At 48.3% G+C, this 142,495-nt stretch overlaps 5 protein-coding genes across 7 annotated transcripts in view; 4 read left to right on the forward strand and 1 right to left on the reverse strand.

Moving 5' to 3' along the window:
- LOC115394664 (protein 4.1) overlaps positions 1–11,734 on the forward strand; it is an 18,738-nt gene extending 7,004 nt beyond the window's left edge. Inside the window, 15 exon segments of the mRNA XM_075410432.1 lie at positions 1–112; positions 187–284; positions 1,098–1,273; positions 3,242–3,333; positions 3,500–3,589; positions 6,533–6,586; positions 6,706–6,735; positions 6,838–6,871; positions 6,874–7,025; positions 8,078–8,224; positions 8,970–9,056; positions 9,447–9,518; positions 9,565–9,636; positions 11,151–11,249; positions 11,616–11,734. The exon segment at positions 1–112 is cut by the window's left edge and continues 41 nt beyond it. Of these exon segments, the coding sequence (XP_075266547.1) occupies positions 1–112; positions 187–284; positions 1,098–1,273; positions 3,242–3,333; positions 3,500–3,589; positions 6,533–6,586; positions 6,706–6,735; positions 6,838–6,871; positions 6,874–7,025; positions 8,078–8,224; positions 8,970–9,056; positions 9,447–9,518; positions 9,565–9,636; positions 11,151–11,249; positions 11,616–11,699 (1,399 nt within the window). The 3' untranslated portion in view covers positions 11,700–11,734.
- A 9,182-nt stretch (positions 11,735–20,916) lies between these two features.
- zcchc2 (zinc finger, CCHC domain containing 2) lies at positions 20,917–39,155 on the reverse strand. Its single transcript, XM_030100019.1, is given in 24 exon segments — positions 20,917–23,135; positions 26,222–26,255; positions 26,257–26,292; positions 26,294–26,331; positions 26,334–26,424; positions 26,426–26,617; positions 26,619–26,758; positions 26,761–27,125; positions 27,186–27,592; positions 27,797–27,846; positions 27,849–27,904; positions 27,999–28,079; positions 28,171–28,286; positions 28,370–28,509; positions 28,606–28,650; positions 32,621–32,683; positions 32,820–32,914; positions 33,823–33,923; positions 34,010–34,081; positions 36,266–36,336; positions 36,416–36,554; positions 38,327–38,679; positions 38,682–38,938; positions 38,977–39,155. Coding segments are annotated over 24 exon segments (3,096 nt in total). The 5' UTR covers positions 39,069–39,155; the 3' UTR covers positions 20,917–23,073.
- Positions 39,156–45,257: 6,102 nt separating this feature from the next.
- On the forward strand, positions 45,258–95,108 carry LOC115394243 (collagen alpha-1(XXI) chain). 2 transcript variants are annotated; one of them, XM_030099500.1, is made up of 32 exons: positions 45,258–45,466; positions 49,355–49,466; positions 49,926–50,062; positions 50,206–50,325; positions 52,479–52,595; positions 52,694–52,880; positions 53,228–53,393; positions 53,471–53,690; positions 54,651–54,824; positions 55,617–55,694; positions 55,784–55,795; positions 55,875–55,964; positions 56,784–56,837; positions 56,942–56,995; positions 57,713–57,766; positions 57,860–57,913; positions 58,046–58,099; positions 58,207–58,260; positions 69,837–69,890; positions 72,841–72,885; positions 72,963–73,016; positions 77,498–77,551; positions 78,501–78,554; positions 79,214–79,285; positions 79,464–79,499; positions 83,503–83,547; positions 85,222–85,254; positions 86,281–86,436; positions 86,522–86,576; positions 88,904–89,098; positions 91,513–91,590; positions 91,682–95,108. In XM_030099500.1, exons 2-32 carry the CDS (start codon positions 49,379–49,381, stop codon positions 91,867–91,869), a joined length of 2,832 nt encoding a protein of 943 aa, XP_029955360.1. In that variant the 5' UTR covers positions 45,258–45,466; positions 49,355–49,378; the 3' UTR covers positions 91,870–95,108. The 2 variants fall into 2 exon arrangements, with proteins under 2 accessions (XP_029955360.1, XP_029955361.1); XM_030099501.1 differs by lacking the exon at positions 77,498–77,551.
- Positions 95,109–98,952: 3,844 nt separating this feature from the next.
- On the forward strand, positions 98,953–102,297 carry LOC115394247 (C-C chemokine receptor type 3-like). The gene is made up of 2 exons (XM_030099511.1): positions 98,953–99,122; positions 101,441–102,297. The coding sequence occupies exons 1-2, from the start codon at positions 98,953–98,955 to the stop codon at positions 102,294–102,296; spliced, it is 1,026 nt and encodes a 341-aa protein (XP_029955371.1). The 3' UTR covers position 102,297.
- Positions 102,298–104,857: 2,560 nt separating this feature from the next.
- LOC115394246 (C-C chemokine receptor type 3-like) lies at positions 104,858–108,931 on the forward strand. 2 transcript variants are annotated; one of them, XM_030099508.1, is made up of 3 exons: positions 104,858–104,972; positions 105,045–105,217; positions 107,223–108,931. In XM_030099508.1, the coding sequence occupies exons 2-3, from the start codon at positions 105,045–105,047 to the stop codon at positions 108,073–108,075; spliced, it is 1,026 nt and encodes a 341-aa protein (XP_029955368.1). In that variant the 5' UTR covers positions 104,858–104,972; the 3' UTR covers positions 108,076–108,931. The 2 variants fall into 2 exon arrangements, with proteins under 2 accessions (XP_029955368.1, XP_029955370.1); XM_030099510.1 differs by lacking the exon at positions 104,858–104,972 and having other exon boundaries at positions 105,009–105,217.
- Positions 108,932–142,495: the final 33,564 nt, after the last annotated feature.

Raw genomic sequence — 142,495 nt, forward strand, 5'->3', positions numbered from 1 at the left:
TGGATTGTTGGTCTACAGAGACAGACTCAGGATCAATCGATTCTCGTGGCCGAAGATCCTGAAAATTTCCTACAAACGAAACAATTTTTACATCAAAATCCGTCCAGGAGAGGTGAGACCCGTCCCTCTGTCCCTCGGACTGTCTGTCCCTCTGTCTCTGACGTGTCTGTCTGTCTGTCTCTCCAGTTTGAACAGTTTGAGTCCATCATTGGTTTTAAGCTGTTGAACCATCGAGCAGCGAAGAGACTGTGGAAGGTGTGTGTGGAGCATCACTCCTTCTTCAGGTCAGTGCTGAAGGTCAGAGAGCAGCGAGGAGACGTCCAGGAACGCACCGGTCTCTCTCACCTCTCTCTCTCACCTCTCTCTCTCTCTCTTATCCCTTTCCCACTGGCCCCAAACCCCCTTTAAACCCGCTGAAGGGTTTAAATGGCATTTCAACCCGGGTCGATCGACCCTGCAAGCGATCCGAGTTTTAATCGGCTCACCTCCGATCGGCTTGAGTGTGAAAAGCAGACCCAGATCGACGCGGTAATTGACGTGAAGATGTCGCCGTAGCGTGGCTACGTTAGCGCGCTAGCTGTTGTTTCTGGACACAGCGTGAGAAATCCTTCAAGACGACCCAGCACTGGCAAGATAGCGAGACCGGAGAGCTGCTCTGGATTCATGGGGGAGAGGATATTCATCCACTGGTAACGGGAATGGTGCTCCTCTCCATTGTTTACCTCGCCGTGCTCCGTCGTGCTGATGATGTCATCAACGTGGGACACTATCAGTGCAGGAAAATGCAACGACGCAGCTCGCCTGTAGACCTGGGTCTACAGTCGGTGGGATAGGAGGCAAATACCGATTGTTAGTGGGTCGACCCGCTAGTTTCAGTGGGAAAGGGTCTCTCTCTCTCTCTCTCTCTCTCTCTCTCTCTCTCTAACCTCCCTCTCTCTCTCCCACCTCACTCACCTCTCTCTCTCTCTCTCTCTAACCTCCCTCTCTCTCTCCCACCTCACTCACCTCTCTCTCTCTCTCTCTCTCTCTCTCTCTCTCTCGCTCTAACCTCCCTCTCTCTCTCCCACCTCACTCACCTCTCTCTCTCTCTCTCTCAGGTTGTTGTCTCCAGAGGAACCTCCTAAGAAGTTCCTGTCTCTGGGTTCTAAGTTCCGTTACAGCGGTCGCACTCAGATTCAGAGTCGCAGAGCGAGCGCTCAGATCTCCAGACCGGCGCCACATTTCCCACGATGCATCAGCAAGAGGAACATCCTGAGTCGCAGTCTGGACGGAGGTACGCACACTGCTGGTTCTTGTGCTGGGTTTGGACTCATTGGTCTGGAACCGGAACAGACAGAACCGGATCAGCCTGTGGGAGAGGTTCTGGTCAGTGCCGGTCCAGATGCGGGTTCTGGTCCCAGAACGCTCCAACATTCAGGAGTCCACTTCTTCAGGTCGACCTCCTGCTGTGTTGATGATCCAAAGTGCCTGTTCTGGTACTGATCCTTGTCCTGGTCTTAGTCCTGGTCCTTTTCTGGTTCTGGTCCCAGTTCTTGTGGTCCAGATCCTCATTGGAACAGTTTGGTGACTGAACATAGTTCATACGTTCATTCTTGTGATTGGTCCTTAGCCTCTAGGACCACGCCCACCTCTTCTCTGACTGGCTCTCCAGCTGTCACAGCCGGCGGTGGCGTTCTCCCAGGTAGAACACTGCTCTGATAGAACACTGCTCACTCACTCAGGTAGAACACTGTTCACTCAGGTAGAACAGTGTTCCGTTGTGTGGTCAGAGAACAGACTGACGTCAGCAGCACCCATGACGTAGAACCTGACAGTAGAAGCTGAAGTTTGAGCTGGAAGACCTGCAGAACTTCAGCCTCCAGCTTTCATTCTTCTGGAGGTTTTGGAGACGAAGTGAGAACCAGAGTTTGACAGTAACCCCTAACAGAACCCCTAATCCCTAACAGAACCCTAAACCTAACCTAACCCCTGACCGAGCCCTAAACCTAACGAAACCCTATAGCGAGGTTTACGCTTGAATGATTCTGTGGCACGCATTGCCACGAATCGAGTCGCAAACTACTCGTACAGTGGCGTGACGTGGCCTGAAGTGTGTGTAAACCCGTCGTGACTGCGTGCCATGTTGGGACGAGAATTTTGAAACGTTCAAAATTTTGGTCACGACAAAATATCGTGACTGGGTCGTGAACTATGCCCAAGTGTCCGTGAACGCCTCGTGAACGCGTCGGGACGATGCGGGAGGATGCTGCCAGTCGTGGCCGCCGGCGAGGACCCAGAAAAGGGCCCCATGCGGGGGATTTTCAACACACTGTCGTTGCAGCATCAAGTGTAGCGCCTTTAATTTGTCATTGAAACTGACTGATGTCAGCCGTTTGTCGGGGCCCCCTTCAGCTCAGGGCCCCAGGCAGCGCCTGTTCTGCTGCTCTTCACACAGAGCAGCTGCAGATACAAGGATCTTCTCTTCTCCGCAGTGACGGCGTCTCTGGCATTCAGGATGTTGTCTGTTCCACTGCAAATCCAAAAATGACCCGGGGTCAGGGAAGTCCCCTTTTTACTCGTATATGACGTGTGTAATTGCGCGCGCAACCACGTTGTGCCAATGCGGGAAGCTCGTAAACTATGCTCAAACTATGCGTGAATGCCTCGTGCCAGTTCGCGACACTGATGGGCGCATTCGTGAACTGTCCGTGAACTGTGCGCCAACTGTCCGTGAACTAGTCGTGAACAGTGCGGGAGCCTGCCGGTTCGTGACTCCAGATTGGCACGCCTTGCCATGACAACATCGTGGCAAAAAGTCATGCAAGTGTAAATCTTAAAGCTAACCTAACCCCTAATCCTAACTCCACCCTAACTCGACCCTAGCCTAACTCTAACTCTAAACTGCACCATTCAGGAGACCATCTAACCCGGTAACTGGTCCATCATCACCGCCCAAACTGTCCTGAACGTCCCGGGTGGTTTAACAAAGGTCACCATCAAACCCAGGAGACTTTCTGTCCTGGAGCAGAGTTCAACAAGACCCAGGTCAGGCTCCCAGTCTGGACCCTGGTCAGGGCCTTGCTGGTGGTCTCAGTTTGGACCCTAGTCAGGGTCTTGCTGGTGTTGGTCTTATTGTTGATCTCTGATGATCTTTGATCTCTTCATTTAGTGACTCTGCAGTAGCTTTCTTCTTCTTTGCTTCCTGCTGCTGGATATGTGGACGATCGCTGCCGCCGTCCTGACAGCTGTTGTCTTTCTGCAGATATGGGATCTGGGCTGTATGGAGCATCCAGAGCCATCACCATGGTTACGCCTCACAGGCGGAGCCAGGAGGAGCCACGTAAGGAACCGGGAGTCGGAGGAGAGCCGCCGACTGTGGACTGCCTGTAACGCCTGCTCTCTTCTGACAGTGGAGGAGGTGCTGCTGGTGGAGGAGGAACTGCTGCTGGAGGAGGAGGTGCAGCAGGCCGAGGAGGAGGTGCAGCAGGCCGGGGAGGAGGTGCAGCAAGCTGGGGAGGAGGTGGAGGAGGTCCAGCAAGAGGAAGAAGAGCTGGAGGAGGAGACCAGAACGGAGCAGAGTCCTCCAACTCCACAAAAGCATGACACCAAAGTAAAGATCACATCTCTGACTGAGGGAGAAGGACAGGTGGAGGGTGGTGGGAGGAGGAGGAGGAGGAGGATAGGTGGAGGACAGGTGGAGGGCGGTGGGAAGAAGAGGAAAGTGGAGGTCATTTCTGGAGCCAGATGCTACGTCCATCTGCATATTGTCTTCCATCCATCCATCTTCCACCACTTATCCGGGGCCGGGTCGCGGGGGCAGCAGTCTCAGCAGAGATGCCCAGACTTCCTGTCCCCAGACTCTTCCTTCAGTTCTTCCTGGGGGATCCCAAGGCTTTCCCAGGCCAGCCGTGAGACATAGTCTCTCCAGTGTGTCCTGGGTCTTCCCAGGGTCTCCTCCTGGTGGGACATGCCCGGAGGAGTAGCGGCTCTACTCTGAGCTCCTCCTCCTAACCCTAAGGGAGCCCAGCCACCTTACTGCCACCCCAGCCACTTGTATCCAGGATCTTGTCCTTTTGGTCATGACCCAAAGCTCATTACTGTAGATGAGGGTGGGAACGTAGATTGACCGGGAAACCAAGAGCTTCGCCTTTCGGCTCAGCTCTTTCTTCACCACAACGGACCGATACAACGACTGCATCACTGCAGCCACTGCACCGATCCGCCTGTCAATCTCACCTCCATCCGTCCCCCACTCCTGAACAAGACCCCAAGATACTTAAACTCCTCCACTTGGGCCAGAGTCTCTCCACCGACCTGGAGGGGGCAGACCACCTTCTTCCGGTCGAGGACCATGGCCTCGAATTTGGAGGTGCTGATCCTCATCCCTGTCGCTTCACACTCAGCTGCGTACCGCCCCAGTGCATGCTGCAGGTTTGGGTCCAACGAAGCCAACAGGACAACATCATCTGCAAAAAGCAAAGATGAAATCCTGCGGTCCTCAAACTGGACCCCCTCCGGCCCCTGGCTGCACCTAAAAATTCTGTCCATAAAGATTATAAACGAACCGGTGACAAAGGGCAGCCCTGCCTGAGTCCAACATGCACCGGGAACAGGTCCGACTTACTGCCGGCAATGCGACCAGACTCCTACTCCGGTCATACAAGACCGGACGGCCCTTAACAAGGGGCCCCGGACTCCGTAGTCCCAGAGCACCCCCACAAGGAACCCGTGAGTGACGCGGTCGAACCGCCTTCTCCAAGTCCCCAAACACATGTGAACTGGTCGGGGGCGAACTCCCACGAACCCTCGAGCACCCTATGGAGGCTATAGAGCTGGTCCAGTGTTCCACGACCAGGACGAAAACCGCATTGTTCCTCCTGATCTGAGGTTCGACGATTTGTCGAATCCTCCTCTCCAGTACCCTGGAATAGACTTTCCCAGGAGGCTGAGGAGTGTGATCCCCCTATAGTTGGAGCACACCCTCCGGTCCCCCTTTTAAACAGGGGGACCACCACCCCGGTCTGCCAATCCAGAGGCACCGTCCCCGACCACCACGCGATGTTGCAGAGACGTGTCAACCAGACAGTCCCTGCAGCACATCCAGAGACTTAAGGTACTCGGGGCGAATCTCGTCCACCCCCGGTGCCTTGCCACCAAGGAGCTTACCAACCACCTTCGGTGACTTCAGCTTGGGTGATGGACGAGTCCACCTCTGAGACCTCAGCCTCTGCTTCCTCTACGGAAGACGTGGCGACGGCATTGAGGAGGTCCTCAAAGTATTCCTTCCACCGTTCTATGATATCCCCAGGTGAGGTCAGCAGCTCCTCCTCCAATGTAAACAGTGTTAATGGAGACCTGCTTTTCCCTCCTGAGGCGCTGGACGGTTTGCCAGAATTTCGAGGCCGATCGATAGTCCTCCCCCATGGCCTTCCCGAACTCCTCCCAGACCCGAGTTTTTGCCTCCACAAGCGCTTGAACTGCAGTTCGCTTGGCCTGCCGGTACCTGTCAGCTGCTTCTGGAGTCCCACGAGCCAACAGGGGTCAATAGGACTCCTTCTTCAGCTTGATGGCAGCCCTTACTTCCTGTCTCCACCACCGGGTTCAGTGTTTGCCATCACAGCAGCACCGGAGACCTTATGACACAGCTCCAAGCAGCTGCTTCGAAAAGTAGGTGAGAACATGGTCCACTGGGACTCCATGTCCCCAGCCTCCCTTGGGCCATGAGAGAAGCTCTCCTGGAGGTGGGAGTGAAAACCCTGCTGACAAGAGGTTCCACTAGACGTTTCGGCAGACCCTCACAATTCATTTGGTTCTGCCAAGTCTGTCCAGTTTCCTCCTCCGCCAGCGAATCCAATTCACCACCAGGTGGTGATCGGTCGACAGCTCTGCTCCTCTCTTCACCGAGTGTCCAAAACACAAGGTCAGAGGTCAGATGACACGACAACAAAGTCGATCATCGACCTCCGGCCTCGGTGTCCTGGTGCCAAGTGCACTCATGGACCCCCCTGTGCTTGAACATCGTGTTCGTTGTGGAAAAACTGTGACTATCAGAGAAGTCCAATAACAGAACACCACTCAGGTTCAGATCAGGGATGCCGTGCGATCCAATCTCCCCCTTGAAGTTCTCATGGTCGCTGCCCACATGGGCATGAAGTCCCCCAGTAGAGGGCCAACGCCAGAGAAGTGGAGAGTCCAGCCCTTCTTGAGAGGTTGGGTTCCAGAGCCCAGGTTGTGTGTGGAGGTGAGCCCAACTATATCTACCTCTCAACCTCCCTCACAAGCTCAGGCTCCTCCCCTCCCAACGAGGTGACATTCCATGTCCTTAGAGCCAGTCTCTGTGTCTGAGGATCGGGTCGCCGGACACCCTGCCGTCGGCTGCCACCCAATCCACAGTAGTATGCAATATACTGTCTTACTGGTCCAATGGTCCCACCTGTCCTTCATGTCTCATCGTCCTCATCAGTCTCCTCTGTCTGACCTATATAAAGTGTCTCACCTCACCTGTCCACCTGTATAAAGTGTCTCACCTCCTCTGTCTCACCTGTTTGTCCAGACTGAGCTGACTGACACAGTTCTGGACGGCGATTCACGAACACCGAGGTACGAAGTGACGCTTCAGTTTCAGTTTGGAAACTCAACAGATTCTGTTAGTTAAGAGTCTCCCTCCCACCCCCTCGCCCCCCCCCCCCTTCTGCCTCCCTCCCCTGCCCCACCCCTCTCTCTCAGTCTGATCAGGACGATGACTTGAAAACTCAGGTGAGTCTGCTTCTTCTTTCTCAGTCTGAACAGAGGTAAGGGCTAGTATTGACCCCCCCCCCCCCCCCCCCCCACCCCCACCCCCACCCCCCCTCCCTCCAGGAGACACTGGGCAGTCCAGAGGAGGTGCAGAACCCTCCAGCACCATCAGTGCTCTGCGACGTTCCTTCTTGGAGGGAGGCGGACGGAAAGGGGGGACGGAGGTGACGGAGTGGGAGAAGCGTCTGGCCGCTTCGCCTCTGCGGCGACTGGACGAGTCTCCAATGATCGAGCCGCTGGAGCCGGAGGAGGTGAGACAGGTGTCCATGTCGTCTGTCCTGTCGGAGACAGCTCCTGTCTCCTAGAGGCTGGTCGTCAAGCTGATTAAATCCAGATCAATGAACTTCTGTCAGATAATTCAGTCTCTGTTCACCACAGGACCGATTCACTTCCTTCTGGACAGAGAGACAGACTGAGAGACAAAGAGACAGACAGAGAAAAAACAGAGACTGAGAGACAAAAGAGACAGACTGAGAAGACAGAGAGACAGAGAAACTGACAGACAAAGAGAGAGAGAGACCGAGAGAGACAGGATATGGCCATTGAGGCTGAGAGAACAAATATAAGAGACAGAGGGAGGGACGTAGAGACAGAGAGACTGACGGTCCCTGGGATCTTCCTGTGTGTTCGACCTCCGAGTCAGACAGGAGGATCCATCCTTCCAGCATGTCTTTGTCCTGTGGTCCAGCCCTGAAATGTCTGGATCATGTTTAGGAGTGTCTGATGATCCAGAACCATGAACCCACAAGACCTGAATGTCCTGAAGACCTCATGAGGGTCCTGAGCATCACCTGAGGCTTCTGAAGACTGTCTTAGGCTCCTGATGACCTCATGAAGCTCCTGGAGGCATTATGGGGCACCTGGAGACCTCCCGAGGCTCATGGAGACCTGATTAAGATCCTGGAGACCTCCTGAGGCTTCTGAGGCTCTTGAAGCCCTCTTGGGGCCTGAGGCTCTGATTCCTGAAGGAGACCTCCTTCACCGCTCAGAGCTCTTCAAGGTTCTGATCCTGGACCCGGTCCAGCCTGAGCAGCTGTTTGACTCTGGCTGAGCAGGGTTCAGACCGGATCTGGTCTCGGCGGTCTCACCTGGACTAACCAGATCTCTTTGGATTAGATTACTGAGTTCATGAAAATCCTTTTCAGCCAATCAGGGAGAAGGAGTTACACGGTCGGGCGGAGTTACGACACTGCGTCTGGTTCTGTGTTGACCTTGACGACGAGGGGTGACGGCGGTGACGATACCATAGCAACAGGAAAGGCTTAACGTCTTCAGCGTAGGACCCCTGACCCCCGTCCCCGAGGTGAAGACGCCGACGTCCCCGGTCTGTGACGTCAGTGCTGATCCCATCGGAGGCGAGTGCCAGACCCTCCGTGGGGGCGGAGTCTCATCCCCTCTGGATGAGTGGAGCTCCGCCCACGGCGGGACGTCGCCGTCTCTGCCTCACGTGGTACGCTGACCGGCTGGCTGTTGGTTGACATGGAAACAAGCATGTGGCGTAAAGCCGGTTTCCCCGAGCGTGACCTCTGACCCCTGGGTACGCCGCTGAGCCACCGCCTTCAGCTTGAACCTCTGCTGAGTTTTGATTTGCTGCTTCTGAGACGGAGGCGGAGCTTGGCTAGAACTTCTTTTGATTGGTAGCCTGAGCTTTACGGCTGCGAACACATCTGAAACAAACTGCTCATGAGCAGCCAATCACAGAGCTGCTTCACACTGAGGCCGTTACCACGACAACCGCTTGAAGTTCGCATCAGGGCTCAGTCTCTGAAAAGAGACGAACAACTGATCAGTAAGAACGAAATGGAACATAAGCAGTGATGGATAGAATAAACAACACATCTGTAATCTCAATACAGCTGTAATATGTAATCTGAATACACATCTTTATCTCAATACACATCTGTAATCTGAAGACACATCTGTAATATTAACACACAGTGTATTCTGAACACACAGTTGTTATTTAAACACATCTGTAATCTGAACACACATCTGTATTATGAAAACACAGTTGTAATCTGAACACATCTCCGCTCAGCTGTAATCTCCGTAGTGGCTGCTCATTGACCTCACTTGCTGTTTGCATGGCAACAGTTAATTTGCAGTTTGCTTCACCTGTGTGAAAGCTGTTTACTTGTGTCCTTGACCTTTGACCTTTGTTTTTCTGTCCGTGTTTTTTGTGGGCAGCCTAACCCACATTTGATGAAATGTCTCCTGAGCTGACGGCTCTTCTGAAGTCTGCCAGAGAACAAAAAACCTTCAGAGAACACAACCTGCTGAAGGTGTCTGTCGTCTGTCTGTCTGTCTGTCTGTCTGTCTGTCTGTCTCTCTGTCTTTCTGTCTGTCTGTCCTTACCTGTCTCTCTCCGTCTCTTTACCTGTCTGTCTCTCTCTCTGTCTTACCTGTCTGTCTGTCTCTCTGTCTTTACCTGTCTCTCTGTCTGTCTGTCTGTCTGTCTGTCTGTCTGTCTGTCTGTCTGTCTCTCTCTCTGTCTTTACCTGTCTGTCTGTCTCTCTGTCTGTCTGTCTGTCTGTCTGTCTGTCCTGTCTGTCTCTGTCTGTCTTTACCTGTCTGTCTGTCTGTCCTGTCTGTCTGTCTGTTTTAGCGGTCTGTCTCTCTGTCTTCACCCGTCTGTCTGGTGTCACATGTTGACCTTATTAATTGTCTTTCAGACTTCAGAGAAGGTGGAGACGGTCTTCCTGCTGACGGAGCCCCTGAATCAGGACCAGCCAATGACAGCTCCCGTCCCAGGTAGCTCCTCCCCCTGTTCAGGCCCCGCCCTCCCACCAGGGGCAGCACACGGCACCAGCTGCTATCACTGACGAATGGCCCGATAGCGATGCTAACGAGAGAGCCCAGCGGGTGAGCGCCGAGGCCCAGAGGATTTCAGCGATGAGGAGCAAAGCAGTCAAGGCAGCGTTGATGATTCCAGCGCTGCTAGCGATACTAGCGAAGATGCTATCAGCGTGCTAGCACAGTCAGCAGTAGAGGAAGCCATCAGCGAGCTAGCACAGTCAGCAGCAGAGGATGCTGTCAGTGTGCTAGCACAGTCAACAGCAGAGGATGTAATCATCAGCGTGCTAGCACAGTCAGCAGTAGAGGATGCTGTGACGCTGGCGGTCAGTCAAGCTAACCGTGCCACACAGGATAGCATCAGTGCTAATGTTAGCTTGAGCGAACCGGAACAAGATAACAGCCCCATGGCGTCCCGCTCTGTCCTGGAGCGATATCGGGGAGGACGAAGCGTCTGACAGCTCCTCGGACGATGGAGGCGGGTGGAGATCTGAAGATGACTCTCCTGCTCACTCTTGCCCCGCCCCACTCCCACCAACCCAGCCAATCAGAGCGCATGTGTGCGCACAGAAGACGACGACACACCTCTTCTAGAGGTAACACGACTCTCCGCCTGGTCACCCTGTTACACCCAGTGACCTCTGACCCTGTTACACCCAGTGACCTCTGGTCCTGCTACACACCCATGACCTCTGGTCCTGCTACACACCCAGTGACCTCTGACCCTGTTACACCCAGTGACCTGACCCTGTTACACCCAATCTCCTCTGGTCCCTCTACACCTGGTGACCTCTGACCCTGTGCTGTGACCTGGTTCCCAGTGAGTCTTGGCCTCAGGACCTGGTCCTCATGTGTCTTCGTGTTGAACTGTCCTGGTCAGGGTTCAGGACCCGCTTTGTTCTCTGTATGTTTCGGAGGTCCCGGTTCTGAGGAAGACCTTCACCTATGAGCTCCGGGGGTGAGCATGTGATGTACTGTGATTTTCTGTGATTCAGTGAGATCTACTGTGATCCACTATTTACTGTGATTCAATGTGATTCCGTTTGATCCACTGTGATCCACTTTGTTTACTATGTTTCAATGTGTTTCACAGTGATCCACTTTATTTACTATGATTCAACGTGATTCAGTGTGTTGTACTGTTTTACTGTGATTCATTGTTTTTACTGGTGATTTACTGTGATTTACTGTGATCTACTGTGATCCACCATGATCCACTCCAATCTATGGTGTTTACAGTGATCCACTGCCAGTGATTGTGATCCACTGTGATCTACCATGATTCAGTTTTACTGTGATTCACTGTGATTCAATGCAACTCACTATGATTAATATGATCCACTGTGATCTACTGTGATCCACTGCAATCTACTGTGTTGGCGGTGATTGACTGTGAATTATTGTGATCCACTGTGATCTACTGTGATTCACTGTGTCTCACTGTGATTTAATATGGTCCACTGTGATTTACTGTGATCCACTGTGATCTACTGTGATCCACTGTGATTTACTGTGATCCACTGTGATTTACTGTGATCCACTGTGATCTACTGTGATCCACTGACTCACTGATTGTGTTTCAGAGTCGAATGGAGTCGGATCATCCTGAAGGTCTGCTGCTGAGCTCCCAGACCTACACCGCAGAGACCTCCACCACCTCCAGCACCACCCACATCACCAAGGTAACACACCTCCGCCCTCATCACCAAGGTAACACACCTCCGCCCTCATCACCAAGGTAACACACCTCCACCCTCATCACCAAGGTAACACACCTCCACCCTCATCATCAGTTAACACAACCTCCACCCTCATCACCAAGGTAACACACCTCCACCCACATCACCAAGTAAACACACCTCCACCCACCATCACCAAAGGTAACACACCTCCACCCTCCACCAAGTAAACACACCTCCAAACACATCACCAAGGTAACACACCTCCACCCTCATCATCAAGTTAACACACCTCCACCCTCATCACCAAGGTAACACACCTCCACCCACATCACCTGCAGCACTGCTGATCAGCTTTGTTTTTGTCAGACTGTGAAGGGCGGAGTCTCCGAGACCAGAATTGAGAAGAGAATCGTGATTTCAGGAGACACCGAGATCGACCATGACCAGTAACACCGTCACCTATAACCGCACACAGACCCACATAAGCCCAGCTCAGGTCCAAAAACCTGCTGGATCCAGAACGGGTCCAGAACATATGAGAGTGGATACAGAACGGGTTCAGCTGATCCGAGTCTGGACGGGCCCAGCTGATCTGGTTCTGGACGGGTCCTGCTGATCCGGTTCTGGACAGGTCCAGCTGCTCTAGCTCTGGATGGGTCCAGCTGATCCAGATGTGGACGGGTCCAGCTGATCCGGTTCTAGACGGGTCCTGCTGATCCGGTTCTGTCTCTCTCCAAGGCGCTGGAGGTGGCGCTCAGCGAAGTCCGGCAGCAGCATCCGGAGCTGTCTGTCACCCGAGTCGTCATCCATAAAGAAACAGCAGTTTCTCCCGATCACATGATTGATTAATGACAACACAGGTAACAAGTCCCGCCCCCACATGCTGGTTGCTGATTGGTTGATTGGGGCATGGCGCCGGTCATTCAGAGCCGAGATGAGAAGCAGCACTTTGCTCTGGAAAGCTCTGCTACTAGTCTGCATGGCACCGTCTGTTCAGGCCGTGAAAACATCCACCCGTCATCTACCCATCATCCACCCATCATCCATCCGCTACCCAACCATCACCCAACCGTCATCCACCCATCATCCACCCGTTATCCACCCATCACCCAACCGTCATCCACCATCATCCACCCATCATCCACCCGCTGCCCAACCATCACCCAACCATCATCCACCCATCACCCAACCGTCATCCACCCATCACCCAACCATCACCCAACCGTCATCCACCCATCACCCAACCATCACCCAACCGTCATCCACCCATCACCAACCATCACCCAACCGTCATCCACCCATCACCCAACCATCATCCACCCATCACCCACCATCATCCACCCATCCCAACCGTCACCCAACCGTCATCCACCCATCACCCAACTGTCATCCACCCATCACCCAACCATCACCCAACATCACCCAACCATCATCCACCCATCACCCAACCGTCATCCACCCATCACCCAACCATCACCCAACATCACCCAACTATCATCCAACCATCACCCAAATGTCATCAACCCATCACCCACTCATCAGCCACCCACCCAGCCATCCCGCCCATCACCCAACCATCACCCAACCATCATCCACCCATCACCCAACCGTCATCCACCCATCACCCAACCATCACCCAACCGTCATCCACCCATCACCCAACCATCACCCAACCGTCATCCACCCATCACCCACCTCATCCACCCATCACCCAACCGTCACCCAACCGTCATCCACCCATCACCCAACTGTCATCCACCCATCACCCAACCATCACCCAACATCACCCAACTATCATCCAACCATCACCCAAATGTCCAACCCATCACCCACTCATCAGCCACCCATCACGCAGCCATCATCCGCCCATCCGTCCATTACCCAGCCATCACCCAACCATCACATTTCACCAGTTCGAAGTCCTGACACGGCTCTGGGAGGGGGGCACTTTGGCGCTTTGGCTCCCCGTCCTTCAGGATGGATTTCAAGGTTCTTTTATTAGCTTTTAAATGTCTTAACGTTCTCGCTGCTTCTTACTTAGCTGATCCGTTTTTAGCAACGTCTAACCCCCTCTGGTGAAAAACGAATTCAATGAGGAAGGGCAGAAAAGCTGTAATACTGGGGAAATTCCAGCAGGGGGCGTTGGTGTTGTTTTCAAAAAGAGCCTGAGTCTCATTGGAACCTGTTCAGAACTGCCGATTGCAGCTAGACATATAAAGCTCCTGGTTTCAGAACAGGTTCTGGTCTCTGTCACTCGTTTCTACAACCGAGTCGTCTTGACCAGCCTCTGATTTTCACATCAATCATCTGTTGATTTGATTTTAGGAGTTGAATTTGTGCATAAATCAGCCAATCACAGCTCCTCCTCTGTCCACGTGTGGTCATGTGACAGGCTGGATCAGTCACATCACATCTGGTTTACAGAGTGCAGTATGGAGACGACCTGCTCCAATCCTCAAAATGGGATTTCGGAACGCTGTAGCTCCGCCCATCTTTAATACAGTCAATGGTTTTTACCATATGGACTCTCGTGGACCCTGAGGTCCTCTGGCATCGACTTATTATCCAGACCAGAACCAGATCCAAGACCCATGGCGAGGGTCTTTGGCCACTACGGCCCCGCCTGTGGAACAGCCTGCCGGAGAACCTCAGGACCGCAGACACTGTCCAGACTTTTAAAGAAAGGTTAAAAACACACCTTTTTATTCAGGCTTTACGTTGACCGCCTACATTTTTCTTTCTTCATTGTTATTTATTTTATGATGTACTTTTACTTTTTAACCCGATCTTATAAGCATTTCTCATCTCATTGATCATATCATTCAAAGTTTTTGGTCACTTAACTCCAGTGTTTCCTGAGGGGGGTCCTCGGGTCCTCCTGTCCCAGCTGGGGGCTCCCCACCTTGGTATGGGGGGTCTCCCAGTCTAGCGGAGCAGGGTACCTCTCTCAGTGTGAATGGCCACAGTGCACACGCATGCGTCCGTGCATGATTGCGTACGAGTTCGCACGTTGTGCATGTATGCATGCGTGTGTGTGTGTGTGTGTGTGTGTGTGTGTGTGTGTGTGTGTGTGTGTGTGTGTGTGTGCGCCTGATTATGATGGTGTGGCTTCATGTTGTTTCTAATATGAACTTGCTCCACAAAAAAAGTTACATTGATTTGATCTAATATGATCTGCTGTCAAACGGTGAAGTTCAGGGAGGTGGACCCCCCTGGACGCCCCCCCCCCCCCGACCCCCCTTAACCCTTAACACCTGGACCTCCTGGACCCCCTGGACCAGGGGACCAGACTGGATCAGCAGGAACTGCTTCACTGGTTTCTTCTCCGCTGTTTTTTTCATTTGAATGATATTTGAAATCTTTCTTTTCAGGAATGATTCTCAAGATTCAGTGGAGTCCCGATACTGGTCCTAATCCTGATCCCGATTGTGGTCCTGCTCCTGGTCCTGATCCTGATAGCGGTCCTGGTCCTGGTCCTGATTGTGGTCCTGGTTTTAATCCTGGTCCTAGTCGAAGTCCTGACTGGAGAACCAACTGGAACTGTCTGCGGCAGCGCCAAGTGGACACACACACACACACACACACACACACACACACACACACACACACACACACACACTCTTGTACTTCTATAATTGGAGGACATCCATTGACATAATGTATTTCCCTAACCCTAACCATCAAAATAAATGCCTAAGCCAAACCCAAACCCTAAACCTGACCTAAACCGAGCCCCAGCCCTTAAATCAGGTCTTCACCCTGAAACAGTCCACCTGTCTTTTCCTAGGCCATCTTTTCACTCCGCTTAAATAAGGTCAGAGGTGGATTTAGTCCTATCAGCAGGGCTGATTAACAGACGACAGGAAACATAAGACTGAGCTCAAAAGATGGACCGCAGTCAGCGAAGCACTAAACTGAATGTTCCCAAAGTTCCTGAAAGTCCGAGGCGCTCGCCCCCCCAGGAGAGCGACTGTGTGGCGGCAGCAGGTCAGTACTCACAACCCCCGTCCTCCTACAGCCTCTGGTCCCGTCAGTCCGCTACAGTCTCTGGTCCGTGATGGATCCACAAAGTCCCGCAGCTCTGTGGAGAATAATCCAGTGGATCCATTTGGCCACAAGGTTCGAATCCCAAATGAGAGAAGCTCCACGGCAGAGAGTCCACGGCTTGACTCTTCCAGCAGGTCCTCAGGTTGGTTTTAATGCCACTACTGCCCCCCCCCCCCCCCCCCCTCGCTGCTTAGTGCTCCAGGAGGGTCAGGGTATCCCGTCCCGGTGCGTTGAGCCGACCAGGTGAACAATCGGTCCGGGGCTTCCCTCGTGGTCGTCTCCAGCCTGAGGCCTTTGGGTCAAACTGGAGAACGGCTCGTGTCGGATGTTCTGGGGGTCGACGAAGGACGTGGCCCAGCCAGCAGGGCGGCGTTGTGCGACCAGGGAAGATGCTCGGGGCTGGCCTGTGCGGCTCTGAGCACTTCATTGGAAACTCGCTGAGGCCACCTGATGTTCCCGATGGTTCTCAGAGCCCTGCTATCAAAGCCATCGATTCTTGAGGCCAGAGTGTCGTTGAGGGGCCACGTTTCTGAGCCATAAAGCAGGACGGAGAGTACGGCCAGGGTGTAAATCCGGAGCGTCGTCGTGCGTGGGATGGTCTGGTGCCGCCAGAGTGGATTCCAGAGGGACTGCAGAGCAGATGCTGCCAGGGCTCGTCTGCGGTCAATCTCTGGTTTTAGGTCCCCGTTGTCTGTCGCCCCCCACTGCTGCGCCCCCTTAAACCAGATAATTATGTTCAAAGATGATCTCTGCAGTCACCGCTCTGCCCAAGTATGATAAAAATGACAGAAAAGGACAAGTTTTAATCAGCCCTGCTGGTCTGTCAGGAAAGTGAGGACCGGCAAAAATGTCCTCAGTCTGATGGTTTAAAATTGGTCCTCACTATTCAGTATGTACAAGAATGCACACACACACACACACACCCACACACACACACACACACACACACACACACACACACACACACAGGTCCAGCAGACGTGGGACTGACTGCTGGCTCTCTTCACTCCACATCTGTAACCTCTGGCTTTAACAGTCTCACCCTTGGAGGAGCTGGACCTCCAGCTGGGACAGCTCGGTGCTGACGGCCTGTTGTCCAAAGCAGCATGAAGCTAACACTGTAGACACTGTATTTACCCACAATGCAATAGTAATGTGCCATTTTCTGATCTTGCCATGGAAACCCCAAATGAACACTATAGTTGTTATTTGGTATTTATGTTTGTTCTTCAACTTTGTCTTGTCCTGTTTAAGGGAGACCCCGCCCCCCAGTGTCAGGAAGCACAGACCCCGCCCCCCAGTGTCAGGAAGCACAGACCCCGCCCCCTAGTGTCAGGAAGCACAGACCCCGCCCCCTAGTGTCAGGAATCAAAAAAATCCCGCCCTCCAGTGTCAGGAAGAAACAGACCCCCCCCCACACACTGTCAGGAAGCAAACAGACCCCCCCAGTGTTAGGAAGCAACCCCCTGTGGTTCTAGAAGACAACCCCCCCCCCCCCCCCCCCCCCCCACACCCACAGTCAGTTTAGTCAGCTGCATACAGTCGGTTTCAATGCAGACCCCCCCCTCCATATCAGAAGGATACCCCTGGTGACAGATCCCTCCCCCCAGTGTCAGGTGACAGATCCCTCCCCTGGGTGCCCCCCCCCTCCCCCATCCATCAATTATTTTTTTTCTGTGTCACGTTGAACCAAAACACTGAATGTTTCTTCTACAATAAAATGAAAGCTGGTTAAAGGACTGCCTGCTTCTCTGTGGCCTCTGAGTCAACATGTTCTCACTTCAGAGCGAGGTTCCTGCGCCAAAATCACTCAAGGTTCCTCTCTGGAGTTCTGGTCCTGGTCTAAAGTAAGTCCAGGTTCCTCTCAGTGGACATGGACAGTGTTTCCTGTTGTAGAAGACAGCGTTTCCCTCTTCCAGAAGACAGTCTCCTCTTCCAGAAGACAGCTTCCTCTTGTAGAGGACAGTATTTCCTCTCCCAGAAAACAGTAGTTCCTCGTCAGAAGACAGTTTCCTCTTCTAGAAGATTGTGTTTCCTCGTCCAGAAGACAGTTTCGTCTTCCAGAAGACGCCGTTTCCTCGTCCAGAAGACAGTGTTTGAACTGTACCTCCAGGAACAGGATCCCTCGCTGTGTACGATTCCAGTTTCCTTCTGGAACATTGTGACCTTCCCGCAGCCTCGTTCTGATCCGTGTCCTGAAGCTCTGGTAACGAGTGGCAGTGCAGGGTGTCGTCCGTGCAGTGTGGAGGAGGAGGAGGAGGAGGAGGAGGAGGAGGAGGAGCTCATCTTCCTCAGCCCCCTGCACCTCCTCTTCCTCATCCTCCTGATTAAAGGAGAAATTCAGAAAAAAATGTATGATTTTTTTTTCAATTTTGTTGTCACTGATGTTCTTACTACTTACCATCATGACAAAAAATGTATCTTTTTTTTCATAATTTGCACTTCATTGAAGCGGTAAGGCTGTAGTAAGACCATCAGTCAGTGAAAATTGGAAATTTATTTTTTTCATGATTTTGACTTTCATTCGACGGTAAGGCTATAGTAAGTAATCGAAAAAGTTTTTTTCTTTTCATAATTTGCAATTTATTGAAGCGGCAAGGCTATAGTAAGACCATCAGTGTGAAAAGCTGAATTTTTTTTTCTTAATAATTTGCACTGTATTTAAGCGGTCAGGCTGTAGTAAGACCATCAAAAGACAAAAAAAAAAAAAAAAGAAAAAAAATGTTTTTTTAACTAATTGCATGTTATTGGAGCGATAAGGCGATAAGACCCTAAGTGACAAAAAAATTGCATTTTTTTTCATGATTTTGACTTTCATTTGAAGGTAAAGCCATCAATGACAAAATTTTATTTATTTTTTTTCATAATTTGCACTTATTGAAGTGGTAGGAAAGACCATCAGTGAGTGAAAACTGAAAAACATTTTTTTCATGATTTTGACTTTCATTCGACGGTAAGGCTATACGAAAACCATCTGTCAGTGAAATTGAAAAAAAAAATCTTGATTTTGACTTTAATTTAAAGCTAAGGCTCTTGTAAGACCATCAGTGACAAAAAAAATTGAAAAAACTTTTTTTTTTTCATAATTTGCACTTTATGAAGCAGTAAGACCATCAGTGACCAAAAACATCACTTTTGTTTTTAAATAATTTGCGCTTTATGGAAGCGGTAAGGCTATAGCTAAAATGTTCCTGTTTTTTCTTACTATAGTGAGACGATCAGTGACAACAAAGTTAAAAAAAAAAATCATTTTTTCATATTTGCACGTTGTTGAAGCAGTAAGGCTATAGTAAGACCATCGAAGTTGAAAACAAATATTTTTTTTTTTTTTACTAATTTGTACGGAGCCCCGGACATGACATGGTAAAAAAAAAATTAAATCGTGCGCACGAATTACTAATTCGTTCCCACGAATTAGTTCTATCATTCATATACTGAACAGTTCAGTAAAGTTGGCAGCATATTGACAGATACGGACTTTCAGTCTCAATAACTCTTTAACAAAATGTCAGTAACATACAAAGGGCGCCTGCATCCATCGTTGTGAGGTGGACGATATGCTATAAGTTCATTTTTATTAAAATATCTGTCTATCAAGCAGCAGAACAATATTGATTTCAATCAGCACCCCGGTAGTGCTGCGGGCTTCAGGGACCGTCTACATTTTACAAGACGCAGCAACAGTGAAGACAAACACCATATCCAATAAATTTGATAGGAGACAAATGAAGGTTGTAGCGATTATGGTGACACTGTAGTAAATCCCAGTGGTGTATTACGTTTTTTTTTTGTTGTTGTTGTTTTAGTTGTTGGGTTTTTTTGTTGTTTTTTTTGAGCTATTTGTCTTCACTGTTGCTGCGTCTTGTAAATTGTAGACGGTCCCTGAAGCCCGCAGCACTACCGGGTGCTGATTGAAATCAATATTGTTTCTGCTGCTTGATAGACAGATATTTTTAATAAAAATGAACTTATAGCATATCGTCCACCTCACAACGATGGGATGCAGCGCCCTTTGTATGTTACTGACATTTTGTTAAAGAGTTATTGAGACTGAAAGTCCGTATCTGTCAATATGCTGCCAACTTTACTGAACTGTTCAGTATATGAATGATAGAACTAATTCGTGGGAACGAATTAGTAATCGTGGCCACAATTAATTTTTTTTTTTTACCATGTCATGTCCGGAGCTCCGTAAATTTGCACTTTATTGAAGCATAAGGCTGTTGTAAAGCTTTACCTTCGAATCAATGTCACAATCATGAATTTTTTTTTTTCAATTTTTTTTGTCACTAATGTCACTATCGCCTTACCGCTTCAATAAAGTGTGAATTCTGATTTTTTTTAATTGTTTGGTCACTGATGGTCTTACAAGAGCCTTGCCTTCGAATGAAAGTCAAAATCAAAATATTTATTGTACTGTTGTTATTTATTATTTGCCATGTGATGATTTGTTGTGCTGCTGGACACCTGAATTTCTCCCTTGGGAGATTATAAAGTTTTTATCTATCTATCTATGTATCTATCTATCTATCTGTCATGACATTTTTTTCAGTTTTTTGTCACGATGGTCTTCCTACAGCCTTTCCCCTTCAATAAAGTGCAAATTATGAAAAAAAAAAAACAATTTAAATTTTTTCGTGGTGAGACAGGTAGTTTACCCTACTGATGATGTGTTGTTGCAGTAGTAATCCTTTTCCATTACTATTACAACAACACATTATCAGTAGGTAAAACTAACCTGTCTCACGACGGAAAGTTTTTTTTTTTTCAATTTTCACTCAACCACGGTCTTACTGCTTCAATAAAGTGCAAATTATGAAAAAAAAATTCTTTCATTTTTTTTGCCACTGTTGGTCTTACTGCTTATCGTCACCTCCAAAGGCAAATTTTTGGTCCCTGAAGGTCTGACTATAACCGGACCTTCCAATGAAAGTCAAAATAATGACATTTTTTTAAATGTTTTTGTCACTGATGGTCTTACTATAGTCTTACCGCTCCAAATTGTTTTCAATTTTTTTGTTACTGAAGGTCTTACGATAGCCTCATCTTTGAATGAAAGTCAAAATCATGACATTTTTTTTTTTTAATTTTCACTCACCAGTGGTCTTACTATAGCATTTCTCCTTCAATAAAGTGAAAAATATTTAAAAAGAATTTTTTTCAATTTTTGTTACTAATGGTCTTTCTGTAGCCTGTACCGCTTCAATAAAGTGCAAATTATTACAAAAAACAATTTCAATTTTTTTGTCACTGATGGTCCTTTACTGCTTCCATAAACTGCATATATTAAAAAAAAAAAATTCTAATTATTTGACACTGATGGTCTTGCTACAGTCTTACCACTCCAATAAAGTGCAAATGAGTTAAAAACAACAAAAAAAAATCGATGTTGTTGTCAGTGATGGTCCTACTATAGCCTTACCTTGGAATGAAAGTAAAAAGCTTGACTTTTTTTTTTTCAATTTTCACTCACCAATGGTCTTACTGCAGGCTTACCGCTTCAATAAAGTGTAAATTATGAAAAAAAATTCAGTTATAAAAAAGTCTCACCTTGCCTCATCAAGCCCCGCCCCCTCTGTAAACCAGTGCGTATGTGACAGAAAACAGCTTCACTTCTCTGTTTATTGCTTTTAATTACAGGAAAAAACAAACATCAGTTTGCATAAAATCCAAATGTTCGCTCTAGAAATATATTTGACCTTTTCCAGTCCAGATATCAAAGAGTACAGTAAACATGAGGGTCGCAGAACGCGGCCAGGGCCACAGGCGAGGCCACAGCGAGGCCGCAGCCTCTGACAGTTCGGTACTTTCGTGTTTCCTCGCAGCGGCGGCAGGTCGGCCGAACGGCTCCAGTTCCGGCCCGAGGCTCCGGGCGAAGGAAAGAACGTCAGTCAAGGCCTTTCTGAACCACCCAAACAAACATGGCGACGGCGGCGGCGAGAAGCAGAGAATGCATCGATCCGGGGGGTGGGGGGGGGGGGGTCCGGAGAGACGAGCAGCGACGGGACGGATTTAAAGTCCTTCACCTCCAAACCGTCACGGTCCGGTTTCTACTGGATTCAACTCCTGAAAATCCGTTAAAAAAACAAAACAAAAACAAAAAACACTCCACACGGAGTTCTGAACACTGTACAAACTGAGTTGGTTAAAACACTTCTGAAGAATTACTGTGAAACGACACAGTTCACCAAATCAAAAAACCCTCATTTTTTTTTTAAATCCATGCTTTTTAAAACTCAAACTTCAGCAGTAACATAAAGTTTTCCTGTGTCTGAATCACATCGTGAGGAGGAAGTCCCGCTCTGAGAAGCTCGAGCCAAACGACTTTTTACAGACTTTAAATAATCATTAAATCCACACAATCTGATCGGCGTGCTTTTCAAAACACAAGAAACTTCAGCAAATCAACAACAAGCGGCTCGTCTCTCCGAAGCTCGCAGCCCGACGGCAGGACACACACACACACACACACACACACACACACACACACACACACACACACACACACACACACACACACACACACACCACAACACACACACACACACACACACACACAACACACACACACACACCACACACACACACACACACACACACACACTGGTCGTCTTCCTGTGTGGTTTACTTGGCAGCTCTAAAAGGGGGCGGGGCCGAGGTTCAGACGCTGCCGCCGCACAGCGGGGGTTCGAACCGGCTTCCTCTCATCACGTCAGAGTTCTGACAACAACAGCTGGAGGGTGGCGACACCTGGGTGGTACCGAGTGGTTTTACAGCGAAACGAGGCTTTTTTCAAATTAAAACAAATAAATAAACGAGCTTCACAGAACCAAACCTTCAACATGTGGGTGGAGTCACATGTTGAAGGTTTGCCCCGCCACTTCAGTCTCCATCAGAAATCAGATCAACAGCTTCAAACCCCAAAGTGGAACCCGGAGGTTGATTTACCAAAATAAAAGAAGACAAGCCGTTTTCTCAGTGCATTTTGACCCTGAAGGCATCGTTAAATTAAATCTGGTCCAGGAACACAGTCTGAACCTGAACCTCGAAGATTCTCATCAACACACACACACACACACACACACACACACACACCACACACACACACACACACCACACACACACACACACACACACACACACACACACAACACACACACACACACACACACACACACACACACAGCCTCAGTGCTTTTCTCCAGGTAAAACTTTTGTTCTTTAAAATAAAAGCATAAAATGTGACGCGAGGAAGCATTCAGACCGACATCCAGCGACTCGACAGACGGGCTGAACACTTCCTGTTCCTGTTCCTGTTCTACGGCCGCGAGGAGGAAGCAGAAAACCTCCGGGAGAAAAACCCACGAAGAAGAAACTCAGAAATGTCTCAGAAGCAATAAGTTAATGTTTTTCACTCTCAGTGCAAAAAGTGTGAAACAGGAAGTGAAGAGACGTCGACAGGAAGCGAGTTGGCATTCACAGGAAGTGAAGCCGCACCAGCAGGAAGTGAAGCAGCGTTCACAGGAAGTGAGGCGACTTTACAGGAAGTAAAGCCACATCAAAAGGAAGTGAAGCCGCACCAACAGGAAGTGAAGCCACACCAACAGGAAGTGAAGCCGCACCCGCAGGAAGTGAAGCCGCACCCACAGGAAGTGAGGCGTTTACAGTTGTTGACACAGAGGCTACAGAGCACCACACACACACATTTTCTCTCTCTCTCTCACATACACACAAACACACACAGCCTGTGGAGGAGCTCCTCCGTCTTTCTTCTTCTTCAGTCGGTGTTGTCTAGTGCTTCTGAAACGTGGGACGCTGCATACTTCAATCGGAAACCACCTGATGGGACAACACACACACACACACACACACACACACACACACACACACACACACACACACAAATCATTAAAATGGTTCACACACAGGAACCAGTTAACTTGTATTGTTTGCAACTGTGAGGCGTTCAGGGACAGGGTCATGCTGCAGCCACCCCGTGAGGCGTTCAGGGACACAAAGCTGCGAGTTGCACAATGAGGCGTTTACGGTTAACGCTGAGAGTTGGTCCGTGAGCGTTCAAGGGACATAGTGACACTGCAAGTCGACTTGTGAGGCGTTTAGGGACAAAAAAAAAAAACTGTGGGTCAACCTGCGGAGATGGTAATGCTATGAGTCGACCCGTGACGCATTCAGGGACACTGCAAGTCACTCTGGTTTCTGTGTAAGACTCATTCAGACGGTTTCAACGAATCAGAAGGATCGTTCATCCCGCTGTGAGTCCGTTAGCTTAAACTCAGGCAGCTTCCTTTAGCATTAGCGTCGGCACGACTCCTCAGACGGCGAACGATCCGCGGGTGTCAACTGCTGCTGCGTGGCGTGAGGTGTGTCACCCTGGCAATTAAGGCTGGGCAATTTTATCGATTCTGTGATATAAATCGATATTTTTTTTCGCCAGAAAGTATCGATAGATTTGGGCTGAATCCCTTTCACCCCTTAGCCCTTCCCCTTGGCCCTTCCCCTCGTTTTGCGCGTTCCCGTGGAGGGGTAGGAGTGTCCCAATTGTCATTATGACGGAGGGGTAGGGCCAAGAAAGAGGGCCAGTCACCCCTCCAAAAGGAGATTCTCGAGAGGCACACTCCAAACGGAGGGGTATCGGCCGATGGCGAGGGGCGCTTGTTCTTTCAGCCTAGGTCATGCCTGGCGGGCGTGGTGAATTCACTTCCGTATTGACGGGAGTGATCGTTTTCCACACCCGCGCAATTCCAGGCGCATTCCAAACACAACAGATAGACGATTATTTTAAATAAACTGGTTTTCTTCAACACGGCCCCGCTGGAATGCGCGGGTGGGGAAACGAGCGCCCCCGCCAATGCGGAAGTGAACTAACCCCACCCGCCACTGACGGTCCAGGCGAACAAAACAAGCGCCCCTCGCCACCGGCGCCACTGGATGACATATTTCTCAGAAAGCCTTCCAAGATCGGCAGATGGCGGCGTCCGCAACGAAAGACGTTCATAAATGTCAGTATTTTGTCAATTAATAAAGTTTTAAAATGTAAGAAAAACATTCTTCTTCGGCAGATAATTGTCGCATCTGCCTACGTCATCGGCAGCGGCGACTACTGATGACGTACGCGATTGTCGGAGGGGTGTCCCAATTCGGAGGGGTTGACTTTCCTCCCCTACCCCTTAGCACTCGTTTCATAGGTGGAGGGCTAAGGGGTAGGCCAAGGGGAAGGGCTAAGGGGTGAAATGGGATCAGCCTAAGTCTCATTCAAATCCGCTTGTTCTGTCCGGCTCTCTGCTCCGTCAGCCAGCCACTGGTGTCGCCTGTAGCACTTCTAGTAAGTTACCCACAGAAGAATAAAGAGCAAGAAGGATCGAGGGAAACATGGCCGAGAAATTAACTCCAGCGCCGCCGTGTCTTAAATCTTATGTGTGGAGTACTTTTGGTTTTAAAAAGAAGAAAGAAAGTTTTGATTTGGACAAAAATTTTGCGGTTTGCAAGCTGTGTCCCACAAACGTCAAATACTCAGGAAATACAACGAACCTCCGGGCGCACCTCACACGTCACCAGTGAGTTAAATGTGTTCAAATGGCACGTTGTTACTTGAATTATTGGCTGTTTTAAGAGTACCAAGTACTATGTTTACTAACTGGGTGGCCAGAGGGATACCCTCAGATGTTAAATGTGAAGTAAAAAAAAACTGTAAAAGAAAGTGTTCAGAACAGGCCACTGTGCTGCAATTTTCAATGTGCACTGGAACGCTGTTGCACGCAAAGGATTGCAAGCCACAGTTTGCACTGTTTCAATAAAAATAAATTTTTATCGCCACGTCTTTGATTCCCTTTGTGCAGCATTTGCAAGCCTCTCTCTGCCTAGTCAGAGCCATATATTGTGTATTTGATGCATTCTTTTTTCAGTTCGGTTGAATCAATCCAAGTCGATGGAACAGTAACAAGAAGTCACCAAAATCACACTTTCCCCTGAAAATCTTGCAGAAAATGATGTTAGTTTAACAAATCGTATCGAGTTGCATCGAATCGTATTGGATCATACCGCTGGCCGAAAATCGTGATATATATCATATCGTGAGCTGAATGTCGTGTATCGTATCGTCAAATGAGTGTATCGCTACAGCCCTACGGCAATGTGACGGCAGTGGCGGTGTGAGGTGGTGTGGGGGGTGTGTGGCGGTGTGTGGCGGTGTAGGTGGTGTGTGGCGGTGTGGCGTGTGAGGCGGTGAGGCGTGTTGGTGTGTGTGGCGTGTGAGGTGGTGTGTGGCGGTGTGTGGCGGTTGTGAGGCGGTGTGTGGTGGTGTGTGCGGTGTGAGGTGGTAGAATCGTGTGTGCGGTGTGAGTGCGGTGTGAGGCGGTGTGTGTGTGGTGTGGCGGTGTGAGGTGGTGTGTGGCGGTGTGAGGTGGTGGTGTGGCGGTGTGAGGCGGTGTGAGGTGGTTGTGTGGCGGTGTGAGGTGGTGTGTGGCGGTGTGTGTGGCGGTGTGAGGCGGTGTGAGGCGGTGTGAGGCGGTGTGTGTGGCGGTGTGTGGCGGTGTGTGGCGGTGTGAGGGTGGTGTGAGGCGGTGTGTGTGGCGGTGTGTGGCGGTGTGTGGCGGTGTGAGGTGGTGTGAGGTGGTGTGTGGCGGTGTGAGGTGGTGTGAGGTGGTGTGTGCGGTGTGTGGCGGTGTGAGGCGGTGTGTGTGGTGTGTGGTGGTGTGTGGCGGTGTGTGGTGGTGTGAGGCGGTGTGTGGTGGTGTGTGGCGGTGTGCGGCGGTGTGTGGTGGTGTGTGGCGGTGTGTGGCGTGGTGTGGTGGTGTGAGGCGGTGTGTGGTGGTGTGGGTGGTGTGTGGTGGGTGAGGCGGTGTGTGTGGCGGTGTGAGGCGGTGTGTGGGCGGTGTGTGGTGGTGGTCCGCCGTGCGCTGACTCACCCTGCGACGCGGCGTCGATGGCGGGCTGGTTGCAGGTCCTGGGCGTAGTGTCCGCTCACGCCGCAGTTGTAAACACGACACGTTGCCGTTCTTCTTGTTGACGCCGCCGGCGCCAGCGCCGCCGTGGTCAGCACGCCCAGCGGGTGGGGTACACCTGCTGGTAGGACGCGCTGGCAGAAGGACGCCGCCGGCGCCATCTGCTGGCTGGAGGCTGTAGCAGGCGGCGGCCACGGCGGCGCTGCCCAGCACGTGCGACGGCACGTCGGCGTGGCTGTGGGCGTGGCCGTGCAGGTACGGGGGCGGGGCGGCGGGGAAGAAGGGCGACAGCGCGGCGGCCTCCGTTGGCCTGGTGGGCCTGGTGGGGGGGTGCGCCGCGGTGAGGTAGCTGTTACTCCCCCAGGCCGGCGAGCTGGAAGAGCGGCGCCGGGCCGCCGAACACCTGCCGCGCCGCCGCCATCTGGTGGGCGGGGAAGAACAGCGGCGTCTGCAGCCGGCGTCGCCGCTCACCCCCCCCGCCGCGCCCGCCGCAGTTGTTTGGCAGCCGCAGGTCCCGCAGCCCTGCTGGGGGGGCGTGGCGGTCTGCGGCGGGCGCTGCCCCGCAGAGATGCTGCTGTTGCTGTAGGAGGTGCAGTCGCTGTGCGCCGTGCTGTGGGTGAGGGCGGGGCTGGGGCTGGGGGCGGGGCCCGGCTGTGCGTGGGCACGGCGGGGCGGCCGCCTGGACGTGACCCGGAGACGGGGCGGCTCCGGGGGGGCCCGGGGGCCGGCGGCGGCGGGCAGCGCGTAGGGAGGGGGCAGGCCGGACGGCAGCCGAGGCCGGGCAGCTTGGCGAGCGGCGCGTCCCCGTGGGCAGCGGGGCGCCGTGGCGGCGGCCGTCCTGGCAGGGCAGCAGGGGGGCCGCCGCTCTCAGGGCTCGGCCCGGCGCCTCGCCGGACGCCTGGCTCAGGGACAGCGGGGTTTTTTGAACCTCTGGACCAGCATCGGGTGGGCGCGCCTCCTCTCTGCCTCTCCGGCGCCCAGCGTCCCGGCCGCCGCCGCGGCGGGGGGGAGGGGCATCTGCAGCGCCGGCGCCTTGCCGTCCGGGGGGAGCCCGGGGGGGTCGGCGGCGCCGTTGGGCAGAGCGTAGGGCGGCGGTGTGCATGAAGGACAGCGGAGGGGAAGCCGGCGCCCGCCTCCGGACACAACGCCTCCATCTCGGACCGCCGCGTCGCCGCGGCGACTGAAGAAGACGGGCGCGCCCTGGCTGCAGTCGTCGAGTGGCTGTCCGAGTCTGAGGGAGAGACGGTCTGCCATCAGAGGGCGCTCGGGTTTCTGGATTTCCAGGTGTGGACCCCAGACCCGGTCCCAGTCCGCGTCCCGGTCCCAGGCCGGTTCCTGTCCCAGACCCGGTCACAGGCCCAGTCCCAGACCCGGTCCCAGTCCCAGTCGCAGTCCCGGTCCCGGTCCAGTCGCAGTCCCGGTCCCGGTCCCAGGCCCAGTCCCGGTCCCAGGCCAGTCCCAGGCCAGCCCCTGCACCCAGTCCCAGGCCAGTCCCAGTCCCAGGCCAGTCCCAGTCCCAGTCCCAGCCCGGTCCCTCACCTTTGTTGTGGTGTCCTCGCTGTCCAGGCTCCCCCGGTGCTGCGGGCTGACGGAGAGCTGTAGCTTTCTGACGACGTCCGCCGAACGTGTCCGGACCGGAACCGCCGTCTGCAACGACAACAGCACGCGGTGAGTCCGCCGCCGTCGGGGGCCAAACCGGGGACCGGAACCCGCTCTGAACCGGATCTGGACTTCCGCCCACCTTTCCTCGAGCCGACAGAGCCGGGACCAAGGAGCCGTGCGATGAAGGACACTCCTTTGACCTATGACCTTCCCCTTGTCCCTGAGAGCAGAAGAGACGGGACGGGGGTTCAGAAGGTTGCTCGTTCGTGTCTGTCCTGCAGAGTGATGCATTGTGGGTCAGACGACCCTACCTGTCTGGGGGCGGGGCTCTGCTCTTACTTTTGGCAGCCGGGTGGATCCGCTTGTCGGCTGAGGAGGTGCTGAGAGAGAGGAGGGGGTCAGAGAGGACCAGGAGGACCCTGGGTTCCTGAAAGGTTTCTGGAGGATTCCCGGAGGATTCCCGGAGGATTCCCGGAGGATTCCCGGAGGATTCCCTCCTCAGCAGATCACCTGCTCGGCCTCCTGGCTGCTCCTCAGCGAGCTGCTCTTCTTCCTCCGCTCTGCAGGACCGTTGAGCTCCGCGGCGTGAACCGACCGCCGGACGTCTGCCTGGGAGCCTTTGGCACTGCGGGACGGGGGGGGGGTCAGGGGTCAGGGGTCAGGAGTCAGTAGAGGTCAGGTCAGCTGGACGCTCGCTGATTCACTGTCCTCATGCTGCAGAGTGGAGCTGGACTCACGGCTGACATGACTTCTGGACCCCGTGCTTTTTCTTGTGTCCCTGACGAACGGCTCTGATTGGAGGGAAAAACAAACGAGGCGTTAGCGACGACTCGCTGCAGGGCGACGACTCGCTGCAGGTGACGACTCGGAGCGCTGGGTGAAGGTGAGGGTTTGTAACCCGCTGCACTGGACTGTATTTCAGATCTGACTGTACGGGGTCGTCCACACCGTCGTCTCCTCATGTCTCATATGAACAGCGCCGGAGCGGAGCGGATTAAACGGGATTATTCGTTCTGTGCATGCGTTCCTCGTACGTAGTGACGTGAGGATGTGACCGTAAACAGGAAGCAGGAAGCAGTAAACAGGAGTCAAAAACAAGCAGAAGACCTGGACGGGGGCTGAGAAACTCTTGATCAGACACCCCGAAAGAACAAACCCTGCAGAGGAGCGAAGGATGCGAGTCGCTCAGGCTGTAACTACAGCGGTGTTATGGGTTAACTGGTTCCCTGGTAACGAGTGACAGATTTCTGTGTAAACCATAGATGCAAACACAGTGGATAAAGCTTTTGTGAAGTCACCCATAGCGTTCCGAAATCCCGTTCTGAAGACCACAGCGAGTCCAGCAGGACGCCTCCATATCGAACATTTGAAACCAGATGTAAGGTGATTGGTCCAGCCCGTCACGTGACCGCGTCACGGTGACAGAGGAGGCGCTGTGATAGGGCGATTTCATGTAAAACTCGCAATATAAAATAAACTGATGATTCCTGTGAAAATCAGAGTCTGGTGAAGCAGCAGTGTTGTAGAAACTAGAGGACAGAGACCAGAACCTGTCCTGAAACCCCGGGCGCTTGATACGTTGATGTGCACTCTGAATGGGTTCGATGAGACCGGGGCTCGTTTTGAAAACAGCATTGTTCGCCCACTGCTGGAATTTTACCGGAATTACAACTTTTTGCACTTCCTCATTATCTTCGTGTCTTATGAGCGGAGGCTGGGCGCCCTGGTTGGTGAACATGCTGGAAACAGCAGGTGTGAAAATAAGACTCACAAAAGACTCTAAACTTACAATTTGACGTAACTGCAGAAAACCGACGTTCGCTAGAACGACAAGTGTCCGTCGGGTTTTCAAAGTCTAGAATTACACACGTTTTCAGTGATATTGTGATTATCACTTTGACCTTTAACCCTTCCTCGTGAGCATCACGGTCTCCATCTGACCGCATGGCTCTGAGGCTAATGCTACCTAGCTAGCTAACCTTCTCAGCTCAGGTCCCAGTGTCGCGCCGTGTCAGCTGCTCTTATTCTGAAATTCATGGAAAACTAAATTGAAATTTACTTTGAAAGTTTCATCATGACCTCGGTGGTTTGGAGAGTGGGGGCCAGTTTTGGCTGACGGGCCTTATGTTTGACAGCTCTGTTTGAACATTCATGGTTTTTATCACAGACTTGTTGATCTTTTTTTTTCTTTTTTGTGCCAAACATTATTATAAAGTAGGTTTTTCATGAGTTTCTTAAAAAAATAAACAATAAATATCAGAAATTGCACTTAGTTCACACTCAAAGTATTTATCAATTGGAAAAAAAACAGATTTTAATTATTTTATTGAGAATCTTTATTCATATCAGCAATAAGGCCTTTATATTCAAACACTGCGTCATGGCTGAAGACAAAACATGGATTCAGGATGTTTCAGAACCAGAACTGATAGAAACACGTTTCAGGTTTTGGAGCCTTTTGAACCACTTCACATTCACCTACTTATTGAGTTTGTTGTTTTCACCATTTAAGTTCCTTTATTTCCTTAAAACACTGGACAGAAAATTTTAAACCCTAAGAGCTGTCTTTAGCCCAGGTTAGCCATATTAGGTATTTTGGTCATGGTGGTTCCTTAATACATTTTTTCAAGTGGTTTTAAACATTTCATTTACTTCAGTTTGGGACATTCTTGGTATATTTTCAGAATGGTTTTCAGCATTTCAGCTAATCCAAGTAGCGACTTTCCGGAGGTTCTGTCCGCCTGTGAAACCTGAGGCTGCAGCAGCAGCACTGAAAGAACGAAGCTCTATTTTTTATTTTATTTTTTTATTTATTTAAGCTTTATTTAGCCAAGAAAGGTCCCCCCCAGTGAGATTAAAAAACCTTTTCAAGGGAGTTTGTTTTCTTTATTGGGATTCGATCGTGATTCATTCACCAAGCAGGACTCTGGAAACTCAACGTCTGAAGGAGAAATTAAACGGCTCTTGCTCAGCTTGATTTTCAGAATAAGAGTCCATTTGGGCGTGTTTTGTTTCCACGTGCGATGCTGAGGGCGGACAGGGGCCGGACGGGGGGTCTGATGGAGGCCGGACGGGGGTCTGATCGGGGTTGGATGAGGATCTGATTGGGGCCGGATGGTTGGTCTCATGGGAGCTGGATGGGGCCGGTTGGGGCCCGGACGGTGGTCTGATGGGGGCCGGACGGTGGTCTGATCAGGGCGGACGGTGGTCTGATGGGGGCCGGACGGTGGTCTGATGGGGGACCGGACGGTGGTCTGATGGGGGCCGGACGGTGGTCTGATGGGGGCCGGACGGTGGTCTGATGGGGGCCGGACGGTGGTCTGATGGGGGCCGGACGGTGGTCTGATGGGGGCCGGATGGTGGTCTGATCGGGGTTGGATGAGGATCTGATTGGGCCGGATGGTGGTCTCATGGGGGCTGGATGGGGGCCAGTTGGGGCCCGGACGGTGGTCTGATGGGGGCCGGACGGTGGTCTGATCAGGGCCGGACGGTGGTCTGATGGGGGCTGGACGGTGGTCTGGTCAGGGCCGGACGGTGGTCTGATCAGGGCCGGACGGTGGTCTGATCAGGGCCGGACGGTGGTCTGATCAGGGCCGGACGGTGGTCTGATGGGGGCTGGACGGTGGTCTGGTCAGGGCCGGACGGTGGTCTGATGGGGGCCGGACGGTGGTCTGGTCAGGGCTGGACGGTGGTCTGATGGGGGCCGGATGGTGGTCTGAAGGTGGTCTGCAGGGTGACAATTCGGAGCGCTTGGCGAAGGGAGGGGGTCGAGTCGGGGGACAAGCCCAGTGACCAGTCCTCACCAGGCCCAACAATGCTCCCTACAGCGGGACTGGGGGGTGAAGCGGGCTGTAACCCTGCTTCACTGGGAGCGGACTGTATTTCAGATCGACTGTACGAGGTCGTCTACTCCGGTCTCATGTGAACAGCGCCGACAGCGGAGCGGATTCAATTATTCGCTCTGTGCACGCGTTCCCTCGTACGTGGTGACGTGATGATGTGGCCGTAAACAGGAAGCAGTAAACAGGAAGTCAAAAACAAGCAGAAGAACTGGACGGTGGCTGGAAACACGTTTTTTTAATCAAAACCCCGAGAGAACAAACCCTGCAGAGAGCGATGGATGCGAGTCGCTCAGCAGTAGACTACCGGCGGACCGCCGCCCGGTGTTATGGATTAACTGGTTCCCATGGTAACGGGTGACAGATTTCTGTGTAAACCATCGATGGTAAATGGCTGAAGATGTGGTGGTCTGCAGGGGGGCCGGACGGGGGTCTGATCAGGGTTGCACGGGGGCCTTGTGGGAGCTGGATGGTGGTCTGACGGGGGCCGGACGGTGGTCTAACGGTGGTCTGCTGGGGGGCTGGACGGTGGTCTGACGGGGGCCGGACGGTGGTCTAATGGTCTGCAGGGGGGCGGTTGGTGGTCTGATCAGGGCTGAATGGGAATCAGAAGGCGGTTAGATAGGAGCCGGATGGAGGTCTGATGGGGGCCGGATGGGGGCCGGATGGGGGCCGGATGGGGGCCCTGTGGGGCCCTCTGGACTCCAGTCCGGCACACGACGGGGCAAATATAGCTGTGAAACATGAGGATTGGAAACGACTCTGCTGCTCCAAAAATAAATGCTAGTTAGCGTTTAGTTAGAGCGCCGGTGTTGTGTGTGTGTGTGGTGTGTTTGTGTGTGTGTGTTGTGTGTGTGTGTGTGGTGTGTCTGTGTGTGTGCTAAAAGCCACTAGAGCGGGGAGAGGGTCGGGCGGCGCCCACCTTCCTCCTGGCTGGAGGCGTCAGAACAGTCTCCCTGGTAGGCGGAACCCGGCTGGCAGGAACCTGAACACAGCGGGTTAACCACCATTAGAGAACCAGTTAACCAGCTGGTTAACCAGCCTGCGGTCGGCCAAAACACAGCGACACAGGCGAGCAGGCGGACGTCAGCGTGTTCCGTCCGGGGCTCTCGGTAACTCACATCGGCAGCAGGCGGGCTGGATGGAGTCACAGTTGAAGAAGCTGCAGACCGTCCGGGTCTTCCTGAAGAACGGAGGAGCCGACAGGAACCGCTCCCTGCAGAACGCCACACACACACACACACACAGTCAGCTGAACCCTTCACACCACCACAGCTTCAGGTTTCCATGACGATGAAGGAGAAGCTTTTCACAAAGTTCCTCCTGGCAGATCATTTCCTAAAACAAGTCACTGAGTCTGGTTTCAAGATGGTTTTCATTCTGAAGTGATTTATTCTGGATTCTATCCATAATCCTGGTGTTTCCATGATAAAAATGAAGGATTAACTCCTCTCTAACTCGGGGGCTGTGGAGCGTTCTGATTGGACGGGGTGGCCGTGACGTAGCGACGTCTGCAGGAAGTAAACAAAGCGCGCTGGCGGCCATTTTTCTCTCTTTCTGGATGAACTTTGAAAATGTTCCGATAGTTCTGCCTCTGTTCTTTAAATCCATTTCTTTGAAAGCTCCTGTTAAATAAATCCTCGCCGCCATCATGGCGACAGACAAAGCACGAGCAGAACCACCGGATTAAAGTCGACTCGTTTACATGGAACTCCGCTCCCGAAGGAGAATAAACCGGCCGGTTTATGCAGATTTAAAGTTAATTCCAAACAGCTTTCAGGAGTTTAATGGTCATTTCAGGGCAGAATGCGGCTTTATTCAGACGTAAAGAGGAATAAACCCTGGAGAGCTGTGCAGCAGGAGGAGCTGCTGAGGAGCGCCCGGCTCCTGGTTTCACTTCAGGCTAAATGAAACTCGGAGCGGAGCAGCTCCTCCCTGCAGCTCCGGCTCCAACAGCCACGGCGAGGAAAACACCCAGAACCGCCTGGGAAGTCCTGACGCACTGACTCCGCGGATCGCCACGCCTCCTGAACCGGATCCTCCTCCACCTGCCAGGAGGATCTGACTGCGAAGCTACGAGTTAAAAGGTGAATCTGGTGAAGAACAGGAGGCTGGATCCGGTACCTGAGGTCTCGCTCCACGTCCAGGTTCTCGCACTGGTCCCCCTGCCTCAGCAGACTCAGGATGCTCTCCTCGAAAGTCTCACTGCATTGATCCTGCGGAAGCTGCGGAGTCGGACAGGAAGAGATTTAACAGACCTGAAAACCTGCAGCTGGAGCTCCAGGTGGGACCGGACCGGGACAAAGACTACCTGCAGCAGGAAGTTCTCCAGTTCCAGGTGGGTTTTGGTCACACTGCTGGAGGAGGAGTCGGACCACTTCACCTGAAACACAGCAGAGGGCAGAGAGCGGCTCCGATTGGTCAACAGCCACATGAGAGAGGAGCGGCGCCGTGGTCTCATGATCACATGACGGCGAGGAACCGGCAGCGGCTCCCAGAACGGAACGGTATTTTAAAGAGGAGCCGGTCTGTGAGTCATCAGGAGGAACCGAAGTCGCGTTCCGTCACATGAGCAGACGTCGGACCGTTCAGACCGGGACCAGGAGCAAACGTTAAACTAACTTTAAATGGTCATTATCAGGCTTTTCTGAGCCAAACACAGAAGATCAACAACAGAGCTTCATGATGTCGCCACTGATCTACGGACAGCAGAGGTCAGAGGTCAGCCAGTCGTTTGAAGGGAGCTCCAGCTCTGATTCAACGTTTATCTAGATTATGAACGAAGAGAAAGAACGACTGAAACGAAGCTTACAGGAGGGAATCACACTAACACAGGGTTAACAGCTCAAAAGTCAACTTTTCTTGATCAAGCTCCTTTAATGAGCTGAATTCTGATTAAATTAAAACATTTTAAACTTCAGAATTTTATGATTATTTAAAAGAATACTCCGAAGATTTTGGACCCACGCCCGATCCCGATCATTTACAGAGTGAGATAAGCTCATAAATACCTTTGTTGTGTCCATTCGTCCCATGCCTGGATAACAGCTGTTAGCATCGTAGTTAGCTTAGCTCAACTACGGCAGGTGAAGAGGAGACAGAGCCAGACTGAGAAAGTGGACAAAGTCCTCCTTCCAGTGGTCCAGGGGACGGCGTATTAGCACGCGAAGTAAATCCGAATGGTTATAAAGCATTTTAAAAGACGTGTTTTCCTTTTCAATCCGTTAAAATAACGTTTTGATCCACAGACCTGCGCATGCGCAGTGCTCCACGGAAGGATACACCGGAGCACAGCGGTAGAAGCATAGACTCAGCCGCTGTGCGCCGGTATATCTTCCGCAGCGCACTATGCTTGTGCAGGTCTGTGTGTCAAAACGCTATTTTAACGGATTGAAAAGAAAACACTTCTTTAAAAATGTTTTATAACCATTCGGATTTACTTCACGTGCTAATACGCCGTCCCCTGGACCACTGGGAGGAGGATTTTGTCCACTTTCTCAGTCTGGCTCTGTCTCCTCTTCACCTGCCGTAGTTGAGCTAAGCTAACTACGATGCTAACAGCTGTTAGCCAGGCACTGGACGAACGGACACAAAAAAGGTATTTATGAGCTTATCTCACTCTGTAAATGATCGGGATAGGGCGTGGGTCCAACATCTTCAGAGTATTCTTTTAACAGACTCGTCGTTTTCCTGAGATTCTCACTCTGATTTCACATTTTCAAAGAAACTCCGAGCCACCAGTTGAGAAACGGACCGACGGGAGTATTATCCAACACGAGGACTCCTGAACCTTCAGGAAAGGTGTGTGTGTGTGGTGTGTGTGTGTGTGTGTGTGTGTGTGTGGTGTGTGTGTGTGTGTGTGTGTGTGTGTGTGTGTGCGTGCATTGTTCCCATGGAGCCAGATGGACAGTCAGCAGGATGCTCAGACTCTCCCGTCTCTCTGGAGCTTCCTTCACACCAGCAGGTCTGGAAGTTGCTGGAGGAAAGGCGCTCGGCTCCAGGCTGTCGATCCCTAACCCTGACCCCTGACCCCTAAGGCTGCCTAACCCTGACCCTGAACCTAATTCTAATCCAAAAATCAAGTGAGGACTGGCAAAAATGTCCTCAGTCTGTTGGTTTAAAAGTCATCCTGGTCATCACCATTCAGTATAAACAGCACACACACACACGCACGCACGCACGCACGCACGCACGCACGCACGCACGCACACACACACACACACACCGGAAGCTGCTGGCAGCGAGGTGGAGTGTGTGTGTGTGTGTGTGTGGAGTCCAGCCGGTAGAACAGAACAAACAGCGTGTGGAACAACAGTAAGCAGGGACAGTGACCGTTGCATGCTGGGATCAAACTCCAGGAGGGTTCTGCTTGGCGGCAGGGCGGCGGAACCGCGACGACGTCAAGCTAGCAGAGCTTCAGCGGGACACGGGAGAAAACGACACTCCGAACCGTTGTGAAGGAAACTGGTCTGAATCTCTGGACTGGACGGTGAACTTCAGAAAGACTCAAACCACGAACGCCGTCACTACAGGAAGTCCTGCTGCTCGCCGCCGAGTCAGAACCCACCTCAAACTGGTACTCCTTGTCCCCTCTGGTCCGGGAGATGTGTGTGAGCACGATTCCTTCGATGTGCACCGCTGTAACCAATCAGAGCAGAGCGGCGGTCAGGAGGAGACGAGGCGGGATTCAGGAGACAGGACCGGGACCGGGACTCACCTTCTCTCTGGGCCGCCCAGCGGCCGGACCGCCGGCTCTGACAGGGGGGGTGGGGGGCCGAGGCGCGGCACTCGACCGGGCCCAGACCCAGACCCAGGACCGGGCCGGGCAGGAAATCTGGGGTTTGACCGACCGGCTCCTGCAGAGGAAACACAGCTGGGAATGTTAACCGGAACCAGAGACGGTCTGAGAGGACAAGACCGGTCCCACTGGACGGAACTGCTCCGACCGGACAAGACCGGTCTGAGAGGACAAGACCGGTCCCACTGGACGGGACCGCTCCGACCGGACAAGACCAGTCTGGGAGGACAAGACCGGTCCCACTGGACGGGACCGCTCCGACCGGACAAGACCAGTCTGGGAGGACAAGACCGGTCCCACTGGACGGAACTGCTCCGACCGGACAAGACCGATCTGAGAGGACAAGACCGGTCCCACTGGATGGAACCGCTCCGACTAGACAAGACCGGTCCCATCAGATGGGACCACTACGATCAGGCAAGACCGGTCTGAGAGGACAAGACCAGTCCCACTGGACGGGACTACTCCAACAGGTACCGCTACGACGGGACAAAACCAGTCTGAGAGGACAAGAACGGTCCCACCAGACGGGACCAATTCAACTGGACAAGACCAGTTCCACTGGACGGGACCGCTAAGATCAGACAAGACCAGTCTGGGAGGACAAGACAGGTCCCACCAGATGGAACTGCTCTTACAGGGACCGCTACAACCGGATAAGACCAATCTGAAAGGACAAGTCCAGTCCCACTGGACGGAACTGCTCCGACTGGTCCACTACGACTATACTGGTCCACTACGACCGGACGGGACCAAGCAGACGGACGGAACCGTCAGGAATCCTCCGGTGTGCCAGTTGTTGACAAATAATAGGATGTGGAAGTTTTAAAAACTTCTGAAATTCAGAAGAGAATCAGTGAAACTTGTAGAATCAGCGGGTTCTAGAGTTCTACATCCGGTGGAAGCAGTAAACGTTCTGAAAGCTCTGAATGTTCTGCAGTCGGTGGTTCCACTTTCTGAGTTTATAGTGACGTTTTCAGGCTCGTTGCCGAGTCGGAAAGTTCTAGGACCAGTTCTAGAAGTTCTGAAACGTCTGAATTTTGAAAGAGTTTTACAGTTTCTGAAAGTTCTACAGTTAGAAGCTTCTAGAATTGAACGTTTCTGAAGCTTCGAGGAGTTTAAGGTTTTATGAAGTGTTAATTAAAGTGACATTAATATAAAGTCGAATCTAAACTATGGAACTCTGCTGAAGCGGGTCAGAACCGAACCGTGATTCAGCTGAACTGGAGGAAAACCGAATAAACACCGTCAACACCGGGGGTAAACACCGGGGGTAAACACCGGGAACACTGGGGGTAAACACCGGGGGTAAACACTGGGAACACCGGGGGTAAACACCGGGGGTAAACACCGGGAACACCGGGGGTAAACACCGGGGTAAACACCGGGGGTAAACACTGGGAACACCGGGGGTAAACACTGGGGGTAAACACCGGGAACACCGGGGTAAACACTGGGGGTAAACATTGGGGTAAACACCGGGGTAAACACTGGGAACACCGGGGTAAACACTGGGGGTAAACACTGGGGCTAAACACCGGGAACACCGGGGTAAACACTGGGGGTAAACACCGGGGGTAAACACCGGGAACACCGGGGTAAACACCGGGGATAAACGCCGTGGCTCTCCCGGTTTCGGTAACCGTTTCCCTGGAAGCTGGAGACTCTCCCAGCTAACGGTCCCGTTAGCATTAGCATTAGCATGTCCGCTTGTTATGGGAAACAACAGATTTTTAAACAAAATTCGGGCCTAAAGTTCAGATTTCCGGCAGAAAGAGAGAGTTTCCCTCCAGCGGCGGAGGCTCCCGGTCAGCTCGGAGCGGTGCTTACCGTCGGCTGGCCCCGGCCCGGTCCCCGGCCCCGGCTCCGGCTCCGCTCCTCCTCCAGCGCCAGCTCCATCTTCTCCAGCCGCTCCCGGACCGACTCCCGCTGGTGGAAGTGGAAGGCCGGGTGGACCGAGGCCATGGTGAACAGCAGGGCGAGCTGCTCCAGGGCCGCGGCGGCGGGCTCCGGCCCCGCTCCCGGCTCCTGCTCCGGGTCCCTGAACGCGGGCAGCGGGCAGGTCTGGCACAGCAGCGCCGGGTCGACATGGCTCAGGATCCGGAACAGGATCCCGGCGCAGTCCCGGTTGTCGGAGTGCAGCAGCGACAGGCACACCAGCAGCTTGGACCGCACCACCGGTCCAGCGCGTCCGCCAGCAGCCCCAGGTCGCTGGCGCTGTTCGCCCGGCACTCGAAGTCCCGCAAGACGTGGTAGTCCTTCCTGGCCAGGTCCTCCAGGTACGAGCCCAGGAAGCGCAGCTCCAGCGGCTGACACATGTGCAGCAGTCCGCACATGAACTCGATCCGCTTGGCCGGGTTCAGCTGCAGGCCGAACCACTCGAACACGCTCTCCTTGTCGAGCCGGGGCGGAGAGCCCGGAGCTCCGGGGGCCGCCGGCTTGCTGCTTGCCGCTGCTCGGCCGCCTCCTCCGCCCCCCGCAGCCCGGGGACCCGCGGCTCCAGCGGGTCGTCCTCGGCCGTGTCGTCGCCTCGGTCCTCGGCTGGTCTCAGCGGCAGCTTCATCTTCAGCATCCTGGGTGTTTCAGAGGGGAATCCGGGATCCAGGGGACATTCTGGGGAAGCTCGGGACCGATGTGAAGCTGCTCCCGTCCTGGAGGATCATCTGACGGGGAGACGCTGACACTCCTCTTCCGGCAGAAGCTCCGCGCGGTGCCGCCCCCGTGTGGCCAGAGCGGGGAACGACAGGCGTTTTATTGACCAGCTGATGGGATTAAGAGCGTTGATCAGATTATTCACTGTTCAAACACAAAGACGTGTGAAGTGTTGATGATTACTTTACTGACTTTATTTATTAGTGCAGCCCATTTACCATTAACATATATATAAAAAACTCGTCCCTTTTGTTAAATTTGATTAAATTTTTTTTTTAGAGCTGATTAGTTTCTGGGTAAAACCACACATTGGTTTGTTTAATAACCACAACTTGTGTTAAAAACCAGATAATGTCATCAAATACATCTAAACTCTACTTCAGCAGGGATCTGCTGCCTTCAGGAAGATAAATAAATAAACTGCAATATAAAAGATGTTTAACATTCAAAGTGCTGTTAAAGCTGTTTTTTTTAACAATTTTAGCTGTGAAAGGTTTTAGCTGTTCAGGGTTTTTTTTTTTTTAACCATTTTAATCACAAAAGAAACTGATTTTTTTTAACCCTGTTTAGCTATCTTTAGTTGTTTAGGTCACTGAATCATGTTAAATAGATGTATAAGGTGAACAATTTGTCATTAGAAAAAAACCCATAAAAAATTCAGAAAAGAAAAAGTTATCTGTTGTAATACTGTCACGTTTCACCATGAAGACTACATTTTGTAGTAAATACTGAAGTTCTTACTCATGAATTATTGGTTCCTTTTTATGAAAAAAAAAAAAACCGAAAAAAAACTTACATTTTACTGTCTTTAACTTCTGATGTTTTGCACAACTGTCTATCTTTATCATCAATTCTCTCTGTAATAAAATAATTATGAGAAAAAAATTCTACAGGTGAAGAAACATTTAAGCAAAACAAAAACAACAAGAACTTTGACAGAATTCTGACTTTAATGTCTTTTGTTTTTACATTTGTTTATACATATTTTCCTTTATGCTCAGAAACAGACACTCCAGTTTTTTCATAAAGTGTTTGAATTTCTTGTTGAATAAGCATCAAATTAATCAATCCTCCTGATTTTGAAAGACGCCTGAACATAATCTAATCACGGAAATAACAATACCAGTGTTTCCAATGAACCTGAAGACGTTCTGATCAGATCAGGAGGACGAGCGACGGGAACCGATCAGAGGCAGACATGGACAGAAACACTCCCGGTGACCTCCACGACGCACCATTCCTTTCATTACTTCTTTACCACAGGAACCAGAAGCAGTTTGAAGCTCAGATGAAATGACTCTGGATGTATTGATCATCCAGTTCTGATCAGTTCACACTGCAGAGTGAATCCATTATTTATTGAAGACTGATGATCAGTGATTAACAATAAAAAATTCTGATCTTAACCCTTCAGATTAAAATAACCGGTTTTAACTGTTAAAATCCTCCAGTCCAGCTGTTTCGAGCCAGTTTTGTTGTTTTACGGGTTTTTAGCCATTTTAACAGTTTAACTAGGTAGTTTTAGATATTTTAACAGTCACTGCTTCATCACTGAAGCTCTCTGAGCCGCTTCAACAGTTCAAACCTTCTTAAGTTATTTCATGATTTCTTTAGCTGATCTAACAGTTTAATGCCGTTTCAGTTTTTTTTTTATTTTTGTTAATTGAGTTTGTGCTGTTTTTCAGCCACATTAACAGTTTTACATTTAAACTGGTTCAATATTTCAGTCTTTTTTCATTCTGAGCTGTTTAAGCTTATTTTTCATTTTAAAAAAAAGACCATGGAGAGAAGAGGAAGAACCCAGCAGGAGGAGGAGGTTCTGTTTCTGCACTCTGGATCCACCAGGCTTCATCTGAAAGAACCTTCTGAAGGAACATTCTGGAAACCGCCAGACAGACGCACCAAGCAGTCCAGAGCTGCTCCAGCAGAGGGCAGCAGAACCCAGTCCTGAAGAACCACTATAACCCCACAGAAGCAGCAGAACCCTGAAGAAGCAGCATTTCACCATGAGCAGACTCACTGCCACACATAAACCACGTTTATCATGAACCCAGTGGACGGTTCTTCTTCTTTCCTTCTTTTTCTTGTCTCTCGGCTGCTGGTTTAAAGGATATAAAAGTTAAAAATACAGAGATTCAACCTCCATCTGTTAGAAAATAAACTAGAAGAAAAACCTCTTCAACCGGACAAGACTTTTAAAGGAGTCATTTTATGCAAAATTCACTTTAAAAAGGTGTCTTTACCATCATATTACCTCCCAGAGCCTCTGTATGAGGCCCCAGAAGTGAAAAATTCAGTCTTTGACTTTGACTTTTTTATTTTTTCACACATCATAACATAACATAAAATACAGTACATGCTGCATAGAGATATTAGAGTAATTTGATGTATGAAGGGGTCACCCCAAAAAAGCTATTTAAAGCTTATGATAGGGGGCCCGGGTGCCCACACATAACAAATAACAGAAACAAACGACTTGAACAAACACACAACAAACAATCCCAGCGTCGTAACAGTGGATCCTTCTACATGGTCACTGTACAACAACAGATGCAAATGTTAATAGGTAGAACAAGACACAAGCACCAGTTATAATTATGATTTTTAGTACAATGAAGAAATTAAATATACATTGATAGGAGTTGTATTTTCAATTTTTTTTGTTGAAGGTGGAAATGAAGCGTGACAATTTCAGTTTCTCGTCGAGCTCATTCCAGTCACCTCCCCAATGCACTCCACTTTTAAGGAAATACACACTCAAACACGCAATTCTGAAATCTTACTTTGTCTACGTCAGGAGCGTCCAACCTTTTTGGGGGGGGGGGGGGGGGGGGCAGTGAGTCATGTCATAATGAAATGTCCAGGTTACACAGAACAGAAGAAAACGTGCATAAATTTTAAAAGTTGGGACTAAAAACATTTTCACTTGCAGCAACACTGGGTGAGGGACTGAGTGAGAGGGAGACTGCTCGGGCAGGAGTTCACTTTCTGTTGAGAGCGGGTCTGTACGGCGGGATTTGGCCCCAGAAGATGAAGCTGTAATATCGCAAATCACCTGTGTGTGGCAGCACTGCACCGAGATGTGCCTAGTCTGCCGGAAGGGAGGAGGAGGAGGAAGAGGAAGAGGAAGAGGAAGAGGAAGAAGAAGAAGAAAGAAGAAGAAGAAGTAGAAAAGAAGAAGAAGCAGAAGAAGAAGAAGAAGCAGAAGAAGAAGAAGAAGAAGAAGAAGAAGAAGAAGAAGAAGAAGAAGAAGAAGAAGAGGAGGCGGGGGGTGCAGCTGCACCGCTGTTTCTCATGCATGAAGCGCTGCGTGACACTGACACCTGGTGACACTCTGCGATCCACCGGTTGGGCACCCCTGGAACACCACTCCCCCTATGGCAAGCCGTTTTAACATGTAATGCCCAGACTGGATATTCACGAAACATATCTGTAATTCAGTTCCTCTTAGTCGAAAAGAACGACAGAGATATCAACAACTCTATTTCTCCTATCCGAAATGATCATCTCAGATGTCCACAAATACATTCTTCCTAGGAGAAATGACGTCACTTTTGCCATTCATGTGAATGGGTTACGTCATTTCGCCTATCCATTACTCAGTTGTAGATATCTGCAATATGAGTTACAGATATCTGCAATTGAATTACGGATAGGCGAAATTCCAATTCCAGATATCTCCAACCCCTCCTCAATTACAGATATCTACATGTTTCTTTATGGATATCCATAACTCAGTTTTGACTTGGCGGAATTCGTTGTAGATATCTTAAATTAAAGTAACGCCTAGTCAAAATAATGTTGTAGATATCTCAAATGGGAATTACGGATAGGCAAAACTTGATTGCAGATATCTAAAATTATGTTAGAGACATCTTTAATTAACTTTGATAGAGATATCTAAAACATGGAGATATCTGTAATTACAATTCTGCCTAGGCGAAATATAATTAAAGATATCTTGAATGACAGTTTTGACTAGACGAAATGACGTTGCAGATATCCATAATGTGCAATTACTCCTCCCACTTTCAGGCGGAAAGCGGTGAAATGCTGATTTGAACCGAATGTGTAGCGTGGCACGAGGCGAAGTGGCACTCCGCTACACATTTAACTTGAATTTCTTTTATTTTGGTTCTGTAAAGAGCAAAAATATGTATTTTAACACCACAGTTGATACATTCAGGGCTTCCGTGTGTGTTCCCGTTTTCGGAGTGTAATCGCGTGAGACTATCCCTGTACCCGAACACACCGTGGAGCGAACGCGCCCTCTACTGGTCAGGGTTAGACACTGCTTTATATAACAACAGTTCTTAATCCACTAATGGCTCTAAATGCCACAAATGCGCCTCACAGAGAAACCTCAATTTACCACGGCCGGTACATTTGTGTAAATGAGCGTTCGTAGCTCATCTAAGCAGGCTATAAGCGCATTTTTTGTGTCCGGCGACAGCAAATATTTAATTCGTTCTGCATTACTTGGACAGCTTTGGACAGCACAACGCGCTCTCTCCCCACAAACGCCCTGACTGAGGGCTCGTTCTACTCCGTGGCAATTTTTGTACAACATTGTTTAATACTGCCGCCATGGAAAAGCTTCATTTGCCATAAGCTTCCTGTTTTTTTCTGGCGGGGTTGGGAAGTTACGCATTTCTGGATATCTAAAATAGAGCAACGTCATTCCAAGAGTCATAGTGACGTTTAAGATAACTTTAACTTACATTTCGCCGAGTGGAAACTGAATTACGGATATCTGTAATTGTCATTTAGGATATGTGATGCGTTTCATAATGTTTCAGTGACGTGATTAGAGATATCTAAATCTCAGTTTCGACTAGGCGAAACTGAGATTTAGATATCTCTATCAGTCCGTTCGGATAGTCAAAACTGCATTATAGATATCTTTAATGAAAATTCCGGATATCCAAAATTCATTACGCCTAGTCAGAATGGAGTTGTGGATAGCCGCAGTCTTAGTTCCGGATAGTGCAATCTAGGCATTAAATGTTAAAACGGCTTGCCATACCCCCCCCCACCACCACCACCGGAAGAGGATCCAGCCTTCAGCCGGCCCCCGGATAGGTGGTTATAGCAGTATGTGTTGCTGTAGCCTTATTAAGACGTTCAAATTTGAAAATTGTCTGTTTCCTCCTTGTGTCGCTACACCACATTTTTGAAAATGAAACTGAAACTTAAGCTGAAACCGTGTGAGAGAGAGTGGGCGTGGCCAGATGCGTTCAAGTGCATCCTGGAAAGTAGGCTGTGAACTCAGGCTGTTCTGAGGAGGGCTCCTCAGAGCCACTTTTTAGACCCTCAAACTCTGAACGTAGGACGAATTTGGGGCAAACAAACTTACATACTATGTTTTTGGGCTTCTGTGACCGATATGACGTGACTGAAAAATAGCATAATATGGGAGCTTTAAAGTTGAGAAGCCGAAGGAGCCTTTAGCTCCAGCACGTAGCACGTAGCATGTAGCATGTAAAAAACCAAACAGGAAAAAAAAAAATCACGAAGAAGTTTTGATTGTTTCTCAAATCCCCAAAAACGGTGTTTTGAGCTTTGAATGTTTTTTCTAAACTTTCTTTCTTCTACTGAAACTGGAATGCAGAGCTTTAAATCACAGCTTTTTAATTTGTAGTTCAAATGAAACCGATCAAAAAAACATGATTTTTATCCAGTTTTACCCAAAACTGTTGAGCTCTGCATTAAAAACATGTCAGTGTGACGGGATTCAATCTGGATTAACAGTAAACCAGCATGTTCATCTGTTAGTCCTGGTGAGAACAGGAGCTGAATCTGATCCTGATCCTGGTTTGAACAGGACTTGATCCTGATCCTGATGAGAACAGGACCAGAATCTGGTCCTGGTCCAGAGCAGCGTCGTGACAGAACCTCCTCCTCTGCTGCTGTTCCAGGCTGAAGTTCTCGTCCTCCGTCTGAACAGATTTGTAATTAAGGAACATGAGGTGGAAGTTTTTTTCTCTCCTCCACCGTGTTGACTTATTAAAAGGGGCGGGGCTTGTTCTGCGGCGCTCGCCGTTTCATCTCCGGCTGTGGACTTTCTGGACCCTGTAATTGAAGAACGCGGCGCAGCTGCAGTGGAAAAGTTCCGCCGCCGTTCAGAGAGACCCCCGCTCTCAGAGAGAGAGAGAGAGAGAGTGTGTGTGTGTGTGTGTGTGTGTGTGTGTGTGTGTGTTCTGTGGTGAGGCTGGTGTATGAGGGCTGCTCCACCCCCGGACCGGCCCTCCTCCCCTCCTCGTCTCCATCCTCCACCCTCGCTGTGGCATCAGAGCAGCCGGCAGCTCCAGCAACAAGGTAAGGTTCCGTCTCCAGAACGTCTGGAGAGCGTCCAGAACCCGGTCTGTCTGGAGCGATGCTCCGAACCCCGGCGGTCTGACGGAACCCGACCTGGCGTCGGGCTCAGATTCGGTTCCAGTGGCGTTCTCCGCCCGGCGTTCCGTCCGGTGACAGCGTGGCCTGAAATAACCGGTAATTACGGCCGTAGAGCTGCGGGGAGCGCTGGACACGGCGGACAAGGAGTCCTGGATGGAGACCACAAGCCTCACAGGCTGCTGTGGTTCAGCGGGCAGAGCGGGTAGAGCGATCAGCGGTTCGATTCCTCATCTGTCCGCCTGCTGAAGGTGGATCTCCACTGATTAGAACGTCCAAGCTGCTCCGGTTGGAGGAGTTCAAACTTTATTCAGAGTTCTGAACGGTCTCTGAAGCAGAACCAGCGGGGTCCAGGTCTTCTGGTTCTTCTGGATCATTGATAGAACAGAAAGGAATCAACAACATGAGGAACCAACGCCGGGATCAGGAACCTTCTCTGACCGTCTCCGTCTTTAACTCTTTCTCTTTCAAACTGATTTTATTTTGAAATCAGTTTTTCTGAACTAAAGACGCGTTCACGGCATCTGGACCAGATTCTGTTCTGGACCCGAGTCCCTCTTCAGGGACCAGGGTCCACTTCAGGGTCTTCCTTGTGTTCTTGCATTAAAGCTCCTCTAAACTCCAGCGATGGTTTAATGTTTTCTGTCCTCTGGGCAGAAGATCTGAAAACACACCGTGTGGCTCCGGTTGACGGACTGGAGGCTGAGTGAGTGTGTGTGTGTGTGTGTGTGTGTGTGTGTGTGTGTGTGTGTGTGTGTGTGTGTGTGTTCGTCTCCTCTGACAGGGGAAGATTCACACGCTGTTCTTGTTCCTTCTCCTGGTATCGGTGGTGTAAACGCTTCGTTCTCCAGCGGTGGGTCCTCCACTTCTCCACCAGTTCGACGGCGGCGTTTCTAAAAACAGACATTTATTCCAGTCCGAAGGTGTCAAACATGAGGTCTGTGGACCACAGCAGAGCAGTGTGTTCTGATGGGAGCTAACATTAAAGACTGAGGCTGGAGGGAAGAGAGAGAGAGAGAGAGAGAGTGTGTGTGTGTGTGTGTGTGTGTGTGTGTGTGTGTGTGTGTGTGCGCAGCACGTCGGTCTGGACGTTTTTAGAACCGTTTTTTTCCCTCCCTGGAACCGGCAGGAAGCCTCGGTTTGCTTTAGTTCGACCGACTGTTTACTGGCCGGTGTGAAGCGGCGTCTTCACACCTCCGGGGAGACGGAACGCTCCTGTGAGCGGGGAACATGGCGTTCATCAGGGGTCATGGATGGATCCTAACCCAGCAGGTCAAAGGTCGGTAGACCGCTCATCTGAACCCGTCCTGCAGCTTCACTTCCTGTTTCCTATTTGAAAAAAAGCATGAACCTGTTGAAGTTTGTCAGAATCCGTGGAGTCTGACAGGATTCTCCTCATACTGTCAGAGGCTGTCCTGCGCCCCCCTGTGGTCACATTGAGCACTGCAGTCACGGCTGGCGGAGAGTTTTTAAGGCGGAGCTTCGTCTGTAGTTCCAGAGCGTTTATAAACCAGACAGCGATGGACGACCTTTAACTCGCCTCAGACGGCGGGTTTTAAACGGCGCCGGTTGGTTTCACTTGAGAATCAATAAGGAGAGTCCAGGAATCTGGACTAAGCCCCGCCTCCTCAGGCTGACCTTCCCGCCGTTCCAGGCTGCTTCTCTGCTCTTCTACTGCAGAGTCTTTTTATTGGTGTATTATAATTTAGTATTACAGTTTTAGTGGGCGGGGGGAGGGGGCGGAGTCAAATGTAGCGTGGGACACAACATGCGGCGCTGAAGACGCTCGTCCAGGCCGGGCCGGGCCCTGGCTTCGTCTGATGGAAAATAAACGGACACGTCTCAGGAACGCCGTCCAGGCCGTAGAGGCTGTCGGCCTGCCAGACAGAATCCAGGTAGAAGCAGCTCAGGGGCGTCCAGCTGGGGGTCAGAGGTCACCGGTTCCTCCTGCAGTGGAGGATCTCTGGAGACGAAGGACGGAGAACCCGAGTTACAGGAGCTGGGAGGATCCTCGAGCGGGGCGGAGGTTGTGGCGGGTGCCCGGCCGATCCCGGTCCTGACCCCTGACCTCTGCCAGCGAGCTGCAGCTCTGTGTTTAAACTGCTGTTCTCCCATCGCTCGCCCTGGCTCTCTCTCTCTCTCGCTCTGTGTTTATCCCGCCGTCTTCCCGTGGCGGCGCAGCAGCACGCTGTCATTTTCCCTCGCCCTGCCTTGCGGTCGCACAGCAGCGTGTTTGCTCTGCAGGAACATCAGGCCGGGTCGCCTCGTGTCGCAGCTAAGAAAAGAGGCGTCCAGTAATCCCGACTCCAGCCTGACGTCCAGTAAACGCCGGCGCCACATCTCAGCTCGTCTGTCTGTTTATGGAGCCACTTTCTGGAACCTCCCTCTCCAATCCGGGGATTTTTTTCTGGAAACTTGAACTTTCCCTCACGAGTAAGCTGACAGGAAGTGGACGGCGAGCAGGGATGACCTCTGGAGGGTCCGGATCTGATTCACGGTGCCTTCAGGAGCCACTGGGAAAGTGGGAGTTTAAAGACACCGAGGAGTTTAGATTCAGTCCACACACTGAGGTGGACTGAAGTGAGACACTGTTCTCTCATGTCTGTGCAGTCCAGGTGCATTATGGGACATTGTTTTCTTCATCCCTGTTCAGTCCAGGTGCATAATGGGTATTAGATTCCTCATTTGAAGCTTGAGAATGTTCCAATCCTCCTCCTGTAGCGTCGATGTTCTGGACTGTTCTACACCCAAAGAGAAACTGGGACTGACCTTCCCTTGAGCAGCTCAACTTTAAAGTGTTGGATGGTTCAAATCCCACATTAGTGAAGGTTTTCTGATGAGAAACTGCTGCTAAGATTCATTTTTGTGCATTAAATTCCTGATTTTCTTTGTTGATTACAAGTTCACAAATTATGGAATAAATTATGGTCAGAGTTGGGATTAATTAGTTTAAACATTTCAACTGACTGACAGCACTAGCTCATTCATATGATGTTCAGGTCTGTGTGAAAACATATTTCACAGGATGATTGTTTCAACTTTTTGAGAACGGTGGAAGCTTTTGAAAACACTCGGACTGCGTTTTCATGTAAACAGGCGAAAACAAGCCTTTCCGTCCGCAGTGGACGGCAGGACGCTGCTGCTGCAGTGAGCGCCACGGCCGTGGCGAATCGCCCTTCTGCACGCGCTCAGTCCATCTGAACTCCCGCTGTTGATGCCCACAGTGTGACGTTCTGCTGCTGAGATGAACACATGATTCACCCATTCACACGACGTTTTTGTATTTTAGTTTGAGAAAACCGTTCTCATGGAGCGATGCAGTTGTCGTGCCAGGCCACGGGGTGGCGCTGTCAGGTGTTTTCCTAATGAAACGACACAGACGTGTTGAACAGGCTCGGAGTCCGCCTCCGTGTTCAAAACAGGAAGTTCAAAAATCACAAACCAGACCTATTCATTAACCTTGTGGCTAGCTCGTAAACATTAGCGGCAGAGCGGTGCCCCGGTTGGGTGGGGTGTGTGGTGGTGGTAGTTGGTGCCAGAGCTTTCCCACCATCAGACAGTCTGTCCCAACCAAGCTTGATCCACGATCCGTCTCATTTCATTAGACCTTAAAGACCTAATCCTTTCAAAATAAAGGCAGCCTGACAGGATATTGACAGTTTGTAGCAGGACACAGGGTGTCAGCAGGTCTGGATCTGATCTGGACTGCTGGAGTGTCGGGGAGCTCTCGCGATGTTTTACCGTCTGCGGCCTTCGGCGGTTCTCTTCAGTCGCCATGAAGTGTTTGACAGACCGGTTCTCTTGAATCACCAGAACCCGGCGCCGTCCTGCAGAGCCATGCTGCTGCTGTGGTCAGTCTGGAGCGTGACGCTGCTGCTGCTGCCGCCGCCGCCGCTGGAGGCTGCAGAGGACGACGTCCGAGCAGGTAGAGGACACCCCGGGACACCTGGACAGACAGCAGATAAACTACTGGGGGCGAGAGAAAAGATCAGTCTGGAAGTCTATCTCAATATTCAGCTGCTCGACAGGAAACTGATTTCACTGAACATCTGAATGATCAATATCATCGGATGTACGGATACAGCAACTGCTGCCGTCTCTATTTTTTATTACGTTAACTATAGAGAATATTGCAATACATCATGATATCACCACGTAGATCTACCTTGATAGATCGCAATATCGCGATGTAGATGTGTCTCGATAGATCGTGATATGTATCTCAATATATTGTGATATCGCAATGCAGATATCTCTCGGTATATCACGGATCCCACCCAAACACTGTGAAAGGCCCTTTTTTGTGTACCGTGTGAGGATGGAAAGGTTTCTGTTTCTGTGTGTGTGTGTGTGTGTGTGTGTGTGTGTGTGTGTGTGTGTGTAGGCTGCAGCACTGCAGTCAATGACCTGGTGTACATCGTCGACGGGTCCTGGAGCGTGGGATTCTCGGACTTCGACACGGCCAAGCAGTGGCTCATCAACATCAGCAGCCAGTTTGACATCAGCTCCCACTACACGCAGGTACGATTCCCGCTGGGCTGAACCGGAAAAACGTCCTCCCAAATCCAGGGTCAGAGGTCAACCGTCCTCACGGATCGCCTGGCGTTTGTTCAGTGCTCGGTGTTGACGAGGCATCTGAATCATTCTGACCATCTTTTCATCAGGTGGCTGTGGTCCAGTACAGCGACACGCCTTGGCTGGAGATTCCTCTGGGAAAACACCAGGGGGCAGCGGAGCTCATCCAGGCCATCCGCGGAATCAGTTACCTGGGAGGGAACACACAGGTAGAACAGCAAGTCCTTCATGAGCATCAGACCAAGACTCGACTCTGGGAAAGTCAAATCTGGATGAAATATGGATAAGTAACCAGGAACCGACTTCACCGTCATCCTCATGGACGTCTAACATCAGTGTCCAACACTCAATTCATTTAAAACACTGAGGATTTTCCAGTTTTGCTCTCCATCTAAAGTGTTTGTATCTTTTCATTAGATGCATAATGACAGAAATTCACACGAACCTTAAAAAGCATAAGAAGATCAAATAACTGGGGCACGAGGAAGGAACCCTGAGGGACTCCCGAATGTGAAGGAAATACGAACCAATCCAGATGTATCAGTGCTTGTTGAACGAACAAAATCACTTAGTTGTGATCTGTTGAGGAAGACGAGAAGTTATTGATAACAAGATGAGGGACGGCTGGTATCAATGGGCGAGCAGGGCTGAGCCCTCCCAGCACAAACAGACCGCGAATACAAAAAAGACGAGGACATTATTTTCTAAATAACTCACAACAGATTGTTTTAAGTTGAGATACAACCAAAGGTAGCAACAGCACCAATCAGTCAAAAGGAAAACATAGAATATCTCTAAATGGGCTGGTTTTTTACAGCCCAGCAGATACATTCATTTGGTTCTTGTCAGTGATTGACAGGTGTCATGTCCCGCCCCCTATGGTTTATGAGCATTTTGGGCTAACTTCAGTTAGCCCACAGGCCGCTGACTTTTGACCAACAGCAGCGATTTAACGCAGCGGTGCTGCTATTGGTGCCAGAGTTGGGCAGGAGGGAGAAAAAGTTCAGCTATGGCGGCGTCAGCATGAACCAGGTGGACTATTTGCATTGGATAATCCAATTATTTGGACTTATTGAATGCACTTGCCATGCTGTCTATCGAGATGGACTTCATCCAAAAATTACCAGACTTCAGCGACATGGTGGTTAACCTGTTTGAGTCCCAGAAAGGCGTCGATGTGAGCTTCTTTTCAGATAAGGTAGGCCCACGTCGACCTGTTGAAGGACTGTGACGCCTTGTTTTAGCTGAGGTCAGCTGCTGTACTGAAGGCGTGTTTAGCTACATGTCACCAAGCAGCTGTAATAAGACAGTTGCAGCAGGATATCTGTGGGCAGTCATTGAAGTTGGGTTGGAACACGTCTGTAGTGCGCAAATATGTGCGTGAGAGAGAGAGAGAGAGAGAGAGAGAGAGAGAGAGAGAGAGAGAGAGAGAGAGAGAGAGAGAAGTGAGTTGATGTAGAGTACTAAAAAGTATAGTCTACCTGTAAATGATGTAACTGTATCATAGGTGATGTTGCTTTTGCAACACTTAACTATTTAATCTGTATTATGCAAGCGTTTGTTAGCCCCCCCAACAAATTTCACCACCAGCCGCCACTGAACAAGATTATAATCTTTTCTAAAGGTAGCAGGAGTTTTCTGGCTCAAATATATATATATATATATATATATATATATATATATATATATATATATATATATATTTTTTTTTTTTTTTTTGTTTTTTTTACACACATACACATATATGTACATATATATATATATATATATATATATATATATATATTTAAATACTTCAAATTAAGTTTGAAAATTGTTCCTAAACTGAACCGTCCCGGTGAGTCATGAGTCAATGTCACTTTTATCATCTTCGAAGAAAAACATCGTATGATATGAAAATCTTTAGAGATATTTAGGAATCTCAAAAGACAACAGAAGGATTTATTTTAGTGAATTATTACTCTGAAATGAGACCAACGGTGAAAATAAACACCTCAGATTGTGAAAAATGGGAAGGAAGGGAAGGAGGTGGTCACAAGTTAAGTGAAGCCTGAGGCCTCAGGACTGTGCTGCTTTACTGCCCTCTACTGGTCAGCCAGTTTACCTACAAGCAGAGGATTCATTAACTGAGCAGTGGAACGTCCTTTACAGCCACTTCCTGCTCTTAATCTGAAAACGAGAAGCTATTGAAGTGCAGCAGAAGGAGCAGGAGGAGGGTCAGATCGACGCTTGATGGTCGTCCTGTTTGATTCTGACGGTCGTCTACAGAGAAAGTTTATAATGGATTTGTTTCAGATTATTTTCCTACTTTGTGACGCAGCAGAAAGTGGAGCTGAAGCCGTTTTCCGATTTGTTCCGGCAGACGGGCAGAGCCATCAAGTTCGCCGTGGACCACGTGTTCTCCGCCTCCCAGAGGGGCAGCGTGGCGAAGAACCACATCGCCGTGGTCGTGACTGACGGCAAATCTCAGGACGACGTGGTGAATTTACCCCCGTAGCGTTGAAGGTCTCCGGACGAGACCGAGTCCAGACCGGACCAGGACCCGGAAAACCTTCTGGTTTCTCTCTGAATGTCCAGGTGGACGCCAGCATGGAGGCTCGGGCTCAGGGCATCACGGTGTTCGCCGTGGGCGTCGGCAGCGAGATCACCACCTCCGAGCTCATTTCCATCGCCAACAAACCGTCGTCCACCTACGTGCTGAACGCCGAGGACTACACCACCATCGACCGCATCCGGGACTCCATGGAGCAGAAGCTGTGTGAAGGTCAGGGAATCGAACGCTGCTCCGCTCAGCGTACCGACCGGTTCAGCACTGCATTCAGCAGGTCCAGAGAGGTTCAGAGAGTTTCGGTCGGTTTTAAATAAAGATCCAGGCAGGAGTTGATGAATCCAGATGTTGGAAACTCTCCTTCCTCTATTTTAAGAGTCTGAGTCGCGTCTCCAGTAGAAAGACTCCGGTCTATTTTTAAAGAGTCCGGGTCTGTTCTGAAGAAGTCCAGGCCTGGTCCGGCTGAGACCAGCTGATTGGCTGAAGGTGAAGCGGGAAGCAGCTGATTGGCTGAAGGTGAAGCGGGAAGCAGCTGATTGGCTGAAGGCGTCTCGTCCCTCCAGAGTCCGTCTGTCCCACGAGGATCCCGGTGGCGTCCCGGGATGAGAAGGGCTTCGAGCTGCTGGTCGGCCTGAACATTGAGAGCAAGGCGGAGAAGGTTCCGGGCTCCCTGCTGTCTGAGACGGCGTTCGCCCTCAGCGCCTCCACGGACGTCACGGAGAACACCCGGTACCGTTCTGCCAGACGCCAGAACAGATGTTAACATCTGGCCTAGGTCACCGCTTCACAGCGTCTTCTCTCGCCAGGGACATCTTCCCAGAAGGCCTCCCTCCGTCCTACGTGTTTGTGTCCACCCTGCGACTGAAGGGGGCCTCCGCCAAGTTGACCTTTGACCTCTGGAGGGTGCTTTCGAAGGACCAGGAGGTCCAGGCCGCGGTGACGCTGGCTGGGAGAAGCAGAAGCGTCACTTTCAGCACCACCAGCGTGACGGAGAAGGAGCAGAGAGTCGCCTTTAAAGGCTTTCAGGTGGGTGTCAGGACCGTCGCCACGGAAACCGACCCCCAAATACAAGAAAAGGGGTCTGAACGGGGTCTTAATGTCTGATATTGATCTTTATTTTTAATATTGCGTTTCCCCAGTTTGCCTGGAGGTGGAGTCAGAATTCAAGCTAACAGCATCGTTTTTGGAAAACAGCCATGTAAAATGTTTAACTTCTCTGGAAGGAAAACATCAAAACGCCACATGAACAGGACCATAATGAGTTTGTCCATCGCTGCTGATGTTTCTTCGGCGTTAGATGCCACTGGAGGCGCCGTAGCGAGGAGCTCAGGGAGAATTCCTGTGACATGTTAGGAAATGTCCTGCAGATGCGGTTTCCTCTTCACTTTGGAGACTCTGAGCGGGTTTGACAGGGTCGAGTTGACGGGAATCAAACCGGCATCTCCCTCCAATCAGTCCGGTTCGGCGCCGACCCGGTGAAGACGCGACGTCACGTCGGCCGGGCGCCGTTTCCCGCTCTGCAGCGCTGGACTGCAGCTCTCTGCAGCTCAGTGCCAGGCTGTTCCATTTCCACCCTGCACCCCCTCCACGCCCCCCCACCCCCACCCTGCACCCCCTCCACCCCCCCTACCCCCACCCTGCACCCCCTCCACCCTCCACACGCCCACAGCGTGGCCCGCGGCGCCCGGCAGGGCGGCGGTTCCGCTCTGTTTGCACATGCGGGGTTTGATGTGGCTCCAGGTGGAACCTGTGATTTGTCACTCAGGAACCAAACAAACAACAGCGGCTCTGTCTTCTGGTTTCCTCGCTCCGTCTTGACGGGTCCTGATGGAAGAGAGACTCTTTTTTTAGGGTCTTAATACTTTGCGGGTTGCGGCTGTTTGCAGAACAGGTCAGGACAGAATTAGACGCTGGTTTCCAGCTGGTGAGAAGCTGAGTGTCCTTCTGTTTGAGGCGATGCTGAGGTTCTCTCTGCTCCGGGTTCAGGACCTGTACGACGGGAAGTGGCACCAGCTGAAACTCCTGGTGCGGCCGCGACTCGTCGCCGCCTTCCTGGACGACGAGCTGATCCAGGAGGCGCCGCTGGACCCGGCGGAGCCCATTTACATCAACGGGGAGACGCAGGTGGCGAAGAAACGAGGGACGGACGTCACGGTGGAAGTGAGTGACGACGTGATCCGCTGCCGACCGGACGACGCAGCGAGATGACAGGACAGGAAACAGGAGGAAAAACGGCTCTGCAGCACGTTATCTGAACCAACACTGTGAAGAGACACACAGTCACTGAGAAACACACTCAACACATCTGCTAGCTGCTAATGCTAGCTCATCCACAAACTACAAATAGCTTCTGTGAGCCAGAACCACAAAACCATTCAGCTGAAGTCCTTCAAAAGCTGACATCAGATTTTGGTCTTTATTTTGAAGGAGATGTATTTAAGGGCGTGATTTCTTTTAGTGATGTATCGATACCAGTATCACATCAGTTATAGCATGGCGTACTCATTTAAGATCCTCCATGTAACTCAGTGAGTGTTACATGACTTAACCAGCATCTTAATCAGCAACTTAACCGGTAACTTAACCAGTAATTTCATCAGAAACTTAATCAGCAATCCAATCAGCAACTTAACCTGCAAATGCATCAGCAACTTGACCATCAAAGACATTTAGAGCAGTAGAGTTAGAACGATGTTGCTCAGTAGTTTAATTGTTCTGAGCCGTGATACATGCTACATGCTAAAGGATTTCGGAGCTCACACACCAGTGATGCTACGTGCTAAAGAGTTCAAAAAGTCACACAGCAGTCATGCTAAACATGCTAAAGTCTGACTGATCCTGATTACGAGCAGAGGTGGCTCATCCGAACACATGGAGCAGCTGGGTGGGATTTGCAGTCGTTCTTCAGAACCTGCCTCTCTGACGCGGTGATTTTGTGGGTTCTGGTTCCAGGTGGAGATCCAGAAGCTGCGTCTGTACTGTGATCCTCACCAGAGCGACAGAGAGACGGCTTGTGAAATCTACTCTGTGGTAAGACGCCTCTGCGCTCTCTGCCGTCACCCACCGGCTGATTAAACCCGCTGTAACGCCGACGTTCTCCCTTCTTTTGCTCCCTGCAGGATGACGAACGGGTGAGTTCTGATGCACTGAAGGTCAAAGTTCAGAGGCTGGGATCTAAACTCCATCTGAAGGGCGTCTTATTCCCCTCAGTGTCCTCTGAACCGAACCGCGGCGGACGAGGAGGAAGACTGCAACTGCGTGGTCGGTCCACCAGGGCAGCGCGGCCCGCCAGGACGCATGGTAACATGCTAACACGCTAACGCGCTGAAACAAGACGTTCCAACTGCAGCCGGCCATCTTGGATCTGGCAGCCGGTTCCTCTGGAACAGCAGGGACAGTGCGTCGACTGGTTGTAACCATCCTGTCGTTACTCCGGACGCCGTCACACTCTGGTCGGCAGCAGCAGCATGTGCTACATGCTAACTGGGAAGTAGGAAACGTACACAGAGACCTGACTGCTGTCATCTGCTAAGGACATGTGGCTGAAACGACTCACTTCAGGAGTTCTCAGATCCAGATGAATGACCACCTAAACGTCGTGGTTGTTCGTTTCTGTGTTAAAGTTGGTTGGGTTTGTGTTTCGCATACCTTAATAAGCTCCCTGAAGCCAGGTTGTGTTTGGTTTCACGCTAAAGCGAAAAACTAACCTGTCCTAAATGGGAGTTGTTTGATTCCAAGACATTTTTCAATGGTTTCAAAGATTCTGTGAGAAGATGTTTGAGTTGTACCTCATTTACTTATTTTTTTAAAGATGCACTAAGCGACTTTGCCTCACATCAGGCCTCCCCCCGGGGAACATGGTGCAGGTTGCCAGGTTGGGAGAGTTTGCACAGTTTAGCTGCGAGGCACCAGCGTTGCACCCGTGCCCCTCTTTGCACGGCCGGCGAATGCAGTCATAAACAGAAAATTACCAAATGCTGAGCTGCTTGTTTGGAATTCACATATGATTGGCTCAGGAACCAGGAAGTAGCAACATCTGGCCCCGCCCACCGAAGTTGTTCCTCCGTACCTCTCAGTTTCAAAGAAAGTCTGTAGTGACGGAGAACTTTCCCCCTGCAGGGTTTCCGAGGAGAGAAGGGAAGAGAAGGCCCGCCGGGACCCGACGGGAAGCCTGTAAGTGCTCCTCACTCTCACCTCGATGGTCATTCGTTGACTGATCCAGGGTCAGTCCTGTCTGGACACATCAGAGCTGACTGACGGTGTTTTTGTCGATTCAGGGTAAAGAAGGAACCCCGGGCACGCCCGGGCCTCCTGGACCACCAGGAATGAAGGTGAAACTGTCTTTCTTTATTTTGGGGCTCCTCAATCATGACTGAATGTTCCGTTTATCTGCTTTCTGTTGGTTTTTCATGTTGTGGATTGAACATTAATACTGAGGATTAAGATAAAGAAACGTATAGATTGAGGAAACAGGAATATGAGGATCTCTCGATACGCCGATGACGCCCTGATTTATTGTGCTTTTAAACTCAACTTTGAGATTTTCCTAAACAGAGACGGCAAATCTTCTGTCTCAGCTGCCTTCATTTAATTATTTATTTTGAGGAGTCAGTAGGAGTCTTTATTCTTCTCTTAATGAAAATCCCACTGTGGTCTCAGATTATCCTCAATATAACAGCTGAGGTCTGGGAATGGATTTAAAATCTGGTAATTAGAGTTATTCTAATCCACAGAGGCTTAAAGACTGGATCTCCTGGTAGTGGCGACTTTACAATGATCCAGCTGTTTATGGTTCTGGTTCTGAAGGTCTGAAATAGGACGTTGCACGATGCATCAGGGGATGAAAGTCGGGATCGTCTCACAGATTTGGTGACGTGTTATTCTGCTGTTTAGTCTTTTGTTGGGTTGTAGCAAATTTGAACGACCGAATGATTGAAGAATAGAGTCTGATAGAAATCAGAGAAACTGACTGGATCGCATTCAGTCTGAACCATGACTGGGAGGACTGACTGGCCTAATCACGTCTGGTCTGATTCCTCATCGAGCAGGGTAACGATGGCCTGATGGGACCAAGAGGAGAACCTGGTCTTAAAGGCAACAAAGTGAGGATTTCCTGGAGCTGCTGCATCAATGTGTTTTATTTTTTGTTTCTGATGTGCTTCCAGTACTGACAGAACTTTATTAATGTTGCCCAGGGAGAACGAGGCGATCCAGGTTTATCAGGAGAGCCAGGCCCCCCTGGACCAAAAGTGAGTCTGTGATGCAGTTCTCCGTTCTGCAAAACCCTGATTTTTCTCACAAATCTAATTTCTAAGCTATGATACACATCCTGATCCACCTGGAGTGGAGTGCTATCCCTGACTCTAGCTACCTGTGTGCAGGGTCTTCCAGGTGAGACCGGTGAGGCAGGACCTCCAGGAGAACCAGGACCGATGGTGAGATCTCTGATGCTCTCTGATCTCTGCAAGAAACAGATTCAATGGATTAGTTACAGATGCTGATACGGTTCCTGCTCAGCGTCTTCCTTGTCTCCCTGATCCAGGGGGAACCGGGAGAAGCAGGCAGCGGGGGACCAGTCGGCCCACCGGGACCAGAGGTACGTGTTGTGAGGTTCCTTTTAAAGGTTCTGGGCATGGTGGACCTGGGAGAGGGGGGTGGTTGAAGAGGTTGAGACCCACTGGGCTCGTGAGCCATCTCCAATGTAATGGGAGTGGCTTGGGTGAAGCGACAACCGGGTTCCTACATCCTGTCCTCAACAGTCTTGTGTGGTTCAAACAACTCCAAACACAACGTTCTGTCGAAGCGAGACATTTCAGCCTCGGGGAAGAGTTTCTGGTGTCCATCCATCAAGCGGCCATAGGTCTGACGTGAGGATGACCAGACCAATCAGCCTAGACTCTCCCATCAGGGCTTATTTTGTGCTTTGAGACGAACTTTTTTGATTCTTCACTGCAGCTTGGACGGATGCAGATTTTTTATATGGCAGCCCATTTATACAGTGAAATGGAAAACTTCTGTTGCGCTTTAGGAAGGGCTGGACGATATGGCCAAAAATTTTATCATGATATAGGTCATAATTTCGGCTGATACGATATAATTCCGATATCGATATAAATAATACAGAAGCCTCAGAAAAACTGTCAAGAATCATGTACATAATGTACTACCTGTAAAATTAGAAATGATTTATCCAGGAAGCTCCTCCAGTATAACATTTTAGAAATGAAAACTACAATAAATTAAATGTTTACCTTTTATTTCAGAAATATGAAATAACTGTCAAATAAACGCAAGTTTCACCTTTTTCAATATAATAGCTTTAACTTTACACTTAAATACAGTTATGTTATTGTTATGGATTCAAACAAAGGTGCTTCAACCATAAAGAAAAATAAAAGTGCTCAGAATTACTGCAATAAACAGAAAAAAGAGTGAGAAACAACAAACAAATATTACTGGGACAGGGGATTGAAATAACTGCCATACACTCACCTTTTCAATATCAATAGCTTTAACTTTTAAACTAGAACAAAGTTTTTCTTATAGATTTGAAGAAAGGTACTTCAACCAGGAAGAAAAATAAAAGTGCTCAGAATTACTAAGGTTAAGTACAGAATTACTTCAGGTTGTAGTGATTATGGTGACACTGCAGCGAATCCCTGTACTTTTTTTTTTTGGTGGTATTTGTCTTCACTGTTGCTGCGTCTTGTAAATTGTAGACGGTCCCTGAACCCCGCAGCACGACAGCTACTCATAGAAATCAATATTGTTTCTGATGCTTGATAGATGGATACATTTAATAAAAATGAGCTTGTAGCATGTAGATGGGATGGAGGCGCCCTTTGTATGTTACTGACCTTTTGTTAAAGAGTTATTGAGACCGAAAGTCCACACCTGTCAACATGCTGCTAACTTTACTGGACTGTTCAGTGAATGATATTCCTAATTCGTGGCCACGAATTACTATTTCATGCGCACGATTTATTATTTCGCGGCCACAGATTAGCTTGTGGAAGCTTGTTGAGTCGCGTTTACACCACGAGTTCTCATTTTGGAGCTCAAACTCACCGCGGTGGAGCTCAGCTTGTAGCCTGAGCTGAGGACGGCCAGCTGTGGTGTGCTGCTGAGCACTCTCTCTCTCGCGGCGCTTTCTGTTCGGCTTGAATCAGCGGCGCCGTGAACAGCAGTTAATGATTGTGAAACGCATCCTGTAATGCACTATATCCAAAATTTGTTTAAAACTCACATCACCGTTATTGAATAAAAATATACCGCGGTATGTATTGATATCAAAATGTTGTCCAGCTCTAGCTTCAGGACTCCGTTCACACGACAACAGCACTTCTTGAAAAAGGAATGAAAATATAACCTTCTTGAAATACTGCTGCTGAACGTGGCCATAAACGTCCTTCAAATTCCAAAAATAACAGAGTTGCTGTCTCTGGTGGTGTGATTCATTCAACTCTCAACATTTTGCTGCTTCAATACTAAAGTTTATTTCCTAATTAAAAGTTATTGAATGACGATGAAAATGTGTTAATAACCTAAGGAATCATGTGTTCTGATAAGCTTCCAATAACATTAGAAAATAAGCGTCTTTATAAATGCTGAATTTCTGATTTAAAATAGGGTCATAAAAAGCTAAAATAAGACAGAGCTGTGGCCCGGATGGGGTCCAGATGAGAAGAACTGCAGGAGGTAATCTAAGCCGTAGTCATTATAAAAAGCCACAGAGCAAGGCAGTGGGTGATAATAAAACCACAAGTGGAGCTTCAACAAGCATCTTCAATCAAGCCGGACTCAGTAACATCGAGATGTTAACGTTGTTCGGTGGATCTACCAGCAGCCTCGGCTGCAGCGGCATTTCCTCGCCGCCTCAGGACTCCGGACGTCTTCCTGCTGCGGAGCGACACCGAGATGAAACCACTCATGTAAACATCAGCTCTGATCAGCGCCATCGGCGGGGAGGGGGGGAATCGTACGTCTCCAGATGGACTCGGTCAGTAATTGCTGAACCTCCTCCGTTCTCATAACAAACCGCTTTCCCTGAGTCTGGCAGCGTTCTGCTCTCAGTGGAGGAAGCCGCCACATGTGTGGCTCTGATGCTAATCTGACAACAAGGAACAGATTAATGCCTAAACGGCTGCACTCAGGATTAAACTTACTGCCATCTGAATCAGATGACCAGTAAAAAAAGAGCTGGGACGGAGGAGAAACCTAACCCGGTAACAGAACCCGACAACAGAAAGCAACATGTGCCAGTTACAGAACTGTGTATTTCGATCTACAATAAATCCAATATGCTTAAAGGTGCATTAAGGAGTTTGCACGTTTTATGCGAAACAGCGCCCGCTGCAGGCCTTGGGCGTAATGCAGCTTAGTGAAAAACTCGTCCCTGTGGCTCGCGTGCACGGAAGAGAGGGACTCCGTCTTCGCTCGTTTAGTAGCGCTCAAGTAAGATTTAAGTTTCTTCTCCCTGGTGGAGTCTGTGTGGAGCTGTGGCAGTGCTAGAAGCCAGTCTGTTCTTACTTTCTGGAAGCTCCTGCTCAGTTGTTGCTCACTAAGCATCTGGCGGAGTAATGGCGGACAAAACGAAACCTAACCAGCCGGAGCGCGCATTACGTCATTCCTTTCAAATTCTCCCCAAAAAAACTCTGGTGCCGGACCGGCACTGCGACTTTCAAGTGACAGTTTAGCGCTGTTAGAGGTACTTGTAATGAATATATCAGGGCACATTGTACACATCATTAAAAATGTGTAACATATTTATGGTGGAAAATAAGTATTTTTAAGGTTGTAAAACTCCTTAATGCACCTTTAAATTTCAAGTGATAAATTTGCTCCAGTAGTTGCTTCCATAAGAGGAAGACTAAAATGAAGAACAGGCACTAAACTTTTGTGACTTGCTGATATCAGTGGATTAAACTAGGGATGTCCCGATCCGATCACGTGATTACGGACTCAATCGGGATCGGAAGTTTCCTCCCAATTTGGACTCGGTTGGATACATATATTTATTTTTTCTTTAATTTCCTTTTTAACCCACTGAAGCCGGGTCGCATTTACGGTAGTGGTGTTGTAGCGCAAATCTATCATTATGACGCCGGGTCTTTTTTTCTTCTTCTTTGCACTAATCAGCTGATTCTTGGGCAATGAAATGCATCAAACTCGCGCATATGCAGAACTGATCCTGTTTCCGGGTCCAGATCGTGTTGCTGCACTGCCTCCTAACTCTGTATTGAACGTTTATAGCCACTGCTGCACACTGAAGCCGTAATGCGTGCCTGGCTTTAATGGGTTAAATGAGATGTGTTTAGGTTTTCTGTGCTACAGAAAGATGTAATTACAGTGAGACAACAATATGTGTTGTTTTGAATTGACGTTAAGAAAATAAAAAAGGAGAACTTTTCATAAGTTGTTTAGTTTATATATATATATATATATATATATATATATATATATATAATGTACATATTTTACTATATTAGAAAAGAATCGCATCGGGACTCAGAATCGGCAGATACTCAAAATGACAGGACTCGGACTCGGTGGCAAAAAAAACCTGATCGGGACATCCCTAGATTAAGCCTAACATCACCGGTGTGAGTCCTCAAAACGCTTCAGCATGTTCACTGGTATGTGAACTCAAAGTCTTTAGCATGTAGCATTAACTCTTAAACTCTCGATGGTGGACTTCCTGCCTGGTTCCTGGAAACAGCTGCTGATCTTTGCTGCATCAAACAGTCTGTTAGACCAACAAACAGACCAGAGTCCTCCCTGGAACCGAGTCAGGGAAGACTGAGAACTGGAACCATTAGCAGAAATCGCTCTGCCTTCAGCAGAACAACAACAAACACGCCGAGTTCAACTGAAGGCTTGGATCAGTGAAATTAAGCAGCTCTAAGTGCGGCGGTGTCAGACAATCCTGAGGCCTGAGAGAGCGTTCAGGAGACCGAGGCCTGAGAGAGCGTTCAGGACTCTGAGGCCTGAGAGAACGTTCAGGACACCTGAGAGAGCGTTCAGGACTCTGAGGCCTGAGAGAGCGTTCAGGACTCTGAGGTCTGAGAGAGCGTTCAGGACTCTGAGGCCTGAGAGAACGTTCAGGACACCTGAGAGAGCGTTCAGGACTCTGAGGCCTGAGAGAGCGTTCAGGACTCTGAGGTCTGAGAGAGCGTTCAGGACACCTGAGAGAGCGTTCAGGACTCTGAGGCCTGAGAGAGCGTTCAGGACACCGAGGTCTGAGAGAGCGTTCAGGACACCGAGGCCTGAGAGAGCGTTCAGGACACCTGAGAGAGCGTTCAGGAGCTCTGAGGCCTGAGAGAGCGTTCAGGAGACCGAGGCCTGAGAGAGCATTCAGGACTCTGAGGCCTGAGAGAGCGTTCAGGACTCTGAGGCCTGAGAGAGCGTTCAGGAGCTCTGAGGCCTGAGAGAGCGTTCAGGAGCTCTGAGAGCGTTCAGGACTCTGAGGCCTGAGAGAGCGTTCAGGACTCTGAGGCCTGAGAGAGCGTTCAGGACTCTGAGGTCTGAGAGAGCGTTCAGGACTCTGAGGCCTGAGAGAGTGATCAGGACTCTGAGGCCTGAGAGAGAGGCCTCGGGCCTTGTTTCCATGACAGCTTTAATATGGAACAAAGTTCAATCCTCTTTAAAAAGATTAAAAATTACTTTGTAAACACCTAATCATGAAAACAATAATTCCAAATTAAGTTTAAAGATTCTGATTTTAAAGCTGAATTAAATAATTCCTCCATCATGTAAACCTTTCTTCAGCTTTAAATTAATTCCAGTTCTGCTCGTTCTCGTCTTGTCACATATTCCAAGAGGGCCGCCTGATACAAATTTGAGTGGAGGCGATTTATATAACGGGATCATTAGAGGAAATGGATATAACGAACAGAGAGGATGGATGGAAGCAGTAAAATGCAGACCTTTATAAAGCTGCGGCATTGAAGTTAATTGAGGAAGAGAGAAAGAAACGAAGCAGGAAGTGGAGTTTTCTGTAAACATGTAAAAATGTAAATATGTCACTTCCTCCTCTCGTCCAATCAGAACCCTCCACAACCCCTAGATCCAATCCGGGATCAAATAAAGGAGATTAAATGTATTTTCAATGTAAACATGAAGGAGAATTATTTTATTCTGAATTGAAAGAACTGTTTACATGACAACATTTTCAAATGAAAGCTTCTGTTGTGTTTCTTGTGTAAATTTATAGGACAACGTTGCTCGGAGCAACTGAAAACACAAATTTTCGAAAAGGCTCTCTCTCCCTGTAAATGGAAGAAAAAGCAACTTTTCGAAAACACCGTCTCCGTGTAAATGGAGGAAAATGTGAGTTTTTTGTAACACTTCTCCCCGGCTGTAGTGAAAAGCTGTTCTGCACATGCTCAGTAGCAACTCGTGGTCAAACATGCTGACCTCAATGTCTTCGGTGTTTCAGCAGTTGCCGTCTGAACGCGAAACTTTTCTGAAACGATGCGTTTTCAGGTGAGACGTCGTGAACAGATCCTGATTCTGCAGTTCAAACACGACGGATCTCTGTTCAGAGACTCTAAACGCCGCCGCCGCCACGGCATAATGGCGACGCCAACACGCAGCTGTAGTACGGCAGTAAAGAGAAGATCAGCCGCCGGCGCATGCCTTGCTCATCAGCTGTGAGGAATTCCCTCTCGGCCGTCCGTGACGGCTCCGTTGGCGGGTAATGAGGCCTGAACTCAGACGTACTGTACAGTACTCTCATCACAGGCGTCGAGCCGCCGCCGCCACCGCCGCTGTTCAAACGCTCCAGGACTTGATGCTCAAATGAAGCATGCTGGGAACTCTCAGCTCCACGGTGGAGGCAGGTCTCTTATCAAGCTCCTTAACCCCAAATTATGCGTTCTGAGACGCCGCTGTGTGAAGTTTTCATGTCACGCAGATAAAGACGCTTCGTTCACACGTTGCTTCCCTCTAATCCCACATTTTAACACTCAAAGCGGGACTTTTCCCATCAGCTGGAGTTTTTCGCACTGGAGAATAATTGATATCGGTCTTTCTGCGCCGGGGTTATTTTTAACCGCCGTGCTTGTAATTTAGTTGAGAGCTCCTGAGCGCACACGGAGGCTCTGGGTCCGCCTCCCTCCCCGCTAATCACCGGTTCTCCAGCCACAAGAGAGGGATGTTGGAGCAGCCCGGGGCCGTCCAGCCGGGATCGGGGGGAGAAAGTGAGAGAGGTGGAGCCGCATGGAGGGTGATGTTTGTTTTTATAGTGAAACCACACACACGCGCTGCAGAGAACAATCCTCTGAACACATGCAAAAAGCTCGGACAAAGCAGCATTTTCAGAAGGCAGCATTTCCCCCGTTTCCACGGAGACAGAGTCAAGGCGTTCTACCTTGGGATCCGTTTTCAAAAGTGGCGCGGAGCATTGTGAAATTCACCTTTGAAACAGAGCAGTTAGAGGCAAAACACCACGATGTCGACGTGCCGTCCCCTGAATGATTCCAGAGACGTCACCAAACTGACAGCTTGCTTCTACATTCTGAAATCTACGCAGGCAACTCAGAAAGTGGCACCTGCCTCAGAGCTGAAGACACCTGATAGAAAACATGACGTTCCCCACAACGCTACTCTGTGATGAACAGAGTCCTGGACCCCAGTGCTGTTACCGAGTGTTGGAACCGTGGCACCGAGTGTTGGAACCGTGGTACCGAGTGTTGGAACCGTGGTACCGAGTGTTGGAACCGTCGCTCTTGACGAGGCGGTTGTGAGGCTGGATGAGGCGTTGCTTGGAAGCAGCCAGATCTGGACCCAGAGGGCTGCGGTTTCGACCAGCAGACATGTTTTTGAAAATGTTTCCTCGGTTAGAAACACGACATGTGAAACACCTGTTTGGGTTTCTGACTCTACCTGCTAATTAAAACCTCCCGTGCATCTAAACAGGGCTCCAAGTATAGAGTCTGTACTCAGGAGGACCGAGACACCCGATACGGCATCAAACAGGTCCTGAGCCACACACTCCGAGGAGAGGGGGGCGTCCCAGAATCCAGATCCCTGGTCCAGGTCCCTGGTCCCAGGGCGTTCCCCCTCCAGATGGGACATGTGGTCCGAGCGGCATGTTCTGGACAGGCTCTGGAGTCTCCGCCCAGCTGGATGAGCTCAGAAACCCACTAAAGAGAGGAGTCCTTATCACACACAGCTGCCTCACTGGTGGTTTATTTACAGGAACTGGCAACCGTTGACCCCCCTCTTCTAAAACGGCACATATGGCAATGAGCATTGAGCAACCAACACTCAGCAACCAGCAACCAGCAGTCCAAACTTCTGTGTTTGGGTTGAGTTGGTTGAGTTTTGGGTGTCTGGACTCGTGAAATGCAACTTTTTGGGAACAAATCCAAACTGGAACTTCACTAAAACGCTTGAGCTACGTCATTAAGTTGATGGCGAAAATGCAACTTTCAGTAGATGAATGATGAGAACAATGTTTTCTTTCAGTACCATGACTCCCAGCAGAGATTATTGTGGTCCTGGTCCTGGTCCCGGTCCAGATTCTCCTGGTTCTGGTAGTTTGGAGTTGACAGTCCCCATAGTAACAATCCATCTTGGTGTTCTGTCCAGATGAAGGTCCGCGTTCTGTTTGTTTGTTACCAGTATTTTTGTGTCGGGATGAGAACCGAGCCCCGGTACTAAACGAGTCCCGGGGTCAAATCTTTTAATCCCGGAGGATCAATAAGCTCTGACGGTTTGTAACGGTTCTTTAGAACGGGGATCCACAACAAAAAACCGAAACAGAAGAGCAGATAAGAATTCTGTGAAAGTACCGGATCAATACCGTCAATAAGCATGTGTGTCGGTTTTATTACCAAAACAACCAAACGGCTCCGACTCCAGGCCCAACATGGCCGCCACCTGGTTTTCAGTGTTTCTGCTGTTGCCGTGGAAACGGACATCATTTATATTGTAGATGTGAAACTTTTCAGAAACAAAAACGTAAAATGTGCAAGTTTTCTCTTGAAATGTCGTCACAGAAACGGAGCCTCACTGCCGTTCTGGATTTGTTCCGTTTGGACGAAGTTTGCCAGCAGTGCTGGACTCTGATCAAAGGTCCTGACCAGGGATGAGACGCAGACGCTGTTCTTGTTCACTGTAACATTTTGGTTGCTGGTTGAATTCCCTGCTGACGCAGCACCGCTGGCTTGCCCTCGTTTGTTGCAGGAACCGCCTCACAGCTGCTGTTTGGCTATAAAACTCTGCGGTCAGACGTAGATTGTGTTCTGGGTCTTTTACGGCCCGGTCCTGGAGCGAGATCCGTGCTCGCTGTGTTTCAGCGGCGTGGCGCGAAGCCGTGGCGGCTTAGACCAGCTCCTGCTCAGCGGGTCCGGGGATCTGTGTCGCGGAGCCGTTTATTGGACCTCGGTGGGCGTCGTTACGAGGTCTGCCGCTCTCACGCCGTTAGAGCGGCGAGACGCCTCAGAAGGAAAACAGCTGAGAGAGCGAAGAACGTCCCAGACCAGTCCAGATCCACGTTAAGACCCGGTTCATTCTGGGTCACAGACCAGTCCAGATCCACGTTAAGACCCGGTTCATTCTGGGTCACAGACCAGTCCAGATCCACGTTAAGACCCGGTTCATTCTGGGTCACAGACCAGTCCAGATCCACGTTAAGACCCGGTTCATTCTGGGTCACAGACCAGTCCAGATGGTTCAGTCTGGGTCACAGACCACTGCTCGGTCTGATTTAGACCTTCAGACCAAACATGCAGACAACAAAGGCCGTAATGAAGCCGAGTCCTGGTCTGAAGACACCAGAACATAAACACGTCTGTTTTGTCCTCTTCGGTTTCATTTGTCTTTTTTTTTAATTTTTTTTTTTTATCAGGCCGACTTCTTTGGAACATTTGTGTCAATAAAACGTTCTCATAATGGTTTAACGAGACGAAGACTTTATGAGTAATTCTGCCAGCAGCGGTTGAAGCAAAGCGAAACCGGCCCTGAGCTCTGAGTGGGACTGATGGACGTCCTGATTGGGCCGGGGTTTAACGACAGCGTGTCGAGAGCGGCGAGGTAACAGAACCACCATCCCCACCAGACGGAGGACAAAATGGGATGAATTGATCCAGGATGTTGGGACGGCTGCGTTCTGACGGGACTGAGAGGAAAACTGTCCCTGAAAGTCGCCGCTGGTCCATCCTGATGTTGGAGGAGCTGGAATCTGTCCTGACGCAGGTTTTAAACCAACCATGAAGAAAAAACAAACGTCCTGCCGTCCCAACAGCCAGCAGCTGCCGTGGTTCCAGGAGGAAAATGCCTGAAGACTTCGAAACATGAGGCATTTATTTGTCTTTTAATGGAAGAGGTTCAGTAAAACTGTCACTTCCTGTTTGTTTGACTTGTTACTAAATTTCCATCATGGCCGCCAAACTGCGGCGGCCTGTTGTTGAATCCAGCGGTTTGAGCTCCACCTCAAGGTGTTCCGCGGTGCCTGGACCAGAGACGTTAACCCCGAGTCCATCGGTCCGTCAGTCCGTCGATCCCCTAACGTCTACGTCAGAACCACAGAAGGTCGGACTCGCCACTTCCCTGACGATGGCTACTGGTTCGATTCCGCTGCTGGTTTCATCCTGCTGGTAGTTACTGACCGCTGCAGAGTGGGAGCATCAAACATGGTCACATCACCGTGCCAGAGGCTCCGACCCGACACAGAACCAGAACCAGAACTGGAACAGAAACAGATCCAGGATCAGATCTACAAACAGAAACAAAAACAGACCCAGAACCAGTTCCACTCACGTTCTCCAGTCGACACGTTTCTCCTGCAGGAAACATTCTGACAGTAAGAACTGGACGTTCTCTGAGGAACCGTTTGCACAACGATGTTCTCAGAGTTTATTTTCATTTCAGAAAGTTTTATATTTTCAAAATTGCCGATCTGCTGCTTCGTGCGGCCGTGGTGCACACGCAGCAGTACTTCAGGATTCGTCACCAGTAAACCATGAAACGGTTTTTTAGGACCTGTAGAAGACGTGGTGGCAGAACGGTCTTTCTGTGGCTGCAGCCGTCCTCCATCCTCCGGCGTGTGAACCTGGAAATCCTCAGATGTTTCTGACTGCGGCGAGTCGCCCGGTGACAAAGCTCCGCCGCTGCGCTAATGAACGGCCTGCAGCTCCAGAATACATTTTACGGCTTGTTCTCCGTGTTCGCCGGCCGCGCTGGACCCGCTTCACACGCCGCTCTGCGGCGCCGCGGCTCGTTCGACGCTTCTCATTCTGCTTTTAACGAGCCGCCGGTCCGCCGCGGAGGCCCGGAACCCCAGCGTCAGAGCGGAACCGCGGCCGAATGTAAACTCAGGACAGCGAGATTTAATCCGACCGGCAGAGTTCCTGACACGCCAACGATCTGCTGAAGACAGAACTGCTTCATCCTGCAGACGCTGCAGGAGTAACTGGGGCCTGCTGAGCTAGCGCACCTGCTAGCATTAGCCTGAGAAAGCGTGGCGAAGACGGGAGGGAGCGTACCTATGTTCCCCGGGTCCCATGTTCCCCGCTTTGTGTGGACCGGGGAACATAGGACCCTTTTTCCACACAAGGGTCCTATGTTCCCCGCCATGTTGCCCTGTTGTCACAGTGTGACAAACACAAGCTGCTTATTTAAATCACTAAATATCTTGAATCATTATTTTTGTCCACAGATTTGATAGACAGTTTACACCAGAATAAAAACACGCTTAGCTGTGATTAGGAAAAGTTTCATTATACGTCCGCTCTGCCCGCTCTGAAGGCACAGACTCCTCGAAAGTTTTTATTTCAATTTTTATTACATTTTTATTAAATATTTTATTATATTTCACTGTTGTTTACATCAACTGGGTTGGTGCAAATGCAAATCTGCGGTCTCGCCAAAACAAAAACCTACATCCGAGTGCGCTATGACACAGCGGGGAACATAGGACCCTTCTTTAGAAAGAGGGTCCCATGTTCCCCGGTATTGATAGCAGGGAACATAGGACCCGGGGAACATAGGGATGACCCCAGACGGGATGGCCCGCGGGCCAAAACGGGCCGCCACGAGCCGGTTTGCTGGTCGTGTCAGTGCTTGGCGGGACGACCCTGATGATGCTTTACGACACACACAGCTCTGGTAAGGTGAAGTATCCTGACGGGTGTGTGTGTGTGTGTGTGTGTGTGTGTGTTTCCTCAGGGGGCAAAGGGAGACCCGGGTCCAGCTGGAGCTCCTGGACCTCAAGGCACAGTGGTGAGTTCACACACACACACACACACACACACGCTCAGTCTTGTATTTCTATCCTTGTGGGGACCGTCCATTGACTCCCATTCATGTCTAGCCCCTAACCCTGACCCTTACCCTAACCCTAACCCACACCACAACAAAGCCTAACCCTAAAGAAATGTTTTTGCACTTTTACTTTTTTCAGTAACAACAACATGGTCAAGAAAACACTGTTTCTCCTACTTAGGACCGGAAAAAGGTCCCCACAAGGCACGTCGTTCCACGTTTTGCTATCCTTGTGGGGACATTTGGCCCCGACAAGGATAGAAATACAAGAACGCACACACACACACACACACACACACACACACACACACACACACACACACACACACACACACACACACACACACCTCCAACACTCCTCACCTGTCTGAACATCCAGCAGTGTTAATCCAGCCTCTTGGTTCTTGAACCTTTGCGTTATTTTACTTTAAATGACCAAAACCTTATTTCTGACCTGGATTTTATGCGTTGAGGCAGGCTTTCTTCTTCAAACCATCATAATATTATTCATGATTAACTCATGATTTTTAGAGGAACAGATTAAATCCTGAATTCTCAGACCTTAGATTAAAATCTGTTCATCACGATTTGTTTTGCTCCATGTTTTCTGCATCCACACTTTCTCTGCAGGAAAACAGTGTTTTTCACATCCGTGTTCTGGAAGTGTCGGGCTGCTAAATCCGTCGCGCCGTGACCGCAGGCCGGCTTTACGGGCGGCGGCGAGGAGCAGCGGCGGGGAGCGGGGAGGGTTCTGCAGATAGCGCTTCTGGAGGCAGAGCGGCGGCGGCCGCATGGCGTGCCGAGCTCCCCGCTCTGTTTACACGCAGAGTGAAGGCAGCTTTTATAGAGTTTCACCACAACATGCTGTTAACAGAAAACTGCAGGCGAAGCGTCTCTGAACGGCGTCCGTCGTCACGGCGACTCGTGAACAGGACGGCGGCTGTACGGCTGTTTTCAACGCCACGGTGAACTAATCTCGCTCAGATTCCTTCTGTGCGGCTGCTGCTTCATCGTTGGTAGAAAACCTCCGGGCGCCTCCTGTTCAGGTCGCTTCAGGCCGTTTCAGATGTCCGTTGCCACGACGACGGCGCTCGGAGTGACTGAAAACAGAACTTCTCGAGAACGCTCCAACTCCGTCTCAGTGAGTGACCACACCACTGCCCTTCTGTTGCCATGGCAACCTGGTTTAACCCCATGTAAAAGCTGTACAGGTCAAAGGTCAGCAGCAGAAACGCTCCCTCATGTTTCCAGCTGTTTGTTCCCATCATGCCTCTGGTCTGCCCTCCACTTGCCTCGGGGGCGGAGCTAAAAGATTTTACGCCCTGATCTGAGGAGAGACGATGCAGGCGCCGCGTCGCTCCAGCGCCTTCCAGTAACACGTGACGGGGTGTGTGTGTGTGTGTGTGTGTGTGAGTGAGAGACGGCGTGCAGGGGTGTGTTTCTGATCTCAATCTACCTCCATGTCGTTCCTGAGGTGAAGCCGGCGTGTCCGACACCTGCTCACATCCGGATCCATCTGGTTTACTCCAACCCTGACAGAGCAGGCCGAGGGCTCTTTATCTCACACACACACACACACACACACACACACACACACACACACACACACACAGCCACACACACACAAACAACACACGAAAATCAATCCTCTGCGATCAGACGGGTAACACACACCACATCGTTCCCCGTTTGTTTCATGTCTTGAATGAACTTCTTCCAAATATGAGACATGAATTCTTTTCTTTATTCATATTCTGATCAGACTGATTTAGAATCAAACCCTCTTTCCTTTCATTTATTCCCTTTTAGTCACTCTTTTATTCTAACCTTTAACCTATTTAACCTTTAACGATATCAGATGATATTCTAACTTTTAGTGAAATGTCTTCTTAACCATCATTTATACACAATAACTTAGCTCTAAACGCTTTTTTCTGTAATAAAAATAATTTACAAAATAAATTAAGGTGAGTCTTTTTAATATTTACATAAAATTAAGCTTTTGACAACTTTAACTTGTATATACTTTTCTAATTATAGCTGAAATGTTTGGAATTAAGCCTTTTCATGGACTTGTAGCCACATTAGCAACATTAGCACGTTTAGCCACGTAGCATCGTGTCACACTGAAAATTAACACAAATAACAAGAAAAACAGAAATATTCTAACCTGACTGGTTGCATCACACGATGGAGGAGGGAAATCTTCAGTTACTGCCTCTTATTTCACACTTTGAAACTTAAAAACTTGGAAAAGTTTATCTGTGCAGCGCTTAATGACGTCCCCCCCAGAAACGACTGCAATCAGTTCCGCCGCAAAAAATACTGCAAATAATACTGTCTTTAAAAATAGGAAAAATAAATCTACACACAAATAATGGCGTGTAAACATGAATAACGCAGCGCAGTTCCGGTTTCGCAGTGTTAATTTCCCCCTCCTCTCACTCTATTCTCTTCTATTCCACCCATGGAAGGACTGATGGATGTGGAACCTTTCAAGGCCTAATTAATTGATTTCTGAAGAAAACTGCGTCAGTTAAATGTGAGCTCTCTGTCAGGCGATCAATACTAAAAATAAACAGTTTTTACTGAGAGAAAATAAGCCGACCACTTAAACAGAATTTACCAGATAAAGAGGAGACGCCAGTCGGTGGAAGCCGTTCTGAGAGGGGAGGAGAAACGTGGCGGCATCTCCTGTTAAATCCCCCGAAACCCGAAACATGAGCGCCAGTAACTGTCAAAGCTGAGCTCAGAAAGTCCCACTGGCCAAACAAACCGGGTTCAGGGTCCAGGTACCCGCTGGTTCCGGACCCTTCCTCCTCTCGGCGCTCGTTTCCCAGGTCCACACCGATTCGTCTCACTCAGTCTGAAGCAGCTCATCTGACCCTGTCCTCTCTGTCCTCCACAGGGGGCGTCCGGACCTCCTGGCCAAGCAGGACCGCTGGGACCTCCGGTAAGGACCTCCTCCAGAACCATCACAGACCTGCTCCCGGTTCACAGGTTTAACCTTTAACCTCTGCTCTGATTCAGGGGGAGAAAGGCTTACCGGGCCCACAAGGACCGCCGGGGATGAGAGGGACGCTGGTGAGTACCACCACGTCCGCACCGTCTCAGATTTCAGAACAGAACCTTCCATCAGGAACGAAGCCAAATCCACGGAGAACCAGAGATTGGTGAAGTGAAGCTGGACGCCGTCAGCAGGTCCGTTTCACAGGAAGTCAGCGGTTCCTTTCTTTTAGCAGACAGAAACAACAAACCGTCAAGTCAAGAAACAAGAAGACAAAAAAAAATCAAACAAACATGACGCTCTCAAAGAAATATGGATTTGATGGAATTCAACACGCTGAACTGTGAACGCACAAGAAGATCAATAGAACACTGAGAGTAACACAACATATCATGAAAAAGTCAGTCCTGGCATACTACTGGTATCAGAGTCGAGACCACAAAATCCAAGACCAGGACACGGCTGAGACCGCAGTGTATGGAGACCGAGACTTTAAGGGGTAGAGACCGAGTCAAGACACCGAGACCAAGACCAAGACCAAGTGAGACCGAGTCAAGACCAAGACAAAGGCAAAGTGAGACTGAGTCAAGACCAACAGAATGCAAGACCGAGTGAAGACCAAGACCATATAAAATTTCCCTTCAATTCAGCTTTATTTATGAAGCACTAATCACCACACAGTTATTTCTGGACATTTGAGGAAATAAAACCCAACAAACCAGTAAATAAACTAAAATAACCAGGAACGGTGACGCTGCTGTCCGTCAACATTAACAGTCTCTACTCGCTAACGCCGAATGTGTCTCAGGCTCCGCCGGTGTGCTGCTCATGGTAGCAGCCATGAAGGTTCTGGGCGGCCATATTCAGTAGCATATCAGGATATTCACTGGATAAATGCGACTGGTGACCCGACCGCCTGGTTTGATCGCTGCAGCTGACAGGAAGTTGTCCTCGCAGCCGTGGTCTCGGCTGGTCTCTCAGTAGGTTAACGAGTCCTCTGCGCCCGAGACCTTAAAGAAGTGGTCCTGAGACCGGTCTCCAGTACTAGAACACTACTGGCGACATCATGTTTCTGTCTAAACACGCCGTTTTCACTTGAAAGGAGGCCTGACGACAGTGGCGCTGGCTTTTCTTAATCCTCACGTCCCCGCTCATCTCCCACAGCAGGGGGTCTGACGGTCCGCCTGTCCTCACATCCGTCTCTGGTCCAGAACCTGCAGTCAGAGCCCAGCTTTGAGCTCAGTGTGTGTGGGTCTGTGTCGCCCTCTGCTGGTCAGACCTGCTCACTGCAGACAGCCAGATGTTTCCTACAGACTGAAGCTGCGACTTTTCCTCCATCGGGTTCAGATTTTCTTCATGTTTATTTGAAGAAGAAAATACAGGCATTGATAAATTACAGTTCAAAAATAATAAATAGATGTGTGTAAATGAGGACTGAGTGATCATTACATTAATCATGGGTAATTAATGCAGGGATGTCAAAAGATTAATCTTTTTAATCGTGGCTAATCACTGAATTAGGATTAAGATTTGCATTTGGATCAAACTAAAGAAACAGGACAGAAAACCTAAAACTGTCTTTGTTCTGTTTTGTTCTGCTCTACATTATCTTTTTTAATTATTATTTTGAAGTAGACCAGTGGGTCAACATGACTTTTTTTTCCAAATTGAAAACTGTATTTGATATAGAAATTGTATCAAGTTGGTCTACATGGTATTTTATTCTGAAAGAATATCCAAAAAGGTCAAACAGGAAAGTCTTCCTCTGTGTTTGTTTGATTTCAAATTAAGACGCATTAAGATTTTTTTTTTTTTAATGGACGATAACAGAACTTTGAACTGTTCAAAATTAATTAATCATAATTAACTACGGAACATCAGTGATTAATCACAATTAAAAAGACCAATATTAAAAAAGCAGCCCTGATATAAAGGTAGTTGACCAACGTCTCCAAAAGAACCAAGTCCTACATGCAGCATTTCTGCCATCAACATGGAGCCCGAGAGTTTTTAAAAAGTTCCGTCTTGGGATTTTTTTTTGGGTTTTCAAAAAGTGGCATTTCCAGCAGCTCTAAAACCAACCCCCCAAAACACAGCCAAAGGTGTGTGTTTTCACTTCAGTTCATGTAAAACAGCGTCGTTTAATGGAGCTCAGGATAAAATAAGGACCTGATTTCCTGCATCAGTTTAAAACTGTAACGACTGATATGAAAATAAAGGAAACTTCCTCTGAGATCCCGCCGAGTCGTGTCTGCAGGCCGGCGTTCTTCACCCCAGTGTGTCTGCGGCTGATTATTTGCGTCAACGGAAGGAGAGAAACTCTTCAGCAGTTTGAGGAAAAACAGGAAACGTCCTGATTTGATTCTCGTCTCGTTATTTTTCTGTTTCCTTCGTCTCTGGGCCCTGATGCTCTATTTCCTGTTTAGATGACGAGAAAAATCAGTTCTGAACAGAAACAAACCAAAAACAGACAGAAGGCTGACAGATGGATTCTGGTTTTCAGTCGAAGCTGTTGACCTGGATGAGCCGTAACATTAGAACCAGTGAAGTGAGGAGAGGCTCTGCTGTGGAAGTCTAGAATGGAGAGGAACCCGGCTCAGTGGCGCCGCCCAGTGGAGGCTGCTGTTCCTTTACAGCCACACTGTCAGGAGCAGGATTCTCTCTCACGGCCCGAACGCACTGGACGCGGAAGCGCCGCGCGCGGTAGCGCCGCGCACTGCGCTTCTGATCGCCTCCCATGTTAACCTATCTGACCGGCCGCACCGAACGCGCAGCGGAGCGCCGCGCGCGCCGCGGCTCGCGCTCTGCAGCGCGCCCGCTCCGCTTCGTTCTATTTTTCACGCGAGCCGCGAGCGCCGGTAGCGCCATATGTCAAGCTGGATCAAGCAGATCGGACCAGACAGGAAGTCGGAAACAGAAAAGGCAAGAGAATCCGGTCAATTTTCAAAATATAACAAATTAAATGACGATTAGTTACGGGCGGTGTTGCTCGTCCGTCTATATTTTGTCACTTGGGTCTAATGGTAAATGGTAAATGGACTACACTTGTATAGCGCTTTTTACCCTGCATGACAGAGCCCAAAGCGCTTCACACTGCAATATCACAAGACAGATGGACACACAAACAGACATACGCATGTACGCACCCAAACACACACACACACACACACACACACACACACACACACACACACAGCGACAGACATTCACTTGATGCAGAAAAAAAGACAGGAGGAGAAAAAGTCTCTCCACAGGTCACCAAAACACACACATCCATACTGGCAGAGCGAGACAGAGGGAACAGGGAACAAACGTGAAAACCGAGAGCTGACGGAGCGAGCCGAGTGCAGCCGATGTGTGACCAGCGCGGAGAGCGCAGGCGCCTCCAGTGCGAACAGCCAAGCGCCGGCGCAGAGACGCGCGCGGCGCGCGCGGCGCCTCCGCTACGCTTCCGCGTCCAGTGCGTTCCCGGCGTCATACTTTATCTGCTGCTTTTTGTTGTGAGGTGAAACACTGACACACAGCTCCGAGCCTCCACACAGCAGCATGTGTGTGTGTGTGTGTGTGTGTGTGTGTGTGTGTGTGTGTGTGTGTGTGTGTGTGTGTGTGTGTGTGTGTGTGTGTGTGTGTGTGTGTGTGTGTGTGTGTGGACCTCAGCGCCTCCTGACTAACGGCCCGAACGCACTGGACGCGGAAGCGCCGCGCACGGCGCTTCTGATCGCCTCCCATGTTAACCTATCTGACCGGCCGCACCGAACGCGCAGTGGAGCGCCGCGCGCGCCGCGGCTCGCGCTCTGCAGCGCGCCCGCTCCGCTTCGTTCTATTTTTCACGCGAGCCGCGAGCGCCGGTAGCGCCATATGTCAAGCTGGATCAAGCAGATCGGACCAGACAGGAAGTCGGAAACAGAAAAGGCAAGAGAATCCGGTCAATTTTCAAAATATAACAAATTAAATGACGATTAGTTACGGGCGGTGTTGCTCGTCCGTCTATATTTTGTCACTTGGGTCTAATCACAAGACAGATGGACACACAAACAAGACATACGCATGTACGCACCCAAACACACACACACACACACACACACACACACACACACACACACACACACACACACACACACACACACACAGCGACAGACATTCACGTGATGCAGAAAAAAAGAGGACAGGAGGAGAAAAAGTCTCTCCACAGGTCACCAAAACACACACATCCATACTGGCAGAGCGAGACAGAGGGAACAGGGAACAAACGTGAAAACCGAGAGCTGACGGAGCGAGCCGAGTGCAGCCTATGTGTGACCAGCGCGGAGAGCGCAGGCGCCTCCAGTGCGAACAGCCAAGCGCCGGCGCGGAGACGCGCGCGCTTCCGCGTCCAGTGCGTTCCCGGCGTAAGCCGTCATGCACTCCGTCACATGCAGCCCTGAGCTGCTTTCAAGTCAGTCATTCTCTCCCTCTCCCTCTCCCTCTCTCTTTCTCCCACCTCCACCTCTCCCTCTCACCTCCACCCCTCCCTCTCCCTCTCACCTCCACCCCTCCCTCACCATCTCTCTCCATCCAGGGAGTCCAGGGACCCCCGGGGCCGCCCGGAGAGATCGGCCGCGATGGTCCCAAGGTCTGTGTGTTGAACGTTATAATTAGTTATTATGTTAATGTGCTGCAGCGCCGCAGACAGCCCGGCTGTTCTCAGCCCCTCCCTCCCTCCACCCCTCCCTCACCTCCACCCGTCCACCCCTCCCTCCCTCCCTCCCTCCTGATGTTCCTCTGGAGAAAACCTCGTTTTGCTCTTTTCTAATCCGTCGCTCGGTGTTTTCAGAAGAGGTGATAAATGTCGTCCTGTCTGAGACGGACCAATCAAACAGACTTCCCAGAATGCACCTCATCAGGCTGCAGCTGCTGGCAGAGCGCTTCAGGATGTGGAGGGGAGGGTTCCAGCGGTTCCAGGGTTCTGGAGTCCTCCAGCATGAGGAGGTTTCCTCCGAGTTCAGGTTCAGCAGGAGGAACGCCTCTCCGTCCCGGAACGACGGGAAAACCTGAAACTGAAGAAGTTTGATAAACTGCTCCATGAGCTTGGTTCCAACCAGGACCGGAACCGTTCCCTTTGGGACCGGAACTGCTCCTACGGGGACCAGAACCGTTCCTATCTGGACCATACCATTCTTTACAGGCCCGCACCGTTCTTATAGGGACCAGAATTGTTCCTTTCTGGACCCTGGCATTCTTTATGGGTCCCGAACTGTTTCTATTGGGACCAGAACTGTTCCTATCTGGACCGTACTGTTCTTTACAGGTCCGCATCGTTCCTATGGGGACCGGGACCGTTCCTTCCAGGACTCCTGATTGTTCCTCACGGATCAGCGGAGTCGTGGTTCAGCCCGATTTCATCCTCAGTCGGCCGGACCGCTGAAATAAAATTCAGCCATAAAAACCTTTAAATTAAAATTTCACAGGTTTTCTTTAATGTGGCCTAAACTACAGTGAAAATGTTCTATTTTCACAAAACCAAGTAATTATTACAGAAAATGACTAATTCTCATGAAAAATGTTTTAATGTGTGTCTCCAGGGGACATGTGGGGATCCAGGACTGGCCGGTCCTCTCGGTCCTCCAGGACAGAAGGTGAGCAGCTGAAACTTGGTTTCGGTCGTTTGTGTCTCATTTTTTAACATCAATGAGAAGAAAAGCAGAAAAAAATATGTTTTTAGTTTCTTTCACAAAAAACAGCTTCTGCTTCAGAAAAGTTTCACGTTTAGAAAGTGGCGACAGCGAGAACGAAAACAAAGAGCCGTTCCCGAAAACAAAGAGCCGTTCCCCTGTTCAGACCGTTTCCTACGGCTGCTGTTCCTTCGCAGTAACGTTTTTTAATGAAAAGTGGCGTTTTCCTCCGTTTCCATGGAGACGGAGTCGTGGGGGTTTCAAAAAGTTGTCTTCAGTGACCCAGATGACCAAAATGTATAAATTTAGTTTTAAGTCAAATTTAGTCTCATTAAGAAAATAAGTAAAATGGAAAATCGGCCACGGTTCGGCTCAACCACTCCCGTGTCGATTGGTTTCTATTCTCGTGTTTCCATGACAACAGATGAGCGTCTAGCGACTGAACAGTAACAGACGTAGCGCCCCCCGCTGGACCGGTTCGTACTGAGTGGACTCTTCTTCTGTGGTCTGGACGGAAACCTCCGCCGCTCCCGCTGAAGCTTTTCTGAAGCAGAAGTTTTCTTCTAGATCCGGTCGGTCGTCTGCCTGACAGCTTCTCAGCGTGGCGTCTCTCGCTCTTCCAGGGCTCGGCGGGGGAGCCGGGCTTCCCGGGGCCTCCGGGCGCCGCGGGACCGCCGGGGTTCAAAGGTCATAAGGTGACGGTCCACCTTCACAACAAACACAGCCGGACCGGGTCCGACCGGAAGAGTCTGATCAGCAGTTAGTGAGGCTCAGATGGCGGCGGCGGCGGCGGCGTCCTGAATGACTCCCGACGCAGGAATCCTCCTGGTCTGGAGCCGCTCCGTCACCCACAATGCTCTGCTCTGTTCCCAGGGGGACGCGGGAGAACCGGGACCAAAGGGGAAACAGGTACTGTCCTTTCTGAAACATCTTCACATCCACAATGAGACAAAAATAGATTTTAAACATTTTTTTTTTTTTAACTGAAAATTAAAGTAAAAAAATGCTTGTTTTTTAATTTGCGTTAAAAATTGGTTGTAATGAAGTAATATTTTGAGGCCTTCTTCAGGCAACATTTTCAAATTAAAATGCAAAACTTCATTGTGTTTGTTTCCATGACAACAGTGATAGAAATAGCTTCCGAGGTGGAAGTTTTAGAAATTGCGCTGTCTCCATGGAAACGAGGGTAAAACAACTTTTCGAACATGCTTCCACTTTGCCAAAGCGTTCACGTGCTGATAAACGGTGAAGTAAAAGGAAATCATGTAAACTGGTGAGGTTTTGCAGGTGAGACATTGGATCTGCCTCCAGAAGCTGCTCTCAGTCACTCCTGAAGCTCCCACCGTTACACAAACCGCCGCCGCCGCTAACCAATGTGTCTGCCATTTTTCCTCACGTGAAGAAAACCGGTTTGTAAAACCTCCATTTAAATGGCGATCCTCTGCAAACCATTAAAATAAAGAGGCTTTCCAGATTTACGATTCGCTGATTAAACAGGTGAGAACACGCGAGGTCGTGATGGAAAGGTTAACGCCGCATTTCCCTGATTAGACGCTCATGTTTTAATATGGCTGTAAAGTTCCACCAGCTCTGCGGCACTTTATAAAACCCAGCTGGGAGTGCATGAAGCCCATAAACCTGCTCCAGGACCAGGAAGTGCCGGAACAGGAAGTCGTTTTCAATCAAATTACTGCAGCAGCGCAAATTTCTTTCATCGAATCTAAAATTAAAGTGGAAATTGAGAGGAAATGGATGGAGGCTTGTTTGTGGAGGAAGTGTCTCCTTTTCTATCATCTTCAATTTGCACAGGAAGCCATGAAAAATAAGCACTTTCAGGTTTTCAGATGAAGCATTTTTAGAGTTGTGTTCTTGTAAATATGATGGAAATTGATCCCACGTGGTGAAATAAGCTGCTAAAGTAATGACAGTTAATGTCAAAATAAAAGCCTTTCCACCTGAACTCCACTTTTAAAGCAAAGCCTTCAGATTCAAAAACTTCAACAGTCATGAGACCTGAAACTCTTCTGCAGCTGAGAGAACGACGGCAGAGTTAAAGGCCTCGTTTACGCGACAAGGTTTCAGAGTGAAAACAGCAACTTCCTGGAATGCAGCTTTTTGAAAATGGCTTACAAGGTTGAACTTTTTGAAAATGCTCCGACTCCATATAAACAGGGTGAAAATGTCACTTTTTGAAAATGTTCCAACTCCATCTTCATGTAAATGGTGGAAAACAATTATTTTCAATGCATTCCGATTCCATGTAAAAAAGGGAACATGCAACCTTTTTTTTATCAACGTTCTGACTACATGGAAATGGGACAAAACGCAACTTTTTGAAAATGTTCCAGCTCCGTCTCTATATTAACAGGGCAAAATGTAACTTTTTTTAAAACATTCCTAATTTGTGTCCACGTAAACAGCGCAAAACAGAACTTTTTGAAAAATGTTCCACCTCAGTCTTCATGTAAATGAAGGAAAACGTAACTGTTTGAAAATGTTCCAACTCCATCTCAATGCTAATGAGGGAAAACGTAACTTTCTGAGAATGTACCGACTCTGTCTTCATGTAAACGGGGGGAACACAACTTTATCAAACCTTCCGACTTTGTCTCCATGTAAACAGGGAAAACACAACTTTTCGAAAACATTCCACCTCTGTCTCAACGTAAACAGGGAAAACAACTTTTTGAAAACATTTAGACTTCGTCTCCATGTAAACAAACAGCTGTGCCCACTAGTGGCCCAACATGCTAACTACATAATTTTCAGTGTCTCTGCTGTTTCTGTGAAAACGGACGTCGTTTTCAAAATGTAAACTCGCAACTTTTCTGAAACGAAAATCCAACAAAGATGCAATTTTCACTTGAAACGTGGCGTTAACTGTCCTGAAACAAGTTCTGAGTTACCATTTGGTCCTTCCTGGTAATCCCAGTGTTCATCTGGCTCATTCAGGAAATTCATTCGTTCATTTCTCAAACTTACTCATGTTTCCACTGGAATTCAATCATGATAAAGCATTTCCTGTTTCACATCATTCCTTTAGTCCACCATACTTCCTGTCAATCAGCATTCGATCCGTTTGAAAAGTTCTCCTGTCCCATCAGCCACGCTCGCCGCTCTCGCCTCGTTTAAAAGAATCTGAAGCTTTTTCCAAACTTGGGCTAATTAAATAATGAGTGGAGCCACGGAGGCTTAATCAGACACTCTTTGGATAATTGACTAATCATTTCAGGTCTGTTTCCTCTCAAGAGTCACAAGAGTCCTGTAGCTGTGGCTTATCAGCTCGTCTTCTCTCTCGCTTCACACTTTTCAAATCAGCCTCTTCCCACTTTAAGACGATTTTCAAAAGACATCCTGATTGATCTCTGGACATTTTCTGGACTACAAGCTAAAAGTTGAATCTGTCAAAAGATTAATCTTCAAGTGGTAAAAAACAAAGCTTAAGTTACACATTTATTTTGTATTGTTTTATAAGTTGCATGAACAGACAAGCTACTAAAATATAGGCATGAATACTTTACATTATGGGCTTAAAACTGCCCTGAAATGCAAAACAATAGAATTTTAAACATGTAATTCGAAATGGAATTAACCATGATTTGTGAAAAAAAATCTGTGATTGTGACAAAGAGAAGTCTCTTGTCAGCCCAACTAAAATATGTTCCATTTACAGTCTGGAAAAAATCGGTAATTTTCATGTTTTACATACAGTATGAGAAATCACTGATCATGAAAACCTGAGACGAAGTCGCTTTATTATTATTTCAAGAAAAGACTCAAATTTAAAAGGAAAGGAAATTAAAGGCAAAATGCCAAGAAAAGTTTGAATGTTTTTTTTTTGGAAAATATGTCGCCGCATCGGTACGTGGTAATCAGATTACATGTGATCTTTAGATATTTGACTTTTGACTTCATGACACATCGTTTGGCTCAAACACCTTAGAGTTGATGGGGGTTTGAACACCCAGGGTACGAAGTAGATGCTGACTGGAGAGACTGGATCAGCTGAAACAGATTACTCCCTTTTATTTTGGAAATGTTGTAAAATAACAAATTTGAAAGATAATATAAGAAGCGGTTCCTAAACAGTGTAGCCCTGCCTCCTTTTCTTTCTTTTTTTTAATATTTGCTTATATTTATTGGAAAAAAAAGGTTGAAATCCTAGAAGTCCTGCAACTACAAATTCCATTTGTATCAAATCCAGGAGAATGTTTCTAGAAAACATTTCAGGTTCCCTTTTACTAGGAAACCAAATTGATTATTTTTTCATACAGCTGTTTTCATAAACAGAGAAACGACAGACGAACTGAGGATACCTGTCCTCTAGTGGGCGCTGTGTTTTCTGCAGTGTTTTTCCTCTTCCTGCTTCACATGGTGCGTTTTCACGGCGTCGCTCCACTCGGTGTCTGGACGTAAGAGACGTTCTCCCTCTACGCCGATGATACTGTGGTGTTAGTGGAGGCTCTGCTGCTTCTACACTCCATTTATTCACACACTCATTCAGTCTGGAATCAGATTCCTCTGACCATGTCTCTCTCTCTCTCTCACACACACACACACACACACACACACACACACACACACTCACACACACAGAGGAGATGAGAAGTCAGGTTTGTTAAAGGTCACTGCGAGCCAGTTCATGTCCCCTCCTCTCTTATTGGCTGCTAGTGGTAATCATGACCTTTCTCACACACACACACACACACACACACACACACACACACACTAAAGACAGAATGGTGTGTCATGTCTAAATCCACTGTTATATCTCACACACACGTTCATGCACACACACACCAGAAGTGTGTGTGTGTGCATCATCCAGAAGTGTGTGTGTGTGTGTGTGTGTGTGTGGTGTGTGGGTGAGAGAGAACAAACTCGCCGTCAATGTCAATGTGTGTCTTTGCAGGGGGAGCGAGGACGGGATGGAGAGCCGGGGACTCCTGGTGTACCTGTGAGTGTGAAGACTTGTTGTTTCCACTGGGTGGTGATGAAGAACGTGGTTTCAGTGAGTGTGTGTGTGTGTGTGTGCGTGCGTGTGCGTTTCCGAGGGCACGGGGATGAGGAGCAGTCGGTTCTCTCAGTTTCACCGATGACGTGCGGGGAAGCAGAACTCAGAGAGAAGCGGCGCTGCGACAGTTTTCAGGTTTCTCTTCCGCTCCGTTGATGAACATGAATCAGCTGATAAGAAGCCTCATAAAAATAATGGATCCTGAAATAAATCCAATGAAAATAAACTCCGGCGACGTAACAGCCGCTCAAAGTGACTTTACAAGGCGCTTTACGAGATTAAAATCAGACAGCGGATGAAAATAAATAAGAGGAAGATAAAAGGACCGTGTGCAGAGGAGGAAGAGGAGGAAGAAGAGGTAGAGAGGATGGTGGGAATGAGGAGATCAAACTGTACATTAGGCTCCGAAATCAGCTTTTAAATGGATTTTGACGAGACGCAGTGATCGTCGAAGAGACAAAACCACATTAAATATCAATAAAAACAGCAGACGAAGACATGAAACAGCCACAACATCACAATTAGATGTAAAATACACATCTAAAGAAACAGGAAGTCCTACAGGACTCACAAAAAGATCCAAACTGTCAAAAGACACAAACAGACACCAGAGGAAGAAAAAAACAAAACAAAGCAAAACAACAAAAACTGCATTAAATCAATATTAGGAGAACAAAACGAAAAAAGATGTTTAAAATGAAATTTACTTTAAAAACACTAAATTTCACCAGAATCAACAAATTTGTCAGAAGTTAAAAAAAAAAACACCGTTCAGATGGATTCAGTCCCAGGAAGCTGATTCTCTAATCGCCGTTCTACAAGGAAATATTGATCAGCGAACCTGAAAACAAACAAAAGGATGAAGCCTGTTCATCCAGGAGGAGATGATCTCCATCGATAACCATTAATAAATAAACATATTGACGAGCCGCGGCGCAGCTCCTAATTGATACTTCTGACGGGGAACAAAGCCAAATGAGTCGCATTTAGGAATCGATCGGTCGGTATTGATCGCTGAGCCATTGATCTTCACATCCCCGGACGGAGATTAGACAGTGAGCGCTAGTGAGAGTGTGTGTGTGTGTGTGTGTGTGTGTGTGTGTTACCATCACCGTGAAGAGACGTGCACCCCCCAATGACACTCGGCAGATTAAAGGATCATGTTCTGGCTGTAGCTCCGCCCCCTGTGACACTCGGACTGTGTTCTCGCTGTAGCTCCGCCCCCTCCCGTGCGACCGGCGCTCAACGCTCCATCTCTGACTCGCCGTCTGAAATCAATAATCATGACTTTTTCATCGTGATTTTTCGGGTGAAACCAGCAGATGTGGTCGAGGTCGGGGGTCTGGTCCCCTCACTATCGCCCCCCAGTGGATGAACGATGGTTTAACGTGTTGGAATTTAGCAGATTTTGAAAAACAGGTGACGAAAATGAAAATAAACATCTGGGAATCACATCTATTGATCTGCTGGGACGGTGAACTACGTTCAGATTTGTATTTTCACAGTCTTTCTTCATTTCGACCGACCGACGGACGGCGAGCAGCGACTCCCTCTGACATGAAGCTCCAGTTCTAACTCCTCCCCTCTGCCCCCCCCCTTTCTTATCTCCCCCGTCAGGGCGACGCGGGACCCCGAGGACGGAACGGAGAGGTTTGTGGAATCAGACTCTGTGGTTTTAGATCTAATCCATTCTGTCTTAGTGGGAGGGGCCTGTCGAGCCGCTGCTACAGAAGCCTCGCCGGTACCTCCAGCCCGGGGAAACCTGGCCCCCCGGGCAAGAAAATATCTCAAAGACTCTCCGCTCAAAGAGGAATATGAAACACTCGCCGTTCCGTCGGCAGAATCCCGATCGGCGCCGTTTGTCAGGTGCTGTTTAACAAAGGTGTTTGGTGAGCGAGACGGTTTGATCTCTGCTGAAAATACAAACAAGACATCGACAGGGCGGTAAAACCTCTGTGGCTCCGTCACCACACGGCACAGGAAGAACAGAAATACTGAACTCGGTCTGTTAGAGAAAGAAACTGAAGAAACATTTATAATAATTATCAATCCTGAACAAATGAACAAACCTGCCTGAACTCTGCCGGATCCACAAAGAGGGAAGGAAATGAAGGATTTCACCTGGAAGCTTCAAAGATCTCACTGAAACCAGAGTTTTATCTGAAAACTCAAAACTTCCACATCGTTTGAGGCGTCCGTTCACACGGCAACGCAACGTTTTGAAAATGCCGCCGCTGCTCCATGTAGCAAACCGCCGTTCTGCACATGCTCAGGAGATGTTACATCAAAGTGGCGCTCTAGCGAGCCAAAGGCGTCATTTTCACACTCTGGCGTTTCCGTGGAAACGGATGTCTTTTCAAAAACATTGCCATGGAAACGCAGAACTCTTTGAACCGTTGCTGTGAGGAGACAGGAAGTTAGCATCACCGCCCGAGCTTCCATGCTAGTTCGTACGTTCAATCCGAACGTCGTCGTCCAGAAGTCGTCTGTCGCTACCGGAGTTTCAGCCAATCGATCGTCTTGATTGATCGCACCTCAGATAGGTTGAATGGTCGGGTTTTATATTTCACCGTTAGCGTAGCGCCAGACCCGATCGGGCTTCAGCGAGCAGCCGGTCGGATCGATCGATCAGCTGCTTCCTTTCAGATCATCTTCTTCTAAATTCTGTCGCTTCAGAAAGGCGACAGAGGCGACTCGGGCTTCAAGGGGCTCGATGGGAAGAAGGGTGACATGGGTCACACGGGACACACGGGCGCCGTCGGTCCGCGAGGATTCCCCGGCCAGGACGGCTTACCGGGCCAGCCGGGCCAACCGGGGTATCCTGGAAAGCCGGTAAGTGGCGCGAGGAGATGGGCGGACTGTTTCCTCACGGTTCTCACGGCGGATTCGGCTGAATTGTGGTGAAACTGTGTTTCAGGGCAAAACGCCGTCGGACCAACACCTGCTGAAGCTCTGCGCCGACGTCCTGCGCAGTGAGTACCGTCCTCCCGGTTTTAACAGATTCACAGGGGCGGCCATTTTTAATGACATCATCAATCTCCCATGATTCTCGGCTCATCTTGGGTGTTCGGCTGCTGATTCATGACTGATTAATTTATTTGTTTTTTAATTTCCACCCTGAAAATAAATGTTTTGCAGTGTCTCGACCTGAAACCAGCGATCAACTATGGAATGATTGATGGAAAACTGATGGAAAAAAAGAAAACTGCTTCCGTCCTTCCTTACCTCCACCCAACCTTCCATCCATCCATCCTTCCCTCCATCCCCCAACCACCCAACCATCCTTCCCTCCATTCATCCAACCACCCAACCATCCATTCATCCTTCCCCTTCCCTCCACTCATCCATCAATCCTTCCCTCCATCCCTCCACTCATCCATCCATCCCTCCATCCATTCCTCCGCCCAACCATTCATCCATCCCTCCATTCATCCATCCATCCACCCAACCATTCATCCATACATCCCTCCATCCATCCATCCTTCCCTCCATTCATCCATCCTTCCCTCCATCCCTCCATTCATCCATCCTTCCCTCCATTCATCCATCCATCCACCAATCCATCCATCCATCCTTTCCTCCATTAGTCCATCCTTCCCTCCATCCACCCAACCATCCATCCTTCCCTCTATTCCCCCAACCATCCATCCATCCTTCCCTCCATTTCCCCATCCATCCCTCCATCCATCCATCCCCTCCACCCATTCATCCACCCAACCATCCATCCTTCCCTCTATTCCCCCCCAACCATCCATTCATCCTTCCATCCATCCCTCCCTCCCCCCTCCTTCAGGTTTCACAGCTGGTCTTAATGTTCTGGATTTAAATGCTGACGTTACCGCCGTAGGTAAAGTGAGTCGTTCAGACCGGAGCTGAGCTGAAGGTTCAGACGGAAACATCGGCGCCGGACGACGAGCCGCGACCTCGGTCACCCTTTATTTAGCAGGTTGCTAAACGGAGCAGTGAGGCGGTTTGGACTGGAAACCCCGAGCTCGGCTCCTGATTGCATCTTTTCACACGTTCCGCCTCTCAGGATGTGACGCCGATAGCAAACCAGGCGCTGAGATGTGTCTGTGAGGTTACTGATCCGATAACAGAAGGTCTGATGATCGGTCAAACCGTGCAAACAGCAGTTCACTCATTTGGAGAGTTTGCTTTTGAGAGTGAGATGTTTCCACAGGAAGACCTCGTCACGATGAAAAGTGCTGAATGACCTTTTCAGACGAACTCGATGTGTAGAGAACAGGCGTCATTTGGCCGTTCGGGGCCTGAACCTCCTGAATCCTGACTTTTAGAAAGTGGCGTGTGAAGTTAGGGAACGTTTCCACGGAAACGGTTTAATCAGAGAAACCTGAACGGGCGTTCCAGGAAGCAGTTTTAGCCTGAGTGTTTCTGACAGACGAGTGAAAACAGTCATTTTCCAGGAGCAGCAGACGGAGAGCTTTTAAAAAACCCTGCGATCAGCAGGAACAACGGAAATAAAGCAGCGAACTGCCTCAGGCTGGTCGCCCCATGACCCGGTTCTGACAGACGGGTCTGTAGAAACCCAGTTCTGACAGACGGGTCTGTAGAAACCCGGTTCTGACAGACGGGTCTGTAGAAACCCGGTTCTGACGGGTCTGTAGAAACCCGGTTCTGACAGACGGGTCTGTAAAAACATCTGGACGACAGAGTCCTGTGTGTGGAGGAAGAATAACAGAACATGACGGAGTGGAGGTTATTGAATTCTATCCGGCAGCGTTTCCTTGACGACGTTCCTCTAACCGGGTTCTCCTGGGTTCTGCTGAGTTCTCCTGCCTCTATCAGGAGCGCCGTCAGTAGAAAAAGGCCATAAGTTTGTTGAAAGAGAAGAAAGTCTTTCGTTGTTCTTCTTTCTCATACTGAGAAAACCGGTTCTTGACTCTGGTTCTCTGGTTCTGTTCGGACTCGGTCCTTCACGTCTCACAGTGACAGACTTTTCAGATTTCCACTCGAGAGCCGGTTTTGATTCGGTTCCGATTCGAACATCCAGATCAGCTTCTGACCTTTGACTGGACCATCCTTTCAGATTCAAAGAACATTTGCTGGATTCGATGACTTCAGACGACTGACCTCAGAGGAATGACCTTCAGGAGACTGAAGGTCAGTCTTCCAGGGTCAGTCCGAGGTCATTCCTCTGAGGTCAGACGACTGACCTCAGAGGACTGACCCTCGGTCCACCTTGTGACCGATCCCTCCTCCGTCTCCCAGGAAGGTCCCTGCGGTTCCTCAGACTCGGTTCTGCCGGTTCTCAGATGAGAATGTCTCTTTGTCTCTTCAGATCAGCTTCCGGCGCTGCTTCAGTCTCTGGCGCCTCCGTCTCCATGTCAGCCGTGCCAGGGCGTGAAGGGACCGCCCGGCGAGCCGGGAACGCCGGGACCCAAAGGCTCCATGGGGACGCCGGGCTACCCGGGCAGGAGCGGTGCCCCCGGTTACCCAGGACCTCCTGGAATGCAGGGTCCAGCAGGCCTCAAAGGTTTGATCCAGAACCCAGTTCCTACTTAATCCCAGTACACACACACACACACACATACACACAAGTCCAGGAAGTTGTTATGGTGACAGTCAACTGTAAAACCACCAAGTCCAGGAAAACCTGGACCAGGACTAATAGAACCTGGACCAGGACCAGGAGAATATGGAAGTAGGATTAAAAGTGAACGAGTATCAATAAAGTAGGAATAAAAAATAAAAAGGCATCAAAAAAGTACCAATAAAAATAAAGCACCATTGAAGTCGGTGGACCGGTGTTTCAGATTAAATGGTTTCCATGTTAACTGGTGACCAGCGCATGTTGAAAACCCGACCGAAACTCGTAGCTGTTCTGGCGAACGTCGGTTATCTTATAGTAAATTTATACGTTTAGAGGCTTTTGTGGGGCTTATTTCAACGTCTGCTGCTACCAGCATGTGTTTACAGAAATCAGTCACCAGATAACAACGGAACCAGTTAATCCGCAACACCCGGGGTCCATGAGCTGTGCGCACCAGTTCAACGTGTGTGAAAAGTGACTGAAGTTCTGTGGGGATGATTTCTTCCAGAAGAGGCGTTAATCTCACTAACGGAGCACTCCGACTGCACCTTGACGACCGAGTGCTTTCTAACAAATTTAAAATCCAGATGCAACAATTCGACACGCCCCCCTCACCCGCACCTCCAGACACAGAACGCAACAGAACGCAACAGAGCGCAGGATCCGACTGCTCCACCCCAACATGCCGGGTCTCATATGAAACTAGAAAAGCTGCACTTTAAGATGACAGCAGGCAGAATCTTCTCCGAGCCGACCGCCTCCCGTCAGCGGCAAAACAACCCGAAAACCCAGCTTCACATTTCACAGCAGCGCCTCAGATCGCATGTTTCTCACACACTTCACCAAATCTCAAAGCTGTTCACACCAAACATATTTCATGTCCTTACCGTTTTGTGGTCATTTTCCATCAATCCACGCTCTCTTCTGACCTAAACTAACCTCATAATCCTGAAAAGTGAAAAGAGCATCATGATGTCCTGCCTCTTGTGGCCATCTTGTGGGCTTGTTGTTAATCTCGGGGGTTTAAATAAAGTTTTTTTTTTTTTAATTTAACATTCTACGTCTCGCAAGCTTTCAAACGACATGTTACACTTCACTGAGGCACCATCCAGCTGGGAGATGTCTTTGAGCGTAACTGCATGAGCGCCGCCGCCATCTTGGATCAAAGACGCACTGCAGGGCGAGACGCACGTGAATGGAAATTAGTGACTGATTTTGTGATTTATTTGGCTATTTTTGTACCGATTATACTACAATATACTTTCTTTTTTGTATATTTGACAGTTTATATAGTTTGTTATATATAAATATATATAAGTTATATAGTTATATATTATGTAGTTTCCATTGGAAACTAAATGTTATAACGCAGTCTTTAATCAGAATGTATTTTATGCGGTGCACAATGGTAGAAACTGATAATATAGAGGCTAAATGTCAGGACCAAAGGGTTCATTGTTTACACACAGACCCCTGGAGTGGAAATGAAAAGTATTTTGTAGTCAGATTCCTTTAAAAGAAGTGAAAAAAGCATTTGGCACAGTTTGGTCTCCAAGTAGCCAAGTGGAGGGTTCATCTGGTTCTGTATTTTTTTTTTCCTTGACTTTATCTAAATGTGCTTAGACATGTTAAATCTGACACTATTTCAGACTCTGGAATTATATTGTGTCAGGTCTTAGCTATCAGTTGGGACCATGATTATGCATACTGTCTGAACAATTGGTGGAGATGTTGTTGATTTAATACAGATTGGTGTTTTAAAGTGAACCTTTCCTCCAAAAACCAAAACTATCATTAGAAGTAATGATAATGTTAGAATAATTTTCTTTTCTGTGAAGCGCTTTTACAAGACACTCAGAGTCACGTTACAGGTTTAAAGGAGTTAAACATTAAAGGTTAAACTTAAGTAACGGAGAAAAAGTATCAATAAAGCAGCATTAAAACTAAAAAAGCATCAATAAAGAACGAGTACAAACTAAAAGATCAATAAAGAACAACTTAAAATAAAGTCAATAAAGACGCAGTAATAAGTATCAAAATACTATGAGTAAAAGTATAAGTAAAAGCATCAATATCCTGAATGAATCTTGCTCTTATTTTGAAAATCTTTCTTTGTAAAAAATCCAGCAGAAGAAAAATAGGATTAAAACTAAACTTCTTCCTACGGCCACAGTTCATCCAGCCGTCAGCCATGGCGCTCTGCCGGCTGCACCGTCTCGTTCCAACGGAGTCACATGACCGATGATCAGTAAACCGCTCAGGAAGAACATGAAGTCTCCTTCACATCAGATGAAGTTTGTCCTCAGCCGGAACCTTCAGGACCGGCAGGTTCTAACGTGGATCTGCTGTCCCCTCAGGTGATCTGGGACCCCGAGGCCTCAAAGGCAGCAAAGGCGAGGGCCACCCGGGACCCCCGGGACCGCCCGGCCATCCAGGTAAAAGCTCCAGCAGCTGATCAGCTGATCGCTGGCCGCGGCGTCGGGTGTCGGTGAATCTAACACACAGGGGCGGTTCCTCCCGCTGCAGGGATTCAGGGCCCTCGAGGCTTCGACGGCATCGGCCACGCGGGCAGCCAGGGGATCCCCGGTAAACCGGGCCCGCCGGGAGACCCGGGGAAGCGGGGAGGTCCGGGTCCGCCGGGGATCTGCGACGCCTCCTCGTGTTACCAGACCTACAGCCTGAGGGAGCGCTACAGCAAGGGACCCAGCGTCTGACGGCCCCCCTCCCCTCCCCCCCAGGGGAAGCACGGTTCGACTCCCTCCAGACCGACGGCCTGGAGATTCCTGCCGGGGAGGAGGTCAGCAGGGGGTCAGGGTCGGGGTCAGGCTCAGGACCCGCCTCCTCTGATCCCTCTGAACTTTGACCTGCGTCCAGACTTTGGCTCCCAGGTTGAAACTGACTCCTGATCCCGGGCGAGTCAGACGATCGACGTCGGAACGAGACCAGCTGATGTTTTCAGATCCCGGTTTCAGAACAACATGAAAAAAACAGCTACCTCCTCTTTAATGTTTTTTTTCTAAATATATATTATAAATTCTATTCAACGCTCAGCTTGGAGGCAATATATTTAAAATACTTGGTATGTAATGGTACCTGGAGGTTCTTCTGGTCCTGGACTCCCTGGTTGTCCGCTGGACTCCGGATGTCAGGTCCCGGTTCAGGAAGTGTCCTGCAGAGGGTCCAGACGGTTCCTCATGAACGGTCCAGACTTCATCCAGTCCTGGTTCACTTCCCATTCACACTGGCGTCTTGATCCCCAAAGTGTCACCAGGTCTGGATTTGAACCATCGTCTCCTGTCAGGATGTTTCCACTAACGAGTCGTCTTGAACCCGGAAGAGGAACGAAGCCTTCAGAACAATCAGTTCCCAAGAGAATCCGATCCTGCCGCACATTTAGGAACGTTTACAAAATGAATCGCGTGGAAATCCAAAAGTTTACTGAGTTTCAGTTTCAGGGAAGCTTCAGGTTTAAGGACAGTACAGCATCTTCATCCGCAGAGCAGGAAGTGGTGATTTGTTGGGTAAAATAATCCACACTATAGTATCAACAGCTCAGCATTAAAACGAGGGGGAAGTCTGAGAAGCAGAGACCGGCATCGATCTGCCGCTGCGACCACGACCGTGGTTCGGTTCTGCCTCCGCCTGTGGTGCTGCGCCTGTAATCCCTCCGCCTGAAAACACATCTCTGTCACTCATTGTGCTCGGAGCTCCAGAGGTCGTTCTAATCCCCGACGGCGGACTGGAAGAACCCTGCTCCTGTCTCAATCCGATGTTATGCAGACGATGTTTTGCTTTTCCGAGCTTATCGATTACAGTAAATTAACAGAAAACGGCCTTAATGGGCCTCAAATGCAGGGAGAACCTTTAGAGCTGCAACAGTCGGATCACAGACCGGTTTTCTGGGATCCTATTGCTGTTCTCAGCTCAGCCACAAGGTTTCAGGGACTTGCGCCTGTTTCCGGTTCCTTCCTTCAGCTGTTGATGGAACTCGGACGGATCGAAGTCGTTCCTGATCCTGGAGCCTCTCGTTCCTGGACGGTTCTCTAAAGATGTGAGCCGCTGCTGCTGACGGCAACCTGAGAAAAGTTGTTCTCCAGCTAAACGAGGATTTTTAATTTGATTGGCCGAAGCGACGCTTTTCACTTCTCACATCCAGATGTGGACGAACGATCCCAGGAACCAAGTTTAGGACAAACAAAGTGTCCGTGGAGGGTTGAGCTGTTTGTTTAAATGACAGTTTATGTGAAAATTACAACCAGATGGATGACGACATCGTTTCACGTTTACATGGCAGCGTTTTGAAAACGGCTTCTGTTTGTGCCTGTTCTGCCACCGGAGGGCGCTGCTGCCCGCTGCCCTGATGGTTGTTGTTGAAGAACCGTAGCACGGCAGCGGCGTTTTCTCAGTCACCACAGAAACAGAACAGAGTCGGGTTTCGTCGGTTCACACGGCAACAGAGTCTGAGCGTTTTCAGAAAGTTGCGTCATGGAAACCGATTCTTAAAACTCGCGTTTGCAGCGCCTCCAAGTACCGCTGTCGGGTAAACGGCGCCTCAGAGCGAAGGACGCAGCTGCCAGAAAAATCTAAGATTTTGCTCAACGACACTTTGACAAGTGGACAGCAGGAGATGGGGGCTCGAACCTTCAACCTTTTAACTGAGACAGCCGCAGACAGCAATAGTTTCCACTAGACCAGATGACTCCCTCCGCAAAAAAACAAAAAAATCCCAATCTTACCACGTTTTCTAAACTTATTTTGAGTGAAAATGTCTCCATTTACTTGATTTAAGATAATTTACTTAAATATTATATTCCATTAAGATAAAAAAATACTTGTTTTAAGAGAAATTATCTTACATCAAGACAATCTAAACATGTTCTATTGGTAGATTTTTTTTTTTTTAATTAAGATACTTTTTGAAATAGAACAAGTGAAAACTGTCTTGATTTAAGAGAACTGTGAACAAAGAAAAACGAGTTTTCCTTTGTTTTGAGTGGGGAACACCATCAAATACCAAATTTTACTCATTGCAGATTCTCAGGTTTTTCTAAACTTCTCTCGCCGTGGCCGTTTTCCCATCGCCGCCACTCGACTTCCCCTCCTCCGCTCTGCTTCCTGTTTCTCGGCTGAATATAGAGGAGTATTGCATGTTTTCTCTGAGTCAGAGGAGTCGGACCTGAAAAACAGATCCGAGCACCGTGGAGCCCTGCAGCAAGGCGTGGAGGGATCCTGTTCTCTGATTGGCTGGATTTGTGTTTGTCTTTGGAGCATGTTGGCTGCTGGACGACGCCTTCGCAGGAACTCTTCTTCCTCATGGTTGCTTTGTTCTGTTGTGAAATAATTTGACATTAAAATAACCTTTTACTTTGTTCACTCTGACATTTAGGTTTTGTTTTAAACAGCAGTGATTTCGAGAGTCTTGATTTACAGTGTTGATTTCTTCATGTATTCACAGGTGAACCGTCACACGTTCACCTCACGAGGGCCCAATTCTCTCAAGATGTTCTGATTACGACCTTCTGCCTTCCTGAGTTTTCATTTAAAGTGTCTTTCCTCTTATTTTGAAGGTTTCATGACTCAACTTGTGGATCTTTGTTTTGTCGGATTTTTCAGTCACTTTGTATCTGACCTTTGACCTCTGGAGTAACTGTTCATCTATTTAAATTAATCTGAACCTCCTTGTTACTGGTTTATATGTTTTGTACAGTTAGTTTTGCTTGTATTTAAGTTTTTCAGGATCATCTGAGGAGGTCTGTGTCCCTCTTCTACTTCATTGACTGTATAAACTCTGATCGTGGGTTGCCCTGGATTACACCGGGTTCGTGACCTTTGTGGTTACTTTGCATGCTTTTGTAGTCACTTTTATTTTGTTTCGGTATTTTGTAACCTACTGTGATCATTTTGTACATTTCTGATCAGTGTTCCTGGACATTTTCAATAATTTGTACCTTTAAAACAATTTTCCGTCTCATTCTGGTTTTTTTCTGTGAGGTTGGTTTTTGTGAATTGGCTTTGGCTTAAAATCTGTTATTTTCAAGCTTTGACCCAGCAACCAACCAATTATCCAGCCGACCAACTCACCATTAACTGAGCAGCCATCCAATCAACTCATCTGCCAACTGACTGACCAACCAGCAACTAAAAAACTGAGCATCAAACCAACTAAACAACCAGCCAAACATCCAACATACCAACAAACTGAACAAAGAACTGGCTAACTGACCAACCAGCAATCAACTAACTAACCAACCAACCAGCCCCAGCCCACAATTAACCAACCGTTTAGTTTTTTCTGTTTGACTTTCTAAATTTCCATTTTTAAAAATCTGTTACTTTAGTGTTTCAACAATTAACCAACTGATCGACCAACCAGCCAATTAACCAGCAAACCAACCAGCCATCCAACCAACTAACTGACCGACCAGAGAACCAGCCGACCGACTAACCCAGGACTGATAACCAGGCACCTTCAGCTGAAGTGGCTCTGACTCACAGAGCTTCACAGACGAGTTAAATTCACTGTTCCATCACTGAGTTAACATTGAACTGAAGACCAGCTGGAAAAACCAAACAAGTGCAACCCGTTTTCCAGTCGGCTCGTTATAATAAAGGAGTCATTTATCAATACATGAGCTTTACTTCATTCCCAACGTAGTATTTATATACTAAGACACATTACAATGTAAGAAAAAAAAATGCCCAGGAGTCAGAGGGATTCTCACAAATGCAACCAAGAGTTCCCCCAGAATTAAAAAAAAAAGAGTAAATATATACAACTAAGTTAATCCTGCTTGTATGAAGGAAATGGAAACCATGAAATCATGCGTTCTGATTACTCTGTGTTAAATTAATGATCAAGTCAAACTTTAAAGTTCAAGACAGAATGAAAATCAAGTGTCATTGAACCCAGAGTGTTTTTCAGAACGCCCTCTAGTGTTCTTTAAAGCCAGCTGCAGTCCTCGCTGATGGCGTTAGAGCTGATCTTCACCGAAACATGAGGAAACTCTGATCCTACCGGTCTGCAGGGGAAACCTCGTCCTCCAGGCTGGAAAGAAGCACCTCTACCCTGGTCCTCCACCAGGTGAGTCTTCCTGGTCCTCCACCAGGTGAGTCTTCCTGGTCCTCCACCAGGTGAGTCTTCCTGGTCCTCCACCAGGTGAGTCTTCCTGGCCCTCCACCAGGTGAGTCTTCCTGGTCCTCCACCAGGTGAGTCTTCCTGGCCCTCCACCAGGTGAGTCTTCCTGGCCCTCCACCAGGTGAGTCTTCCTGGCCCTCCACCAGGTGAGTCTTCCTGGCCCTCCACCAGGTGAGTCTTCCTGGTCCTCCACCAGGTGAGTCTTCCTGGTCCTCCACCAGGTGAGTCTTCCTGGTCCTCCACCAGGTGAGTCTTGCTGGTCCTCCACCAGGTGAGTCTTCCTGGTCCTCCACCAGGTGAGTCTTCCTGGTCCTCCACCAGGTGAGTCTTCCTGGCCCTCCACCAGGTGAGTCTTCCTGGCCCTCCACCAGGTGAGTCCGGCCTCTCTCCTCCTCTCGGCAGAACAAGGCGACCAGCCTGTTGTAGCGGCGTTAGCATCCAGCTAGCTTAGCCCAGCTGACTCGGTCCATCCCGGAAACAGGCCCCGCCCACTTCCTGGTTGGAGCCAAACTCCCCAGCAGAAGCCGGGAACCGGTGTCCGGGCCCTCAGGACTTCAGGAAACCGGCTCTGTTCACTTTACAGGAGAGCTGACTCCTCACAGTTCTCATGCCCATCATCATGCATGTGGCGAAACAGATTCAGCTCCAAAACAAAACCATAAGCCTAACTTTTAATTTATTTTAATTAAAATTAAAAAAACAGTGCATCAATATCTCAGAAAACGAGATATGCTCTTTTAGAAAATAAGATAACTACACTTTAATACAAATATGGGACAAAAACATTGGTGATATTTAGATATATACCAATAGATGAATAAATAGATTTATTGCAGATAATTTATTAAATAAAAGAATAAAGTAACTTCTATTTCAATCCACATATCATGGAATCACTTTTAACAAAAATTACATTGAAACCATTCCGATAAAAAATAGGAGCTCCTTAAAGGTGCATTGAGGAGTTTGCACGTTTTATGCGAAACAGCGCCCCCTGCAGGCCTTGGGCGTAATGCAGCTTAGTGAAAAACTCGTGCCTGTGGCTCGCGTGCACGGAAGAGAGGAACTCCTTCCTCGCTCTTTTAGTAGCGCTCAAGTAAGATTTAAGTTTCTTCTGCCTGGTGGAGTCTGTGTGGAGCTGTGGCAGTGCTGGAAGCCAGTCTGTTCTGACTTTCTGGAAGATCCTGCTCAGTTGTTACTCACTAAGCATCTGGCGGAGTAATGGCGGACAAAACGAAACCTAACTCAATCAGGCCAGCCGGAGCATGCATTACATCACTCCTTTCAAATTCTCCCCTCTCCCAGGGACGGACAGCTTTGGCAACAGCGAGCATGAGACAATAAGAAGTAAAGCCTAGGACTATGTTGAGGACAGTCCGTTGGACGGTCCAGCACAAGAACCACGGATCACAGAAGTAGAACCGAAGCCAGTCCGCGGGCACAGCACATTAAAAATGTGTAACATATTTATGGTGGAAAATAAGTATTTTTAAAGTTGAAAAACTCATTAATGCACCTTAAAAACATAATGTTTAATAAGATTTCAAAAAACTAATACTGTTTTCAACAAACTGTTAGTTTCCCTCTGTTAAATGTATTTCCTCTCACTAGTAAACCTGAATTCACTGGATGTTTTTCCACCAGAAAATCAGCTTTATGTTGACATTTCGGTCATTATTCACCGGAATTCTTTGGTTTCTGTGAAAATCTGAACATCTTCATTCCGTATGTTCTGCTGCAGAACAGGAGCGTTCTGCAGCGGAACAGGAGCGTTCTGCAGCGGAACAGGAGCGTTCTGCAGCGGAACAGGAGCGTTCTGCAGCGGAACAGGAGCGTTCTGCAGCGGAACAGGAGCGTTCTGCAGCGGAACAGGAGCGTTCTGCTGCGGAACAGGAGCGTTCTGCAGCGGAACAGGAGCGTTCTGCAGGACGTTCTACCTGCGCTGCACGCCGTCTTCCATGATTCTGGATCCGTGCAGAACAAACAGGAGAAAACACCAAACTAAAGATACAGATATTTCTGAGGCACCAGGCAGGACGGTTCCATGTTTTATCTTCACTGAGATGTGACTCATGTGAGCAGCTGTCAGTGGGAAACAGCTGCTAATGTGTTGCAATAAAACCTTTTGTCTTCAGTTTATTCACTAAAAAAACCAAAAAAGGCTAAAATGAGTAAAAGCTCCAAAAAATACTTTAAAAATTCCAATTTAACAAGAGAAATTGATTTTTCATTTTAAATAGACGTATTTCCATATTTTGTCATTTTAAACCACTTTATAACACACACACACACACACACACTTCCTCCCTGATGACTGATGCTGCAGTGACCCGCTGACTCCCTTTGACTCACACGGATTTCGGCCTCGTTCATCTTTTCTGAGAAGTTTTTCTGTCAGTCCACTTGTGTGTGTACACACACACACACACACACACACACACACACACACACACACACACACACACACACACACACACACACTTCTGCTTCTTGACACCGGGTTCGGTGGAAGCGGCTCAGGAAGGCTTCACTGCCTCCTCCTCTCCAGCAGAGACGGTCGGCGTCTGGCTGGAGTGACTCGCTGAGCGTCTTCCTCCAAACCCTCCAGACCTTCCAGACCCTCCAGATCCTCCAGACCTTCCAGACCCTCCAGACCCTCCAGATGGAATCCACCACCCTGGACTACGACTACAGCGAGGAGCCGCTGACGCCGATGCCTCCCTGCAGCAGAGACCTGGACAACCGGCTGGGGGCTCGTCTCTCCGTCCTCTACTACTTCATGTTCTTCCTCAGCCTGCTGGGAAACGGCCTGGTGCTGCTCATCATCCACCGGTGAGCAAACCGCAGCGTCGGGTCACCGCAGAGCCTCTAGAGCCACTCTGAGACACGGCAGGGGGCCCAACCTGTGGGTCTGGACCCACATGTGGCTCCATGACGTGTGACGCAGGGCTCCTCTTCTTCCTGCTCCTGTTTGAATACAGATGAATGGATCTGACCTCTGACCTCCTGTAATCTAAATAAATGAAAGAATAGAAAATGTACAATTAAAAAAAACGCGGCTACAAGTCGCTTCATGTCTGGTCGAAAGATTGACTTTTTACAGTGTGAATGAAAGGCGGCGCTGTGAAGGACCGAGCGGTCGCCCCGGACCCGGGATGTGATCCACCAGGGTGGAAGGATGGACAGGAACCCGGTTCTCGATCAGGGTTCCTTCAAAAACCTTTAGGTTTATCTGGAGCTTCAGTCTCTCAGCCTGTCCCCCTTAATAGGTCCAGCCCAAAGCTAATTATCCAATCAGGACGGCCGGGCTGAACCAAACACAAGGGGTGTCTGAGACGCCAGAAATTATTTCCTACTGAACCTAAGACACATTATTTTCTCACATCTATCATATCTAAGTCATACCTTCAACTGTGAACAAATCCCCAGAAATATAGACACAAAGAAACACACGAGCAGAGCCCGAACCCCATCGAACAATGAATCAAGCTTAATTTTAAACATGTAAAAACAAAATAAACCATTAAGAAATCAAAGAAAAATGAAAGAAAAACGTTTTTTAATAAATGTAGAAGAGATGAAAATCTGTAAAAATATCATCTCTCATCTCAGATTGGTTATTCATACTTCAATGTTTTCATTATTTAACATCAGTTTCAGTGTATTAATGTAGCAGAAGGACCAAAAACCCCAAAGGAGACATTAAATATACGTCTAGCAGCAGAAGTCGGGGATGTTCAGCATTTATCTACTGGAGGCGGCGCTTTTATTTTCTATTATTTTAACACACGTTCAAGGATAATTTCAATCTTTGCTGTGGAAATGGAGCTTCTGAGGAGGATTCCTCCACCAGGGAGGATTTCAGCTTCAGAAGCTTTCTAAAAAAAAAAAAAAAAAAAAAGAAAAAAGGGAGGGGGGTTAAAGTGAAACTTTTTTAAATGCACTTGTATTTGTTTCACTAAAATCAGGGAAATAACTTCAGCTTGTCTTTATTTAAAGGTTCTCAGGCTCTGCGGTGTTTTTTCCAGCTGCGCCACAGAAGTAGCCATTTTCTTCCTCAGAAACAGGAAGTTCTTCTTCTTTTACTTCTCAAAGCTTCGAGCTTTAAACGGTTTCAGACCCTAAAGCTGGAGTGCTGGCGTGACCTTTGACCCGCCGAGCTGAAGACCAACACATCCCTGGAGTCCAGGAGGGAGGAGCCCGGCCTGGAGCGGCTGACGGAGTTACCGGCAGCTCCGCCCGTCCTGTGGCGACGGAGGACAGCTGGAGTGTGGTCACGCCACGCCCAGGCTGATGTAGCTTCTCTTCCCATCAGCCGCTGAGCAAGGCAGCAGGAGTGACCATGAGTCTGAGGTTGGGTGGGAATAAACCTGGTTCAGTCCTGGACTCCAGGTTTTACCTTCTCGGGTCTGAAAAGTCGAACATTTGAACAGCAGCAGTGTTTCCTTTGGTTTGGAAGCAGGTTGATCCAGAGCTGATAAAACACTTTCTCTGCATTTCTACTCAAATAAATGTTTTGTTTTTTTTTCTGTCAAAACCAGACGAGATGAGATACTTTCTGAACAGCCTCCAGTTAATCCAGAACCATGGATACTTGATGACATTTCACTCTAAATTAAAGTATTTAATTCCAATCAGAACCTTCACCCCAGATCTCAAGAGGGATTGAATAAAGGTGAAAAAAGTGTTTTCCATGTAAACCGTAGTTCAGGAGGATTAATTCCTTTGTCAACACGAAGGAGACTTTAATTCTGAATCATTGCTTGATGAAAAAAAAACATGACCTCCTTTCATTTGGTGCTAAAACTCCTCAGCGCCGTATCAACTGAGCGGCTGCAGCTCGGTGGGTTCCGTGGTCTTCCCTCAGCGGGAAGGCTGCAGGTTCCATTTCCCATCTCCCCCTTTACACATGTTGAGGCGTCCTTGAGCAAGACGCTGAACCTCAAACTGATTCTGAGCCATCGATGAGGTGCCTTGCTCCACAATCACTGCCTGTAAAATCACAAAAACAGGAGAACGAACCTCTTGATAGTTGAAATCCAGTTTCTTTGTTCTGTTCCGGAGCAGATTTTGGTCAGAATGACTCAGATTGTTCTGTCAGCTGTCTAACTGCCCCTCCTCTCCCTGACCCCTGACCCCTGACCCCCCAGGTTCGAGAGGCTGACCACCGTCACCAACATCCTGCTGCTGAACCTGGTGCTGTCCTCCCTGGTCTTCATGAGCAGCCTGCCCTTCCTGGCCGTCTACATGCAGCTCTCCAGCTGGGTCTTCGGCAGGGCCATGTGCAAGCTGGTGGGCAGCGTCTACTACCTGGGCTTCTACAGCTCCGTCCTCTTCCTCACGCTGCTGACCTTCGACCGCCACCTGGCCGTGGTCTACTCCCTGGGGGCGCCTCGGGTGAGGAGCCGGCGCTACGCGGCGACGGCGTGCGGCGTGGTGTGGCTGGTCAGCGGCCTGGCGTGCGTCAGACCCATGATCCTCCACACCACCTTCCGCTACATGGACAACAAAACCCTCTGCGACGAATATCCTGGAGTCATTCCCGAAATCGACCTCGTGCAGCTGCGCACGTCGGGGTTCTACCTGCAGCTCCTCCTGTTCCTGATCTTCCCTCTGGTCGTCATCGTCTACTGCTACGTCCGCATCGCCGTCACCGTCTTCTCGTCCCAACTGGCCGCCAAGTTCCGGACGGTGCGGCTGATCTTCGTCATCGTGGTGCTGTTCTTCCTGTCCTGGACGCCCTTCAACGTCATCATGCTGCTGCAGGACGAGGCGGCGAGCTGCGAGGAGGAGCAGAGGCTGGGCTTCGCCCTGCAGATCACCCGCAACATGGCCTACCTCTACTTCTGCATCAGCCCCATCTTCTACACCTTCGTGGGGAAAAAGTTCCAGAACTACTTCAGGCTGCTGCTGGTTCAGCGCTACCCTGGACTGAAGAGGTACGTCTCCGTCAGCCAGTGCAGCAGAACCAACATGTCGACCAAAAGCACGCCCAACGAGCTGTAGGGACGGATCGGACGCTGGAAACAAGGATGAGATGACGTCTGCAAAAAAACTCAGACGGAGAACTAACAACGACCGAAGGTTAAAATCAGTTTCTTAAATGTTTTAAATGAAGAACCAACGTCCCAGAACCCTATCTGAGAGTCGATCAACGCCAAGTCAAACTCCAGGATTCAGTCTGAGGCCTCGTTTAAGGCGATTCAGGCAAAAACGCCTCGCTTAGTAAAGTTTTTCAATCAGTTGTTTTGGTAATGAGATCTTTTCTCAGCTTTTCTCATTGTCATATTTGTAATGAGCCTCTGATGTAAATCTTATTTTTCCTTGAGCTGCTTTCCCACTTCCTGTTGAGCGGCATTACTGTGGCTGTGGACAACCAGGGCTGGACAACAGAGGTCGTCCACGGACTGAGCGTCCATCAGAAGGACAGGTCCCCGAGAAACACCGGGAACATCCGCCGGCCACACCAGGCCCGGCACCGAGCGCTCTATGTTAGCTCTCTTCAGAGATTCACAGGCTTGAGGGTTCGTGGAGAGAAACGCCCGCCAGGCCGCCGTTAAGCATGGCCAGCCAGTGCTAGCGGCGCTCTCTACCGGGTCGCTGGTGGCGCCCGATGACAACCTGGAAAACAAAACCACAGCGAGCTTAAACTTCATGTTCAGGACAAAACACTTCAGAAAAATGTTTTTCTTTTGGTGAACACATCATCATTTACTGTTTACCATTTATTACTGTGTACCATTTATTTACTGTTCATACTATATATAAATCCAAAAATTTAAGAAAAGAAAACTGGAAAACAGAATCCTTTGAGCAGTGAATCCAGAAACTAGTCGTGGTTACAGTGAAACAACAACTAATTAAAACTAGTCAACAAACTGAGTAACTGTGGAAAAAAAAACAATTATAGGAGAACCTAATCTTAATGTCAGCTCCTTATCTTAAACCTGCTGAAAGCCGCTGGAAGGATCTGTCCATCATTCCAGAGCAGACCTGTCCATCAAGTAGCCACGCCCCCTCACTATGAAAACTTTAAAGCGCTTTAAAAAACAAATTCAGTATTAATGTATTTTCAGATGGACCAGCTGATCTCTCCTCTGGACGATGAAATGTAATGAAAAAACAACTCTGAGCTGTAGAAACTCAGCCGATCAGTTTTATTGATGTTTGATTTTGAATTGGAGCCTCTGGAGTCACAGCCTCTCTGGAGCCGCCCCCTGGTGGACACTGTGATACTGCAGGTTTTGGACAGTTCGGTTAAGCTTCATGTTTTGGAGCCACACGCTCTGTAAATCCTAAACACTGTCAAGGAGCGTTCCACATTCAGACGGGAACGCTGTGAAAGCAATGGATGATTCTTTTACTTTCTAAATCTTGAGTGTTGAAGTGTTGAGTTTAACACACCTGCAGTAACACGTCGTTCAACGCCGAGTCTGAAAGTAACAAATCTTCTCATTCCTGCCGTCTGACCTCTGTTTGCTCCAGTTTTTAGAAAACCTGATTTTAAAAACCACGATTCCACCAATAAACGTGTTGATTGCCCACAATGTGTGTTTCCTTCGCCTGGTGTCTGGTTTCCACCCGCCGGGTGCAGCGTGGGAGTGGAGCGTTGTAATCCTCACATGGATTTCTCACTCATGGTGAGAACAGCGTGACCTTTGACCTCAGAGTTCTGCTCTCCCACATATATGAACTCAGGGTCAATCTGGGGTCATTTTCTCACCTCACTCATTAATTCTTCCTTTTTTCTGTGTAAAAGTGGATCTAAGATGTTTTTATTGGTTTATCACACAGAAAGGAAGTCGAATATATTTTATTAGAACATTAATTCCCGTTTTTACCATCTCTTGATGTTTTTTCAGAATATTTTTTTAAAACTGAGGATCTTGAAAAGCTCATCAACATGTTTGATCTTCATTTACACCTCGTTTACAAGACAAAAAATACATCAGAAAAGTTGGTAGCTTCAGTACAAAATGTTTGGTTTTGTTGAAAATGTTGACATTTTTATGATGTTTACTCTGAACCAGAAGAAAGATTTAAATTTACAGGGTTTTTTTAAGGCTGTTTTATCAGTTCAGCCACTCCCGATGGGATTCGGTTGAACGTGAACCCCGGAGAGTCAGAAAACTCCACTGCTTTAGCGTTTCCACTGAATGTGACAGCAGTGGGAGAATCAGGAAGACCAATCAGTCCAAACGAAAGAGAAGAAACGGGAAAAAAAATGGAGCAGAATGCAGCTTCAGTGGTGAAAAAACTGCAGAATGAGGGTTTGAAACTGAAGCGACAGCAGAAAACCAAACACTCTGAGACGGAGTGAACCAGAGAGAGGAAATGAGCTCAGTGCCCAATGGAAGGAGGACACTGGATTGGACAGGGAGTGTGCTATGAGGCTGGTTTCTGGAAATCAGGGTGTGTGAAGGAGTCGTCTTGGTGTGTGTGACGGAGTCGTCGACACATTTTTCACCCTCAAAACCTCAAGGTTGTGAATCACCGGTGAAGAGGAGGATGAAGATGAAGACAGAGCTCTGAAATGTTGTCTGAGCTCAGCTGGAGGAGGAGCTCAGTTCATAGAGAGCAGTGATACTTTCAGCCTCCACTTCCCTCTTCTTCACAAACACACACACACACACTTCCTCTGGTTGGACGCCGAGTCGTGTGACTCGGGGAACCAGCAGCTCGGTAAGTGGACTCAGAACGCGGTGGAGTTTTGGTTCCTTCCTCGTTTAAACACACCTCTGACGCCGATTCCAGATGGAGAACGAAGACTACGTCTACGACTACACCAACTACAGCAACACGGCCCCCAAGGGGCCCTGCGACCGGGAGCAGGACAACCGGCTGGGCGCCCAGCTGTCCGTCCTCTACTACTTCATGTTCGTCTTCAGCTTCCTGGGGAACGGGCTGGTTCTGGGCATCATCCACCGGTGAGTCCAAATCCCACCGTCAGCGCCTCCCTGCAGGGCGAGCCGGGGAAAACCGGTTCAGGCAGACCGGGACCAGAACCGTGTTCTGGAAGGCGACACACCTGGTGGGTCACCGGAGCAGTGAGGGTGGGCTTCTTTCTTGAATTGTCTGAAAACGGCCGGTTCAAACCGTGACTCTGGATTTTACAGTCAGACTTTTTTGTTTCAGAAAGCAGGAATCTTCTCAAACTCCTTTCTGATGATTCAGCTGATTCTCAGTCAGACGGCGAGGAGGCGGTTCTCAGCCTTCAGGCTCTGTTTCCAGATGAGAGGCGAATTGGTATTTATTGATACTCGGTTAAAGGTTAGAACTCGTCCTGGTGCTGCATCCCCAGTAAAAACCAGGAAAGACGGAAACATCAGTGAGAGTATTTATTATAAGGTACAACTCTGAAATCACAACATCACCAAGAAGAACTTGTTTTCCTGAAGACGAACAGGAACAATGTGAAAAAAAATCACAACTGCAGAAAGATGAATGGACAGGGACTCTGTGGAAGCAGATCTTCATCTAGACTTTACAACTCAAATCCTGTTAAACCGCATCTACGGGGACGGACTGCCTGCTGGAGTTGAACCCTCCACTCGCTGTCCCTGGGGTTCGGCTCCAGCAGAGACCCTGAACCGGGAGTCGGGACGGGAATTGTTAAGAATTTAGCGATTCCGGTTCCATTATCGATATTGCTTATCGATACGATTCCTTAGCGATTCTCACTGAGTGAGAAATTAAACAATACAAATGGGTGTTTGCATTAACTCTATAATATCTTCATCCAAAACAGAACAAAAAAAAAAAAAAAAAAATCCATGCCATGAAAACTTTACAAGCTGCAAGTCGCCCCAGTTTCATCATTTGGTGTGAAATACAGACAAACTCTGGAGATTCTTCCTGACGCCAGGTTGGAAAGCTCAAAGCCAAATTACGCCTGGCTCACACTCCGGTATGGAGTTACCGCAGCACTGTCACTCACTGCCTGCTGTCTGCTGTCTGGTGGAGGAGGTTGCCAGATCTGTCCCAAACCTAATGTTAAAACCATCCAACAACAGAAAGCAGCCCAAATCTGCATCTCTGTAGAAAATGCATGTTAAAACCATAAAAACCAGATTTGCATTAAAAAAAAAAAAGAAAAAAAAAAACACGTCACAAACACATAACCATTTCATCAACCCACCTCGGGTTCAAAACAACCTTGATTGTCCAATCTGGCAACACAGAGCCACTCCAGTTTTGTGCAATTTTGGCGTCGTTTGACTTTCCTACAGTGAGTTAGTACAACATCGCTCTTTTTTCTAATGCATACAAAGATTAGATTGCGTTGCTTGTTATGTATTCTACCAGAAGAATTAAAAAAACGTTAAGGAAAAAACGCGACATTTTATTTTGAAATCACTTATTTTGGAGCACGCATCTACTTTCCTTCTGGGACCCGATTTGCTTGTATTTAGATTGAAGCGGCGGGGCTACGGTGCGAGGAAAAATAGGATTATTTCTGAAAGTTTCTGGACCGCGGCGCTGTAGCGGCACCAGAGCGGACCGCAGCCGCCCCGTGGCTGCTGTGAGCCCGGCGTTACACTCCATGCATGGCACGTCGTCGTGCACACAGCCTAACTGATAAAGCGACAGGAGACAGACAAACGATTCCTTGGAACTGAGTCACTGGGAACTGGCTCTTAAAAAGAATCGGTTCTCGATTCCCATCCCTAACTGCGAGAGCAACAAACAACACCGTGACCTGGAGTCACTTTGACAGAGAAACAAGAGGACAGGAGAAGCAGGCTCACAGGACGCTTCCTGCAGAGCCAGACTCGGAGGAGCAGCTGCTGTTCCAGTTAAACCTCCTGGTTTTGGTCTTAAATATGATCCAGAACAGAAAAGTTTTTTTTGCTGTTATTTTACTTCTACCTCGTCTCGCCACAGATTCCGCCTGTCTGGTAACAGATCTCTCCCTGACCCCTGACCCCCCAGGTTCGAGAGGCTGACCACCGTCACCAACATCCTGCTGCTGAACCTGGTGCTGTCCTCCCTGGTCTTCATGAGCAGCCTGCCCTTCCTGGCCGTCTACATGCAGCTCTCCAATTGGGTCTTCGGCGGGGCCATGTGCAAGCTGGTGGGCAGCGTCTACTACCTGGGCTACTACAGCTCCGTCCTCTTCCTCACGCTGCTGACCTTCGACCGCCACCTGGCCGTGGTCTACTCCCTGGGGGCGCCTCGGGTGAGGAGCCGGCGCTACGCGGCGGCGGCGTGCGGCGTGGTGTGGCTGGTCAGCGGCCTGGCGTGCATCAGACCCATGATCCTCCACACCACCTTCTACAACCAGCTGGACCGGAGGACCTTCTGCGAGGAGCACGGCGGCAACCTGTCCGGCATCAGCATCCACCAGCTGACAACGGCGGGGTTCTACCTGCAGCTCTTCCTGTTCCTGGTCTTCCCTCTGCTCGTCATCGTCTACTGCTACGTCCGCATCGCCATCACCGTCGTCTCGTCTAAACTCGTCACCAAGTTCCGGACGGTGAGGCTGATCTCCGTCATCGTGGTGCTGTTCTTCGCCTGCTGGACGCCGTTCAACGTGGTCCTGCTGCTGCTGGAGCGCAGCGAGGCCCTCGGCTGCGAGGAGTCCCGGCGGCTGGGCTACGCCCTGCAGATCACCCGCATCATCACCTACTCCTACTTCGTCGTCAGCCCCGTCTTCTACACCTTCGTCGGCCAGAAGTTCCAGAACTACTTCAGACAGCTGATGGCCAAACGCTTCCCGAGTCTGAAGCAGGAAGTGACGGTCAGGTCCAACTCGTCCACCAAAGCCACGCCCAACGAGCTTTAATAGAGCAGGAAACCCTGCTGTGCCTGGTATTCCTTCAGAATAAAGGTGGATCAATACACTCAGAGTCAGGATAATGAGAACAAACGCAGTGCCACACGGAAACATCTTCGACTTTAGTCTTTTATTGTGAAGCCCAGAGATCTGGATTAAATTCCAAACTGGACTGGTTTAAAAAAACTGACATGATTTTTGTTGCTTTTATTGTTGTTTGTAGCTAATAGTGGCAGATGAATAGTAGTTGTAGCCTTTAAACTTGAGTGGGTGACTGACCGTCATATTTGTCCTCATCCTGTTTTCATTTTTATTAAATTTTATTTAGAAATTTATGATAATGTAATTTCACTGATTTTTCAGTTTTTAATGTAATATTAAGCGTTTATTTGAAAGAGATGGTATTTTTCAGAGCAATCTGCTGCAGAGGTCCGAGTGTTTCCAGGTTCAAGCTCCTCCCACTAAATCTGGCTCCTTTTGATTGGTCCTGTTCTGAAAACAAAGGAAAGTCATACTTCTGGATAGAGATGTGGTTGGGATCACTCTGAATATCCCTCCAAAGGATTTAATCAGTTTATTTTTCCAAAATGAGAAAAGATTTATTTTTTTTTTACAGGAAAATCAAATTTGACTGGGAAACCAGTCATGCTGTATAAAAATGGAATTGAACGAAGCAGACTGAAGAATCTGATCTTGATTATAAACTGTTGAGTTTTGTCTGGTTCCCTGTTGAATACTGGATAATTTCAGTTTGATTATTGATGTAAATTTCCAGTTGACGACGATTTCTTTGGCAATTTATCTCATGATTTTCTATAGAATTGACTTCCTGTTCATTCTGCTGATTGTCATTATTTCAAGCATATTAAAGCAAGTTGAGAAACCTCGAACACGTCTGCCTGAATTTCTGTCCTTGGTGTCAAACATTTGGTGCCTGTGGGCTTAAAGAAGCACCAAAGATGCAAACCAGCACAGAACCAATGATTTTTTTAACCCGATTTCTTCAGAGTAGGGGAAACGACACTGAAGCGGAGATGCGTCACAAACAGGATACACAGAGGTGTTACTTTCTGATAAAAACAGCCACGCTTTGAAAAACAGAGGTCAAAATAAAGTCTAAAGCATTCTCAGTCAGCCTCCGTCGTCTTGTATTTTGGACGTCTCGTGTCTGAAAGCCGAGCCGCTCTAATCTGGAGCCATCTCGTGAGGCAACAAGCGACACTTTCTGTCCGAGTGTCAAAGTTTGAAACCTGATATCACCACTTCAGGATAACATCCGAGGCTATTATATTTCTCTAAAAGCTTATTTTATATGTAATTATTGGTGAAGCATTTGTTTTACGGCCTGAGAGGCGAGATTTTTCACAATAAGAGCTTCACACAGACACTCAGCTTTTCTCTGCCTGGAACAATGCAGTCAGTCACATTATCAGCGACTCTTCCTGAACAGCATCCAGCCATGCTGTCTCACCTCCACACTCTGAACGGTCACTGTCGCCGCTCTATCGCTGTACGCCTCTGCTCTGATGGACAGGAAGTCCACGCCAGTCAAGCACAAAACCAGGTTAGGAAAAAAAAAAACCCCAAAAAGAACACTGGATGGAGTTCAGGGTTCGTTGTCACGGCAAACATTTCCACTTCAAATGAATAAACCTTCATTGCATTTTGGACAAAGGACAAGCTGCAAAACCACCGTTTCCAGATCGGCTCCCAAGGTGGAACTTTCTGAAAATGCCTTGAAAATGAGTGAAATCAAGAGTTTTTGGAAACACTGGGGCTCAGGGCCGGAACAGAACCACAGAACACTGCTCTTCTGCAGCAGAGCGAGTCGACAGAACCGAGGAATAGTTCAGAACAGTTCAAACAGCTGAAGCTCAAGAAACATGCAGAAAAATAGAGAATTATCTTATTTTTCTTTTTTAATTTTCCTATTGGAAGGGTGACGTTCTTCTCACCATTTTCTTTTTGCTGCTACTGTTTTTCTGTTTGTTATTCTGTAAACATAAAAAAGGCAAAAAAAAAAAAAAAAAAAATCAGCTGAAGTCACTGAAAACATTAAATAAGTTTCAATGAAAAAGAACCAAAAACTCAAAAAGAGGCAAATTAGACAGAATAAAAAAAAAAAAAAAAGTGTTTTCATTCAAAAAGGACCTGAGTCAGAAATTTAGTTTGATTTACATGAAAAAGGTGATTTATTGCCACGTGTTGTCTGTTTCCATGACAACGGCGCTGAAGCTTCTGGAAACACGACCGTCACCCGGATGGGTTTAATTCCCGCTGCGAGGAGAACTGAGGCCCGGCCGTTCGCCAGCCTGGTGGCCGCTGGGTCAGTTCCCTCAGAACCACTGCTAGCCAGACGAGTCGAACTCCCCAACCTGCACCGCGCCGCGCCTTTCCCTCAGCGGCGGCCATATATTTCACCACCGGGCTGTCAGGTGAGAGGTGAGAGGTCAGCCTCGCCCCCCCCGACCCTCCGGAGGGTCGTGAATCGCCGCCAAGGTCTAGAGAGCCTCTCCTCCACGCCGCCAACACATCAAACGGCTTCTGTGAACCGCGGGAAACAGGAAGTGCTGCGTTGAGCAACCGACTTTCAGCAGAGCCTGGTGGAGGTGGGGGGGAGGTGGGGGGTGGGGGGGGGGGGGTGGGTGGGGGGGTGAAACGACGATTGTGAATCCAGATTAATCATCGTGATGAACGTTTTCACTTCTTATCAGATTTAAGTCGAAGTGCACCTTCTCAGCAACAAGCAGCGGATATGATTAATGACAGAACACACACACACACACACACACACACACACACACACGCACACACGTACGCACGCACGCACACAGCAGCAGCCGCAGAGTTCAGCAGGAAGAAAATATCAGAAATACAGAATAAACACAGGGACTAACGCTGCCCAGTGACTCCAGTAAGAAGACGATTATGCTTTTATTTTGAAATGTTCATCGCCCAGTTCTCTTCACCGCTCTTCTCTCCCATGGGACCAGTTGAAAGGCCGTGTTGCCAAACGACAGGCCCAAAACATCACTGGGGTCACTCGCGGTCTACCTGGGGACGCTCGCCATCGACTGGTTGGGCACCGCTGGCATTTCACAAGCATTGGGATGAACTTTTGTTATTGACAAAATACTTATTCTCCTCCATAATTTGCAAAAAAATTCTTTAAACATCAGACAATGATCTTCTGGATTTTGTTTTGTTTTTTTTTGCTCATTCTGTCTCATAGTTGAGGTATTCCTGCGATGACAGCTGCAGGCCTCTCATCTTTTTAAGTGGGACAACTTGCAGTTGTTGGCTGACAATACTTCTTTGCTCCACTGTATACATATCTGGATTTATGACGACCGGTCTGCTGCTGATCGGTCTGTCCTGTGGCCTGAGCTTCTGGAGAATTAAGAAGACCGCCGACACAAAAGACGTCCACGGGAGGACGGTCTCTTCAAATCAACGGGCAAAAGCCGAGGCTGACCGTTTGTGCGAGCTCTTTCGAAAGGCGGACAGTTTGGCTTCTCTTTTTGTGGTCTCACTTCTAATCATGAATCCCTTTGGAACCGTGATCTGAATTGATGTACCTTTTTTTTTAACCCCTCCCCAACAACTCTGTACCCTTTCAATGGAGCGCCGTAATGGGCTGCCTGGGCGTCTTTAAACCCCATCAATTTCGGGTCCGGGCGACTGTACTTGACAATGAAGAGTATTCAGATTCTGATTCTATACACGTTCCCGGTTTGTTTGATTCAGCCTCCCGCTCTTATTGTGAAGCCCGTTCTCTCAGTAATCACTTCACTCAGACCCGTTTCCACCCAGCAGAACACATCCTGCTCCCGATAAGAACTTCTCCCCTCACCGGGGGAAGAAGACAGAACATCTCTCTTTTCGCCACCAGGGCTGCAAAACTTTCCTCTCGCTGGAGACGGACTGAAGACAGAGACGTCTCCGGCTTCACCTTCACGCTGTGCTTCATTTTTACTTTTTAATAGAAGTGTCGAGGCGCTCTCGGGGGTCCTCCACTTGTGGGGAAGGAGAATTAATTGGAGGGATTAGCGCTACATGCTCCCTGCTCCCTGTCTGGACCCCGAACATGGCTGCAGGGTCTGCAGAGCTGCTGCTGCTGAGAGGAGGAGGAGGAGGAGGAGGAGGAGGAGGAGGAGGAGGAGGAGGACGAGGGATGAACAGCCGTTTCTGAATCTGTGCTTCACCTCTAAACCGGATCAGGTGTTGATCGTTTCCTCCCTGAACCAGACCCTGTTTCGACCTCCTTCCCGGAGCCACAGCGAGAGAAAGGAGCAGCTGTTGGGTTCGATTCCGGGAGAGATGAAAACGAAAAGCAGCCTGCTGGATGTTCGGTCAGAAGACGATGTGGCTACATGCTAGCCGCTAGCCGGATAAAGGGGGGCGGGGCTTCTGCTGTCTGTCCAGATCGATCAATAAGTCTGGTGCTACTCGGTGGAGCCGTTTCTCCTCTCAGGTCAGAGGTCAGAGGTCATTTCAGGTGCTAGCGGTTCTGATTCCAGGTTTGATCTGATCTCAGAACAGCAGCGAGAAAGAAAAACACCAGCTGAAGGGCGAGCGACTGGTTTGACCTGAGACTCAGAAAATTAAAGGAAACCTGGGGAGTAATGTGAACGAATGAATGAATGAATGAATGAATGAACGAATGAATGAGTGAATAAACGGTTTACTTCCTTTACGCTCTACACCAGTGGTCCCCAACCACCAGGCCACAAAGCGGGAATTAAAACTTCTTTTTTTTTTGAAAGTGTAATTTTAAATTTCCATTCAGCAGCATCGAGTTTTATTGTGAAAAATGCTTCACTCTGTCATTTTGTTTTTCATGCATCATTCAGCCTCCATTAAAGGTGCATTAAGGAGTTTTTCAACTTTTAAAATACTTATTTTCCACCATAAATATGTTACAAATATTCAATGGTGTATACAATGTGCCCTGATATATTCATTGTAAGTACCGCTAACAGCGCTAAACTGTCACTTGAAAGTCACAGTGCCGGTCCGGCACCAGAGTTTTTTGGGGAGAATTTGAGAGGATGTGATGTAATGCGCCTCCCGCTGGCCTGACTTCCTTAAGTTTCGTTTTGTCCGCCATTACTCCGCCAGATGCTTCCAACCAAGCAGTGTTGAGGATGGATCTTCCAGAAAGTAAGAACAGACTGGCTTCTGGCACTGCCTCAGCTCCACACAGACCCAGCAGGCAGAAGAAACTTACATTTTACTGAAGCGCTACTAAAAGAGCGAGGAAGGAGATCCCCTCTTCCGTGCACGTACGAGGGGGTACCGGAAAATTCCCGGACTTTGCTTATAACTTTTTATTTCTGACATTTCAAAATAAAACATCACTGTCGCCTTCAAGTTTTGTGTTATTGTAAGCATTTATTAACATTACTTAAATGCAGAGTCTTACAAAAAGGCATAATCTTAAATAAAGTTTTAACAAACACAAAAATACAATTAAAATAAATATCAATTGTTTTCAATTAAGTTAAATCCTAATGCATCTTAAAACAAGGCATTGCTGTTCACATTTAAAGGTAAAATAAATTTACAAAAATAAAAAAGTGCAAACATGATCAAGGTGTAAAAACAGGGCACTCAGGGGCTGAAGAGGTCTCTGCTGGACTGTCTGACCTCGTCTACTTTTGAATGAAAAACTAAAGAAAAATGATTATATTGCTTACAGTTAATAATATTCTTGTGTTCTTTAAGTATTTGTTGTTTATATGGAGTTCACAGCAGTGCAGCAGTCCAGCAGTACCTCCTTCAGTCCAGCAGAGGGCGCAGTGTTACTGTTAGATGTATAGTGCAGTGTGAAGCAGTAGAAGAAGAATGTGGGAATCCCCCAGACTGATAAAGCATGTTGTTCGTGGCTGCTTCATTAAAGGGACTTAAGGCAAGATTTGTGAGAAACTACACATGCATTTCCACTTTATTCAATGCTAATGGGTCGTGAAGCATTAAAAACCTAAAATAACAGGCCAATCCGCGTATCTGTCTGTTGCCTTATACAGGCTGTGTGCCAAATAATTTGTTGCTGTTCGGGGTCCGAATTTCCCGCGCAGTCGTGGGGATGTGACGTAAATTGACGCTGTATGCGCGCTGCCGAACAGGAAGAACATGGCCGCCGTGGACACGGACTCAAACACTGCTGGGATCAGGGGCGGGCAGTGTTGCCAACTTGGTGACTTTCTCGCTAAATCTGGCGACTTTCCAAAGCCTCTTTTCGACTTTTTTTTTGTCAAAAGTAACTAGCGACAAATTTAGCGGCTTTTCCTGGTGCTCTGGAGACGTGACAGGAAGTCTCCGCTGTCCTCAGCAAGCAGCGGGTGCTGCGTGAGCCCCTCCCCCGTCCCAAAGCACTCACAGGCGGCCAGTCTCAGCAGCGCCCCCTGCTGAGTTGGGGCCGATTGGGTAAACGGCCCGGAGCTGCTCCACGGCGGCGACGGGAGAGCTCCAGCAGCCGCGGCCTGCTTCACGCGCCTCCGTGGCTATGCGGCGGGTCCCCGCGCGCTCCGCGGCCGGCACATAGCGCGTCTCCGCCCGGGAGCGGAGATCCGGAGCTGCCGCGCCGCGGCTTGCTCCACGGAGGCGCGTGAAGCAGGCGGCGGCTTCCACGGGCCGAGTGGAGCTGCCCCACGGAGGCTGACGGGAGAGCTCCGGATCTCCGCTCCCGGGCGGAGACGCGCTCCGTGCCGGCCGCGGAGCGCGCGGGGACCCGCCGCATAAACACGGAGGCGGAGAGGAGCTCCGCGACAGATTTAAAAATGAATCGTTAGATTAATCAATGCATCGAAGAACTATTTCCTAGATTAATCGATTACAAAAGTAATCGTTTAACGCAGCCCTATTATCAGCGTTATCTCGTGAGTCAAAAAAAAAAAAAAAAAAAACATGACCGAAGCCGGGCAGGCACCCGAATAAATATTGGATGTGCGTTTGATTCATGGAGGGAACTTCAGCTGCATTTGGGAGTGAAAATGGATGCTTACAAAAATCACATAATATGCGCTGTGGTCCTGCAGTAATCCGCGACGTAGTAAACAGCATGAGCATCCCTGGTGCAGCGCTGTGAAGCCGGACATTCTGTAAAATGTTTGTGCGCGCTCCCGTGCTGCCTTGGCTGGTGGCTGCAGTTCCCCACAGCACCTATCGCGGCAGCACTGAGGTAAATTTTGAAAAGCTGCCTTAAGTCCCTTTAAACAGAAGCACCGCAGGACAGAACACGAACCATTTTGGATTAAATCCGCTAGTTTGATGTTTCCCATCGCGGCTCACAGAAGGCTGCTGTGGCGACGTGCTAGCATCCATGCTAACTCGCACCGGCTCTGCGTCATCAACGAGCCGCGGCTCTCTGATGAAAACATGCCTCACCTCTGACCCCCTGTGTGTTCATGTATCGACCAGAAGGTGTCGCCATTGCAACCGTATCACCAGATGCCATTAAAAGCTCTGGAGACCGTCTTTGGTATCGCTGTTTTGGCTCATAAAAAAAACATATTTACTAAAAACAAAAAAAAACACCGACGCTTAGCCTGGCGGGGGGGGGGGGGGGGGGGGGGGCAAGTAAAGTCTGGCGGCCCGCCAGGCCTATAAAGCACTGAGGGAAACCCTGCTGGAGGCTACATCTGGCGAATCAGGCGGATGGGAGAGGAGATTCATCTCATTCTTCTCCAGAAACTGCGTGAGGCGCGGCGCCGTGTCCGCTGGCGCTCTGTGGTGGTGGATCAACCGGCTCCACTCCGCCACGACGCTCTGCTTCCTCCTCACATCCTCACGGAGCGTCTGAGGACTTCCTGTAGTAGTCCTGATTTACAGTCTGACCTGGAGGGACAGACTCGCTGTGGACGAGACCCTGGACAGCCAAGAAGCAGCTCAGCATTGTTTTCACGGCTGAGCGGACCTGACGCGCCGACATCCGGCCCTTCTCAAACCCCCGGACCACTCATGGACCTGAGTCTTCCCCAGAGCAGCATCCTTGTAGGCTTGCTGCAACAAGCCGAGTGTTTCTGCTGCTGTTTTTTCCAGCAAAAAGCAGAATTTAATGTTTGCGCTGCTCTGGCTTCCCAGTCAATGTCGCCATTTTGGAAAAAATTGAAGACGTAGCTGCACTCTGTTACTATAAATAGCGCCTGACAGGCGTCAGTGTCACTCTGGGAGCTCAGCTTTTCCACAGATATGCACGAGGCTTACCGGCAGCACATCTGACGGCCAGAAGTCGAAACTCATTATTATTATTATTTTATGACCAGAGTCCGGGAACTTTCCGGTACCCCCTCGTACATGGACGCAAGCCACATGCACGAGTGTTTCTCGTGCAGTTACACCCAAGGCCTGCAGGGGGCGCTGTTTCGCATAAAACATACAAACTCCTTAATGCACCTTTAAGGCTTTTTAAACACCCTCCTGCCGTCAGCGGATGAGTAATGTCATTTAAAACTGGTCTGTGGTGTTACAAAGTTGAGCGGCTCTGATCTGAAGGATAAAACTTCAGCTGTTCCACATGCTGCACTGAACATTTTCTCACAACAACCCAGAAGATCAGGAAGAAGAAGAAAAGATTTACTTTAAACTCTTCTTCTTCGTCATTTCACATCAATCATTTTACATTTCAATCCTAATTATTTCACCTTTCTGTGTTTTTCTGAAACTCAATGGAGATCTGCACAATTTCAAATCCACCGTATTTCTTAAATTAAAATGTTTTCTCTTAATTTGAAAAAATGCTTGAAACAGTTGGAAGAATGTTTCAAAATTAATCTAAGAGTTTTAGGATGACTGATTCTATGAATTATGTTTTCTTCTGATAACTCTTTTGTGGACTTTAATTCCAGATCTAAACATGTTCTCAGTGGTCCTCGAGACCTCAACACACACCGAGTCTCTGGCATCAGAGGTGAGGAATATAAAACACACACACACACACACTTCCTGTTGTGGAATGAAACCAACAGTTTGAGATGATTTCTGTTTCAAAGCTGAGTTCAGGATCTAAAATGTCTCCCAGGAATTCCCCGAGTTTAGCTTCATGTCATCATCGATCACTGCCTTCTTCAGGCGAGTCTGACAGACGATGCGATTGGCTGTCATGTTCTGGAGGGAAGACGAACCCTCGTCTGGCCCAGCTGGGCTGCAGGTCAGAGGTCAGGCTGATCGGTTATTCAAACACAGCTCAGATCGCCGTTCCAGCCGGTCCTGGACCCCCAGCCGGTCCTGGACCCCCAGCCGGTCCTGGACCCCCAGCCTTTCTATGAAGATCGACTAAAAAGACGTAACTTGGAACAAAACCACAAATCAACGGAGAAAACTCCTGACTGATCGTTGAAACCTGGAGAAACCAGCAGCTTTGCTTCACGAAGACAGAAGTGATGGTGTCAGACGGAGTGGAATCGGGGGTTGGACAGACCGCCGTCTCTGGGGTCTGTTGACTCCCGTCACCGTTCCCTCCGCCGGCGTTCCAGCTCCACGAGTCCGGAGTGAAAATGGCTCTGAACTCACTTCATGTTCTTCCAGGTTTTCTGCCGACTCAACGAAGCGAATCGTCGGGATTTTACAGGCGTTACCTTGACGTTCTGTTGTCTGAGTGATTTTAACGGAAATCGAACGCCGCGTGTTCAACACTCGACTGGAGCTTTCTGGACGGAGACGCCACAGCAGAAACCGCCGCTCCGTCCACGCGCTCGTCTCCAGAGTTGAGAGGAAACGGTGCAAACAGGAAAACCCTTTCAGCCTCGCCGAGGTGAAAGGTCAGCGGAGCAGACGGAGAAACGGAGCTCGTCCTCCACCAGTCGGCCAGATCTCTGCTGGAACGGCGGCAGACGACCACGCCCGGGACTCGGCATCAGTCCGACAAACGCCTCCTGAACGCACCACGGCGGTCAAAGGTCAACGCTCCTGCCTCAGGGGGAACGGCGGGAACAACATGGCGGTTTAGAGATTCTTTAATATTCAGTCACTGGCTGATAGCGACTTGTACAGACCACTGGCTGTATGTAAAGGTGGGCGGAGCTAACGTGGCGTTCTGAAGCTTCCAGCAGGTCGTCTCCATACTGAACTCTGTAAACCAGATGCAATGTGATTGGTCCAGCCTGTCACATGACCACATCACGTGGACAGGAGGAGGAGCTGTGATTGGCTGATTGATGCTGAAGTCAAATCACCAGATGACTGATGTGGAAACCAGAGTCCGGTCCAGAAGAACCAGAGACAGAGACCAGAACCTGGTCTGGAACCAGGAGCTTTCTGTTTATTTACACTCTGAACGCTTTTTGAAACCAACACCATCTCCCCCTGCTGGAATTTCGCCAGTATTACAGCTTCAGCATTATTTTCACTTTTCACCAGCGGAGGTTGGTGATTGGTCCAGACACCTGTGGAGTTCATCAGTGGGCGGAGCCAGAGGACAGTCTTGAGGACCTCAGTGCAGCGAGGAGCTGAAACTGAAGTTTTCAGAGTGAACTCTGAGCTGATGATCAATGAAACACATACACACACACACAGTTTCGACAGCACACACACAACTGTATTAAAGCTGCAACATTCCAGTCATGAATATCCGTCAATAAATGATTATTTTGCTGCCAACGTCTCCTTCTCAGTGTTGTTTTCCTGGCTTTGTAGAAAGAAGGAACTGTTCAGATATTTGAGGCAAAAAAAAAAAAAGCATCAGAGTCGCTTCTTTACTCGATGTGTTTTTTCAGAGAAAAGCTCTTTTTCTCTGGTTTTTGGTCAGACAGGTGTTTCTGGTGAAACCATCCTCTGTTCTACTGCTGATTACTGAAGAACAGAGAAACAAACTTTGTTTTCCTGATGAGAGAAGAGAGTCTGCTTTTCCTTCTTTTGGAAGATTAGGAGTTCACGTCCTCGGAGGAACACAGTATTCTGCGAGCCGGATCTTCTGAATGCATGAACAGAACCTGTTTCCTCAGTCTGTGTCATTCACTCATTCATCCTTTCATTCCCTCTTCACAGGTTCTGTCATTCAATGTCCTTCAGTTTCCATGAATAACTTAAAAATCTGGCCTTTTTTAATTACAGTTTCATTTCATCTCACAGATCAAATTCTGACTGACTGACGCAGCTAAATGTTGTAGAATGGAAAAACCCGCTCGGTTCCCACAGATGTTTAACCGAAGCCTCTTTAGCTGTCGCTGGAAATCAGATCAGTGCCTCCTGATATACTTTATTTACCCTAAACGGAGCCAGGATCAGTTAGCAGATGGTTCTGTGTATCTTCAGCAGGCAGGATTGGAATTATGAAGCAATGCATTGAGTGCAGCAGTCAGTAAAGCAACATTTCCAACATTTCCAGTCAGATCAGTTCCTGGAAGGAGAACAGGAGAATCTATTCTGGTTCCATGAAGTGATTCCTCCACCAGAGGAGCTTTTACACGATAAATGTGACCTTCTCTGAGTATTATCGCCATCAGGACCTCTGAGAACCGAGAAAATGTTTGCTGGAACACTTTAATCTATTGTCAGAGAAAAGTAACAATTTCCTTCACACAGACGTTGGTTTTGAAAGCCGAATGTTTGATCAGTGACTGAATACTTTTTCCATGAGTAACGCTTCTTCAACCCCCGTTAACAGGTCGGTGCCCCCGCTTTCCCACAACACTCAATCTTCTCTCCTTGGCTTGCACACTCCAAGGTCACACCATTTTCCCCTTTGTTTAGATCTATTGCCCCTTTAAACATAAATCACTCAAGGTACTTTACAAAAACCTGCTTCAATTTATTAAATCAGAAGTGGAGAAAGAATTATCTGATTTAAAAAATCATCAAATGTGAACAAAAGATTCTCTTTGATTCAAAACCGAATGTGAACCCAGAAAAAAGCACACAGTCGACACTCATTGGCTCTTTTGATTTGAACAAAATCCTTTTTTTTTTTTTTTTTTTTTGGGGGGGGGGGGGGGGGGGGGGGGGGGCACAGTTCTTTAAACACCAGCTGGTGATTAAACAAAATATGGTAATAACAAAACAAAGAGGGGCTGCAGTACTCGCACTTTCTGAAGAATCAGGGTCGTAGCGTCTCCTCCAGACAGTCTGGAGTGGAGATACCAGCTGAAGCAGCCTGAGAGGAGAAAGAGAGGAGCTCACGGAGGGAATCCTGCCCATTACCTGGCCGCCAGAGGAGCGACCGGGCTGTTCCGGGTCACCGGGAGCGCTAGCCGAAGCAGTTAGCATAGCCTGCTAACGCAACAGCAAGTCCTCCTTGGACGTCCGTCTAAAAGTTTCCAAAGTGCTGCAGTCTCTGAAAGTATAGCAGGTAAAGTGTGCCACTTATCAGCACAATATCCTCGGGATGGATTCTTAGCTGTCGCCGTTAATTCCTCTGTGAGCGCAGCCGCGCTGCGGCTCCGCCCGCTCCACCCGCTCCGCTCGCTCCCACATCGGTCTCCACCGGAGTCCTCTCACAAAACCTTCTTCTTCTTCTTCTTCTTCTTCTTTAGGGTTTAATGGCGGTTGGCAAACTGAAATGGTGCATTACCGCCACCAACTGGTATGATTAGACAAGGATGACACGTAACCTAGATTGTAATAAATAAATAATAAAAAAAAAAATTACTAATAACTAAATACGATTACACAATTCAGTCTCCATCAAAAATGTCCATAAAGCTGTCCTCCCTGCACTGTTAGCAGATTCTTGTAAAAGACTAACCAGGTCCAGTTTTTGTTTCAGTCTAGCCAGTCTCTGTACTAACTTGATTCGATGGATATTATATTTTTGACATATGCAAATCACATGTTCTATTGATTCCTTCTGACTGCAAAAGTCACAATTGCCCGTCAAGTGTCTTCCTATTTTGAAAAGTGATTCATTCAGTCCAGTGTGTCCAATCCTTAATCTTGTCATGACTGCATCTCGCTTTTTATTCCCTGTTTCCTCGACCATCCCTCCAATTCGTTTCTTTATTTTATAAAACCACCACCCCGTTGTACCTTGATCCCAGTATTTCTGCCACTTTAGCTTCAGATTTTGTTTTATTATACTCTTTGCTTCTGCCTTGTTCACCCGTACTTGAATATCTATATCTAACTTATGGACTGCTATCTTAGCAATGCGATCCGCCTCCTCATTCCCTTGCAGCCCCACATGTGCTGGTACCCATATAAACACAACACTCAGCCCCATCATTTGAATCCTGAACAGTCCTTGTTGAATCTCATATAAAATGTCCTCTCTACTGTCTGAGTGACTGTATTGAAGGCTGACTATAGACGAGTTGGAGTCTGTGCAAATCACCGCTTTTAAAGGCCTGACCTCTTCCACCCAGTGAAGGGCAAGGAGGATTGCCAGCATTTCCCCCCGTATAAACTGACACTTCTTCATTTACTCTTTTCCCAACTTTGACTCCAAACTCTGGAACTGTAAAAGCCACTCCTATTTTCCCGTTTTGACCTTTTGAAGCATCTGTGAAAATTTTAACATAACCAAAATATTCATTGATAAACATTTGAGCCGTCTGCCTATTTAAACTGAACTCCTTATTTTTGTGCTTCTTGTGAAGTAAAGTCTGATCTACTAATAGCGCCTGGAAGAATCCACGGAGGAAAGGCTGGCAAGGCCACAGTTGGACTTATTTCCAGTGTATCCACCTGAAATTCTTTTGCGGATGTATTTATAGTCCACCCAAAACTTCTCCCTGACTTCTCACACAACCTTGGCCCCGCCCCCTAACTTGACAGCTCCACAGCCAATCACAGCTCGTGAATCACGCATTGCTGGTTGAACTCCAATACATTAGGCTTTTTTGCACTGTACACGAGCAAAATAAATAAATAAATAAATAAATAAATAATACTGTAATGTCGATGCAGGTGAAACAATGAGCGTTTTGGGATTTCACAATTCCAATTTTTATTACAGAACACAAATGCATCACAAACACAGCACCTTGTGCTACAGCAGTACCAAACATCACTCCCGGTATAACATAAACCCTAGAGTGTGGCCAAAGCAACAATAAATATCGGATCATGACACAAAACAACAACATAAGTTACTTTAGTTACTTGAGTTAAGCCTGAATTCATATTTTCTCACAGTCAGTGGGCCTTTAAGGCCTCAGTATGCTCCCCCGTCGCCGCGACGGCGTTCCTACGCCGGCAACCCTACGCCACTACTGAACATATCTTGCTTCTGCGTCAAGGAACACCCTCCTCTGCAATTTCACCGCCAAGCCGCTAGCAGTCACAACAACAATGCGGCTTCCGTAGCTCCGGCTTTACCTAGACATAGATCTATAGACATAGATTTCTAGACGTACATATCTAGACATGCTGCACTTACCGAACATATATCTGCATATATGACATATCTGGCTGTGGTGGAGGAGAGGCTGAGCGGACCGTGATGAAATATTGGTGAAACTAATGAGCTTTTGGACGATTAAAGCCATTTTAGGAGCGACTATGAACATAGCCCCGTCTGCTAACAGTGCTAACACTGCTAACAGCATAGGGATGTGCGCCGCTCAATTTTGGATCTAAATTTCTCCCGAAGCACTGTTCGGATCAGAAACGCATTCGGGGTGAGTTCTGCTTTATTCTATAAACAACACGAAAGCGGACCAATCACAGCCCTCGACGTTCATGTCACCACGCGTCGCCTCGACGCGAAGTCACGATTTTCGGGAGGCGCACGTCAAGCCCCGGCATATACGTCGTAGGAACGCCATCACGGCGACGGGGGAGCATACTGAGGCCTTTAATTGTGAAGCCAAGGCGCCTTTTACAAGACGCTTCCCAGACGCGTCACTAGCGTAACGCAAGGCACGCAGTTGCATGGGGGCACATGACGTCGAGGGGCACTCCCAGGTAGGGCCCTGAGCTGAAGGGGGCCCCGAGGGACGGCTGATATCAGTCAGTTTCAATGACAAATTAAAGGCGCTACACTGGACGCTGCAACGACAGTGTGTCGAAAACCCCCCGCATGGGGCCCTTTCCGAATTCTCACCGGTTAGTTGCTGGTAGGGGGCCCCGACAGACGGCAGATATCAGCGACACAACTTGAAATCCCCCGGATAATTTACACTGACACGTCGGGAACCTACCTAATGGGGCCATGACTGCATTTGCACTTCATGCCACTGGATTTGCTGTTTGCATGTTCAACCTTATTTTACACAGACACCACAGAAGAAGAAGGGCCTCTGAAGTGCAGCCTCTCTCTGCATGTTGTGAGAAAAAGTCGGCAGGACGTGGTGATATGTTCAATGATGCGATGCAGCGTTTTTTTCAGTAAAAAAGAAGAACTGAACGATCGTTTCCGCACATTTTATTTACTCAGTAGCAGCTAAGCTGTATCACAAGTAGTTCCTGTACTCAAGAGACCAGATTCTCCCTGGCAGACCCTGGCTCAGCCTCATGCCGCCCGGACCCTGACAGACGAGTTTGCAGAGAAAAGTCAGGAAGGTGCAGCTGTAAGATCAGCAGGGACAGGCAGAGCTGTGGTGTATTTAAATGATCAAGAGCTTTTAATCTGTTGTTCTGGTGAACCGTCACCACACTGTGTTAGGAAGCTGAGCTGTAATGCTCTTCCTCTTTTCTTTTTTCTTCTCTTTTCTTTCCACACAAGTCTAATGACTGACAGATATTTGACTTTTATGGGCGTTTTTTTTACCTTCATCTGAGAGTGTTTTTTTTTTTTTTTTGTCTGAAAAATGTATAATTTCTGGCATTGGGGGCTTATATAAGAGCATGAGGGCCCAGTGCGAGGTAAATACGCCACTGACGCTTCCTGTTGGTGTTTTTACTGCAGAGACGTTTCGTGCTTCCATGTTGTTTTCCTGTTGAGTCACAAAACACCTAAAAATGCAAAAACTCAAAAATCTTACCAATTGGTTCTTTAAAATGTTTTCAGTCAAAATTTCTCATCCCACTTGATTTAAGATACAGAGAGAGACTTATTTCCTGATTTAAAATTATTATATCAAGATATCTTTTTCAGTGAAATTGACTTTCTGCATGGACAGACGATTTCACTGGATTTAAGCATAATTCTCTCACATTTAGGGCTGATATCTTATATTTGGGCTACCATTTTTTGCAGTGTATAAGAGCATTCATGCACAAAGCAAAAAGTGTGCTATTAAGGCAAAGAAACATTAAATTGCATTAAAATCCCGCAAACAATACATTCAAAAGACACTTCAAACAGTAACAACCAACATAGTTTTATTCTTCATTGACTGAGCACAACAAGATCCATTTTCCTGTCTCCACCTTGGAAGCAGTTTTTAAAAACACTCTGAACGCAGCGGAAGTTTTCCGTTTCCGCCTGAAAACCGCTGAATGAGCGTCGTTTCCTCGGCCGGCTGCGTCTCGTCTCTGTGGCGCTCCAGGCCTTCCTGACTTGGCTTTGAAGACCAGACGCGACGGAGCGTTTCACCAGCAGACGGGCTCTTTTCTCATCTGGCACCGCGCTAGCATCCCGCTAACTCCACAGCTAACTGGCTGTGTTTTTCACACCGGGGCAGTTAGCGGCAGGACTGTGAGTAAATGTGAATGTGAGAACATCAAGTTATCAGCTCTGAGTGAGAAAGTAATAAAATAAACCGCCTCCGGTGGAGGGCAATCCAGATCTCCACCCGGGGAAAACCCTTCTGAAGCCTGGCCTGACGGAGCGCCATCGACCGGCGGGGGTGAGTGACGGCTTGAAGGCCGCCGTCCTGCTGTGAAGCCGCCTTCCAGCGGCGGCGGCGTCCGGGTTTCCGCTCGCCGGATGAAGGAATCGCTGGTTTAAGATGCACGGAACACCTTCATCCTGCTGATCTTTTGTTTTCATCCAGGATCACACATCAGACACGTTTCATTCTGGAAGAACCTGCTGGAAGCTGAAAGACAAAGAAAATCAATGCAGACGTCTTTTCTATCAGCCTCAGTTTTATTTAAATACACTCATATGAGAAAGTCTTTATTCCATTGTTCTCCTCCTCAGTTTGTTATTTTACAACCTTCACTGTTCCAGAGCGCCGGACTGGCTGGAAAACTACCAGGAAGTCAGCGTTCTTCCAAGCTTCACCGTTTAGAAGAGGTTTATGGAAATAATTGGACCCCAGAGTGTAATTAAAAGGTATTTAAATCTTTAAAATCTGAATATGTAGCTTTTATCGGCGCCTCCAGGATTTCCTGTGACTGTTTGTTACGGTGAAATTGTGAGGAGAACTGAGAGTTTAAATAATCTGAATTTATGACGTTGACTGAAGAACAGAAACACTGAAATCGCCTCTAAAGCCAGAGATGAACAGGATTAACAGAGATTAATGACACATATGCAATGAAATTTACTTTGTTTATATGAAAACACAAGAAAAGATGCAAGTGTTGGTTCTTTCAAAGAGATGTTTCAACATTTTAATGGACAGTATTTGTTCCTGAAGTGATTCTTCAGATTGTTCCAAGTCTTTTACGCCACGGAGGGAAAAGATCAGCAGCCAACAAACGGTTAAACAGGAAGAGGTTTCTGGCTTCAAGGCACAAAATGACAACGTGTTTGATGTGTCTGTCAGTGGAGGAAGCAGTTCACTTCACGTCCTGGAACAGTCTGGCTCACAGCCTGGTCCGGTCTGTGGTCCGGTCTGTGGTCCGGTCTGTGGTCTGGTTTACAGTCCGGTCTGTGGTCCGGTCTGTGGTCTGGTTTACAGTCCGGTCTGTGGTCTGGTCTGTGGTCTGGTCTGTGGTCTGGTTTATGGTCTGGTCTGTGGTCTGGTCTGTGGTCTGGTCTGTGGTCTGGTCTGTGGTCTGGTCTGTGGTCTGGTTTATGGTCTGGTCTGTGGTCTGGTCTGTGGTCTGGTCTGTGGTCTGGTCTGTGGTCTGGTCTGTGGTCTGGTTTACAGTCCGGTCTGTGGTCCGGTCTGTGGTCCGGTCTGTGGTCCGGTCTATGGTCCGGTCTGTGGTCTGGGCTGTGGTCTGGTCTGTGGTCTGGTCTGTGGTCTGGTTTACGGTCTGGTCTGTGGTCCGGTCTGTGGTCCGGTCTGTGGTCTGGTCTGGGGTCTGGTTTATGGTCTGGTCTGTGGTCCGATCTGTGGTCCGGTCTGTGGTCTGGTCTGTGGTCTGGTCTGTGGTCTGGTTTACGGTCTGGTCTGTGGTCCGGTCTGTGGTCCGGTCTGTGGTCTGGTCTGGGGTCTGGTTTATGGTCTGGTCTGTGGTCCGATCTGTGGTCCGGTCTGTGGTCTGGTCTGTGGTCTGGTCTGGGGTCTGATTAGTTCAGACGCTCTGCTGCGTTTTGCTGTTGGTTTTGGTTTGGGGTCCAGGTTGTCGGTAAATGGAAGACATTAGAATCTCTCATGTTGACGTCTTGAAACCAAAAACAAGGAAGTGAATCTGTGGAGGTTTGCTGTGAGGGCGGCTGTGATTGGAGGAGGGACAAAAGTCTGAATGAATAACGGTGATCAGACAAAAGTGGAATTCATGGAGAAAGGTTACAAATTCACTGATTTATATTATTGCTGTCAAAAGACTTTTTTTTTTTAAATAATGATCAATCACCTTATTTCCATAGTTAATTACGATTAATCCTGCTTTGAACTGCATTGTTTAATTGCATTAATTAATTAATTAATTGCATTTGAAGGCAGTTTTCAGTCCAGAACGTAAAGCATCCATCAGTATAAACCATCAGGTCTAAAGTTGAATTTAAAGTCATCAGTCAGAAATCAGTGGCTGCAGGAAGCTGAAACTTCAACAGAGCGTCTCGATCGGGAATCAAACACAGAGAAAGAATTTCCTGTTTGACCTTGTTGCATTTTCTTACGAAATAAATGTAGACCACCTTATTACAATGTCTGCATTAAAAATACAGTTTTAAAACAGAAAAAAGCCCAAAGTCTAATTATGTGATTAATCGTGATTAAAAATATGAATCTGTAGTTATCTCTACATTAATTCATCGCGATTAATGCAATTAACTCTGAGAGAAGACTGACGGACGGACGTCGTTCTGCTTCTAAATTGCTGTAATGAGTCTCGCTGATCCACTGAGGAGGTGTTTCACGAACCGAAATACCTGGGTTGGAAAGGGTCTCGGGTTTGACAGCAGAACACGGTTTGGACTGACGGGTTCCAGTCCAGAAAGACACAAATGGACACGGAAAACAGAAGCACTTCATCAAAGGAGACCTGGTCTTCATGACTGTTGATCTCTGGAGTCCTGGGCCGAGTCTTGCAGCTCTGACCGGACTCCAGTGGACTCACATTTCTTCTCTCGATCCAGTGGAGTAAAGAATGGATTCTTCATGTTTTGGCTCCTCAAAGTTTGTCCAGGTGACCGTCCTGTTTTCCTGCTCGACGGTTAGAGGCAGAGCGAAAAGCTTCATTTTCACAATTCATGAAATATTTTGGGTTGTTTTTCATTCCAATAATTCATGTGACGGCTCCTGATCTGTTGGATTGTTTTGATTGATTGCTGCATGGATGCCGCTGGCATATTGACATTGTGTCATATAATAGTCTGGTGATGAAGTTTAGGGGAGTTTAGGGGGGTTTCGGGGTGTTTGGGGCCTTTGGGGGAGTTGAGGGTCATTTCAGGAAGTTGAGAAGTATTTAGGGGAGTTTAAAGGCATTTAGGGAAGTTTAAGGGTGTTTAGGGGAGTTTAGTGGGATTTAAGGGCGTTTAGGGGCATTTTGGAGCATTTAAGGAAGTTTAGGGACATTTCGGGGTGTTTAAGGGCGTTTAGGGAAGTTTAGGAGTGTTTTGGGGCATTTTGAGGTGTTTAGAGGAATCTAAAGGCTTTTAGGGGCGTTTAAGGGCAATTCAGAATGTTTTGGGGCATTTCAGGATGTTTTGGAGCATTTTGGGCTGTTTAGGGGCGTTCAGGGGTGTTAAGTTTCGTTTTCCAGTCAGGAATTCCGCCACACTGCCCCCCTCTGCTCCTCAGAACTCCTCCACTCAGTGAAGAAAGTTTGATCAAAGTCGAAAAATGTTGGAAATAAATCGCAGTAAAGTGGAATCTCCAATATTTTTTTTAACATCCTGTAAGTGTTCTGTCAATACTGCATTAAAATCTGATCTTGTGGAATTACTTTTTGAATGACTGTTAAATTCGTCGTCCTCAGTTTGAAAAACTTCCCCCTCAGAGAAGACTTCCACTCATCTCCCGCCTGATTGGCCGATTTGCTGCGACGCCTCGTTAGACGCTGATTGCTGAACATTTTTATCAGGGATCACTTGATGAAGAGCTGGCCTGTAAAGTCGCCTGATGGCCGCTTTAGGCCAGCCGGTCCGGCCGGAGTGCGGCGTTCCCGGGACCAGTCCGGTCAAAACACTCGCCGACGCTGAAGCGTTTTCCAGCGCGTCCTTCTGTCGCCCTCCAGAAGGAGGAGAACTCTGATTAGAAAAGTTGGAGGGGAAGATTTGAAAGCGTCAGAAGGCTGGACGTGTTGCTGAAAGTATCCACTTGTCAGTCATTCTGTGGCGGGAAGGCGGTGGAATCTGAGGGTTTATTAAGAGGTGAGCCGCGAGGCTGAAATGTGAAGTGACACCTCAGGAGCGCAGCGCCGGATCAAGTATGGATCATATTTGAAGAGCTTAGTCCCCTCAGAAGCCCTAATCCTCCTCTGAGGGGGGAACGTGACGGCGGCGGGAAATGACACCAAAACTTTCACAACTTGCAGCGCACGAGGAAGAGGATGTGTGTGTGTGTGTGTGTGTGTGTGTGTGTGTGTGTGTGTGTGTGTGTGTGTGTGTGTGTGTGTGCGTGCAGCGACAGAGAATTGATCCCTAATCACCATGATGCTAACGAACACTGCAGGTTTCAGATAATAAACTTGTGTGTTTTACAAAATAGACTTTTTGTTCGTGATCTAAAGCAGAAGGATTTTCAAAATCTCGACCCCCAGTCAGCCGAGAAGCTCGATTCTGGATTGTTCTCAGCTCTCTGACTCTGGAGTCTTCGGTTTTCCTCACGTATTAAGATTTTTGGTCAGAAATACTGAATAAGTTTCAGATTCCTGATTCTCGGCCCTGGAGGTGGTTTTCTGGACAGATTCAGTCTCAACACTCCTCACACCTCAGGACTGTCTTATAGGATAATCCTGAAGACATGAGGTGATCTGGAGTTTGTCATCCTCAGAACCAGCCTGATGATCTTCATCATGATGATGATGGTGAACCAGGCTAGAGCGCCCCCTCATGGCTGCAGACAGTAATGCTCCCACCTCGGCTCATGTCAGTCAGAATGAATTAAATATGCTAAATTACTCATATGCGACACAGAGAAATGGGTTTTGGATTGTAGAATTTTGTACTGAAAGAATCTGAACTGAATCTTTAAACATAGTTTTTCTATGGCCGTAGTTCCAGGGTTCTCCATTAGGGGGCTCCACCCTCCTATGGGATAGCTTCACAGACCTTTCTTCAGACTGGCGGAAGCGAGGGAATGAAACACAAATGGCCCGTCTCACGGTCTCACTCCTGTTTTCTCCTGTTGTCTAATCAGAACAACACACTCCATCCACGGTTCCTGTTCCACAAACTCTGATAGAAAAGTCACACCTGGCTGTAAGAGTCAGAACCGGCCAAGCTGTGAGAAACACAGATTTATAGTTCAGAAAATACTGTATCCTACTTTTTTGATGCATGATGATGATTAGTTTGCCCCCCAGAGCAACTTTATTCTACAGTGTTCTTTTTTGTTTCATATTCATTCAATTTATTTATTTATTTTTTCACAGAGAAACTGAATGTTGGCTCCTCTCAGAAGTCCTCACATTTCCAGTTTTTCCTTCGTGAAGCCGTCAGGATTTACTGATCTCCGGTCCGGCCTCCCCGGCCGTCCTCAGCCTCGCTTCAGGCGGCCGATTCCTCACCGGCGGGCTTCTGTGCTGAATGTCTGTCTGGTCGGAGACGAGCGGCCGTGATGAACGGGGGAGCGAGGCGCTCCGGTCAGCACTTTCAGAGCCCTGCGTGAGGATCTGGCGGGAGGCGTTAAATCTGTGGTGAAGGACTCAGGATGCAGCTGGATGGAAGTCAGGAATCACTGGACGATACAGCATGGTGTCATCGGCGTGGAGCAATCTGTAATCCCCTGAGCTTTTCATACTCTGCTCATTCTCACAACTTTTGAGTAAAATTTCAGGAACACCTGAGATCATCTATATCTCACAGAGGACTGATCTTGTTGAGAAAATTCTAAAATAATCAGAATTTATATAATCAACCCGGTTTGCACGACAACTTCTCGGTTAAATTGCACCATTTTGCATTTTTGCTTCAGAAAAATTGAAACCACCTCCCCCCATGCTGCAGAGAACAAGACATTTTAATCATTTAGCAATGGGCAGATGTTGTCTGCAGTGTTTTCTAAAGCTCTTGTGTGTTTGGTTCACACAGAGACCAAGCTCAGGCATTTTCAACAAGTTTCACTTTGAGAGCCAAAAGTGTCTCCGAGCATCAATGTTGCGTAATTGGACAGCAAAGAGGCCATCAAACTTTGTTTCTTCACTTAAAATGGCAACAGGCCTGAAAACTTCCAGAATTTATTCCAGAAAAATACATGTTTAAACAATTGAACAACATGTTTAAACCCAAGCAGTTTCGTTGTATCTTGTAACTTTGGTAACTTGTTGCGATGACAATAAAGACTATTATGATTCTGATTCTGAAATGTTTAAAAAATTTGAACATTTCAGCCATGAAGGGTTTGGAGACATTTGTTGATTTTTGCAAAAATAATGATGAAACTCCATCAATAATCTGAGAAGTTTCTCTACAGAAAATCTTAAAATCTGCATTCCTGATCTGTGATATTTGAAGTTCCTATGAATTAAACTCATCAGAGCCGTTCCTGATGTTCTGTTTGGTGTCAGGAATTTAACCTGCAGTGAAAGGAGTTGGCTCCAATCCATTGCTTCCCATTGTTGTCGTCTTTTAGCACGGTGGAGAAGAAAAATGGGATTTCCTGGTAATTGAGCGACTGTCAGACGCTCCTGTTTGTCTCCGATGTGACGCTCATCCGGTCACAGAGGTGCACAGCGAGCTGGGAGGCTCCTCTAATCGCAGATTGAGCGGCTTTTCGACGCGACGTCCTCGGCGGACCGGTGCAGCTTATTGAAAGTCATATCAGTGAGGGGAACAGCATTAATCTGAGAGCAGAAGTGTGTGTGGGGGAAGTCATCCAGCTGTCTCCGAGCTCTGTTTGTCTTCCTTAGTGTCTCCTAACTGTCTGTCGGAGTTCTCGCCAAAGGGAGGGCGAAACTTCCGCCGGCGTGTTTCATAAAGCGCCGCCGTCTTCCGTCGGAGGCCTTCACCTGACGACGCCACGCCTGGGGGAGCTTTAGGAGACGGAGGCTCAGAGATACTCCATCAACCTGAAACTGCAGAGGAATCTAAATCCCCAGAGCGATCCTGGCAGCCAGCATGCCTCCATCCCTCCATCCCTCCCTGCCTCCATCAGCCGCTCATCACCTGGACGCCGCCGTACAGTACTGCTTTCGTAGCGTCACGGCCCCCCGGTCGCCTTCGTTTTATGGTTGACATTCAAGGAATTGCTTCTTTAGCCCTGAGACTCCAACTCCTGTGGATTCCATCACTGATCCAACATCGTCCCCGACGTGTTCGCCGGAACAATGGCTGCTGAGAACATGACACCCGGTAAGGCACGGTGGATCCAGGATGTCCACTGCTGTAACTAGATACAGCAGAAGAACCAAAGACTCCATAATGGTCCACTTGTCCTTGTATGAACGTCCAGACTCACCAGATCTGCCTCCAAATCGAAGGGTAGAAGACAGTGATACAAACTATTTAGCATTTCCCTTATAAAACTCTGCATTTCACTGTATTTCTAACCAAGGACAGCAGTTTAATTTTTCTCTGTATACGTGAAGAGATTTCCGTCTCCAAACGCACAGCGCCGTCTTTCCTTCAGTGGACTGGTCAGGTCCATGGTTACCAGATCTGACAACTCAGCCCAAACACAATGTAAAACCCGTCCAACTCAACACTCAACTCTCTTTTCATCATAAACAGGCCAAAATCACACAACTGGAACAAATAAAGGAAGACAAACGGCAGCAGGAACGGGCTCCACCAAAACAGAACAACCAGACAACAGCCGACAGACTGACTCTCAACCGGATCACTGCTGAAACAGTTATCAAAGCTGACATGAAACACGAGCAACCAAACATCTGAATCCAGATTACTGGAATCAAACCAATAATTCTATGTTTTGCCAAAGAACCCCAAGTGGGAACCCTGGTCCCTGGTCTGTACCATCACATGTCATGTCCGCTGACTGTAAATGAAGAGGAAGTCTTTCTGGTACACTTTTGTGATTTTCATCTTTATTGACTCCCCTGGAAAACCTTTCGAAAACTTTTCGTCACATTTAGGAGGTTTTTCCAAATATCCGTGTTTCCATTACCAGTTTTATATTCCCATGTTTAGGTTTTGTACATTTCTAGGTTTCATGGAAACGCAGCTGATGCCATGGTCGGGTGTGTTGGCGGTGTCCCGTTTCAGATTGATGGTTGATAATTACATGTTTTTTCTTCTTCTCTTTTTCCAACTTGATGTTTTTTACTGAGTTTGATTCATTAACATGACAAAATTCTCAAGGGAAGGCGGTACCGTTTATCTCGTTGCTGGTGTCGGTTTCCGTGGCGACGGAGCTCGGTGTCACTGAGAACGCAACTTTTTGAATTCCAGCTGATAAACCCAGAACCAGGAAGCCAGGCTCTGAACCGCAGGATGGATCCCAGAGGGGGGCACAGCGCTCACGTTCTGTTGATGGCAGCTAGCTGACTGAATCCCAGGACCAGTTTGATCTCAATGAAGAGACAAGAGAGTCAGGACTTGCTGGTCTTCTGGTTTACAGTCCCAGAGTTCATTGGTTTGGACCCAAACCTGCAAAACGTGGATTTAAACTGAACTACGGCGAAACATCAAGTTAGAGGCACTGATTTCGTCCTTCACTGGATCCGATGTGGAAACAGTTGGGATGTAAAGAAACATCCGGGAACCCAGCGAATCAGACACGAGGCAAAGTCATGAGCCTGTAGCTTTTATGAGAAAAGAAAAGCAGTGAGGAGGAAGAGGCAAGGCATTGCTGAAAGCGAGGAGAAACAGAAGCAGTTCTGAAGCTTTTAGGAGGTGGAGATGGGAGGAAACCGTCAGCAGGACATGATCTTTAAATTCCTCCTGGACTCCGAGTCTTCAGTCTGGTTTAACGACTCGTCTCTCATTATGCAGCAGGTGTTGGTTTCTTTCTTTTTGACTGTAGTTTTTCCAGTTCCCCGTTTATCCTCAGTGAATCATCAAGCTGAGAACATTAACGTTCCAGAAGTGGCGATCACTCCGCCGAGCAGATCGCTGATGAGATTAGTCTCCGTTTCGTTTGGGGAATCAGGAAATGAACTGAGTGTTTTCTTAAGCTTCATTTAGTCATTAATCACCGCTGCTGAAAGCAAACAGCAGCTGATGAGCGTCAAGCAGCCGCCGTGAGGACCACTTTTAGCTGCTGCATGTTCAAGTCCCTGGAATCTTCAGAGATGAGGTTGATTCCTGCTTCTTCTCCAGGTTCCCTGAAGATCCAGGATGGGACACTGAGGACTCACCAGACCGGGACAGGAAGCTGTTCGGGAAAATCAGTGAATTTCATTCTCTTTGTTAAAATGACAGCGGTCTCTGCAAACGCAACTTTTGAAAACTCCGTCTCCATGGAAACTGAAAGGTTTTCAGAACCTCTGCTGCTCATGAGCTCCACAGTAAAAAGGTTGCTCTGCTCAGTACGGACAAAGGCTGCATTTACAGGAGTTTTAATTTAGAAGAAAAGTTTAGTCAGCTTTAAGAAGATTAAAAAAGACCTTTTAATGTGGAATTTCCAGTGAAAATGACCAAACTTCAATCTGCAGTAAGTTTCTGGTTTATTCTGAATTTAAAGCTGAATTAAAAATTCCTCCATCGTGTCAAATTTCACTCTGCTGTAAATTCATTCCAGTCGTTCTGCTCGTTCTCTTCTCCTGTCGCCATGACGCAACATATTCCAAGATGGCCACCCGATGCAGGAACTGGACTCGAACCAAGACAATTTAATAGAAGCCTGAGAAAAATGGATACAATGAAATCAGTGAACGTATGGAAGCATGAAAATAAAAACCTTTTAAAGCCGCAGCATTAATGGAAGGAGGCTGTTTACTTCCAGAAGTTCCCCCCTCCCGGTGGAGGACCGGTACGGTCCGGTCTGGCCGGTCCGGTCTGCCAGAGGCCTGCAGGTAAAGCCACTGGCAGCTGAAGCTCCACCTCCTCAGGCTCAGCCTTTATTCAGCTCTTTTACTGTGAAGGTCCTGCTGACGGTCGACATGAAGGGAGTCTTCATGCTTCTGCTTTTGTTGCCATCAACTTTCTTGCAGCTTCAGGAGCTGCGAGCTGCTCAGAGCAGCGTTTTGCAGAATCAGCCTGGAGCTGGAAGGAAGGAGGCGGCGGTTCACAGGCCGTCAGAGCGAACAGGACGTTTGAATCGGTTTGATTCCTGGATTCAGTTTGTGAAGACAGTGACAAAGTTCAGAAGAACTCAGAGACTTCAGCTGGAGGTCAGCTGGAGGTCAGGATTTTCAATCAGAATTTTTCAATTCAGTTACAGGTTCGTAGCTTTAAGACAGAATCTTTAAAATCTGGCGCGTTACTGGGACAGCGGCATGAATCTTCCTCTGGGTCTGGTTCTGCAGCAAGTCTGTGAAAATACTGTGACTCCTGATTTGACCGAGTGGCGTCAAAAATGAGTTAAAATGCAAGAATGTATAAAATGAAAATGATCCATACTGAAGTTTATGGATGAAGACGTTTTTCAGGATGGTTAATAAATAAAGCAACATGTAACGTCATGTATCTTACATTCATTATTACTAATTCAACCGAAGCTTGTTGTGACTCAAAGAACTGAGGATTTATCACATTTTCTGGAGTTCTAACATAACGGTGTGTTTTTACAGTGCAGCAGTAAATGTTATTCCATTCAAAGTGTGTTAAAAATCACTCCATCAATGATCCAGATTCTCTCTGGAACCTCGTCCACAGTTTCCCCCCTGAGGCCCGACAGGAGCTGCAGATCAGTCCTTTTATAGAGTCTCATAAAAACGACCATTTTTAATGATGAGCCGTCTTAATATGCAAATCTTTGCCGTCATAGAACGTTCCATTGTACATATTGGATCAGTGGAGAACCGTTCTCTGGCTTTAATCCAGTTAATTCATTCAGACTAATCAAACTAATGAACTCCGGTCCTTTTAGAAAGCGACGGGTCGTCGTCATAAAAACAGTTGGCGTGTGGCGTTCACTGACCAGGCCGCCCGGAGAACGCGGCGCCGTTCTGGGGCAGCCATACGAGACATTTTGAGAACAATGACTTGAGTAGCAGCGTGTGATCGAACCCCAGCGTCGGTCTGTAGACCTGAGAAAGACGTGTCTCACTGAAGATTACCTTCAAACAAAACCCACAACACGACATCGACAAAACGTCTTATGTTTACGATGGTCACCATCTGGGTTTACCCATCTTGGTATACGCATAACCCCATCCCTTCTTTTCCTTTATAAGGCCAACTTTATACCTTTGATCCGTAAAATCAAAGAGGACCTGGCCTGCTGGGCGAGTCTCATTATCTCTTATAGGGAGAGTTAATCTTTTTAAGATGAACATTCTTCCTCATTTACTTTGTGTTTCAAATGGTTCCTGTTCTCCTGACCAGAAAGTCTCTTTCTGATCTTAACAGCTCATTATCTTCCTTTTTGTGGAAAAATAAAGGAGCTAGATTAAGACTACAAAAATTGCAACTTCCCCTGGGAAATGGAAGACTTGCTTTACCAAATATTAAATATTACCAATCGGCGTGCCTCTCTCGCTATCTTTGGGAATGGTGTAGAAATGAAGCTCATTCCACGTGGCTGAGCGCGAGGCCACCCCTCTGGACCCAATCCCCCTTTGCAACGTTTTATATCTTTCTCAGGACTGGGTGTCAGACAAAGCAAGGGGCAATTTTCTCCTCCAAAACACATTGAAGGTTTGTAAATGTATTAACAATATTCAGTTTCGAGAAGATTCACTCCTGACCCCTATTCACTTAACCCCTGATTTCCCCCCTGGTCTCAACGACCGAGCATTTGTTCTGTGGTCAGAGAAGAGCATTTGTAATATAGGGGACCTCATGCTTGATGGTATTGTTAAATCATTTAACCAGCTGACTGAACAATATAACCTCCCATCTAAACATTTCTATCTACAGGTTGGCAGCTTTCTCACTTCAAAGGCCAGGTGCACCCTGGTGGCTTCTCTCGTTCTTCTTTGGAGGAGATTTTGGAAGACACTAAACCCCAAAAACTGATCAGCAGGCTTTTCCCCGTCTCTTCCAGAAGGGGGTGCAGGACATCCCACATTGCTTTGGGAGGCTGACCAGGGTGTAACGATTGAGGATGCTGTGCGTGGAGATGTATGGCTGAGTCCCTCTGGTTGTTTATCCCTAATAAAGTTAGAGAATTGCAATTCAAAATTATTCACAGAACCCAGAGTGCACCAACATTACAGAATAAATGTAACCCTGCACTTCCCAAATACTGGAACAAATAAAATCTCTGATGGAACACATTGAAATTGTATTTGTGACTGCCTCTTTCTTAGAAGTTTCTTGAGAAATGTATGTGAATTGTCAAGTTGAGTTGTTAATGATGCTTTTATTTATTGTTTTTGACACCATGTAAGAATTTATGTTTTTTTTTTTTGTAAAAAAAAAAAAAAAGGATCAAATGTGCTTTATGATGGATGGAGTGATTAAAAGCAACTTCATGTAAAAAAAAAAAAAAGTTTACAGAAACCCTGAAAAACATAGATTTAGCATGAGCAGCCGCTGGAGGGTGTGTATCCACCTCCGTCACTACTAGTGTAGATTTACAGACGTGAAGAAAATTGTTTGAATTGTTCTTTCATTAAACGGAGGGTACACAGTGGTCAGAGAAACTACTTCAATCTGAAGAAGGTAGAAATTACAAAAAAAAAGTCTATGAAATAAGTCAGACATTGTTTTTCAACCAGGCTTCAACAGAATTGTTATTAAAAAAAAATAATAAAAATAAACTCAAGAAACAGGCCTGGACAAAAATGATGGTCCCCTTAGAAAAGACTGATAATGATGTGACCAAAGGGACATGTCAGTCCAAGGCAGGGGTGGACATTCCTGGTCCTGGAGGGCCGCAGCCCTGCATGTTTTCCATGTCTCCCTGCTTCAACGCAGCTGATTGTAATGATGCTCATTATCAGGCTTTCTGCTGGACTTGGCCATGAATCTTCATGGGATTCAGGTGTGTTGAAGCAGGGAGACATGGGAAACATGCAGGGCCGTGGCCCTCCAGGAATTCAGTTGGACACTCCTGGTCTAAGGTGTGTCCACTGATTAGCATCACAGGTGTCTCCAATCTTGTAATCAGTCAGTGGCTCATATAGAGGGCGCCAGGGAGTCACAGGAAGTGGACCACACTCAACATGGACCAGAGGAAGCAGAGGACAGAGTGGCTGTGTTCGAAACCGCATACTGTCTACTACATCCTTACATACTCATACTATCCATCCTGCATCCTGCTTACTCAGTCCATCAAACAGTATGCGAAGCGTTTACACTACAGCATACTACATAATAACCCACAATGCATTGCACTTCTGCCATGAGCAGAAATCCATCTGCTAAAGCTGATTTCACTTTAGCTCTAAACTCGTCAAATGTACAACTTCATCGAGATTTTTTTTAAAATTAGGCGACAAAGTGGTGGTTTAGAGCCGAGTGTGTCGTTTATTTGTCTGAATATCAGCCGTTTAGGATTTTGTTCGGATGAATTCGGCAAAATTCAAGCCAGCCGCAGTGAGCAACGCACTTCCGGTTATTTTCACCAAAATAAACCCCCCCTTTCCCTTTCTCATGCAAAACAACCTCAGTGATAAATCTGTGCTTTTACTTTGAAAACAAGAAGCCAGTCTTTCAGCAATATATCTCGCTTAACGTCGCCGTTTGGACCGGTGTCCCGTTAACGGACCACTTATTATGCCAATTATGATGCTTTACCGACGGAGAGTTTTTTTGGCTCTTCAACAAAGATCGGTCCATCATGGTCGCTTTCAGCAGGGACTTGTTCTCAGATGCAAGTGTTTTTTTTTTTTTTTTTTTTTTACTATTTTTAATCATTGTCAATCAAATCAGAAATCTCGTAACATAACATTCCTACGAGCACAAACAATGGAGGGAAGATTAAATCTAGAACCATACTCAGCTTGCTAAATGTACATCATGAAGAAACAGTCATTGTGAACTGAATAAAGTTTATTCAAATGTCCGTCGCGTTGCATCTTGGGCAATTTCAGTATGAGTAGTGAACACACGATGTATACTCAACATTTCTGGCGAATGCAGTATGCATCCGGGAACTTCTCGCATACTCAAAATCGCATACTGCCAGTGTAAACACACTGCATACTCAATAAGTTAGTATGAGTAGTAGGTAAGTATGCGGTTTCGAACACAGCCAGTGTCTCAGGAGACTAGAGAGAACATTCTAGACCAGCATGTTAAAGATAAAGGCTATAAGACCGTCTCCAGCAGGCTGATGTTCCTGTGACTACAGCTGCTCACATTATTCAGAAATTCCAGATCCATGGGACTGTAGCCAGCCTTCCTGGACGCGGCCGCAGGAGGACGACTGAGGACAAATCAGAGACGGACAATACGAACGGTAACACAAGAGCCAGAAAAACTTCTAGAGGTTAAAGGTCCTTCAAGCTGAAGGAACATCAGTGTCAGATCGACCATCCGTCATCTTTTGAACCAAAGTTGACGTCATGGGAGACGACTGAGGAGGACACCACTGTTAAAAACAAATCCTAAAAAAGCCAGACTGGAATTTGCCAAACGACATGTTGACAAACCACAAAGCTTCTGGGAGAATGTCCTCTGGACAGATGAGACAGAAATGGAAGTTTTTTTTACCAAGGCACATCAGGGGAGCACGAGGATGGGAGGAGGCAGCAGGACAGAGGAGACAGCTATTACAAGACTGAGAATTGGTCACACATACCTAAACAGCACAAAGCATCCAATAGGGAGACATCCTACAGGACTCTGTGATACATGCCAGGAGCCTGAAACAGTGGAGCATGTGTTAGTAAACTGCAGGAAGTATTATCAGGAAAGAAGGAAAATGATGACAGGATTAAGACAAGAAGGAATGGAAGGAGGAGGGATGAGGGGAATACTGAAGCGGGGAAGAAGTGGAGGACATTTGAACACATTTCTAAGAGAAATGGCACTAATGGAGAGAGTATAAGAACAATATAAGATAGAGAGGGTAAGAACAATATAAGACAGAGAGGGAACGTTCAGCAGGTGGCGGTAGTGCAACCGTTTGGGATGCGAGCTGCCATAAAACACCAAGGAAGAAGAAGAAAGCCCATCAGCTGTGTCCACAGAAGGAAAAATGAAGCACATACAGAGACAAGCGAAACCCAAACCCTGACGGAGGTTTTTTTCCCTTCACTTTTTTCTTCATGAGGCCTGGTCTGAGCCCAGAACCTGGAAAAGGACCATTTTTCAGTGGTTTTTATGTGTGTTTCAGAGTCTTCCTCCATGTTATCTTCACTGAAGAGCTGGACTTCACCACACCTGTTGCTCCATGCACCGCAATGTGGCACCCATGATTCATCCACGGGTTCCACAAAAACAGCAACTAAATGTGAATAACTCTGTTAATTATTGGAGACTCAAATCTAGCACGGATCCCGAAATCCAAATGGACAGTTTTCCAGAGGCACAATTCCTTCATACCCAAGGGGTTTTATCTAAACTTACCCCAAACAATGTCAAGGCGGGTCGTTTTGTCATTAGGCCTCAGGAAGCAACGTCTCCTAACAATAACAAAACAGCTCAGCAGTTGCCTTAAACAAACCAAGGAGACCTTCCTCTGAGCTGAAGTATATATTCCTCTAATGAAGTTCAGCCCTAACCTGGAGAAAGAAATCACTGACAGTATCACAGCCCTCGGTGAATACGTGATAAACAAACACTTCTTCCTCACAGACGTTAATCCGCTCCTTTTTAAAGTGGGACCTGACGGGATACACTGGACCAGTACGACAGCAGACACGATCCTGCAACACCGGATGAGTCGGTTAAACTCATAAGAGGGGAGCAGAATTCCAACATTGCCCCCAGCGACTCTAACGTCACCAATCTATCCTCCTACAATATAAATAAAGAGGAGATAGAACCACTGGAAAGAGGACTCACCTTTATTCCAACTCCAAAACCACCAAGCCTCATGGATCTATGCAGAGATCTCCATCTATTTCACAGGAAACTCAAGATAATAGAACATTTTAATTATGTCAACAATTATCCTCACCCTCCATTTACAGATGAATCCAAATGGGAACCACCATCTGATGCCCTCTCCAGGCCGCTACAGGAATGGATAAAGACAAAGACACGTTGTCCACCCTCTCTCTCCCTCCGGCGGGCCCATCGAACATCATGGAGACACAGAAAAGAGCCCTTAAACTAGGTAGGAGAAAAGAAATCATCAGACCTGCAGACAAAGGAGGCCAGGCGGTTCTGCAAGATCCACAGGATTATCTAGTAGAAACAGTATTTGAGATGACCTAGTTGTCTCTAAGTCCTTCTGCAGGTCCCTTTACAGCCTGGGACTGAAGATCTTTTCATCCATTCTTTATATGATAAGAAATTTATTTATTTTAAACAAATGCAATGCCTCAGGACAGATCCTCCACGTCCCAGGTGTTTCTATCTTCTCCCAAAGATTCATAAACCACCAGACTCCTGGACGGTCGCCCACAGAATTCCACCGGGTCGCTCTATTGTAAGCCACTGTGGACCAGAATCCTACCGAATCGCTGAATTCATAGACTTTTACATCAACCCACTTTCCAAGAAGCATCCAAGCTACGTGAAAGACACCTGCCAATTTGTCACAAAACTCAAACCGGTTACAGTACCAGCGGCGCCTTCCTCTTTACCATGGATAGAGAATCACTCTATACTGACAGACACAGACTTGGGTTGGAGGCTGCATGTGTGTTATCTGGATGACATATTTGGAGTATGGAATGATTCCCCAGAGGAATTTGAGGAGTTCCTCCACATACTCAATAGTCATCACCCAAATATAAAATCAAACATAACAAGCAAAACCGAGTTTCTTGACTCCAGTTTTGTTTGTTTTTTCATAATTGCGAAGGAAAAACAAAACAGTTGGCCACGAAAGTTTACTTCAAAGAAACAGACAAACACTCGTGCACAAATCCAGCTGCCACCCCGAGCACACCTTCAGAGGAACCAAATCACAAACAGCTACATGTCTTTAACAGGAGGCTTCGGGCCGACTTCACCCAGCGGCAGGAGTGTTGCGCACCCCTCCAAAGATTCAAAATGATCACTGCCTACAGGAGGACAGGAACCTGCGGGACATTCTGGTCCACTGGTTCAAAGCCCTGATCAGGGCCACAACCCCGGCCCACATCCGCACAGCTCCCCGTATCGACTCAGTGCCCGTTCGGGTGAGGGAGCCCAACTGAAACTAGTTGACAAACAAATGAAAAAAATCTAAATCATTTAATAGAATGTGGTCACTGTAACAAAATTCACACAGGGGATCGGGCAGTTCCATCAAGACCAGAACGTCACACCTTTATCTTATCTGGGCAGGCAAGGGAGTGGGCCGCCTACGTAAACATTTCTAAGAAGAACCATTTTATCCATTACAGGGTTGTGGAACAGAACCCGAATTGGTCCTCAGCCCAGCGGAGACACCGGGAGAGAACCTGGATCCAGACTCTGAGAACCATCTCACCTCTGGGTCTCAACGGAAAAAGCCACCTCCTGATGCTCTCCCTGAGAAACACTGTCCCACTGACCACTTTCCCAACTGAGACCCTCCCTCCCTTCCTTATTTATTCATAATTTATTTTTAATATTTGAATAAACTAAATGAAATGATACATATGCGGGACGATGGACCTCTTTTACTGTGTTTTTGTATTTGTTTTATTTGCATGCTCTTTGCTGTGATTTCATTGGTTGCTGTAGACATGTTTAATGGAGTGAGGCCATCCCCATTACCTGCAAGTCTTCATATACTTTGACCTCCTCCTGAACCCTATCGGTTGAATTTCACAATAACAATACAACGGGTGTAGTGTTCCCCTTTGGTCACGTTCCTAACAGACCCTTCAACAGGAACATTTAACTTAAACCTTTACCGCCACCTCGTAGGGAATAAAGAGAAGGACACACGCTGATCGTCAGTTCTCCAGCAGGTTTTCTGGTGGGCTAGTGGTTTAGACGAGAGGCTTTCGCTGCCACGGTCGGGGTTTTGTTCCCAAGCAGAATCCAAACCCGCTTACAACTCAACAGATA

The sequence above is a fragment of the Salarias fasciatus genome, chromosome 9 (assembly GCF_902148845.1).
Source record: "Salarias fasciatus chromosome 9, fSalaFa1.1, whole genome shotgun sequence".
NCBI classification, from domain to species: Eukaryota; Metazoa; Chordata; class Actinopteri; order Blenniiformes; family Blenniidae; genus Salarias; species Salarias fasciatus.

Coding starts and splice junctions, on each gene's coding strand:
- LOC115394243 (XM_030099500.1), top strand. CDS start 49,379: ATGCTGCTGCTGTGGTCAGTCTGGAGCGTGACGCTGCTGCTGCTGCCG. Junction 55,965..56,783: donor GCGGCCCGCCAGGACGCATG/GTAACATGCTAA, acceptor TTCCCCCTGCAG/GGTTTCCGAGGAGAGAAGGG. Junction 56,838..56,941: donor CGGGACCCGACGGGAAGCCT/GTAAGTGCTCCT, acceptor TTGTCGATTCAG/GGTAAAGAAGGAACCCCGGG.
- LOC115394247 (XM_030099511.1), top strand. CDS start 98,953: ATGGAATCCACCACCCTGGACTACGACTACAGCGAGGAGCCGCTGACG. Junction 99,123..101,440: donor GTGCTGCTCATCATCCACCG/GTGAGCAAACCG, acceptor CTGACCCCCCAG/GTTCGAGAGGCTGACCACCG.
- LOC115394246 (XM_030099508.1), top strand. CDS start 105,045: ATGGAGAACGAAGACTACGTCTACGACTACACCAACTACAGCAACACG. Junction 105,218..107,222: donor GTTCTGGGCATCATCCACCG/GTGAGTCCAAAT, acceptor CTGACCCCCCAG/GTTCGAGAGGCTGACCACCG.